The sequence below is a fragment of the Schistocerca nitens genome, chromosome 2 (assembly GCF_023898315.1).
Source record: "Schistocerca nitens isolate TAMUIC-IGC-003100 chromosome 2, iqSchNite1.1, whole genome shotgun sequence".
In the NCBI taxonomy this organism is placed as follows: Eukaryota; Metazoa; Arthropoda; class Insecta; order Orthoptera; family Acrididae; genus Schistocerca; species Schistocerca nitens.
In genome coordinates this window covers 598,323,537-598,445,432 of record NC_064615.1, presented here as the reverse complement: position 1 = coordinate 598,445,432, position 121,896 = coordinate 598,323,537, and the positions used below count along the sequence as shown (strand labels likewise).

Genomic DNA, 121,896 nt, shown 5'->3' with positions numbered 1-121,896 from the left:
AAAAGTTGCAATATCGGAAGGTACACACAAAACGGATAGCACGAATGCTGAAAGAAAACCACAAAAGGCAATGAGTTGATTCTTACCATGAATTTATCTGCTGCTATGTAGACAAAAAGGACAACTTTCTGGACTCAACTGTCAGAGCAACAAAAGTTGTTCATTCCACTTCACACCTGACACCAAACAATCATGCAAGTAGCAGCATTCCTCTTTGCTCCAGGCACAAAAATTCAAACAGAATTTGCCTGTAAAGTCATGGCAACTGTGTTTTTGGACCAGAAAACCACCCTATAGTCTAGACTTGGCACCCTATGACTAGCACCTATTCACTACGTTGAAGGAACTGTTGGCTGGAAAGCAAATGAGCTATGAATATGAGATTAAAGATGAGGTTCAGTGCTTCCTCAAGGAATAGTGGTGAGCTGATATGATATGGGTATATGAAAACTATCACACTGTCTACAAAAATTCATCAAACCAAGTGATGTTTATTTAGAAAATAGATAAATGTTTAATCTTTAAAATGACATAAATATTATAGAAAATATTGTATTTATAAAAAAAAAAACTGGAGAGTCCTATTGGGATTACCCTTGCATAACTGAGAGAAGAGGAAATCAGTTATACTGGATTATATACAATAGAGCAAGGATTAACAGAAATTATACAATGCAGGACATCTAATGCTACTCTGATGTATATCAAATAAGTACAGGTATGCTATGCTACACTATCTGACCACATGCAATTACTACTTAAAACAAACTGCAAAATACTAAATCATGGTCATGATTTGCAGTAAGTACAGCAAACAAGTAACAGTTCATCAGATATGAGACATTCCATTATAGAGGTTGTTCAGGCAATGGGCTTTTCATAAGCCAGCACATTAAAGGTTTATCATTAGAACCTTGATTAAGGGAAAAACAGTGCTAGAGCCAACAGTCTGGCTGCTGCCAATTCTCATGGTTTGTAACAATGACTGGCTGCTGTGAATCAAATCACTCCTCAATCAAATGGTGGACAAAAACAACTCTTGAGCAGCCAAAACAAACTCATTATGGAAAGGAAGATGAGGAAGGATATTGACTGTGTCCTTCTCAAGGGTACCATCCCAGAAATTTAGGGTAATGACAAACAACCTAAGCTTGAATGTCCGGATGTGGACTTAATTTGAACTGTCATCCTCCCACATTTTAGTCCAGTGTTTTGCCACTGTGTCACTTCACTCTGTCATCCACTTTGTGGCACAAGAAAACAATGTACATAAGTCAAAAAAGACACACATCTCTTTACCATACAACACAGGACTCAAGGAACTAGCATTAGATTTCAAAGTGAGGTAAATACTCACATGGGCTCACGAGACAGGCCGATGGCAGGATACAAGTTCATCGTACATGAGGCAATGCATCTTTCTTGCCGTCAGGGCAATGTTCAGACAGGCAGATGCACACACTCTCTCTCTCTCTCTCTCTCTGTCTCTGTGTGTGTGTGTGTGTGTGTGTGTGTGTGTGTGTGTGTGTGTGTGTGTGTGTGTGATACATACTTCTGCCATTGTCTTTCACTGATGAATAGCAGAGTAGCATACTATCCAAACACAAGCATTTGTTTGTTCATCAACAGTAGCCAGAAAGTGACCCGTTTTTCAGCAAGACATTGCAACACCGCTGCTCCTGAACTGTGTCAGAATGGTTTTCACAAGAAAACGGTAACTGGAGGCTTTTACTGACCACCAGAGTCCCCTCCTAATGCAACCAAAAACTTTACAGAAAACCTCAATTCTCTAGGACAGGCTGTTCCAACCTATCTCCAGGGAGCTGGAGCTCTCACTGCGGCAGCTCGGAGCCTGCGTGGAGGGAGAAAGCGAACTCACTGCCCCCTGGCTGCATGCAGCAATAATCCGTGTTCAATGACAGCTATGACCAGCCGCGGGAACCCTGTACCTCTTTTGGAGGATAACTTTCTATTCATTGAGAGGGATGGTCGTCTGCAGTGTCTTGTATGTCAAAGTATTTAATTCTGCGAAGAGATTCAATATATAACGCCATTATACACGTTTTCACGCAGCGCATTACGATCAGGTAGAAGGCGTTGCACGCAGAGAACTGGAAGCCAGGCTTAAGAACGACATACCAGGAGACGTAAGTTTAAAAATGGTTTCGTAATACGGAGGGTATCAAAACATGTAACATAGTTCGTGTTCTGTAATGCTTTTATAATTTTCAGGTGAATGAGAGTGGAGAAAACACTACTGAATCTGCAATTTGAGCAAGCTACAGGGTCGCTCATATCATTGCGACGAGTGGCAAACCATTTTTGGTGGGACCACTTGTAAAATCGTAGCAGTTGCAGAATGTTTGTTTCCAAGGGAGGTGCAGGCAATTGAAGGGGCTTGCCTGTCGAAGCAAACAATGTCTCGTCAAATCCTGGATGTGGCAGCGGATTTAGAGACGCAGCTCAGAAAAAAGGCGGAGAGCTTTGTTGCATTTTCGCTAGCGCTTGACAAAAGCACCGACATATCGGACTGTGCTCTCGGACTGTGCTCAGCTTGCAGTCTTTGTGCGTGGTGTCGACATGGAGCTGCAAGTAACTGAAGAACTCTCGGATGTGGTACCACTCGATTACACCACAACATGACGTGACATTTTTGAAGCTGTTTGTGAATCAGTGGACAATATGAATTTGCTGAGGGATAAGCTCCATTCTTTAGCGACAGACAGTGCACCACAAGTGATCGGGCGTCACCAAGGTTTTGCTTCTCGTTTCAAAAAATAAACTCAGGGTTGAATTCAGGAAAGACATTTTGACTCTTCATTGTTTTATTCACCAAGAGGCACTGTGTGCTGAAACAGTAGAGCTACGTGGCGTAATGAAAGATGTCGTGAAGTGTGTGAATTTTGTGCAGCATCACAGTATGAATCATCGCCAATTCAAAGAATTCCTGAAAGATATGGAAGCAGAGTATGGGGATATACCTTACCACAGTACAGTTCGTTGGCTGAGTCGGGGAAAAGTTCTTGATGTTTTCTTTGCCATTCGTGAGGAAATATCCCTTTTTCTTGAAATGAAAGGGGAAAAAATGTGTTGTCTGAAAGATAAAATGGATATCAGACCTGGCGTTCCTAGCTGACTTAACTATGCATCTGAATACTTTAAATCTATCATTGCAGGGCAAAGGGCAGCTAATCGTTGACATGCACGACCAGATCAAAGCGTTCATGGAAAATTTATGTTTATTTGAGAGGCAGATGAGTAATGGACATTTAATGTTCCGCAATCGTCTTGCTTCTTTAAAACCACCTGAAAGTACTACTTTCGGCGATTACAAAGCAAAGTTAAAGCAGTTCATCACATCGTTTGAAACATGATTCCGAGACCTCACTAGTTTGGAAATGGAACTTAAGGTGTTCGCACCCCTTTTTCAGTTTTCCCTGATGACTTGTCATCGTCACTTCAATTGGAGATTATTGATTTGCAAAATTCAACTTTGTTGAAAGAGACGTACTACAACACGTTGGATTTGTCATGATTGTAACGTTCATTACAGCAAAAAACATTTCCCAAGCTTCACAACAATGCCGCTCAGATCATGTGCATGTTTGGATCTACATATTGTTGTGAGCAGCTTTTCTCAGCAATGAAAAGAGTAAAAAGTAAGGAACGATCGTTTCTTCAGGATGCAACAATGAAGGCCATCCTCCGCATTAACGCTGCGAACACTTTGATGCCCGATATTTCCGATCTTGTAATGAAAAGAAAATGTCAAGCTACAGAGGCCCAATAAATTTAGTATGCAACTTCTTGTAAAACAATTGTTTCTTGAAACTTCCTGGCAGATTAAAACTGTGTGCCCGACCGAGACTGGAAACATCCCCCAGGCTGTGGCTAAGCCATGTCTCCGCTATATCCTTTCTTTCAGGAGTGCTAGTTCTGCAAGGTTCACAGGAGAGCTTCTGTAAAGTTTGGAAGGTAGGAGACGAGATACTGGCAGAAGTAAAGCTGTGAGTACCGGGTGTGAGTCGTGCTTCAGTAGCTCAGTTGCTAGAGCACTTGCCCGCGAAAGGCAAAGGTCCCGAGTTCGAGTCTCGGTCGGGCACACAGTTTTAATCTGCCAGGAAGTTTCATATCAGCGCACACTCCGCTGCAGAGTGAAAATCTCATTCTGGCAATTGTTTCTTATTTATTTCCTGAACATTGTATTTCCTGGTGTAGCTTGTCACCATGTCTTAGCAGCTAAGAGTATGAGGTTGTCAATCTTGTAAGACACAGCTGGCACATCAAAATGCTTGCCTTGCCACCTGCCCCAGCCAGCCGTGCCACGTGCCGGCCCGCTTGAATGGTCACAGCGAGCGCTCCATGGCTCACAACGGAGCCGACAAGCTGGAACAGCCTGCTCTAGAATATAAGTTCCCCAATCATATTTTAATCTTCAGAAGAGACTTTAATCATCCAACAATCACATGGGGTAAATATAGTTTTGTAAGTGGTGGGCATCGAAAGGCATCCTGTGAAGCACTATAAATGCCTTCTCTGAAAACTCCCTTGAAGAGTTTGTTTGGAATCCCACTCACAGTGGAAATGTACGAGTTCTAATGGAAACAAACAAACGATATCCACATCGAAGCTGGTATCAGTCACCATGTGACAGTTGTAGCAACAATGGTTACCAAAGTAAAAATGGCAACTACAGCAAACATAAAGAATTCTACGGTCACTTAAAGATAGGCAGTAGTGTAACACCTCAATGATAAACTTAAAACTTTTGGCTCAGGTCAGAAGGTTGTAGAGGAACTATGGCCCAAGTTTAAAAGAATAGCGCCCATGCACTGCATAGAAAGGTACTCAGTAGCATAGTTCATGATGGGAGGAACCCTCTACTATAAAGAAACCACTAAAGAAACACAGCGACTACAGCCAATACGACGACATATGGAAGATGGGTCTGGCCTTGAGTCACGCATGGATAGCCACGGTCTTTAAGGTGACCGCCCATGTAAAGTGGGATATCCAGGTTCCAGTCCTAGTCTGGCACAAACTTTTGTTGTTGTTATTCCAGAAAATGGTGGTTGTTCACATTCACAACTGCAAATACATGTCATGTATTGCACAATAAGAGATGTTCAATGAAATGCATTTGGCTGTCAAGAGTGCAGTGCATGAAGCTTTCCGTGACTACTGTAGCAGGATATTGTCGAAAGATCTTTCACAAAAACCAAAGAAATTCTGGTCATATGTAAAGGCTGTTAGTAGCACCAAAGTTAGTGTTTAGACACTCATGGATGAGGCAGGATCTGAAATTGAGAGTAGCAAAGCAAATGCAGAAATGTTTAACTCCATTTTCAAAAGTTCCTTTTCAATTTTGCAATAATACATAGTAGTCAAATCACCAATAACTTTAATGTTTTTACATACAAGATCACCTTTAAACCATACTCCAGCAGACTGTCTTATTTATTTTACAATGATTCCTGACCCTAAGTACCAAGGCATTGTCAGGGGGGGGGGGGGGGGGTAGTGGCAACGTCTCTGTTGCACACTTTGTCGATTTTTAAAACTGTCCAGGCCCAACTTGTCTTTAAAATCACCACAGCGTACTACAGCCGCCAGATTCCAACCATTACCATGATGATGATGATGATTTGATTTGTTTGTGGGGCGCTAACTGCACAGTCATCAGCACCCGTGCAAAGTCCCAATTTTTACTCAGTACAATTTTTTTTACACAGTCCAATCCAGCCACTGTCATGAATGATGATGATGATGATGATGATGATGATGATGATGACGATGACAATGACGATGATGAAATGATGAGGACAACACAAACATCCCATCCCTGGGCAGAGAAAATCCCCATCCTGGCCGGGAATCAAACCCAGGACCCCGTGATCCAGAGGCAGCAACGCTATACCATGTTGAGCCACATAATTCTTGGTAACTTTAAGATTCAGGACACAGGCCATAAACACAGGCCTTGAAAAACATGTTGGGAACCTAAAACTACTATATTATCAACACCTTTGTAAATTGTTAGGCATGAGTGCCTGCTCCCTCTATAACAGAGCATGCTCTCTGTGTTGCCCAATGCTGCTGCTCGCACAGCTGCACCACTTATCTGGAGGTGAACTTCCAGCCCACATCTCCTTTCTACCTCATTAATTGTTGTTTTGCAAGGCTCATCTGTATTTATAGGAAGTGTCACGAATTTTACAGTTACTAAGAATCATGTGGCATTCATGGTAATGGTTGGATTATGGCAGCTGTTGTAGGCTGTGGTGATTTAAAGATAATTTGGGCCTGGAGAGTTTTTATAGTGGAGATGTGATTGTTTATCGCACATATCAAATCAACGAGGTGTTCAGCAGACACATTGGTACTTCGTATTTTTCATCGACAGGTACCTCTTACCTTGATTGTTTCAGTTGTTGTTATTTCCAAAACTGACTGCTGGTTCTGACAATTTAATTTTACAACAAGACAGGGCACCTGCTTGCTGGAGCATCAATGTTGTCCTACCTAAACGAAGAACTTCCGTGTCAATAGATTGGTGGAATTCCTGAAGATGATGTGACTGTTCCCTTTGGCCCCCACGTTGTCTGATATAGCACCAAGTGATTTTTTTCCTTTGGTGGTGTGTTAATGACTATTTACGTGTCCACACTGATAGGAACTCTGGAACAGCTCAGAGGATGCAACAATTCTTAGGAAATGAAAGAATCATTTATAGTAGCCCTGTACCACCATGAGGTGCTCTGAAGGACTTTGTCACAAATTCAGGTTGACAGGGAAACAGTATTGTTGTCTGTCAGAGTTAACAACTACCACGGCATAACATTTTGTGGGTTGGTTCTCACATTCTATCCCAGGTACACAATGCACAAACACTACGAAAAACAATGTCCCACTTGACTAGATGATTACACTAGAGGTAGACAGGGAAGGGGTAGATGGTTCCTCCCCATGGAGAAGCTGACAGTAGCTTTAAAACGCCTTTGGGAGTGACAAACCCATTGTAACAATAGCGAATATGAGGGTATGGTTGGTTCTCTCTGAAATCAGAGATGAACTGTATCAGTCCAGACCCATTGGCTGGACAAAGGACACCAGAAAGTAGGGAAGGATGAAAGAAAGAAAGGATCCTCTTCATTCAAGAATAGAATAACAACTTGCCATTTATATGGAACACATACAAAAATAACAAATTTCCTCAGACACACACAGTGAATATCTGACTGCTTATGTCCAGTTACATGAGTGGTTTGTATTCATATTTGTGTTATACTTCTCACTCAGGTAAATATCATTTCCAAATCCAAACACGCCTATTTGTGGCAGTTCTGGGTGGCAAAACTGTGAAAAAATTGGTCTTTAAATATTTTCCATTGTAATATACACATTGTTATTATATTCTTCCTTATACTGGGAATAATTATCTACAAGATTAAACAACCATGACTGTTAAATTATGCAATTATTTACAGTTGTGTTTGCCATGTGGTTACCTGAGCACAACTGAAACAAACTAAATGCTACAGTTGTGAGATTTTCATGTACATACAATCTTCCACAGTTATTCCAGTTGTATGTTCCGAGTGGGACCCTTCAGCAACATGCGGAGTTGGGATCTCCATGACATGCTTGTTGTGACATGAAGGCATCTTATGGTAAATTTCCACTGCCACGCACTCCCAAAGGGATATATTCATCTACATCCATACTCTGCAAACCCCTGTGAAGTGCATAGCAGAGGGCACATCCCATTGTACCAATTATTAGGGCTTTCTCCTGTTCCATTCACATGTGGATCACAGGAAGAATGATTACTTAAATGCCTCTGTGACTGCTGTAATTAGTCTAATCTTGTCTTTGCAATCCCTATGTACTAATATGTAGGGGTTGTAATATACTCGCAGAGTCATCACTTCAAGTTGATTCTAGAATCTTTCTAGTATGTTTTCATGGCTTAGTTTTGTGTTTGTCTTCAAGCATCTACCAGATCAATTTTCAGCATCTTCGTGACGCACGTCCATTGTTTGAACAATCTTTGACCAGTTGTGCAGCCCTTCCTTGTATCTGTTCAGTACCCCTGTTAGTGCTATTTGGTATTAATCTCACATATTGGAGCAATAGATTAGGATTGGTCACACAAGTGGTTTGTATGCAGTCTCCTTTGTAGTATGCTACCAATGAATCGCAGTCTGCCATCATCTTTACCAACTGAGACTCTGCGATCATTCTATTCCATTTTCATATAAGCTGTTACATACAGGTATTTGTATGAGTTGACTGATTCCAACTGTGACTTGTTATTGTCATAAAGATACTACAATTTTTCGCTTTATGAAGTGAAGATTTGTGCATCTTTTAAATAGCACTAAATTATAGGTAACTCAATCATCTGCAGAAAGTCAGCAAGCTTATTAATATACAACTTACAACAGCAAGGGTCCCAACACACTTTCCTGTGGCATACCTGAAGTTGCTTCTACGTCTGTTGATGAATCTCCAGCCAAGATAACATGATTAATCTTCAATTTAATCAATCCTTGCTGGTTAGCATGAGTAGATGATATTGTGCAAGATATTTTATCACACTTGAGCTCAGAATATGTTCTTAGATTGTACAACAAAACACTGTCAAGGATATTTGACACTAGCTTTGTGGATCACTTCTGCTACCCTTTTTGTACATGGCTGTAAGCTGTGCTTCCTTCCAACTAATGGGCATGGTTTTTTGTTTGATGATCTACAGTAGATTATAGTTCAAACAGGGGCTAACTTGGCCACAAATTCAGTAGAGAATCTGTTAGGGATTCCATTTGGGCCTGGAGCTTTGTTAAATTTTAATGATTTGAGCTGTTTCTCAGTGCCAGTGACACTAATATCTATTTTGCCCATCTGTTCAGTGGTACAAGAATTAAACTGAGGCAGTACTCCTAGGCTTATGTACAGGAACTTTTGAAAATGGAGTTAAGCATTTCAATGGCCCATGTAGCTTCGTCTGTGACATTACACAAAAAAACATCAACCTTTGGCAAATCTCGCCATGCACCAAAATTTCATCAGTATTGTGGTGATCAACTTTTCCATATAAATGGAAGGTTGTGTCTCGCACATTACAATGTGCAGAAACTCTTTTCTTGCAGTGTCATCATTTTGTCAAGGCACTGCACTTGTAATGACAACTGATGGGTACAATGCAAACTGCTAGTTTATGGTTATAGTCATGCATCAGTCATATATGTTCACGTAATACATTGGAAAATACAAAACTTTCAAAACAAATGAATCGTTTGTAGTAGCCCTGTATTATTTACAAGTACATCAGTGCCAAAATGTGAAGTATAATTAAGAACTAAGAACATATTTTCCACACAAGATGTGAAAAGGGTTGCAGAACAATGTCTATATTTATTATGAAACATTTTGAAAAAGAAGTGTCCACAACATTAACAGAAGTTCTAAAATGAAAGTTAATCATTAAAAAAATTACCCTATAACAAAACAGCTAATAAGGGAAAACATCTCCTCTATCTGACACAGAGGTTGGCAGTGACACAGCAGTCTATGAGAAGGTTTAATAGTCCTATTGGTAATTTATCCCATTTCCTAAGGACGAGTTGTGCTGAGGTCTGAAAGTGTCCTTGGTGGCACCTAACACTCTGTAATTCACCTTCCTCCCCCTTTCCCTCAGTCTATTCCACGCAAGCCCTATTGGGTGTCCTTGCTCCAGCCGATGTTATATTTTGCCGAGAAATTTATCGACCAGAGGAGCTCGATTTTATCACCTGTGAAGATAAAGTCTTATCCAGTTGCAGTTCTGAAAAATCACACATGTACTTCTGTACCTTTGGGTATTATAACATTTCTCCAACTATCAACAAAGATATTAATTTCCATACACACATCCAAAATGCTGCCTCTTCCACTGGGCTCCCAACAACCACTAACTAGACTGGTCTCTTCCACGAAAATTTCTATAATTGTACCAAATACAATTTTCTCCAGACGGTTAAGTGACTGTAAATGGAGGAGCAAATTACTCATTTGATTCATGTTCAGATATTAACATTCTCCTCCACAGTACATAGGACCCACTGTGTATTTCCAAAGTGGGGCATGTGCTGCCAGATGTCTGGCATACCCTGTTAAGTCTCTGACACACAGTTTGTCATATAACAGCAAATACTTCATCTGCTGACAATCACATAATAGACACCATTGGATGTTGTCAGATATCAGTGCTGTTGTGGATTGGTCACACTTTTACTGGCTTTGAGAGAACATTTCCTGAGCCTTGAAATGACACTTTGTGGCAATACTCCTGATACTTATCTGTAACTGATGTAGTTCAATACATTTAAGGATTTTACCCAAGAAAACAGGTTCCAAATACGATCTTTGTAACATCATATTGCTAAGTTAATCAAGAGATGTCAGGCTACTCACAATGGATGAGTACTCCTTTCCCATCAACACAGCAAAAGTCCAGTAAGTGGGAAAAATCTGGCAGTCATTCACAGTGATAGTTCACCTTTTTAATTTCCATTTCCATTGTTATGCTTCATTTTCAGACAGTAATATATACTGCATGATACAAGCTCTTACAATTTGCCTAATGTGTACATTATTTACATGAGAAAATAGGAAAGAGGTATCACTGACATAAATAAACTGTGGTCGACAGAACCCCTTTACTGACTCCACATCTGGTAGTGACACATCCCATTCCTTGAATGAGAGGTATCAGTCCTTAATACATATGGCAGAGAAAAGATGTTTCTGCCAGAGTAGTCGATAAGTGGCGGGGCATCCTACTGTTGGGAGGTTCTGATACCAGAACTAACGATCCAGTGACAGTATGGAAGTGGGTAGCAATCAGACAGTCTTACCTGCTGTGGGTGGCACAGAAGCAGAAGAAGGAGCTCTGTGAAATCTAAGGACGTGAAATGTCAAAGATAATAAATGTATGGTAATTGTTTGCCACTCGTAGTAGCATTATCACTTCTTGAGCATGGGGTCCTGGGTTTGATTCCCAGAGGGGTCAGGGATTTTCACCTGCCCCGAGATGACTGGGTGTTGTTGTGACATCATCATCATCATCATCATCATCATCATCATCATCCATCCCCATTACGGTCGGAGGAAGGCAATGGCAAACCACCTCCATTAGGACCTTGTCCAGTATGGCGATGCAGGTCTCCCACATCGTTCCCCTATGCTCTGTCAACAAGCATAGGACTTCATTTCAAATTGTTAATTATCAAGTTAAATAATCTCAGATCCGTTTTGTACATAGACAGACAGGCAGTATACGAGTTGATAACTGTCCTCATTTATTATGTATCAGGTTGCGAGTTAGAAGATAATATAAGAAGGTGAAATGCTTCTCACTTCTTATTTATGTGGTGGAGTATGAATAAGAACAAGAAGTAAATTTTCAGCAGCTTTATCTGCAGCCTGTAAGAAGGCACACGGATTCAGGGCAGAGACTAGCTGGACCCTGATTAATAATACTTAGCGGCAACCAAATATTCTGCAAACAACATTCGTTGTATATAAAAGGAATGTTCAGGTGACAAGTGTTTGGTGCATAAGGCGAAGTATAACAAAACACGACACAGCCCAAGCCACCCTAAAACCCTTCACTTCGTGACCTTAGCAGCTAAAAGACAGATAAAGTGTACCGCAAAAGGCAACTCTCAAGAAAATTTCATAAAAAAGCACCAAGGAGAAAACGTGTTGCCAAGGGCGTGGGAATAAACGTGTGATTAAAACAACAAGACATTCTATACAATACAGAGGTCAAACTGAATCAGAAACAAAAAATAAAATTAAGTGAAACAGGAAGTACAACTCTGTTGAGGAGGAACGAACCAGTATTCACCCAACAATAGTATGCACTCTACAAGCAGTCGTCAAAAGATTGCAGTGCACGTGCAGTCATTGGCATACTGCAGCCTACACATAGTTTGTTGGCAGCACACAGTTGTCTGCAGACTGCAGACAACACACAGCACATCGGCAGCAACAGGCATGAGCAAATAGCAGTCGACGCGCAGTCCATAGGTAGCACACAGCATAAAGTTAATGATCTGCTGTGCTTGCGACCAGTTTAACCCTTTTGTGAGCTGTGGGAAACATGCTTCCCACTACAATGAACTCACTCCTAGTCCCATGGGATTCACAGTTCCACCTCCGTATGGTGCTACCACCTAGTGAACAGTATTGGGTACTACTTCTAATCGGTAGTTCCCGCCGTTTTTGCTGTACCTGTACAGTAAAATGGATGGATAACCGTCCAGTCACTTTCCTGTCCTCAATTCATGACCCATGAGAAACAGTCATAGTGAAATGGAAAAACAAGGATGGTACTAGTACAGAGATTTCTTGTCCTGAAGTTGTGGCAGAATAGAACATAATAATGGGTGGTGTTGATAAGTTTGATCAATTACAAGAAAGGTATGCAATTGGCAGACATTCTGTAAAATGGTGGCACAGAATATTTTATTTCCCGGTGGACGTTGCTGCAGTGAACAGTTTTATCCTGTGGAAAATAAGTAAAAGAGAAAGTGGACAGCATGATCAGATCACATATAGGATCCATCTAGCCAGACAATTGATCGCTGGCTTCTCATCCCAAAAAAGGCGTGGACAAAAACCTGTTTTTGGCAAAAAGGGGTAAAGAACCTGAAGATTTTCGTCATGTGGCTGTAGGGGAGCATTAACCCATTTTCGGAGAAACCTACTGGACATGCCGTCATTGTAGTATCAAAGCTGCGGAAAAGAGCACTTGCTATGTTTGTACATATTGTCAAATACCACTTTGCATAGACCCATGTTTCAGAAAATTTCATGGCAAGTAATTGTGAACAATCATTGCAACAAGAGAAGTAAATTTATAAAATAAATATGACATATATTGAAAAAGTTGTTTTGTCATTTAACTCCAAGGAAGGGCAGTGGGAAGAATACTTCCCACCTTGTTGTGTGACCTCACTTTCACAGTTGGAGCAAATTTGATATTCCGTATGATAAATATACCTATCTGTTTACTATCTGCTCTCCATTCATTAAAAAAAAAAAGCTGCTCAATAATTTTGCCCACAAAAGGGTTAAAATGTTGTGTGTGATGTGAGTGCTACAATGAGACAAGTCTAGAATACAATTAAGTTTAAAATTAAAAACATCAATATAGACAATAAGTGTACTGAGATGAGAAATAAAATATTTGTTTGTGCTTGTCATCGCAAGAAAGATGACCACTTAAGGAGAAATGAATTTAGGAATAATTTTGTAAAACTTTAAAGAGATTAATAATGAAATACAGTCATCCAAGGAGGAGTTACTTAACAGTAATAATGACAGATATGCTCGATTTGATGACAAACTTTAATATTTGCAGGAGTGTTTACTGAAAACACTAGTTCATGAATTAAATGTTTTTATAAATGAAATTTGTACTGAAACCTCCAACAATGCGACCTTGTATGTAACGAAATTCAAGAACATATAAGGGACATTCACAGAGATGTAGATAGTTTGTGAGAATTTGCAGTAAATACGTGTAGACCTGTCACGGATCAGATCTTACATGTGCAAAGTCGTACAACTTTTACAGCAAAGGAGTGAGACTGGAGATTCCATTTCTTCACAAGATATGTTTATTGGTTTGGAGTAAAAATGTACAGGCCAAACTTTAAAAGTGTACAGCTTTCCAGGAATGAAGTAAATCACCCAAATAATAATAGGTCTTTAAATATGTCTGCTTGGTCTGTATATGTGTGTGTGTGTGTGTGTGTGCGTGCGTGCGTGCGCGTGCGCGCGCGCGTGCATACCTGTCCTTTTTTCCCCCCTAAGGTAAGTCTTTCCGCTCCCGGGATTGGAATGACTCCTTACCCTCTCCCTTAAAACCCACATCCTTTCGTCTTTATGAGGCAACAGTTTGTTGCGAAAGCTTGAATTTTGTGTGTGTGTTTGTTTATGTGTCTATCGACCTGCCAGCGCTTTCGTTCGGTAAGTCACATCATCTTTGTTTTTAGATAAATAATGAATTTAAATGATTGTGGGATGAGTTAGCTAAATCGAGACAAGAAATCATAGAAAGTCAGTGTAGAGGGAAATCTTTAGATAGAAATAATTTATTAGAATAACTACAATTAAGCAGTAATCATTTTAACCTACAAAAGAATTTCCCAAAGTTTAAACCTGTTGGAGATATACACCCAAAATACTTTGAGTTTTTTCAAGATCTTTACTTCAAAAATGGGAAGATACTTAGAAAATAAGTTATCTAGTAAGCAATGTTGCTGAGTGGAGGAATGATCACTCAGAAGAATTTTCTTCATGGAATGATTTTCAAGAGAAATTTAGATGTAAATACTGGTCACAAGTGATGCAAGAAAAATTAACTTTAGAATTCCAGAATGAAATTTTCACTCTGCAGTGGAGTGTGCACTAACGTGAAACTTTCTAGCAGATTAAAATTGTGTGCTGGACCTTGGCTTTCGCGGGCAAGTGCTCTACCATCTGAGCTACTAAGCACGACTTACAACAAATCCTCACAGTTCAAATCTCACCAGTACCTCATCTCCTGCCTTTCAACTTTCAAACTTCACAGCAGCTCTCTTGTGGATCTTGCAGAACTAGCACTCCTGGCAGAAACGATGTTGTGGAGACATGGCTTAGCCACAGCCTGGGGATGTTTCCAGAATAAAATTTTTACTCTGCAGTGGAGTATGTGCTGATATGAAACTTCCTGGCAGAGTCTTTGTCTAGCACACAGTTTTAATTTGCCAGGAAGTTTTAAAAAATATACTGAGTGGCGTTTAAAACCATCTAAATATTCAGACAACACACTGAATGAAGTTTATTTAGCTAAAGTATTAGTGAGATGGCTACCCTATTATGTACAAGTCCAAATCAGGAAGGTACGGGTCATGAGAATAATAAATTTAACCAAAAGTTTCAAAAGAAACAAGCAGTAAATTATTACCAAGGGACCGAATAACTGGGACAAAAGTGAAAACAACAAAGATGTGACTTGAGGAATGTGTTATTTTGGAGAGTCAAGAATGTTAGGCTAAAATGGAGATTGAGTGTACCACAAACAGTGGAATTCGATTTAATTAATTTTATTCACAGAGGGTATGGCCATTTTAGAGTGTGCAAATGTATAAAACACTTACTAATAGGATCTCTCTCTCTCTCTCTCTCTCTCTCTCTCTCTCTCTCACACACACACACACACACACACACACACACAGTGTCAATATCACATGATATCAAGCAGATGTGGGAAACGTACTAGGAACAAAAATGGTTTTTTTTTTTTTTTGACAAGCCAACATGTGGAAGGAAAAGGGTTTTGGAGGAGAGTAGCGATAAGAAGAACAGTCAGGCAGGAGAACTGTCTGGAGAAAATCAGGAGTCTGGTGGCAGGTGTAACGATAGCTAAAAGAGAAGGTAGACGTACTGGAGCATTCAAAATAATAGGAAAGAAACTATGTGATGTACTTTATGGGAGTTTATGGGTAAGTTACTCCTGATAAGGGACCTTATACCACGTTTGGATGGACCCAAGGAAGGGAGGACTCCACCTACTTTATGGGGGGAGAGATACGTCATGTTAGCAAGCATACAAAGTTACAGGAAAGAGTACTTAATGCCTGGAAGGGCAGTGTTGAAAAATGTTTACGAGTATTATTATTATTACTTTGCACAAGGGTAGAGACCATGGATAAGGGAGCATTTCCTCCAGACTGATTAAATAAAATTATTGAAGTTCAGTAATTTACCTGTTTCCGAGGACTACAATGTTATCTCGGAGTGCTCTGACGTTTGATCTTATAATTATAGATAATATATACCTTCTCCAAGGAAGAAAGATTTTCGTGAAAAGGTATCATGAAGTATGTGTTAATTATCAACTTAAAGAAGACCCGAAAGTTTTGTGTCTCTGTATGTAACACTTGTATAATAATTAAAGTTAAATGTGGAGGGATATGTAGTGATACATCCCATTCCTTGAATGAGAGATATCACATCCTTAAATACATATGGCAGAGGAAAGATGTTCGTGCCAAAATAATTAAGTGGTGGGCACCCCACTGTTAAGAGGTATTTTAAATCTCAGGTGCTGATACCAGAACTAACGATCCAGTGACTGTATGGTAGTGGGTAGCAGTCAAACAATCCTACCAGCTGTGAGGAGATAGGAGTTGCTTGGTGTGGGTGGTACAGAAGACGGAGATGTATGAAATCTAAGAAAGTGAAATCTCAAAGATAATAAATGAATTATAATTGTTAATTATGAAGTTGAATGTCAGATCTGTTATGTATGTGGACAGACAGGCAGTATTCAAGTTGATAACTGTCCTTATTTATTATGTATTAAGTTTTAAGTTTGAAGATAATATACGAAGGTGAATTGCATCTCACTTCTTATTTATGTGGTGGAGTGAATGAGAACGAGAAGCAAATTTTCAGCAACTTTATCTGCAGCTTGTAAGGAGGCGAAGTCTGAGCCAGGTAAGAGTCACAAGGATTCAGGGCACAGACTAGCTGGACGCTGATTAATAAAACATAACAGTGACTAAATATTCAGTAAGCAACATTCATCGTATATAATAGGAATGTTCAGGTGACAACTTATTTAGCTGTTTGGTGCATGAGATGAAGTACAACAAACCACCATGCAGCCCACACCAACCTAAAACACTTCAACTTACTCACTGCAAGGTGTTTGCACCATCATGAATTCTGTGTTATGGAACAGAATAGAACACCAAATGTAACTGGATAGATAAAAATTCTACTTACCCCACAGTGGCAGGAGAACACATATAAAAGGTATTAAAGTTTGCAAGCTTTTGGAGCCAACACATCCTCCTCCCAGCAGAACGGTTGAAGGGAAAGATAGCGGGGTGGAGGAAAAGAGGTAGACTTTGGAAAAGTCACCTAAAACCCCGGGTCAGGGAAGACTTACCGGACGGGATGAGAAGGAAAGCCATTGTTGGGGTTTGCACCAGACAAAATTTGAGAACCTGTGAGCTTAAAGACGGAAGATATGGTAGTACCCAAGACAGAGATTACTGCCAAAACACTGTGCACCAGTTAATAATAGTGAAAACTAAGTGCACTGTAGCAGTTGGAGGGGGATTGCAAAAAATAAAAAGGTCAGAAAATGAAATACATAAAAAACTAAAAGTGAATGAAGAAAGGAATAGCTACTGTGAAGAAATGCTGAGACCAAAGAAATTAACATGAATTAAGGCCAGGAGTATGGTGACAACTAAGGACATGTTGTAGCACCAATTCCCACCTGCAGAATTCTGAGAAACTAGTGTTTGGGGAAAAAATCCAGATGGCGTGTGTAGTGAAACAGAGTCAGTGACAGATCATAACTTATGTTGTAGGGCATGCTCTGCAACAGGATATTGTGTGTTGCAAATGTACACCCTCTCCCTATCCTTATTCATCCTAAATGATAACTTGGTGGTAGTCATGCCGATGTTAAAGGCCGAGCAATGTTTACATAACAGTTGGTATATGTTGTGTTATTTCACAGGTGGCTCTGCCTTTTATAGTATATGTTTAGCTAGTTGCAAGCCTTGTATATGTGGTGGGGGGAGAGTGCACAAGGTAAGCAGCACAATTAAATGCAAGTTTAGGGCTGAAAGTTAGACCCTTTGATAATATAGATAGTTCCGGAGGCAAATGTGCATTAGACAAAAGGTTGAGAACACTGTACTGTTGCGACTGGTTCTTGTGAACATGAGTTATAATTGGCCTGGGAAGCAGAAGTGAAGGCTAGGGGATGTTAAGAAGGTTGGTCAATCTCAGTTGGTTTGTAGGAAAGAAGTAGTGGTGTGGCTGTTTAGGGAAAGGCAGAGAGACAAGAAGGGAAACACCACTGTTGGGGTAGTTAGGAAAAGGTGGGACAGCTTTCTGAGATGTGTGGCATGTTGTTGCAGTTTGAAGTCAGCTTGGCGGATGATGCCATCCAAGGAAACATGAGAGGCAGATAACTGTAGGATGTGTAGAAGGAGAGAAGTCTGGTGGAGTGAAATTGGAAGATGAGGCATATAGGTCACAGATTAACTGAGTAAATGGAGATTACTGTATTCGAAACTGTACAAGAGGCTGGTGTAGAATAGGATTACATTCAGAAACAGGTACTTTCAGTGTCAGACATTTAGGAGTAACTCCAATGGACACGCAGGTATCAAGAAACAGAAAGTCCAATCTTACTTCTGATAGTGCAAAGGCATGTTTTTGAAAGGAATGGATATAATATGTGAAGAGATTCATCACGGAAAGAGAAGAGGGTTTGGAGTGTTAGAGATGGCAGGAGTGGCAAAGAAGAGAAGCAGAGGGTGGAGAAAGAAAAACAGAAGAAAAGCAAGGAAAAAGATTGGAAAAATTCATATGAAAATTGTGAGACCAGACAAGGGTTGACAAGAGGTAATGAGTGGGTGAGAATTTCTCACCAGAAAAGTGGCCGATATGATACGAAATAATTATGGCAGGAAAAGAAAAAAAATTCATTGAGAAAGTCATGTAAACAGAATTTTTTTACAAACTGTGCAAATAGAAGGAGGAAGTCCTTGGAGAAAATGTAATCTAGTTGGCAAATAAAGTAATGTAGGACATGGCAGCAAAGGTCAATCAGAGCGGTTTGGCGTAAAACAAACGCACAAAAATGTGAAAGAATTACATATACACCAGGTAAGTGGAGGGTAGGAATGGAAACAGCTGTCAAATATGTAAATAAATCTCCCAATTTTTGAAAATATAATGTAATCGGATAGATAAAAATCTACTCACCAAGTGGCGGCAGGAGAACACACACAAAATGTATTAAAAGTTTGCAAGCTTCCAGAGCCAATGTCTACTTCTGGAAGAAAGGTTGAAGTTCCGGGGAGGAAGAGAGGTGAAGGAAAAGGACTGGTGACGTTTAGGAATGGAGGTAGAGGTTTGAAAAGTCATAAAGATTTTACCTGCCTTCTGCCTTTACACTTTCAAGCTTTTAAATTTCATCTGGTGCAGTCTCCAACAATCAAGTCTTTCCTTCTCATCCCGTCCAGCAATTCTCCCCTGACCCAGCATACAGGTGACTTTTCTGAACTCTACACCTTTTCCTAAACTTAACCAGTCCTCTTTCTTCTGCTTCTACCCTTCTGCCAGGAGGAGGAGGAGCCACTGGCTCCAAAAGCTTGAAAACTAATACCTTTTATATGTTTGTTCTCCTACTGCTGCTTGGTGAATAAGATTCTTTATCTATCCAGTTACATAATATTTTCAAAAATTGATTATTTTCATTGATGTGTAAGCCCATATGGCCATCATTCCTTCTTACGTAACACTCTTGTCAGTCTTTGTTATCATTATCTTCTTCAAACTGTTGTCTCTTTTCTACCCTATGTGCTAGTCGCCTCATTTATTTTTCTGTACCACCTATGTTAACCAACATCTTTCCCCAGATCTTTTCTAGTACTGATTTCCGTGCACAGACAGGTCCATTGTTATTTACTAATTTGCATATAACAATTTTTTTTACAGTTCACTTCCCGGAAGGCCATCTCCCAATCATCTTTCACAGATTTATTTGCAAATTTGACAGCTGTTTTCATTCCCACCGTCCACTTACTTAGCTTCTATGTAATTCTTTCACTTTTTTGTGCATTTGTTTCTTGCCAAGCTGCTCTGATTGACCTTTACTGCCAACTCCTACATTACTTTATCTGCCAACTAGATTACATTATCCCCAATGTATCTTTCTGTTTGCCCAGTTTTTAAAATTTGTTTGTTTTCCATGACTTTCCCAATAATTTTTTTTTTTATTTTCCAGCAATAACTATTTCTTATCATATCGGGCACTTTTCTGGAGAGAAATTGTTGCCCACTCATTACCTCTTGTTAACCCTTGTCTGTTCTCACAATTTTCGTATGAAATTTTCCAAACTTTTCTTCTGTTTTTTGTCTTTCTCCAACCTCTGCTTTTTTTTCCACACTCACTATCCCTAACACTCCAAACCCTCTTCTCTTTCCATGATGAGTCCCTTCACATACTATATTAATTCCTTTCAAGAACATACGTTTGCGCAATCAGAACTAAGGTCCTACTATCTCTTTCTGGAAACCTGCTTGTCTCTTGGAGATACTCCCAAACATCTAATACTGGGTGTCCCTGTATCTGGATGTAATACAGGGCATATCAAGAAGAATCATCCAATTGGGCGTCTCTATCTCTGAAACTAATACACAGATACAATATATTTTGTTTTTCGGTGAACGGGCACCTCGGAAAGTTTTTTTCATACCCTTCCTTGAAATACACGGCATGTCAATGTGGTATTCTAATTGTTCCCACTCTGCAGCGAGCATATTTTGAGTTACAGCTTCCACAGCTGCTGTTACGTAATGTCTCGGTTCATTCACTGTTGTTGGTAATGGAGGGACATAAACAGAAGTCTCTTATACAAGAAATAATCACATACAGTCATGTTCGGCGACCTTGGAGTCCAGTAATGTGAGACTGAATCATTTGGTCCAGTTTGACCAATCCATCATTCAGTAATCCTTTGATTTAAAAATTCCCACACTTCCAGATGGCAGTGTGGCAGTGCCCCATCCCATTGGTAAATGAAGTCATTCGAATCAGTCTCCAGCTGTGGGAAAAGAAAGTTCTCAAGCATATTGAGATATGTGCTGCCTATAACAGAGTTCTTGGCAAAGAAAAATGGACCATACACGTTCTCCCGTGAAACTGCACAAAACATGTTAAATTTTGGAGAGTCCCTCCCATGTTGCACAACGTCATGTAATTGTTCCGTACACAATATTCTCACATTGATAGTTCACCTTTCAATTTAAATGGAATGTTGCCTCGTCACTAAACACTAAGCCTGTAAGAAAACTGTCATCCTCCATCTTGCCGAGAATGAAATTACAGAACTCCACACATCGTTGTTTGTCATCTTCATGAAGAGCTTGCAGTAGCTGAATTTTGTATGGTGCCGTATCTAAACGTCAATGCAACACATGCCAGATGGACACTGGGGACATGTTGAGCTGTTGAGCTGCATGGCAAGTGGATTTCTGTGGACTCCTTGAGAAATTATGGTGGATGCATTCAAAATCTGTCAGACACTTGGGAATGACCCCCATTGAACATATATTGGGATTAGTTGATCAACACCCGCAACCCATAGCACAAACATTTTCCTGCTATATTAAAGACACCAACCACTTCCAAGATTGTCTGAAATTGTGCCCGGCTCACTCCCAACACACACCTTGCTTGTCACCACTTATGCCACTTCCCTCTATAATCAACATCCCCATTGTACATGGTCTGTCTGTTGCTGAACATTTCCTCCGTCAGCACCCATCTGATTCCAAACCTATGACATCCTTCTTGCTCACCTTAATCAACTTTATACTTACCAACAACAACTTTACCTTCGAGGTGGCAGACATACAAACAGATCAGGGGCACAGTCATGGGAACCAGCATGGCTCCTTCCTGCATCACCCCTTCCATGGATCACTTTAAGGTGGCATTCCAGGGATCCATAAGCCTTCAGCCCCTGGTTTGCTTTAGATACATTGAGGATATTTTTGCCGTATGGACTCAGGGTGAGGCTGACCTCTTAAAATTCCTGCAGTCTCTCAATTAAATTTCGTATGGTCCTCTTCCTACTTCCACGCTACTTTCCTTGACGCTGATCTCATCCCTACCGAAGGTCAGTTACACAGTTTTGTTCACATTAAATCTGCTAACAAACAACAGTACTTACCTTTTGACAGCTGCCATCATTTCCCTGTCAAACGTTCCCTCCCATACAGTCTTGGCATTCAAGGCAAACGTATTTGGCAGATGCTGACACTATACGGCTATACACCACCCTTCTCTGGATGTAATTACTCTATCAGAATAGTTCAAAAGCAGATTTCTGGAGCTATCACATCCAATCCTGGTATTGCTGATCCCTCCAAAAGACAACTGAGGAGCACACCAGTTGTCACTAAGTATTATCCTGGTCTTGAATGTATTAATCAGCTACTTCGTCAAGGTTATAACTTCGTAACGTCATGGCCTCAAATGAGGTCCATTCAGTAAGACATTTTGCCCACCATACACAGAGTAGTTTTCCATCGCCCTCTTGATCGCCGTAATATTCTTGTCAAACCCTATGCTCCTTCTGCACCCATCTCCCTACTCTATGGCTCCTACCCCTGTGACTGTCCCCACTGTCCTGTGACTGTCCCCACTGTATGACTTGCTCTATGCACCCTCCTACCACCAACTATACCCAGCGGTGTAACTGTCAAAACATGTACTATCAAAGGAAGAGTCACTTAGAAATGACACAGATCATATACCTACTGTTATGTAAAGACTGTACAGCCTTTTACATCAGCATGACTACTACCAAGTTATCAGTAGGGCTGAATGGGAATAAGCAGAGTGTGTATAGTGGCAACACACAATATCCCATTGCAGTGCATGCTCAACAGCTTAACAGGTGTGACTTAGGTACCTGTTTAACCATAGGTAAAATATGAATTCTTCCCCCACACACCAGTTTCTCAGAACTGTGCATGGGTAAGAACTGGTGTTGCAACATTTCCTTGGTTCTTGCCACCCACCTGGCCTTAATATATATTAGTTTCTTTGGTATCAGGATTTCTTCACAATAACTATTCCTTTATTGACTCCCTTTTACTTTTCTACGTTTCATTTTCTGACCTGTCTAGTTTTCTTTTCAAATCTCGTCCGGTGCAGTCCCCAACAATCAGTCTTTCCCTCTCGTCCCATCTGGTAAATCTCCCATGACACGGGGTTCTGGGTGACTTTTCCAAACTCTACCCCTTTTCGTAAACCTCAACCAATCATTTTACTTCACTCCTCTTCCTTCCCCTTCAACCCTTCTGCTGGAACAAGTAGCCACTGGCTCCAAAAGCTTGCAAACTTTAATGCCTTTTATATGTGTATTCTCCTGCCATGGCTTGGTGAGTAGATTTTTTATCTATCCAAACACATAATATTTTTAAAAATTGATTATTTTTTGGAATAGAACAGATGACACACTATAGAAGGTGCAGACATTATTCGAGACAGATGCCTCGCTTTTGAGACTGTTGTTATATTTTTGGTAGCATTATGACAACTAGTCCAAAGATAGGGCATGCCATGAAATAAAAGCCCTGTGTTCTCAATTTGTTAACTATATTGCATACATAAAACATGATTTTTTTCCAACAACAAATGACACATTTACAAGTGAATAAATGCTTAAATTAGGCTCTCTCTTTCATAAAAAATAAAATAACAAACACTGCTATACTCTTCACAAGTTTCATATCACAATAAAACATGGATCAATATTTCCTATAACTAGAAGTCACAATACATGGTGACAAGGCAACGGACTGGTGTTACTGTTACGCTTAAAAAGTAGAATATACAAAATTTTGTGCCTACACACAAATCTTGTTGAAATTATTAACAATGCCTTTAGTTGTCTTACAAAATCTTATACATTTTGTGTATACAAACATTCAGGTCTTTTAGTTACTCGACCAGTTAAACACTTTCTTTAAAGTTAAGATATTCTCACAGGAAACATGTAAGAGTGCATCGTATCACTCACATGTGTGCTAATCAGCATCTCATATTTTCAAATACTGATTAACTTCTAAATTTCTCAAGCAATTCCTCAAGCTGCTTCATGAACTTTTCTTCTTCTTCTTTTGATGTCTTTGTCCAGGCCAAGGGCAAATGAGTTGGTACAGGTGTTCGATCTGAAATCATTGAAGTGCCTTTTCATATACAGAAAAAAACGCGCATGCACACACACAGACACAGGGAGAGGGGGGAGGGGTGGAAGGAGAGGGGCGGAGGGAGGGAGGGGGGGAGGGGGGAGGGAGAGAGAGAGAGAGAGAGAGAGAGAGAGAGAGAGAGAGAGAGAGATATGGACTGCATTTTTGCATTTGAATTACTCTAGCTAGCAAGGAATTAGCTGTTAGTGAACATCTTACTTGGCTTACATACGAGGGGGTCTGAAAAGTTCTCGGAATCACCACAAGAGGTCAGCACTAGCACAAGTTGTTCACGTGAAATTCATTGGACTGTTGCCTGTTGACACGTGCTACGTCAGTGCTCTTGGAAGAGAGCTGTGGCAGTGACATGGCTCTGTTGTTCTTGCGTAGTGATTTCTGAAGATTGAAGATTTGGGGGGGGGGGGGGACAATCGAGATTCGGGCAGTGATTAAGTACTTCATAAAGAAAGGTATGAAAGCAAAGGACATTCATGCCGATTTCCAGAATACATCGGGGGACTCTGCTCCAAATGTTGCTAAGTGGACAAACGAATTTAAAATTGGTCAGGAGAACTTAGATGATACGCGCAGGGGTCGGCCAAGATGTGTCATTACTCCAGGAATCATTGCAAAAGTGCACAAAATGGTCATGGAGGACTGCCGATTGAAAGTGCAAGAAATTGCTCATGCTTACCAGGTGTCATCTGAAAGGGTGTATCACATTTTAACTGAAGAATTAGAAATGAAAAAACTATCTGCAAGATGGGTGCCAAGACAAGACAATTTGTGCTCGCACACATGTGCCGTCACCATGACAAAATTACACGAACTAAGGTATGAATTGTTACCACACCCGCCTTATTCACTGATATGGCTCCATCAGACTTCCATCTCTTCCCAAAACTGAAAATTTCTCTCAGTGGACGAAGATTCACTAAAAAAAGAACTGATAGCTGGAGTTGACAACTATTTTGCAGGCCTGGAGGAAACTCATTTTCGAGATGGGCTCAAAGCACTGGAATGGCATTGAGCCAAGTGCATTAATCTACAAGGAGACTACATTGAAAAATAAAAAGAGTTTTAGTGATGTAAGTACTTTTTTTCTATTCCATTCTGAGATCTTCTCAAACCGCCCTCGTAGTAACCACTACTTTCAAAAACTTATTACTGTTACAGTTACATTATATTCTATAGTATGCATCACATTTACAAAAATATGTACTAAAATAAAAATTTTGGACATCACGGCTATTGATGTAAGCTTTTAATTTATTTTGAATTCCTGCCTAATGACTTCTTCAAGACCCATTTTAGATAGAGAACGCCACTTTGAATTCCAGAGGACACACCTAAGTCTATGTGAAATTCACTTCTTGTCTCATCTTTTGACTGTGCATAAAACTTAATCCCAAGTAGACTTATTATACCCATAAATGTCTCATGTAAGGGCAAATCTATCGACAATTCAGAATTAGAACCATGGATCTTGCTGTTTGTGGGGAGGCTTGCCTGCCTCAGCGACACACATAGCCGTACCGTAGGTGCAACCACAACGGAGGGGTATCTGTTGAGAGACCAGACAAACATTTGGTTCCTGAAGAGGGGCAGCAGCCTTTTCAGTAGTTGCAGGGGCAATAGTCTGGATGATTGACTGATCTGGCCTTGTAACACTAACCAAAACGGCCTTGCTGTGCTGGTACTGCAAACGGCTGAAAGCAAGGGGGAACTACAGCCGTAATTATTCCCCAGGGCATGCAGCTTTACTTTACTGTATGGTTACATGATGATGGCGTCCTCTTGGGTAAAATATTCCGGAGGTAAAATAGTCCCCCATTCGGATCTCCGGGCGGGGACTACTCAAGAGGACGTCGTTATCAGGAGAAAGAAAACTGGCATTCTACGGACCGGAGCATGGAATGTCAGATCCATTAATCGGGCAGGTAGGTTAGAAAATTTAAAAAGGGAAATGGATAGGTTAAAGTTAGATATAGTGGGAATTAGTGAAGTTCGGTGGCAGGAGGAACAAGACTTTTTGTCAGGTGAATACAGGGTTATAAATACAACATCAAATAGGGGTAATGCAGTAGGAGGTTTAATAGCGAATAAAAAAATAGGAGTGCAGGTAAGCTACTACAAACAGCATAGTGAACGCATTATTGTGGCCAAGATAGAGAAGAAGCCCACACCTACTACAGTAGTACAAGTTTATATGCCAACTATCTCTGCAGATGACGAAGAAATTGATGAAATATATGATGAGATAAAAGAAATTATTCAGGTAGTGAAGGGAGACGAAAATTTAATAGTCATGGGTGACTGGAATTTGGTAGTAGGAAAAGGGAGAGAAGGAAACGTAGTAGGTGAATATGGATGGGTGGTAAGAAATGAAAGAGGAAGGCACCTGGTAGAACATTTGGTTCAAGAATCATGAAAGAAGGTTGTATACATGGAAGAACCCTGGAGATACTAGAAGGTTTCAGATATATTATATAATGGTAAGAGAGAGATTTAGGAACCAGGTTTTAAATTGTAAGACATTTCCAGGGGCAGATGTGGACTCTGACCACAATCTATTGGTTATGAACTGTAGATTAAAACTGAAGAAACTGCAAAAAGGTGGGAATTTAAGGAGATGAGACCTGGATAAACTGAAAGAATCAGAGGTTGCACAGAGTTTCAGGGAGAGCATAAGGGAACAATTGACAGAAATGGGGGACAGAAACACAGAAGAAGAACAATGGGTAGCTTTGAGGGATGAAGTACTGAAGGCAGCAGAGGATCAAGTAAGTAAAAAGACGAGGGTTAGTAGAAATCCTTGGGTAACAGACGAAACATTAAATTTAATTGATGAAAGGAGAAAATACAAAAATACAGTAAATGAAACAGGCAAAAAGGAATACAAACGTCTCAAAAATGAGATTGACAAAAAGAGAAAAATGGCTAAACAGGGATGGCTAGAGGACAAATGTAAGGATGTAGAGGCTTATCTCACTAGGGGTAAGATAGATACTGCCTACAGGAAAATTAAAGAGACCTTTGGAAAAAAGAGAACCACTTGTATGAATATCAAGAGCTCAGATGGAAACCAAGTTCTAAGCAAATAAGGGAAAGCAGAAAGGTGGAAGGAGTATATAGAGGGTCTATATAAGGGCGATGCACTTGTGGACAGTATTATGAAAATGGAACAGGATGTAGATGAAGATGAAATGGGAGATATGATACTGCATGAAGAGTTTGACATAGCAGTGAAAGACCTGAGTCGAAACAAGGCCCCAGGAGTAGACAACATTCCATTAGAACTGCTGACGGCCTTGGGAGAGCCAGTCCTGACAAAACGCTACCATCTGGTGAGCAAGATGTATGAAACAGGCGAAATACCCTCAGACTTCAAGAAGAATATAATAATTCCAATCCCAAAGAAAGCAGGTGTTGACAGATGTGAAAATTACTGAACTATCAGTTTAATAAGTCATGGCTGCAAAATACTAACGCAAATTCTTTACAGACGAATGGAAAAACTGGTAGAAGCGGACCTCGGGGAAGATCAGTTCGGATCCCGTAGAAATATTTTAACACGTGAGGCAATACTGACCCTACGACTTATCTTGCAAGAAAGATTAAGTAAAGGCAAACCTACATTTCTAGCATTTGTAGACTTAAAGAAAGCCTTTGACAATGTTGACTGGAATACTTTCTTTCAAGTTCTGAAGGTGGCAGGGGTAAAATACAGGGAGCGAAAGGCTATTTACAATTTGTACAGAAACCAGATGGCAGTTATAAGAGTCGAGGGACATGAAAGGGAAGCAGTGGTTGGGAAGGGAGTGAGACAGGGTTGTAATCTCTCCCCAATGTTATTCAATCTGTATATTGAGCAAGCAGTAAAGGAAACAAAAGAAAAATTCGGAGTAGGTATTAAAATTCATGGAGAAGAAGTAAAAACTTTGAGGTTCGCCGATGACATTGTAATTCTGTCAGAGACAGCAAAGGACTTGGAAGAGCAGTTGAGCGGAATGGAAAGTGTCTTTAAAGGAGGATATATGATGAACATCAACAAAAGCAAAACTAGGATAATGGAATGTAGTCGAATTAATTCGGGTGATGCTGAGGGAATTAGATTAGGAAATGAGACACTTAACGTAATAAAGGAGTTTTGCTATTTGGGGAGCAAAATAACTGATGATGGTCGAAATAGGATATAAAATGTAGACTGGCAATGGCAAGGAAAGCGTTTCTGAAGAAGAGAAGTCAGGAAGTCGTTTCTGAAAGTATTTGTATGGAGTGCAGCCATGTATGGAAGTGAAACATGTACGATAAATAGCTTGGACAAGAAGAGAATAGAAGCTTTTGAAACGTGGTGCTACAGAAGAATTCTGAAGATTAAATGGGAAGATCACATAACTAATGAGGAGGTATTGAATAGAATTGGGGAGAAGAGGAGTTTGTGGCACAACTTGACTAGAAGAAGGGATCGGTTGGTAGGACATGTTCTGAGGCATCAAGGGATCACCAATTTAGTATTGGAGGGCAGCGTGGAGGGTAAAAATCGTAGAGGGAGACCAAGAGATGAATACACTAAGCAGATTCAGAAGGATGTAGGTTGCAGTAGGTACTGTGAGATGAAGAAGCGTGTACAGGATAGAGCAGCATGGAGAGCTGCATCAAACCAATCTCAGGACTGAAGACGACAACAACATTTTGTTTCTAATCTCTAACAAACCAACAACATAATTATTTATTTTTGCTATCCTTGCTCGAAGTTGAGAAAACAGCTATTATTCTGGGATAGCCAATCTGAGAGTCTGCCGCATCTTAAAACTGGTTGCTAAACTGGCACTGGGAACACAATACCTGCCTACTGTTGGCAGTGCTCTACCAATTGTATGATTTGAGCAACTCTCTTTCGAAGCTTTGCCAAAGGTTTATTTCCCCCTCGACACCTCTTTAACAAGCAATCAGTAGACATAACACAGGAATTGTGAAACTGCACTTTTAAAAACAGATTAAAAGTAATTTATTATTAAACACTTCTCCATGTTCCAAGATTTTCTGGAACATGGAGTTTTAAATGTCTTTCATAATCATCTGTACTATAATGCGAGTAAATTGTCCACAATTTTATTAATATGCCTGATGTTTCCTTCACATACAGCCATACCTATATGGAAATCAATGGCTTTCCTATCCATATGATAAAACACATGTTTTTAAATGTACCTACATGAAAGAAGCAATACAGAATCACCAAGTAATAGTAATAATAAATGATTCATCCATTTTCAAAATTCTGTATTTCCCAAACTATTATATGTTCAAATATGGTTGGTCCGTTGGTAGAAGTGTAAACTCACCGAGTTTGCATTGTGCCCACCAGTTTGGAGTTCCGGGTGAGTCGCCTCGACAAAATGATGGGAACGACGGGTAAGAACCACCATGTACATGGTGCACTGTGCACTGTTATCAACAATTTAGGGACACTCGTTTTTCTAAACAGGAAAGTGTCAGCTGACCAAGTGTGCAAGATGCAACAGTGGATGGAGTGAGGGAAAGGTTCATATGAAGTCCAAATATCAACTGACCATGCAAGGCATGAACATGAAATGCCACAGCAAAATGTGCGGAGGATTTACTGACATTGGTTAAATTTCTAATTGCGCCATCTGCAGCTTGTGCAACAATTAAAACTATATCATTGGATTGGGCATAGTGGTGAAGATAATGTGGCTCTGTTCCCTTGGTCCTTAAGGGATGATTTATGTTACCTTCTATACTTCTAAGGGACATACACAACTAAGCAGTGCGCTAATTAAGGACGATGACAATAAACAACGAGATGTGCTGGAAGAGCCGCACAGGCTGGTTCTGAGATACTATTTCTAAAAGCTAACAACTACAACAAAATTCAATGAGTTAGTACTTTTAAACCAAGGAGGGCCCTTGCTCAGGATGGAGTCCCTGGACAAGGTGGACCACAAATGGCTTACAGCCTTTGTTCGGTGTCATCTGGGGGTGCGTGCAAACCCGCTCAAGAAGCAAGCTTGGTGCCAACGGGAGTGGCAAAATGGCCAGGATGGACTAGCAATAAACCCACCTGGTACTCTTGTGCGCACTGCACTAGTTACGCTACACTGCATGCAGTATTCCATGTGCTGATACCAGAAAGATAAACCAGGCATCTGGCATCTGGCTTTGTACGCTTGCAATCAATATAAGCACCTCGAGGGGATGCAGCTTGTGAAGGTGGTCAGAAAAATGTAGTGGCACCCCACATGTTGAATGAACAACAACACAACACTGACACTGAATGCGGGGTAAGAATTCTGCTGTTCGCACATACTCCGGTGAAATGCGACAGACGATGATGTGAACCACGTGGCACTGCGGAGCGAGTTGCCAAGAGAATGACCGGGAGGTGTTGCCTCATCACAGCAGAACAAGGGACCGCTTGAGCAATCGTTCAGAGTGCATGGTGTCCGGAAAGCGTGGCTATCTAAACTCTTCCTCCAGCAGAAGTGACCAGCAAGGGTGCTGAAGGGCTTATTTCCTGTCTGCACACCTTGTCGTCCGCTGCTACAGGTAGAGGTAATGGAAAGAGTCACCATACAACTCCCCCCCTCTCGATAGGAAAATATCGTGCCGACAGCACAGAGGGGTGTCTGAAACTAACTGAGGATGCTTGCTGGGGAGCATGCACAAATTATTGCTGCTGTGATTGTGCTATGGTTTCCTGTGAGAGGAGGGGCATAGTTTGTGTGCGGCATTGGGAGTATGTGAAGTAGCGTCACTGCTCCAATGGTCCAGATGCTAGCGGTGGTGGCGGTGGCACTCTGTTGGGGGTAGCAGGTGCCTGTGGGGGTGCGGCACTGTCTGCGTAGGCTGGTGGCTACAAAAAGGGTAGTGAAGTGGCTACATCAGGGTCCCAGGCACTGGGTGGGAGAGTCAGTCATGTAGTTAGTTGGCAGTGGACCAGAGGCGGCATTGGCTAGTGCTGTGTCGGGCATGGGAACAACGGAGGGAATGGTGTGTGTGTGTGTGTGTGTGTGTGTGTGTGTGTTTGTTTTGGATCTGATGGGCGGCCGGCCAACAGTGAGTCATTAGCGCCCTTACACTTATAAAAACAAACAAATATGGAGATGAGCTAAAAGTGTTTTACACGCATGCATTCGAATGACCACACAGTCACTCTGTATCATGTGCACTCTCACATGCACTAAAACCAATTAGGAGGGAAGAGAGTCTGACCTTAAGGACATGATCCGGGACACCAACAGTGTGCCCGTGCTTAAAGCCATCTGTAGAAACAGCTACATGGTCGGGGTACTCAGATAAAATATCAGAGAATATCACATTAAAAACAGAAACAGGAGTGCCATCTCTCCTGGGCCTCTCCAGTAATCAGGGCAGAAGGCACTCAAACCACTGGATTTGCAGTCGTACTGGCCCCACACCGAGTGACTCCAGCAAAAACTGCAGGCGGATCCCAAATGACATCGTGGCTCGTGGACGGTTGGAAAAAAGGTTTGGAAAAAAGGTTTTCCAGAGGTGAGCAACTGTATGGTGTGCGGGCGAAGATGGAGCTGCAAGGAACTTACACGCATGATGCACCATGAGGAGCTGGCATCAGATGGTAAGTGTCGTTCCCCCCGCCTCAGGACAGATGCTAGATAAGGAACTGGTCCGATAAGCACCCGTGGCCAGCCGGATTCTCTCATGATGGACAGTGTCAATCATACATAAGTAAGAGGGCCTCGCTGGCCCATAAACCATGCAGCAATAGTCCAGTTGTGAACACACAATAGCCCGATAAAATTCAAGGAGACGCGCCCTGTCTGCTCCCCAAGACCTGTCGCTAAGACACTTTATGATGTTCACTGCATTCAGGGTTCTGGATTTCAGATCTCGTAAGTGTGGTAACCATGACAATCTGGAGTAAAACATGAGGCCCATAAACTGCACTGTATCTCTAAAATGTAGGATTGTGTCCCCCATATTCAAGGCAGGCAAATTAAAAAGACAACAAGAACGATTAAAATGAACACAAACACACTTATCTGCAGAAAACTGAAAATCTGTCTTTGCAGCCCACTCCTGTAACTGTCGCACTGTAAGTTGCAACTGACGGCTCACAGTTCCAACACTGGAGGAGGAACAGAAAACAGCAAAATTGTCTACAAATAAGAAGCACTGTACAGGGAGGAACACCATTCTACTGCTCAAATCGATCAGACAGCGTGTTACCCACTTGGGTCCTAAAAAACTGCTGAGACAGAAAAGACCATATGAAGATGCGAAGGTGGCCACGAAAGCCCCATTGATGCAGTTGTGTGAGAATACAGTGTCTACAAGTAGTGTCATATGAAGAATATGCTGATACAGTGATGTTTACGGAGGAAAGCCTGATGAATAGCTGCCTCTAGGAGGGTCAGATTGTCAACCGTGGACTGAAATCTGGAATCTGCAGCGAGAGCAGCTAAGGAGTTGCATGGTCTATAACAACCAGACCAGACGATTGTTCACCATTCGCTCCAGGGTCTTTCCTACGCAGCTCGTTGAGGCAATACTCCGATAACTATCGGTACATACGTAGTCCTTTCCCAGTTTGACGACAGGGATCAGAATTGCCTCCCTCCAGGAGCTGGGGAAGCTATCTGTCTGCCATATTAGATAAAAACATTTGAGGAGAATATCCTTTGATGCCGCTGGCAAATGTCGAAGCATACAAACTGCATTTGGTCATGATGGGTGTAGTGTCAACGAATCTCAGTCGGTGCTGATTTGAGCTCCCACATGGAGAAAGGGGAGTTGTAGGTCTCAGAACTGTTGGACCATAATTCCAACTTTTCCCTCTTTACAGTCGTTTGATAGTGACAAAACGCCAGATCCTGGCTTGCATTGGCAGTAGTTTGTGCAAAATGTTCGGCCAGTGTCTTGCAATGTCTCTGGGTGGTGTTTGGAAGCACCCGTTTCAGCAATGCTGCTATCGATAAATGGCTGCGTTTACCGCAAATCCTCCAAAACACAGCCATCTGGCTGAAACATGTCCAGTTAGCCCTGTTGACCAACCATTTTGGGGGCTTAACTTCAGGTGGTGAGCCATTTAGTAGATGACGGCAGATTGGGTAGTGGTCACTGGAATGAAGGTAGTCAGTGACCTCCTACTGAACAGAGTCGGTGAGGACGGAAGAACAGAGAGGTCAATAGCTGAGAATAACCTAGTAGCAGTAGAGAAATGCTTGAGAGTACCTGTGTTGAGGATGCACAGCTCATAAGGCCCTCTAAAACCTGACCCCAGGGCAAGTATTGGATGAGCCCCACAGGACATGATTGGCACTGAAGTCTCCCAGGAGGAGGAATGGTCGCAGGAGTTGTGTGATAAGACTCGTGAGAGCCTCAGAGTCTAGCACATCTTTCAGAGGTAAATATAGTGAGCAAACAGTGATCCTTCAACACATGTTCATTTGAACTGCAACTGCCTGCAGGTCAGTAGCCAAGGGAAGAACAGAGGAGTGGTGCGTGTCAGTGACTAACACTGCGACACCTCCCTTGGCCCTTTTCCCTGATAGGTCATCCTTGTGGTACAGCGTGTATCCCTATAGCACAGGGACATCTGTATCTTTAAAATGTATTTCTTGTAAACAGAAGCACAAGGGACATGCCTCTGCTAGGAGTTTCAGTTCCTCCACATGAGTGCTGAACCCAATCATGTTCCACTGTAGTATGGAAGCCATGTCATCAGTGCAGTTTTAATTTACCCCTACCTTTGTACCAGGGACATGAAGAACTTTAAGAGTGAGGGGGAGTGGAGGGGCTGCCTGGACCCGAGGCATCAAACTCCATGATATCCTCCTTATCAGTCAGACGGGAAAGAATGATGTCTAACAGTGCTCGGGACAGCTTTTGGCCCAAACGTCGTGAGCCTTACCCTGCACCCTGTCCTTTCAAGGATGAGGGGTAAAGGGAGCGTTGAGAGGCACTCTGCCTGTCTTTTACCTTCTGGATGCTCACTGCGGAACTGTTGTTTGTCTTTCCTGGTGCAGTTGCCTGGCTTGCTTTGTCCTTACTCTTTTTCCCTTGACATGTAAACGTGCAAGTAGAGGTGCTTGTGATGGATACAGGCACTGTGTAAAAGCGTCTGCCTTGGGAATAGGTTTCTGAATCACGGAAGAATATGAGGTGGCAAAGACAGGGGGTTTCGTTGCCTTATGTTCTTTTTTGGATTCAGCATAGGGATCTGCTTGGTCACTTTTATCTGCTGTATTTTGCGTTCTTCAACAAAAACAGGGCAGTCTCGGCTCCAGACTGGGTAGTTCACAGAGCAGTTGATGCAGATCGCCGGAGAGGGGCAGTCAGTGCCAGTGTCACGACAGGCTTTTCTGCAGTTCCCACAGTTCGCTTCACCTCCACAACTCATAGTTGTATGGCCAAATGTGGCATTTAAAGCACTGCATAGGGTTTGGAAAGTAAGGCCGAACATTAAGTCAAAGGAACCCTGCCATAATATGTTCAGGCAGTGTTGGAGAATTTAATGTGATAATGAAAGTGGCAGTCTTTTCAGATGCTCCATTATTCCTCCGAGTTCGTTGCTCCACATCAACTATTGCCTGGGATGCCCATTCTTGCTTCAGTTCTGTTATGTCCATATCCACGATACCTCAGCATGTGACAATGCACTTACTGGAGTTGAGAAAGGTGTGCATCTCAACAATGATATCATAGTCACCCAGTTTCTGCGATTTCTTAAGAAGGCCTACCTGCTTTGATCTGTTAGTTTCGACCAATGATGAGCCATTACCTAACAATTTTATAGATTTTAATATTCCAGCAAGGCCCTCAAAATCCTTATAGATACAAAAGGGGGACACTTTTTCAAATGTCCCCTCCTTCCTCTTTATCACCAGAAACACATTTTTATTCATGACTCCATGAACCCTGTTACTGCAGTCCAAAGTATTCTTGCTATCAGGAAGACTAGGCTCTCTCATTCTTTTGGATGAATGGGTGTGAATACTCCCAGGTGGTACACCCTTCCCGCTAGGAGGAGAAGATGATGATTTCGAGGGTTCCATCTCGGTCCCACATGCAGCTAAGGAAATAAGGGTCCACTCAGACAGAGCCCTGCATGCCTGAGTAAGCCTTATACAATTGAGGTGCAGCAGGTTCCCCTGAGATTGCCCATTAATGACTGTTCCACCTCAACAGTCAAGCATCCCATAAGTGCACAGCACACCTTGAGATTGAGGTTTTTTTTTTTTTTTATTTAAATAGAGGTTTATCCTGTCCCCGCAATCTGAGCGATCAAACCAAGAACCCCTTTCCCTGAGGTACACAATGCTCCACCACCATGCCACGCGGTGATCACTGAAGCATGCCCAAAACCTACGGTGACGGGGGACTGGTGGCACTTACCAGTCCCCAGCTCAGGATGATGATTGGCCCGCGCCTTATCGGGTGTAGTGTCGGTGTTGCAACTGGAGGTGGTGGTTGTAGGCAGGGGCAACTCCACCTCGATGGTGCTGCTCTTGTTGGCTGGAGGGGGCTCTACGACATTGGCAGCTTGAACCTGTGTATGGAGACTGTTGTTGTGAACCCATTTAGACTAACAGAGAATGTCTTATCCTCACATTACAACACTAAGTGCAGGCCCAAATACTGAAGGTGGAGTGGCAGCTGGTATATATCCACCCAAAGTATGACATGTGAGCAAGCTGTGAGGCGATGGTGAATGTAGATACGGGGCTCACCATTACATTGCAGAGATGTTGGTTGCAGTTGGGCCATAAGCCCTGGAGCTGCTGCACAAAACTTTGGGTGGTGCTAAGGAGGAAGCGGGATTGCTTCCAAAAATACCGCCAGGAATGATGAGTGTCCGTCCCTATATCCACTTGGCAGCAAAAGTTCTCAGGTCAATTCTGTGTTCGATCCACAGGCCCAGAAGGACCTGTGGTAGGGCAGAAGATCATTCAGAAGAATAACATGTTATGGCGGCTTTAAGTGTATGGTGGAACTGCTCCATCATGCTGTTAGCTGCAAGTTTGTAACTGCTGCCATAGTGGATATTGGGGCCGCAGATGGAGAAAAGTAATGGGCCAACTATGACGAGGAGAACATCCACGAACCAGTGCTTTGTGTGTGTGTGTGTGTGTGTGTGTGTGTGTGTGTGTGTGTGTTTGTGTGAGGGGGCGGGGGGCACAGCAGGGGCGCGAATATGCTATCCGATCTTGGTGCCCTGGCACAGAATGTAGTGTAACAATATGAGTCAAGATAAATGTAACGGAACTTTAATAGCGTATTTGCCTCTATTGGTTACGGTAGAGAGATCGATCTTTTCGGTCCTGTCTGTATATTTATATATAATATTGTATGAATAAAGGCTGGGCGAGTGTAAAGCTATTGTTAAAAACTCACGCCACACGATTTGTTACGATTTGGTTGGTCATTATAATAACAACAACAACAACAACAACAACATGCTTTTGAATACAATTGAAATATACCTGTTCAGTGTTATTGGAAATGATATGTAGTAAATTAATGAGTAAGGTAGCAGGTCCTATAAGAAGAGGTAAAATTGGGCACATTGAGGTGTTTTGCTTTATATCGACGAAGCCGATGATACGGCATCATTTTTTCGTTTACTCTTAGAAATAAACAAGTAAAGAAGTGCCAATTGTGCATTGTGAGAAAATATAGGGGCGAGTTTTAAATAACTACGGTATACGATCAGAGTGAAAAAAGGACATTTATTTACACGAAATCGAGGATAGCAAAGTGTGGTTATTGAATTGAGTACACCTACAGGGCGGTCAATTCCGGGATAAATATATACGCTTTTTTTTTTTTTAATATATATATATCGCGGAGAGTTGGCTCCAATTTATGAAAAGGAGACAAATGTTAACTTTTACACGAACCCTTAATAATAGCAGACCGGAGAGAAAAGTGTGTAATTGTCTTACGCCTAACAAACATTCATGGAGGGCGGTGGCTAAACTAGAAGAGTCAATTACAAAATACTGTATCATTATCATTGACTGGTGGTGTCTAGCAACCAAAACTGTTCATCAAAGGGTTTCGATGGAACTTGGGAATTAGGGTTCAGGCACTCGCATATACTCCACATCAGAGTGTGAATGAGTGATGAATGCGAAATAAAACTGTGAACAAAGTTACGTTAAATAAAACAGAAGAAACAAGACAGTTTGGTTGTATCTGTTATTATTCCATAAACTGTAACATTTCTTATTGTTGTACGAAGCCTTTGTAGACGATCTTTATGACAATTTGCTTCGAAGGGATCTTGTTACGAGTTAAGCTTTGGGGACCTGGTCAAGAGGGGGTAGTTCGTAGACCCTAACTACTGCAGCTATTCTGGAATCAGGTGTGTTGTCAATGACTTAAGGTTACCATATCTCATGCTCTAAGATCGACGCGCCTTTCCACTTGGTATAACGGTGCCTCATGGCGACAACGACAACGCCGACGACGAAGGAAGATACGGTAGAGTAGGACCTGGCCCAGTTCCTGCAGTCACATTGGATGCCTGGTCAGACGCAGTGTTGTTTCATGAGGTTGGTGGAAGTGTGGTTGCCTGGATGTGCAAGGCCATGGACAAGGTCAAATGCCAGTTTGCAGACGGGAGGAGAGAGGACAGGGCGGGGCTATCATTGGAACTATCATGTTGTGAAGGATGCATGAGGACGTCACACCCCATCTTATGGTTGGTGCCAGGTATGGATCTTAGCTAGAGGTTGAAGGCAGAGTCCGCATTCTGCAACGCATGAGCTAGATCTGATCCCCCTCTTGAGCGCGGCAAGGGAATTTTAGTCTAAGGGTTGGGTGATGGCCCAGGAGGCAATCTGCAACGATCAGTGCTAGCAACATGCTGGACATTGATAGTGAATTGTGTGATGTAGTCCTGTAGCCTAAACTGTCAACGTAATATCTGGTCTATGTCTTTCCTGCAAAAACCAGATGCTAAGTTTGTTTTGTTGGAAGATGATACAAACATTGCAATAAGTAGCAAGTCAAGTGCAGATTTAGAAATAGCTGCTAATCAAATTTTCACTGACATAAATAAGTGGTTTAAAGCTAATTCGCTGTCATTAAACTTTGAGATGACCCAATATATGCAGTTCAGAACCTGCAAGAGATTTCCTTCCAGCATGTGTATAACATATGAAGACTTGCAGATCGAAGAGGTTGGCAGTGTTAAATTTCTGGGATTACAACTCGATAATATATTCAGTCGGGAAGGACGTAACACAGAATTGCTTATGCGCCTAAACAAGTCTGTATTTGCAGTGAGAATGATGTCAGGTGGAGATATAAATATAAAAAAAACTTGCATACCTTGCTTACTTTCATTATATTATCTCATATGGCATCATATTCTGGGGCAACTCATCAAACTGAGCAAAAGTTTTTAGGGTACAAAATCATGTGATAAGAATCATTAGTAGTGTAAATTCAAGATCATCATGTAGAAACCTGTTCAAGGAATTTTGTATTCTAACCACAGCTTCTCAGTATATTTATTCCTTAATGAAATTTGTTACAAGTAATACATCTCTATTTCCAACCAATAGCTCAATACATAGTATCAATACTAGGAATAAAAACAATCCACATAAAGACTGAAAATCTATTACCTTGGTCCAAAAAGGGGTCCAATATTCAGGAACACACATTTTCAATAAACTGCCAGCAACCATTAAAAACTTAGTTTTAGATAAAGCACGGTTTAAACAGAGTTTGAAAGACTTTTTGATAGATAACTCCTTCTCCTCTATAGATGATATCTTCACAGAGACTGTTAAGCCAGCTTAAGTAAAAATGTCTGATTTCAGTTTTGACAGCACTTTGTCACAGCAGTCAAGATTAGATATTTTGTATCTGATAAATTTATTAATAGTGCATAACAATGTTTCCTTCTGACAGCATGTTAATTGTGTAAACATTAGCTGTTCCAGTATACAGCACTGTATTCACCTATTTCGACAATTTCCTGACAAATGATCAGGGTAGCAAATATTATATTCAAATATTTCATTTTTTTTTTTTTAAATACTTTATGACATGTTCCACACCCATGAGAATCATCTCATTTTTTTGGGTCTATGGAACAAAAACTGAATCTATCTATCTAAGGGGGCAGTGGTCTCAGGAGATCGTGAAGATGCATCCCTCGACTGAAGATTGGAAATAGCAGATGGCTGGACTGCGAGCAGCTTGCAGTCATATGCACCCCAGCTGTGTTGTGCTGCAGAGAGCTCAGCTGAAAAAAAGGCAAGCAGTTGCCAGATGTTGTCCACATATTGTTGCAGGACAGCCCCAATAGCTGTCTGGCTCGGGTGCCACTCTTGTGAGGGGGGGGCATTAGGGTGGGGGTGGGCCGCATTGGTGAGGTCCCATTTTGTTTTTTCAAAGCTCTCAATCATGGCCTGTGACCAAGGAACCAGCTTGTTGCCTTTGATTCATGTAGTGCTACAGTGAGGGGCTCTTGGGTGGCTGCAGCATCCTTAACCCTTGGATGCATGATGGGGGGCCTTTCGGGCCCGAGAGTGAATTAATCACCCATTTAACTATATTAAAATCTCATAATTGGACCTTATATTACGTAATCCTTAAAAATACGTTCATGATTAAGAAACACAATAAAGTTGTATTTAATGCTGCAAAGAAATCAGCGTCTTCTTAATGCTATGCGCATAATGCATGAAAGGGGCCTTTCAGGCCTTATGTAATCTAATGCTTTAGCGAGCACTTTTCTCCCAGTTTATGAATGTTTGTACCCGGCATATTTTTATACTGGCAATTGTTGCACAGGTCAGAATCCAGCAACAACAATAAATGACTTACTACTCATTGTAGAAGTTGACCTCAGACGTGAAAGAAGTTGCTCTCATAGTTTGTTTAAGTAATTGTGTTTGTTATTCTCTCTGTTTTCCTTTCTTCTCTCTTTCTCTGACAAAGTAATTATTTAGACTCTCTTTCTAATCAAGGAACATTCATTTCTTACAGTATGGAATCATACAGTACATCTCGAAAGAGAGAACATAATTCTGCAGTAAATGCAGAGGATACAAATGCTTCAATGATTATTTCTGAATGGTTGGATGAATGTGAATCTAGTATTGCTTCCAAAGATGAAACTGATCCTGCATATACACCTTCGTGGAACAGCTCAGAATCTGAAGAAAGTAGTAACCAATATTCCAATGTAAATGGAGTAAGCTTACCAACGAAAGTCTGGTGTGATAAGAGACAGCTGCCAGCAAATTCAAATAATGTAGCAAGTACACAACGGCCTGTAAACTTTTTTATTGTGCGCGATGGGACTCAGTGGAGCAAAACACCACCTCCTAAGCAGAACGCTTACGCATAATATAATGAAAATTTCTCCAGGTCCTGTTAGGGGAAGTCGCACACAAATATCAAAAGATAGCTGGAGTTACTTCATCACAAATAATATTGTGGATAAAATAGTTCATTGCACAAATCTGGAAGGATGACACTCAGCAGCTTTAAAGGTCAAACATGGCATAATGTCATAGACAAGGAAATGGATGCACTTTTTTGGAATTCTCCTACTAGCTGGCAGTTACAGAAGCTGGTACGTTCCTATAAGCGACTCTTCTGGCAACCCTGTTTATATGGCAACTTCCTCTATAAACAGGTTTGAAGAATTAAGGAGAGCTGTGAGGTTCAATGATACACACACTCAACAAGCTTGGAGCCAAGATGATAATATGGCAGCTATTCACAATGTGTGGTAACTATTCATAAGCAAGTACAGGCAAAGGTTTCATTCAGGAGAGAGCTGCACAACAGATGAACAGCTAGTGTCTTTCAGAGGGCATTTTAAATTTATTCAGTTTATTCCAAGCAAATCAGGAAAATATGGAATAAAGATATTCTGGCTCTGCAACTCTATGACATCACATGCTATAGATGGGCTAGTGTACTCAGGAATAACTCCAGATCGTCCTTGTGAAGATAATGTTGCAGCTCGTGTGGTAAAGACTGTGGCAAAGACACTCAGAAGAATCTCAACCAATAACACGATGGACAACCACTTTACCAGTGCTTCCCTGTTTCATGATTTATTGAAAGGTAAAATTACAGCAGTTGGCACTCTTCCCCACAACAAACCACAAATTCCATGTAAGACACGAGAGGTTTTATCTTCAACATTTGGATTCAGAGATGATTTGACTATTGTGGGCTACATACCACAGAAGAATATGAGCGTGGTGCTAGTAAGTTCCATGAATCACGATGCCACAGTAGATGAGACTCATAAAAAGAAGAGACCAGAAATGATTCTATTTTGGAATAAAACAAAATCAGGTGTAGATTCTCTCAATCAAAAGGAACATACATACACTTGCACAAGACAGACAAGGAGATGGCAGTTTGTATTATGGGCTAATGTAATGGATGTAGCAACTATAAATGCTTTCTATATATTCACAAAACAACATCCTGAATATCACAATGGAAAATCACATAAAAGGAGTCTTTTTCTTGAAAGACTTGGCCCTACAACTTATTCGTCCACATATGGAGTCCAGAGCCAAAACTCAAAATTTGCAAAGAAATGTCATACAAGCACTGGCTAGATGTGGCATCAAAAGGTGCCAGGAAACATATCAACCAACAAAGAAAAAGGCCCAGAAGAAGATGCTTTTTCTGCCCATATGAACTGGAAAGGAAAATTGCTCAGTGTTGTTCAAAATGTTCTAACAATGTATGCAATGAACACAGCGTGCTTGTTTGTGAAGATTGTGTCCAGTAATGTGTAAAACTTAGTAACAGGCAGCCTAATCTTTATTTGTATAATGTGCTGCGTATCTCAATTTTGGTACACCCATGTTATATGCAACTTAGCCATTTTCTTTTTTTCTGTTTTGTATTTGGATGCTTTATGCACACTGATTTGCATTGTACCTCTCCAATGTACAATTTATAGTTTATTTGAATATAAAGAAAAGTTATTGTTTACAATAATAATAAAATTAGTATTCATTAAATTAAAATTTATTCCATTGAAATTATTGTCCACACCTTTTCTTTAATATTTTTCTAGTTGAACTAGCTACAGACATGTTTTATAACAGTAAGATTTCATAATAAATAATGTAACAAAGCTGAGAAATAATCATACTTACACTCGTGCATCCAAAGGTTAAGATGGCGACAGATAAATTTGCCATGCCAATGAAATGCCAGAGGCCCTTGAAGGTGGTAGGTTGTGGAAAGTCCGCTACTGCCTGTACTGTCTGTGGATGGGGTGAGAGCCGACACCAGAGACTTAGTGTCCGAGAAATTCTACCTCCTAACCTTAAAAATGCATTTTGCCACGCCACATTGAGGATCACTTCAACTTTCTGTAGGAGGGAAAAAAATGTCACGAGTGTTGGTGATGCTCAGTAGGGTCTCTGGAGTAGATAAGTATACCACCTAGGCAGACAAAACACCCCGGTGCAGCCCAGAGGATGATGTCCAAAATCGCTGCCATGTTTGTGCGGCACTGCGGGGGCCGAAAGTCACGTATGCACTCTCAAACAGGCCAAAAGAAGTGATTATGGTTGTTTTCTCGATGTCCTCTGGGGTGATTGGGATGTGTGTGTAGTTTTTAGCACAATCTTACTGAAGATAGTAGCTCCTGAGATGGTGTCATTGCAGGTGCAGGGTTGGGTTTACGGTAATTACCCCAGGGGTGCCAGGAACTGCTGTCCTTGAGGGCGAGATGAAGAGCTGAAGCCTGGAGGCCTCTGTAAGAGACAAGTGCGCCGGTGAACTCATTTTGCACTTGTGGTCGAGGAGGGAGTGGGCATGGCAGAAAACCAGGGGGAGGGGGGGCAGAGGTAGTGGCAATACAATGCACAGTGTTCTGCTGAACATTCCGGGGGATGCTATGTGGCTGGATGAGGAGGGGACCTTCTGCAAGGAGTTGAGCATTCGGGCCTGAAACTGCCAGGTGTTTCACAGTGAAGCTCGTGGCAAGATGAGAGCTGCAGCTGACAGTCTTACCAAAGGTGCCATCAACTAAACAGCACTTCACTACACTTCACTTCATCAGCCAGTAGGCTGTAATGACTGAGTAACTCAGCGTCCACAATGGGGGTCGGTAATGTCCATGACCGTGAAGGTCCACTGGCGTTTGCACTGGAAGCCTAGATCGAGCGAGTGATTATGCACACCATACGTATGATGGCCGAGTTGTTAGCATTGATGAGGGGGAGGGAAGGGAAGGGGGGGGAGGGATTTAGGAGAAGTTTGTGGGAGAATATGCATAAGTTGGAGCAGGTGTCAATGAGGTAGTGACAGGGGGACTAGCGTCATTCAAATCCCGTATGAACAGGCACTGTGAAATGGCACAGCAACCAGGGCGCGCCTACTGATGGTGGCTGTCGGGTTTGGGGATTAGGAGTATGGAGGTCTGCACTTAAGTCACATTCTCACCAAACCTCTGGTGGTATCAGCAAGCTGTGCCTAGTTCACAGGTTGTGATTGTCAGGGTGGTGGCTAGAGCTATGCCGGCGGAGGTAGCTGTTTTCACCTGGGGCACGTGTGTAGGTGGTGTAGGTAGGTGACAGTGACAGTAGGTCCTGCCATCTTGGAGGTCAGGCACGTCATAATCTAGCACAGGTCTGGAGCCTTCATGCTGGGCAGATGGGCATTAGTGGCAGGTGACATGACTGATATCGTGCACATGGTGTTTGGGGTGGGGCGGGTGGAGTGGGTGAATAGCTGACCAGTGCCATGAGGCTGTAGCCATTATTCCCCACGGTAGTTGCAACAAGGGAAGGAGTTCAGGATTTCAAACAGTTTATTGTCCAACACTGTTGTATCGCCTAACAATAAATGGGCATACGAGGCCATGGCAGCCTGTATGGGGGCGGGTGGGTGCATGAGCAAGCAGTTTAGGAGCAGGTCTTCAGGGAGGATGTGAGGTTCAGCGAGTGTTCGAATGTGATCCAGCAACAGGGATGGGCACATGTCGTTGCACTGCTGAGATGATAAATTACGTGCCCGTTGCATCTCCAAGGCCATGAAGGTTCTACTGCTAGGTAGTTCACACAGTAGAGGTGTGGGCCAGCAGTTGCAGAAAGTGTTGGGGAGTGAGTACCAGGTCACCAGTATTGTGAAGCCTATTGCAGGGTTGGCTAAGGTGACTGACAGCATAGGGGAGTTATCTAGGAATTTTACAAAGGAGGATCTGGTAGCGATAGTGGATGGAGCAGGGAACAGTCTTGATAGGGATGGGAAATATGATGTAGGTAGTGACCTGGTAAAGATAGCTATTCAAATTGGTGGCACTAATGTGCATTTCATCCAACTGTTTCAGCGTCATAATCAGCCTCATCTTAATGCAGCTATTAGGGGTGTTAACATGGGGCTGGAGAGGGCACTGATGGCAGAGGGTCACATTTCAGTGGCACCAGTTGGGTCTATCAGTATATCAGGTTTCATTAGGCATGGCCTGCACCTCAGTAGGTATGGGAAGGGGAGATTGGCAAAGCTTATAGGTGACAGTGTAGTGGGTGATGGTGAGATCACTCATGGAAAAATTCCTTTAGTAGTTGGTGTTAAGAGGTGCACCTTTTTTTTAGATTGAAGTCAGCTGATAGGTATACCTACTAAAAGGAAGTCCCTCTAACCGAGGGCTCACCTTCAGAGGATGTCATGTTTCCAAGAACAGAAGGAATTAGCATATTTCATCAAAATATAAGAGGTATTAGAGATAAAGTTAGTGAGCTGATTATAGATGTTGAATCTGAAATTATTGGTATGTCGGAGTACCACTTAATTTAACAATTCAGAGGCTTCATTTACCAAGATACAGATTAGATGGCTGTTTTTCAAGGAGTTCCTTGCGGGGTGGGGGAGTGGCTACGTCCATAAAAAACAGTATTCCATTTGAGTCCATAGACCTATCACAACACTGCACTGAACAGGTATTTGAATGTTGTGCAGGGGCAGTTGAATTTAGTGAAACTAAACTTCTAATTTTTGTTCCTTATAGGTCCCCTAAATCTGACTTCAGAGCATTTCTGCTCAAGCTAGAGAGGGCTCTTGATTTAGGAAGTACCAGAAATTAGTTGTATGTGATGACTTCAATATAAATTTTGTGTATGATGGTGGAAGAAAAAGGATGTTGCTAGATCTCCTAAATTCATATGCTCTCATGCTGACTGTTTTTTTCCAACTAGGGTGCAGGGGAGCAGTAGCACAGGCACGGACAATATTTTTATTCATTCTTCATTACCAGATGGGTATTCTGTTAGTAAAAGGGTGAATGGCCTTTGAGACTGTGATGAATAAATTTTAACACTAAACAGCTTTTGTACTGAATCAAATGTCACATATAATTACAAACAATGTAGGAAAGCTAAGCTAATCCAACAGCAATACTGAGTTTTTTAAATGTCGTTAAGGAACAAGATTGGCAGGATGTTTATAGTGCCGACAACATAGATGACAAATATAATGCTTTGCTTAACACATTTCTCATGCACTTTGAGAGATGGCTTCCATTAGAATGTTCTAAACAGGGTACTAGCAGTAAAAGGCAGCCTGGGTGGCTGACTAGTGGGATAAGGATATCATGTAAAAAAAAGAAAAATGTTAGAAGTAGCCACAATAAAGCTACAGTAGCCCATTACAAAGAGTACTGTAAGGTGCTTAAAAATGTTATTAGGAAGGCAAAGAGTATGTGGTCTGCAAATAGAATAGCTAATTCACAGGATAAAATTAAAACCATATGGTCAGTTGTCAAGGAAGTGTTTGGTCAGCAGCACAAGGTCGACGATATGAAGTCAGTTCACAGTAAAAATATTTCTGTTAATGTTAAATCAGATATATGCACAATATTTAACAATCATTTCCTGAGCATTGCTGGTGACATTTAGTTTCTGCAGGGACTCGTACAACTGTCTTGGTAAATGCCTTTCCGAGACTGATGTCTGAAATACTCCTCTGTGATACAGACAAGGAGGAGATTGAGTCAATAATTAAATCACTGAAGATCAGGACTTCCATGGTTATGATGGAGTGCCTAGCAGACTACTGAAGTACTGTGCTGCACATGTCAGCTTCTGTATTTAGCCATATTTGTAATTTTTCCTGTAGGAATGGTCAGTTTCCTGAAAGATTAAAAGTACTCAGTAGTAAAACCACTTTATAAAAAGTGAGAAAGAGATAATGTAGACAATTTTTTACCCATTTCTATGCCATCCGTGTTTGCTAAAGTTTTTGAAAAGGCTGTGTATGTAAGGATAATTAATCATTTTATATCACACGATGTTCTATCAAATGTACAGTTCGGCTTTAGAAGTCGCTTAACAACTGAAAATGCTATATTCTCTTTTCTCTATGAGGTACTGGATAGGTAAAACAAAAGGTTTCAAATGCTAGGCATATTTTTTTGATGTAGCTAAGGCGTTTGATTGTGTTGATCATAAAATATTGCTCCAGAAGTTGGACCATTATGGAATACGGGGAGTGGTTCACAATTGGTTCATCTCTTACTTTAGCAACAAACAGCAAAAGGACATTATTCACAATGTTGAGAATGGCTGTGATGTGGTGTCTGAGTGGGGTACAGTCAAGTGGGGAGTGCCACAGGGATCAGTGCTGGGGCCACTCCTGTTCCTTATCCTGCACTAAAGCTGCAGTGATTGGGCTGAAGTGGCCAAAATAACCATCCTGCTTTTCATTGCATCTCTCGTATTAGAGCAACTTGTGAAAACTGCCTTGATGGAAGCGAACCATAAGTGTGGGTCTCATGGGTTGAAGGAGGCTAGTGAACAGCAGCACGATTGGGGGGGGGGGGGGGGGGATCTGCAGAGTCGGTTTGTGCTGGGAGCCGTACCCCATTGGTCATCTGAGTCAAGCGGTTCTGTAATGCAGACAGTTGCATGCAGAGTTGCAACATCTCCAAAGTGCTTGTAGGTGCTGGAGCAGGAGGGGTAATGCAGGGCTGCTGGCTAGAGAGCCCACCGGGTGCGACCACTGTAGGTGTGGAAACATGTGGGAACAACATTTTGACCTAATGGTGCAGGCAGCGTATTGCGGTATGCAGGGTGGTGCTGGCGAGCAATACTGTGGAGAAGATGGAAGGCGGGAAACGAATGGTGCGGATCATGCAGAAAGGAGTGTTCAGTAAGCCACGATGCATGTGGTTGGTTGGTTGGTTGGTTGGTTGGTTGGTTGGTTTGGGGAGTGAAGGGACCAAACTACAGGGTTATCAATCCCTCTTTCCTGATACAAACAGGTCTCGAGTTTAAATCATTTGCAAAAGAAGTCAGGGAAAGTAAAAAGGCATAAAACTAAGTGGAAATCACACTGAAAGAGAAAACGAAAGAAGCTAACCAAGCATGGAAAATGTACACTAAAAGGAAAAAGTGGTAGAAGGTATTAAAATAATACAGGTGGCGGCCTGGGCTGGCTGATCACAAAAATAAAAAAGGATGAGCAGGCCACTCAGCAACACACTGAAATCTCCAGCCGAAAAACACAAGGCTTGAGTAACACAAATTGGAAAAGACGAACATCAAGGCGAATAAACAGCAAAGAAAGAGCAAGGAGGAGTTAAAGAGAGGGAGGAGAAGACCTGGGAGATAAGGCCAGATGCCCACCCTTAAATTTAGTGATAAAAACCTCCCTCTCGAAGAAAACGTAAAACTAGATCAGCCGTTGAGGCACTGCCGCCTAACAGCACAGGCAGTGTGGTGAGAAAGTTAAAAGTCCACCTCAGGGTGGCTAAAATTGTGCAACCCAACAAAATGTGTACCACAGTCAAATAGGAACCACAGCGACACTGAGGTGGGACCTAACGATGTAGGAGGTGACTGTCAGCCAGCCAAACATGGCCAATGTGGAGCCAGCAAACGACAACAGAGTCCCTGTGAGTAGCTTGCATGGATGACACCCACATATTAGTTGTTGCTTTAATAGCACATATTTTATTCAGCATACTGTGAGTGTGCCATTCAGTAACTCTTATCCCAAAACCTTTACGACACAAGACCGACTGGAGATCAGTCTCCAGTGTGCCGATCTCTAGGGTCGGGCTACCAATAGCCTCTTTGGCCATTGATTCAGCTAAGTTTATTACCCAGGATCCTGACATGTCCTGGAGTCCTAAGGAATGACATTCAACATCCACTGTCTTCGAGAGCATAAAGAGACCCCCGGATAGTCAGCACCAAAGGATGGCGAGGGAAGCAATGGTCAAGAACTTGTAGCCTGCTTAAAGATCCACTGCAGATGACAAAGGACTCACCTGTGCAGGAGAGGATATGCTCAAGAGCACGACAGATGGCTATATGCTCTGCAGTGAAAATGCTGCAGCCATCTGGCAAGGAGCACTGTTCAGCATGCCCAGCGAAGCCAGTGTGACCATCAAGCCATTGGTGTAGACTATTTCTGAGCCCTGGAACTTGCTGAGAACAGAGAAAAATTGCCAGTGGAGAGCCTCAGGAAAAACTGAGTCTTTTGGGGCACGCGATATGTCCAGATGAAGCTGTGGCCGAGGCATGAACCATGAAGGTGAACTTGAGTGGACCCAGAGGAAAGGTGGCAGAGGGAAAGACTCAAGTTCAGTGAGAAGGGACTGGGCACAGACTGCAATTGGTGTCTCTGACCAGGGCCACTGTTGCAGGGGATGGATTGCCATGTTAGAGAAAAGGACACAGTAATTTGGATGTTGAGGCGAACTACGAATGTGAGTGGCATAATTCACAAGCAACTGTTGTCGCATTATCTGCAATAGAGGAATGTCAGCTTCCTCGAGGACGCTGTTCACTGGGCCCATTCAGAAAGCTCCTGTTGCAAGTCTAACTCCACAATGGTGTATAGGATGATCCAACAGCCACACGGCTGAGGACAATGCTGAACCATACACCAGACTCCCAAAGCGAAGATGGGATTGCACAAGGGCTTTGTACAGATACAGCATTGTAGGGCGATCTGCACTCCAGTTGGTGAGGCCCTGGCATTGAAGAATATTAAGATGCTGCCAGCATTTTTCCTTTAGCTGACAAAGATGGGGCAGCCAAGTTAAACGGGCATCGAAGACCAGGCCTAAGAAGCGGCAAGTCTCCACTACATTAAGTAGTCGGTTGTCGACGTAAAGTTCCGGGTGTGCATGGACAGTACAATGATAATGAAAGTGCATAACTCAGATCTTGGTGGCTGAAGCCATGAGTGAGGGTCCATGACTGCGCCTTTTGTATGGCTTCCTGCAGTCGTCTTTGAGCCACACCAACAGAAGAGGCCAGAAGAAAAAAAATACAAAAATCATCAGTGTATAAGAAGAGGGACACATAGGACTCCACTGCTGTTACAAGACCATTAATGGCAATAAAAAATGAGTGGGACACTCAAGACAGTGCCCTTTGGGACCCCACTTTCTTGGATCTGGTGTGAACTGTGTGAAGCACAAACGTGAACTCTTTAAAAGTGCAGAGCAACAAAACGTTCTGTGTAAAATTTGGGAGCAGGCCATGGAGACTGCACTCATCCAAAGTAGCTAGGACATTTTGTTACCAAGTGGTATCATAGGCTTCCGTCAGGTCAAAATGGACTGCAATAAGGTGTTGATGGCGGGAAAAGGTCTTTTGGATGGCAGACTCTAGCTATACTAAGTTGTCAGTGGTGGAGTGACCTTGGCAAAAACCACCCTTAGATGGAGCCAGAAGGCCCCGAGACACAAGGAGACAACATAGCTGCCGGCTCACTATACATTCAAGCAGCTTGCACAGAATGTTGGTGAGGATGTTAGACGCTAACTATCCACATTTAGCACGTCCTTACCAGGTTTTAGCACTGGAACACCAATACTTTCTTGCCAATCGATGGGAATTTGCCATTGGTCCACATGCGGTCGAAGATAAGGAGGTGGCACTGATAATCCACTGACAGATGAATTCGAAAGTAAAGTTCTATGTACTGACTTCGCAGAAAATCCTAAGAAATTTTGGTCTTATGTCAAAGCGGTAGGTGGATCAAAACAAAATGTCCAGACACTCTGTGACCAAAATGGTACTGAAAAAGAGGATGACAGACTAAAGTCCGAAATACTAAATGTCTTTTTCCAAAGCTGTTTCACAAAGGAAGACTGTACTGTAGTTCCTTCTCCAGATTGTCGGACGGATGACAAAATGGTAGATATCGAAATAGACGACAGAAGCATAGAGAAACAATTAAAATCACTCAAAAGAGGGAAGGCCGCTGGACCTGATGGGATACCAGTTCGATTTTACCCAGAGTATGTGAAGGAACTTGCTCCCCTTCTTGCAGCGGTGTACAGTAGGTCTCTAGAAGAGCGTAGCGTTCCAAAGGATTGGAAAAGGGCACAGGTCATCCCCATTTTCAAGAGGGGACGTCGAACAGATGTGCAGAACTATAGACCAATATTTCTAAAGTCGATCAGTTGTAGAATTTTGGAACATTTATTATGTTTGAGTATAATGACTTTTCTGGAGACTAGAAATCTACTCTGTAGGAATCAACATGGGTTTCGAAAAAGACGATCGTGTGAAACCCAGCTTGCGCTATTCGTCTATGAGACTCAGAGGGCCATAGACACGGGTTCCCAGGTAGATGCCATGTTTCTTGACTTCCGCAAGGCATTCGATACAGTTCCCCACAGTTGTTTAATGAACAAAGTAAGAGCATATGGACTATCAGACCAATTGTGTGATTGGATAACAGAACACAGCATGTCATTCTTCTGAAGTAAGAGTGATTTCAGGTGAGCCACAGGGGAATGTTGCAGGACCGTTGTTATTCACAATACACATACATGACCTTCTGGATAACATCGGAACTTCACTGAGGCTTTTTGCGGATGATGCTGTGGTATATCGAGAGGTTATAACAATGGAAAATCGTACTGAAATGCAGGATCTGCAGCGAATTGATGCATGGTGCAGGGAATGGCAATTGAATCTCAATGTAGACAAGTGTAATGTGCTGCGAATACATAGAAAGAAAGATCCCACATCATTTAGCTACAATATAGCAGGTCAGTAACTGGAAGCAGTTAATTCAATAAATTATCTGGCGGTATGCATTAGGAGTGATTTAAAATGGAATGATCATATAAAGTTGATCGTCGGTAAAGCAGATGCCAGACTGAGATTCATTGGAAGAATCCTAAGGAAATGCAATCCGAAAACAAAGGAAGTAGGTTATAGTACACTTGTTCGCCCACTGCTTGAATACTGCTCACCAGTGTGGGCTCCGTACCAGATAGGGTTGATAGAAGAGATAGAGAAGATAGAGAAGATCGAACAGAGAGCAGCGCACTTAGTTACAGGATCATTTAGTAATCGTGAAAGCGTTACGGAGATGATAGATAGACTCCAGTGGAAGATTCTGCAGGAGAGACACTCAGTAGCTCGGTATGGGCTTTTGTTGAAGTTTCGAGAACATACCTTCACCGAGGAGTCAAGCAGTATATTGCTCCCTCCTACTTATATCTCACGAAGAGACCATGAGGATAAAATCAGAGAGGTTACAGCACACACAGAAGCATACCGACAATCCTCCTTTCCACGAACAATACGAGACTGGAATAGAAGGGAGAACCGATAGAGGTACTCAAGGTACCCTCCACCACACACCGTCAGGTGGCTTGCGGAGTATAGATGTAGATGTAGATGGAGATTAATCATTTGGTAATGGATGCGATCTGGGACCAGAGTTGTGTCTCAGGACAATCAGTGAGGGCACTGAGAAATTCTCATTCACTGAAGGGAACATTATACGGCTCAGGGTGGCATGGAGAAAAGATAGGTGTTGTCATTCCATCCAGTGTTTTAAGAGAGAAAATGCGGAGTAGTAATTCTCAGATGCAGACTTGCGAGCACAATTCTCGACAAGATGCTATGCGATTACATCTGGGTTGGCATATACAGCTCCATTTGTGCAAATTCGAAGTATACCTGCAGGGGTTTGATACCTGTACATGCATCTGAGCTTGGTGCAAACTTGGGAAAGAGAGGCTCGTGTTCCTATGGTGGAGGCGTATTGTTCCCAACAATCCTTCTTCCGTCATTTGATGAGTTGACGGACCTGTGCGTAAAGTGATTTGAACGCAATGAGGTGCTCCAGGGACAGGTGCTACTTATGACATTGGAAGGCCCGCCTACCGTCTCCAATGGCTGCAGCAATTTCCGGTGACCACCAAAGCACTGTCTTCTGCCGGGGGCAACCTAAGGAACAAGGGATTGCTGATCCCGCTGTGGCAACAATGGTAGTAGTGATGGTCTGGTTCACCTCATTGATGTTGCCATGCAACGGAAATTCAACAGTGGTAGCGAAGGTGAAAGTGTCCCAGTCAGTCCCGGTAAGAGTCCATCTGGATGAGTGTCCAGGTGAATGATGCTGGGGGAGAAGAGTGGAAAGTGGTCACTATTTCTAGATTCTCGACATCTCTACCACGGCTAGTAATCTTGGTTCCACCCCATGAAACATTAAGGGCATTAAAATCGGCCAGAAGGAGTTGGGAAATTAGTGTAGCCAATACATGGTGTGGTACTTCACCATCTGGAGGAAGGTAGATGTTGCAGATGGTAATTTCCTGCGTTGTCCTCACCCTCACAGCCACAGCTTCTAAATGTGTTTGAAGGGGACATAGGTGCACTATATGCAGAGGTAAGGATATAGATACAGGCTCCACCTGACATTCTGTTACAGTCAGTATGATTTTTGTAATACCCATGATAGCCACGAAGGCCAGGAGTCCACACTGCTGGAAGTCAAGTTCCCAGAAGAGCAACACAAAAGGAAGGTATAACACTTAAAAGTTGTCATAACTCAGCCAGGTTGGAGGAAAAACTGCAGGACGACTCTTTCTGAAGTCTGGGAAGACATGAAATGACCAAGGAGGCAGTTGACACCTGAGGATCACCTGCTGACACTGGTTGAGCATTTGTATCTATTTCCACTGTGGCTGAGGTGTCAGTTGGGGATGCTAAAATCACCACCTCGTTCTCAGACGCAGAACTGGTGAGGAGTGGTGGTGTTGTGGCCACCGGAGTTTCCTGTTTCTTAGCCGACTTTTTCTTCATCTGCTTGCCCTCTTGCTTCTCTTCAGGGGCTTGCTGGGAGGACCTCTCCCAAGTAGCTTCAGTCACTGAGGAAGACTGTGAAGCTCTTCGACAAGCAACTTGTAGCTCTTTCAGCCACTGGCTAGTGTCCACTTTTGCACAGGGGGAGGCCTTGATAGGTAGGTTTCCAACAAAGCTCTTCCACGTGGGGGAAGCTGAGGAGGCTGTTGCGTCTCTGGCTGGGATGATGGGACCGAGAGAGTTTTTACTCCAAAAGTAGGTGCTCTTGGGAGCAACAGAAGGTGCTCCCAACCATCAAGAGGGCAGATATATTCAGGCGGCCCTGAGGGCCCACTCTATGAGGCACAGACGTAGAGACTACCATCACATCTGTAGCATATGAGGATGTCAAGCAAATGGGGTGCAGCTGTTCATACTTCTGTTTATCCTCTAGATAAGTCAGCTACTCCAGGGTCTTCTACTCTGTAACTTTCTGCTTCTTTTGAAGTACCATGCAGTCCAGCAAGCAGGGGGAGTAGCGCTCCCCACAGCTGACACAGGTGGAAGGAGGTGCACATGGAGTATTCGGATCCAGCAAATGTCCACAGTCTCTAGATGTGGCACTGGAATTGCATTGACAAAACATGCCAGAATTTCCAGCATTTAAAGCAGAGCGCATAGGGGGAGGGACATATGATTTTATGTCGCATCTGTAGACCACCACCTTGACCTTTTCAGGTAAAGTATCACGCTTATAGGCCAAGATGAAGGCACCAGTGGCAATGTTATTGTCTTTTGGTCCCCTACAGCTGTGTTGAATGAAGCGAAAAGCCTGCCGTTCTAAATTGGCACATAGCTCATCATTGGACTGCAAGAGAAAGTTGCAATGGAAGAAATACCCTGGACCATGTTGAGGTTCTAATGGGGGGCGACAGAAATTGGAATATCACCCAGATTGTCACAGATGGGCAATGTCTGGGACTGGGCTGGGGATGCTGTCTGAATCAAAACTGACCGATTTCTCATCTTGGACAGCACAGCCACTTCCCCAAACTTGTCCTCCAAGTTTTCAACAAAAAATAGAGGCTTTGTAACCAGAAAGGAGAAGCATCTATTCTGCTGCATACTAAATACCTTGGTGTATAAGGCTCTTCTCTTTTTGCAAAGTCCTATGTTCCTCCCATGGTGTAGCTAGCGAGTTATCCTCCCTGATGCCACCCACTCCAATCAGGGGCTCTCCTCACAGGTGCCATCCAGCCATGAGGAAGTGGGGGGGAGGGGGGACACGTGCATGTAGTGGTGGAGAAGGCAGGTGGGAGAGCGAGCGGGATGCATCCTGCATAACCTAGTGGGAACTGATTTCATGACCACATGGCTTGTGCTACTTGGAGAGGGCAGGTTTCGGCAATAGGACTTGACCCTTTGGCTTGGGGGGGGGGGGGGGGGGGTGTCACTAGTTAAGGGACGACTTAAGCTCCCTTCTATACTCCTAAGGGGTATACATACCTAAGCGGTGTGCTAATTAAGGATGATGACAATAAACAACAGGGTGCACAGGAAGAGCCATGCATGTTTGTTCTCAAATACTATTCCTAAAAGCTAACAACTACACTAAAATTCAACATTCCTCTTAATCAAGGAGGGGCCTCACTCGGGTTGGAGTCTCTTGACTAGGCGCACCATGAGTGTCTAGCCTTCATTCGGTGTCATCTGGCTGCATGGGGAAACCTGCTCCAGAGGCGCGCTTGTTGCAAAGGGGGTGTCAAAATGGTCAGCATGTGCACTGCACTTCAGTGCATAATTAAACTACACCTCACACAATATTCCAAGAGCACATACTAGGAGAACAAACAAGGAGTCCGGCATCAGGCTTTGTACGCCTATACTCAATAGAAGCAACTCGATGGGGCGCAGCTCGAGAAGGCAGCACAGAAAAACGCAGTAGAGCAGTAAGATCCTGCGACAGAACACTCACACTGAATGCGGGGAAAGAATTCTGCCGTTTGTGCATACCCCGGCACAATATGGCAGACAATGACACAAGCCACGTGGTGTCATGTAGAGAGAGCAGCTGGGAGGTGTTGCCTCATCAGAGTGGAACAAGAGACAGCTCAAGTGACGATTTGGAGTGCATGATGTCCGAAAAGCGTGGTCGTCTAAACTCTCCCTCTGGCAGAAGTGAACAACGAGCGTGTTGGGGGGCTGGTTTCTGATCTTCACAGCCCTCCATCTGCCGCTACAGGTGGAGGCGATGGAAGGAGTCGCCACAACCACCTGGGTTGCTTGTCCCAATGCCTTGTTACTTTTTGCGTCAGAGGTACATTAAAGACCGCATTTACAAGCCAACCACATCCACCCACCGAGAACACTTTAACAGCTCAGAGAATACACAAATGCACCTGTGATGACCATGACAGGAAGTTGTTAAATACAATATTGAAAGAACTTTATTACCAGTTCACTTTGTACTGCGAGACAGAAGGACAGACGCAGAACATTTGTAGAGTGCAAAATGCAAACTTGGTGAGTACGGTTCTATTTACACATCAGTCTCATCTGTACATGTAATACGTTGGAAAATAAACAGCTTAAATGACTGTGTCATATGCTGAAGGATCTGGGATTTAGAAACGTCTCTTTCTCTTCATAACCTGAGCATAGTCTATACAATGTATAGGACAGAACATTCTTTTTTTAATGGCTTTACAGTTTTACCTACATGTAATAAGATGGGAAAAGTTAGTGGCAGATGTCAAATTACTTTACAAAAATGGATTTTCTGGTTAGCTCTTCAGACAGAGTACTGAGATGATGATAGTACAGGTTTGTGTTCCTGGCTATTTTTGAAAGAGGGTCTTTCTCAGCACATATGTGGTTTACATCAGTAGGGGCAAATATTAATCATTTAGAGTTGACAGGGTCTTGCAAATGAGTCAAATCACGATCTATATGTAGAACATAGGAACCAGAGGACCATATGTATACTGAGAGGTGGAATCAAAAAATTTTTAACAGATTCAGATATGAAGCTTAGTGATTCCAAGATTATTGCAATTTACCATGGAATAATTGGTTCAACTAACAAAAATGCAGTAATAAGAGAATCAACTGAATTGTTTCCTTTATCAAATTTATTTTAGTGGTCTTCTGTGAATGGCTTAAATGTAAGTTATATGCAACTTTGCCCAGTCAAAAAATGTTATTTCATGAATAGTACTTCTAATTGTACAGTTGTCATCTTTGCTATTTCAAATAAATATTTATCGGTATTGCTCCACAAAAAGTAAATACAGTTATAAGACTGGCACTGGTAGAACTGGAAGATTTTTAATGTAAGAAGAGTTTTCAGCTTAGTGGCTATCTCATCATAGCAGAGGTTTATGTATTAGTCATTTTAAAATACATTATGACTTTCAACCATCATAATTCCCAAAACGTGAAACAACAAGATAATCCAAGGGCTTATGAAGATGCAACAAACAAGGTGAACTACCTAGTTACTGATTCTACATGAAACAATAACAGTGCTACACTATGCACACTAGAATCTTTGTGAGTACTGTTGGGCAAGTGCACTGAAATGAATATCAATGAAGACAAAAATTTAGTAGTTTTAATTTCCAACAACTGTACTAAACAAATGTACTTAACAAAAATCACTGTATTTAGCTTTAACTTCATTTTGTTGGAAGAAATCATATGTATTTGCAACACGAAAGTATAAAAGTAGTGAGTGATCCTAGGGCAAAGTATGTAAGTTAAGATAATTACTCTCCCATTTTGTTGTTCCATTTATAGGATGACTGTTGTTGTAGCACTTACAAATTGCTATAATTTTTAGGCCAATATTTATTAATAAAGAATGTTTATAAATATTTTCTGTAATTTCATGAGAGCAAAGAAAGGATTCGTAACAGTATGATTCAGTCTATAACTGTTAAGTTTGGGTAGCGATTCATCCTGCTTCATGTAAATGTTCTCCACAGACTTAACACTGTGCATTTCTAGTGAAAAAATTCAAATGAATGGGTGTATTCTTTGGTTCCAAATAAGTTTCTTAAAAATGGAGAGTCTAGGTTGGAATATCCACAATATTATGGAAAGGATAGACTGCTATCCATCATCAAGATGAGATGATGTGCATGTCTGTGACTGAATGTGTCATCTTTACAGTGAGCAGCAGTCTATCGTTTTCATAATATTTCTGATTTTATTAAATACTTTGTTGTCAATCTTCCATCACTTTACTCTACAATAACTTTCACATGTCTGACCACATTTTTTACTATTTCCAATATAGTCTTACACATTTTGACGTTCTGTCATTTTCAAAGGCTATAAAATATAACACAAAACTTATATCCAAAGATATGAAAATGTGTCACATTTCACCAGAGATTATAGTAGTAGTATTTTGAGTAGAATATGGTGTTCTAGCTTTCCAGTCTTATCTCAGTCATTTAATATTGTTCACCGGATACATTGTATCTCATCAACATTCTCAGTCACGAGACAAGCACAAACTGCTACCATGAGACAAATTGGCAACATAGTACATGCTTGATTTGTTTGTTTACAACTACATTTACATTGTTACATCTTATAAAACAATCTCATCAGCAAACATTTCATGGAAATCACTCTACAGTGTTTTACAAAGAGGTATTTCCTTACAAAACAAAGTATAACACATCTTTTAAGTGGTTGAAAACAATACATTGGAAGAGCTTGTGGAGTGGTGCTAGGGTAGACAAGGCCAACAGTCTCTCAAAGAATTTTTGACAACTTGCAGCATATAAATTAGCAGCATCAGTAAAAGTTCATAAAGAACATTTTGTAAGAATTTATAAAATCTAGAAACACCACTTGAAGCATGCAGCACTCACTCACAAAGAACAGGTGGCGCCCATGCTTTGCCATTTCCACCAATGGGACCAAATGTACATGTGCTTTACAGCTTTACAGGAAACAAACAATTTGGGAAGGTGTAATCTTGGAACCCCATACATCAGTACCGTCTATAGTATATGGCAACCATGCCAGCTTGCCTTATCTAATTAAAACTGCTTAACTGCCAAAAGTCAGCTGAATTAAAGTACTATAAAAAATACAGTGATGTAAAAGCCAGTGCTTTATTACTACTGATGGTACGTTGGCAATTGTGCTATGTTGCAGAACTTGTTCCCTTTCACTAACGTTACATGTAACACTTTTTTCTAGGGATGAAAGATAACTCTTACAGAAACAGGTATAATTAAATAACAAACCATAAGCTGTAACAGTACGTATTACAACTGATAAAAATTAATAAAGTAAAAATTAAAGTGGTTAGTACGAGGTAGGAAAAGAATAGGATTAGAATCGGCACACTTAAAATAACATACATAAGATCTTCTGTGGTTCTATGATTGTAAAATTGTTTTCTGTAAATGATAAGCATTGTAAAATACCATGAAGCATTTATAAGGTGGGTTGGAGGGGTGGGGGGAGGGGGGGTGGAGCAGCGGTCAAGGGGTAACAAGATTAATCTATCTTTGACATATTGAAAAATTCTTTAAAACTGTTCATGTAAGCCTATTACAACAAAAGTTTTTATAAAATGACAACTTTAAACAAAATAATGCAAAAGCGTTCTGGAACAGGTATAATACTGCTTTTCTACATCAACATCTATACTCCGGAAACCTCCATGAGGTGCATGGCAATGGGTACATCCCATTGTACTAGTTATTAGGGTTTCTTCCTGCTCCAAATATAGAGCACGGATAGTATAATTGTTTGAAAGCCTCTAAGCATGCAGTTGTTATTCTAACCTTATCATCAGGATCCCTATGTGAATGATACATAGGGGGTTTTGGTATATCCCTAGAGTAATCATTTAAAGCCAGTTCTCGAAGCTTTGTTAATAGACTTCGTCGGGATGGTTCACGTCTATTTTTAAAGAGTCTCCCAGTTCAGTTCCTTTAAAATCTTTGTAACACTCTCCCACAAATTAAACAAACATGTTACCATTTGTGCTGCCCTTCTCTGCATATGTACAATATCCCCGTTAGTCCTATCTGGAAAGGGTCCCACACGCTTGACAAATACTTTAGAACTGGTCGCATGAGTGATTTGGTAAGCAATCTCCTTTGTAGATTGATTGCACTTCCCCAGTATTCTGCCAATAAACCAAAGTCTACCACCTGCTTTACCCATGACTGAACTTAAGTGATCATTCCATTTCATATCCCCACAAAGTGTTACACCCAGGTATTTGTATGAGTTGCACAATTCCAACAGTGACTCAATGATTGTATAGTCATACGATACTACATTTTTCATTTCATGAACTATAAAATTTTAGATTCCTGAACATTTAGAGCAAATTGCCAATCACTGCAGCCCGTTGAAATCTTATTAAGATCTGACTGAATACTTTTACAGCTTCTTTCAGATATTACTTCATTATAAATAACTGCAACATCTGCAAAAAGCCCAATTTCACTATTGATATTTTCTGCAAGGTCATTAATATATAATATGAACAGCAAGGGTCCCAATACGCTTCTCTGAGGCACATCCAAAATTATTTCTATACCTTATGACTGTCCATCCAAGATAACATGCTTCCTGCTCCCTACCAAAAAGTCCTCAAGCCAGTCACAAATTTCACTTGATACCCCATATGATTGTATTTTTGACAATAAGCGGAGGCATGGTACTGAGTCAAATGCTTTTCGGAAATCAAGAAATACTACATCTACCTGGCTCCCTTGATTCAAAGCTTGCAGTATGTCATGTGAGAAAAGTGCAAGTTGGGTTTCCACACACTCAATGTTTTCTAAATCCATGCTGACTGGTGCTAAGGAGGTCATTCTGTTCAAGATACCTCATTATGTTTGAGCCCAGAATATGTTCCAAGATTCTACAACAAATCAAAGTCAAGAATATTGGATGGTAGTTTTGTGGATCACTTCTACCAACCTTCTTGTAGACATGTGTGATCTGTGCCTTTTTCCAAGAAATGGGCACAGTTTTCTGTTATAGGGATCTACAATAGATTATAGTTGGAAGAGGGGTTAGCTAGCTACAAATTGAGTATAGAATCTGACAGGGATTCCATCAGGTCCTAGAGCTTTGTTCAATTTTAACGATTTCAGAGTTACTCAACACCACTGACAATAATACTTATTCCATTCATCTTTTCAGTGGTACGAGGATTAATCTGGGGCAACGCTCTTGCATTTTCCTTTGTAAAGGAACACCTGAAAACTGACTTAAGCATTCCAGCTTTTGCTTTGCTACCCTCAATTTCAGTTCCTTTCTCATCCACAAGGGGCTGGACACTAACTTTCATGCTACTAACAGCCTTTACATAAGACCATAATTTCTGTGGGCTCTGCAAAAGATCACTTGACAATATTCTACTGCAGTAGTCACTGAAGGCATCACCCATTGCTCTTTTGACAGCAAAATGTGTTTCATTCAGCATCTCTCTATCTACATCACTCCGCTTTGTTAGACCTATTATTTAGTAATCTCTGTTTCTGTAGAAGTTGATTTGCAGTGACTGTATACTATGAGATTCCCTCTCATTATCAGCTGTTCTACTGTGTACGTATCTATCCAGTGTGTGATCAACTATTCTTTTAAAACTGAGGTAGGAGTTCGTCTCAATGCTCATGTCCTGTTTAAAGTTCAGTTTCTCAATGAGTTATGACACTACTGATTCTTTATCTAGTTTGCTGAACATATGGATCTTTCTACTTGTTTTCATTGTCTTTTTGTATTTTGGTAATCATTCGCCTCAATCGTGTCATGGTCACTGATAGCAGTTTCGATGTGGACATCCTCAAAGAGATCCTGTCTATCTGTTGCCATTGTATCCAATATATTTTCATCATGAGCGACGTTCCTAACTATCTGTTAGAGGAAGTTTTCATAGAAGGCATTTCGCAAAGTTTTACAGGACATCTTATGCCCACCACTAACAAAACTGTAATTTTCCCAATTAATTGTTGGATGATTGAAGCCTCCACTGATGATTACTCTATGACTGGGGAACTTACGTACAAGTTAACTGAATTTTCTGTAATGTTTCCGGTTGAATCAGAATATGAGTCTATTGAGCGATGGAAGGATCGAAGTATCATTTTATGCCCACCCCTGATACTGAGTCTCAGACAAACAATCTCACATGCAGCTTCAATTTTTACTTCGGTTGATCTGAGTTTCTCGTCTAGTGCAACAAATACACCACCTCCTTTTCTCATTTGCCTGTCCTTTCCATATTCACTTAAATTTTTCCCAAAAAATCTCACTGCTACCAGTTTCAGGTTTCAACCAGCTTTCTGTACCTGGTATTATGTGAGCTTCACTGCTTTTCATGAGTGCTTCAAACTCTGGCACTTAGTTGCAAACACTTCAGCTGTTTACTATTAGGATTTTAATACTCTCACCTGTGGGAGGCGTTTCTTTCAATCTTTCACTGATAATTCTGGGTTTCCTACATTACACTATTGTTATCTGGACTGGATGGAGAGTCACGTAATCAAACAAAAGCCTTGTGTGCATCCCACACAGTCAGCTACCTGAGTAGCAGCCTCTGATGTGTAGTGCACACTTGACCTATTTAGGTGAACTCTATAGTTCTCAACCCTATGGCACACGTCCAGGAAGTCACAGCCTAGCTTGCCACAAAACCTTCAAAGTCTCTGGTTCAGTTCTTTCACTCAACTCAGAACCAAAGGCCACGATCTGTTGTGGGGACAATGTTGCAAATTGTGAGCTCCGTTGAAATCCCACATGCAAGGCTGGTCCTCTCAACCTCCTGTGCCAAGCGCTGGAATGACCTCTGAGCCCAGACGACAAGCACCGTTCATTTCAACGTGCACCACAATCTGCAGTTGGCTGCACCCTGTTCCCTCAATGGTTGCCGAAATAGCTTCTTCAACACGTTGAATGAGGCCCCCAGGCATATACAATGAGTATACCTGGTGTCCTTTCCTTTTCCTTGCTGCTATTTCCCTAAGGGGCACCATCGTAAGCTATAGGTTTGAACTGCGGATGATGATGATTGGTTTGTGCGCTCAACTGCGCAGTTATCAGCGGCAGTACAAAGTCCTAATTTTTTTACACAGTTCATTTTTTTTGCACTGTCCAATCTAGCCACTGTCACAAATGATGATGATGATGATGATGATGATAACACAAACGTCCATACCCAGCCGGGATCGAACCTGGGACCGAGTAACAACTTAGGAATCCTCTATCGGCCAATAACAAATATGAGCAAATTACGCTATATGTGTAGTGAATAATTAAACTTTTACTTATACTGTGTAAAAAGCAAAATACATGAGGAAGCCACACAAAGGTGTACAGCCTTGGGGTAAAATACAGAATTGTACAGCATTTATATCAAAAAGAATAGTATTAGTGGTGATTGAGGACAGGTGTGACAAGTATGTGGGCACAGGAGTTTACAGAATTAAGTCCAGTGATTGTGAAAAATTTAATGCATGATAGACTGGTAGGTCCTTCAAAAGACATTTTAGAGAGCATAGACACAATAGCAATAAAGGCTGTATAAAAAGGCATCTTTCACAAAACAACCACACATTAGGCAAAATTCAGGCTAATCTTAAAATTCAGCACAAAGCCACTAAGGTGCTGCTATAAAATGTGCTTGAGGAACTGGAGATTTTTCAGAGTAAAGCAAAATTTTCATCACAAATGCTAAATGAACAAATAGATTTCACCAAGAACTGGTTTTTCAGTCTATTTAAGAGCACTTATAGTTCTGCTGCCATCCTAGGACCTTGGTAGATGGCGTCATACTACAGTTCTCTGCTACACAGTATTCGTTTTGTGATAAATGCTCTACCATTCTGTATTTAAACTCAAGGCTGTGCACCTTTGTGTGGCTCCCTCTTTTGTTTTGATTTTTACACAAGATAACTAAAAGTTTAGTTATTCACTACACATTTAGCATCATTTGCTCATATTGGTCATAGGCCAATAGAGTATTTGTAAATTGTTACTTAGCACTTTATGCTGCATAGCATACATTGAAAACTTTCCACAAAAGTGCTGCTATAGCTGTTCCACAACACTTTCGCATTGTATTATTTACAGTTAAAACACATTCGTGTTATTTTTCAGTATGTCAAGACTAGTCTTGTTTACCCCTTCACGCCCCCCCCCCCCCCCCCTTCCCTCTTCAAATGCTTCATGACATTTTACAATGCTTGTCATTCACAGAAAACAATTATATGGTCATAGAACCATAGAAGATCTTATGTACATTATTTTAAGTGTGCCAATGCTATACCTATTCCCTTCCCACCTCATACTAAACACTTTAGTTTTATTTTATTAATTTTTATTAACTGTCATATGTACAGACTCAGCTTATAGTTAGTTATACCTATTTCTATCTCTAGACAAAAACTGTGACATGTAATGTAACTGAAAGGGAACAAATTATATAATGTAGCATAATTGCTAATGTACCATTAGCAATAATAATGCAGTGGCTTTTACATCATTGTATTTTTTATTGTGCTTTAGTTCAACTCATGTTTGGCAGTTAAGCAGTTTTAATTAGATAAGGCAAACTGGAATAGTTGCCATATACTTTTGATGGAACTGATGTACGGGGTTCCAAGTTGCACCTTCTCACATTGTTTAGTTTCCTGTATAGTCCTTATGCATTTGCTCCCACTGGTGGAAACAACAATACATGGGCGCCACCGGTTCTTCATGAGTGAGGGCCACATGCCGCAACTGGTATTTCTAGACTTTGTGAATTCTTATAAAATGTTGTTTATGATCTTTTACTGATACGAATAATTTATATGCTGCAAGTTTTCAAAAATTCTTTGACAGACAGTTGGCCTCATGTACGCTAGCATCACTCAGCGAGCTCTTCCACTGTATTATTTTCGACCATGTAAAAAGACGTGGTACACATTGTTTTTTAAGGAAATACCTTTTTGTAAAATTTTGTTAAGCGATTTCCATGAATTGTTTACTGATGAAATGGTTTTATAACCTGTAACAATGAAACTGTGGTTCTAAACAAACAAATGAAGCATGTACTATGCATCCAGTGCTGCCAAGCTGTTTAGTCCACTTTGTTTCCAATTTGTCCCTTGGTAGCAGTTTACACTTGTCTCGTGACAGAGTGTTGACGAGATACAAGACTGGTACGCCAGAACACCACACGAAGTGCTATGGTGAAATATAATATATTTTCATATGTTTGGATACCAGTTTTGTGTTGTATTTTACAGTCTTCGAAAATGACGGAATACTGAAATGTATAACGAGATTCTGGAAATAGTAGAAAGAGTGGCCTAGATATATGAAAGATTTTAAAATATTAGGGTGTATCTACAACTTTAAGATATTTGACATTCATTAACGTCAATAAAAAGAGAGAATAAAATAGAGTAATAGCCTCCTTTCCATAGTACCTTGGAAGAATAGTCCACTTGGATGTTTAATGGCTGCTTCAGAAATTGCCAACCAAACTACAGTGTCAGCACCTTGCTCTGCAGTACGCAAACGGTCTTTCATCTTGTTGTAAAAATCGGGCATTGAAGAACGAACAGCAGGTGTATCAGCCCATCCTGGATGCATTGTTGCAAAAAATACTTCTGGATTTTCACGGGCAAAGTACTCAGTCATCACAACCTTTACATAAATAAAGATTATTGTCAGAATCAAGAGCCTCTAACACATCTTCAGTGCACTGAAAACAATGACATGTAAACTATGTACAACAATATCATAAGCCTCAAAAAGATGTAGTTTATGTCTGAAATCACTAAAATTAATACAAATTTATTTTGCATTCTAGGGCCTTGTAATAAAAGAGCATAATAGAAAATTGCAAGATGTGGAACTTAATTCATAAAAAATAAAGCAAAGTGCATCATGAAACCCAAGTAAAGTCAGTGTGGCCAGTTACGACACAATATTATATGCACACAATCCTGTTTACTAAAACCTGGCCATACAGCTGTGAATGTTCAAGTGCTGCCTCCAAGGCAGAGAAGTACGCTGGCCCGCAACTGAAACCACCCAGTGAATTAAAAATGAGAGTCGGTGTGTCCACCAGCTTGGACGTGGTTTTTAGGCAGTTCGCTGCATCCCACTAGGTGCATACTGGGCTGGCACCCAAGTCCCATCTCAGTAACACATTCACAAACATTAAGACAACTTTCATCCACTTTCACTAGAATAACACTATATGCACACAGTTGAGGAGCACATGTTCCGCTCCAAGGGAAGTGATGGGGTGGCAACAGGAGGGCATCCAGCCACCCCTTAAAATAATCATACCAAATCTGTTTATAACCATTTCAATCTTCTGCTGATGCAGGACAAAGGCACAAGAAAAAGATGAAGGAGACGAAGAAGAATGCTCATTAATATCATGAACAACTTTACCTGCCTGACGTAATTAACTGGAAATTATTTTTATAGTTTTCTGATAATTTTATCATTGAAAAATGTTGGAGCTGTGGAGTACTGATTATTGTGTGCTATAAAAGGAGAATTGTGATTCCTGCAACCTTCTTATCTATGTTTCTGCTGTCTCCTGTCGTCATCTGCCTTTGGCACCAGTCATGTTTCACCCTTCTATATTCATACTATCATATTTACTGCTCACTACCCTATTTCACTCACTCTTTATCTTCCATCTCCTACCCCCCCACCCCATCCCCCACCCAATGTACTATTTTCTTAACATCTCTCTCAGTGGACCCCTATCTTGGTCCTTGTCTCCTGGATAGGAGCCAGTCACTCCCCTTGTATATACCTTCATGTTCCACAATTGTGACTGTTTTTCCTTCGTGTTCTGCAATTGTGACTGTTTTTCCTAGCTCACAGCACTGCTGTTCCTCCCTCACATCCGTCCCATGCCTCTTTCATTTACCAACAACACACTCCAGCAGAGATCACTGCTTATCCTATGCGCGCTGTGTACAACACACCATTTCTATGGTCAGTGGTTAACTATATTCATACCATTGTCTATATTCCATAAAATATAAACCATTAACATTATATTAATGATTTTCAACACTTCCGCTATGAAAGAAAGTTTAAAGCCCTAGTTTCGCTTTTTCATTTTATATACAGATACTTTCATCCTAGTCCTCAGGGAAATATTTTTTCCCCAGTGGTTTAAACTAATTTGAACAACCAACACAGTCCTTAGAGCCTACTGCATCCCATCATGGGAGGTGCATGCTACAACGAATAGATGTGGCCAGGTAGCCAGAACAACAATAGAACTTCATTAAACAACAGAAAGCAGCTTCTGAGGTAATACCACTAAAGATTGTCTTGATCTGATAAGGGTTGGTATAAAAACCCAATGACAGTTTCTTGAAAATACAAGCCACACTGTTATGCTGACATAGCCACTGAGGTAAGGACACTGTCTGTCCTAAATCGGATAGCACTGACATACCCCAGAAACGTCCACACGCAGGTAAAGTACATGGTTGAAACACTCTAAGACTCAGTAATTTGGATGCTGTATGTGAGGCTGTAGGTTTTGACTAATGTGTACTATGCTCCAATGAATGGAATTGTGATTGTGGGACCACTTGTGTGGGCAGCTCCTGGCCAGTGAACTGCAGCTGTTAACTCCTGATGATTGACTAGCGAGTGGCTGGACAGCTTCCTCTAAAGCTGTCTGGCAAACAAATAGCACGGAAATTTGATAATGTCATGTGGCTTGTGAAGGCAAGCTAGTGCTGGTGATAGTAGTATTGTAACTGCGTAATGTAGTGCCAACTGATACCGAAACAGCTGCTGCATGCATGATGTGATGCAATTAAGTAACAGGCACCTTGAGAAGGTGGCAACCTATGGCACTCTGCTGTGCAGTAGGTGGCTGGATTGAAATGTGTCAACCGAAGTTACTACAGATCCTACTGGTTTTCATCTTATTAATATTAACTATATAGCAATCAACTTAAGTGTTTCTGTAGTTCTTCATGACAATTCTGACATCTTTCCAGGCCACAGAGTCCCCAATTTTGAAGAGACTTTTTTACACTCTATTGTGGCTCTTACAATGAATACTAACAAATGTAAAACTGTTTAAGATAGTCTCTCAACTCTCTTATCTATTCACTTTTTCCATGTCTAATATGGCCCAAAATCTTTTTGGTTACAGTTTTGTTTCAAGCTATGTAACTTGAACTGTGGTACAACAATATTCTGTCACTGCAGTCTCATTTTCCCTAATATCACCTAAACTTTCACTTTCTGCACAAAATCATATAACAACCATCACAGTTATTCAAAAATTAATGCTATTTTTCAGAAGTGCTTGTGCAATAAAATCTCATTATATCATGGGAAATGAAAAAGAATTAACTGGCTAATTGCATTAATTGGATACTTACTACACATTATTCCAAACATCTTTACAATTCTGTACAAATAAATAATATAGTAACACATCTGTGTGAAAACTATTTGCTCATTGCAGATGAACAATATAAAATGGAAAAAGGTGACACAATCTTAATGGGCACAGGCAGCGGCAGTATTATCAATGCTCAAATGAATTAAAGTAAATAGTGGATACAATCTTATCTTATTATAAGTAAATTACAGTATGACAGTAATAATTTATCTTCCTTTTTGTGTATTTATTTAGTGTGAAATTTCGATTTGAATGAATCTGATGAAGTCTTTTATAAGTCATTTATTACGGCAAACAAACCATTTCAGAATTCTTGTAATGTAGTAAGACACATTACACATTCCAGTGATGTTTGATCACAGCATCTATAGATCTACAGATCAGTTTCTGCTCAGCAGTACAATTTCCCATTTTTGTAAGATTCTTAAAAACTTGTTACCAATGCCCAGCAAACTCGGTAAAAGTGTAGCAGTACTGCTATACTCTAATTAAACATAAATCTTTTCCAAGAACTTTTTATCACTTCCTTAGAGTCTAAATCAGAGGTTCTTACACCATTCCTTTACTTTTTTGCTCTAGCTCTGAACGAAAGGGAGAAAAAAATACCAAACAAACAAATAAGAGATAAAATGAATATAGTAGAGGGAAACATTCCACGTGGGAAAAATATATCTAAAAACAAGAGATAAAGCTATATATAAAAAAACTGATACTAGACTGACCATTTTTGTTCTGTTTACATATTTTTTTATACAGTTTATGGTTCTCCAAGCCATTCTTCATTAAATAGAAACAATTAAATCTCAGTTTTTATTTTTTCACCTCTTTAGTTACATTACTGTGCTTTCAAATAAGGGAAAATCCACAATGGAATAACACAGTCCTTGTTCCTTTACCATCCTGTGCCTGGTCAAGTTACTGGATGCCAACTCCCTCTACATTAACATCCCCAATGTTCATGCCAGACTGACTCCATGTCTGAAGTGTGACATGACATTTTTTTTGAGGGCCTGCCCCACTTTCAAGCTTCTGTGATGATGAAATACATTTATAATGTTTAGTAGTAGGTATTGGGGCATTATTATGATATGTGCTGATGGGACAACAGCTTAAACCCATCACTTCTACAATGCAAGACAGTGAGGTACAAATAATTATGATTAAGGTTCCCAGTATTATTACTGAGAAGCTACATCAACATGGAAATATGAAAACCTGGGTTACACAGTACAAGGTACACAGTGTTGTCTTTCTCCATTTCATTAATGTATTCACATGCATACATAGTCATTTAGGAACAATGTACTCTATTTTATATATGTAGGAGAAGAATGCAGACTATCTTGAAACAGAACTTATTACATTACCTGTTGTCTTTTGTTCTGTGCATATGCCATAGTTCCATCAAAAGGTGACATCTTTTCAAACTGAAGATCATCAGGGTTCAGTTTCTGTACCAACAGGCCTCCAGAAGACACAGTAACAACTCTTGATTTTTCAGTCCTTGTACAAATGAAGTAATTAATTGAAATATAAGAAAAGTATATCAAACACATGAACATAACTCAGTTAAATAAGAATCAATCTACTGTGCACCAAAACTACCATACAGCTTCCAATTAATTAATCAAATAGTTCGTGATTTGTATTTAGGGAAACTTCAGCATTAAGAAGAAATCACCAAATGAAAAGAAAATTATCAATAAACCCAAATGAGAATGGACTATGCAAACAACAAAACAGTGAACACAGTTGCAATTGATTGTGTCTTGTGTGATGATATAAGGTATATAAAGAGAGAGAGCTTTCAAAGAACTAGACAGTCAGTCACCTGTATTGCAACTTCAAAACTGTGTGCAGCATTGGTTAATTCTACAAAATAATACTAACACTCATATTGCTGGATGATACAAAGTTTTATCAGTACCGACTTTCACATTGTCAGTATTTTTAAGTTTGGACATTTCCAGATTCACTATTAGGAGACACTGTCAAAAAGAAGGAAGGAATATTAGAAAGAGCTTTGCATCCTATAGACAATGTATTTATTAGAGGAGGAGCTGTAATTATGTTGGAAGAAAGATCGCATAGTGAAATGTCCACATCTATTCAGAGGAACCAGTCCAGCATTTGCCTGCAGTGATTTAAGGGAAGTGATGTTCCGATTAGCACAACTAATCAGATAATTCACTATTTCTCCTTTCATGTTCTTGTACTGATACTAGAAGTTTATTTAACGGATCCATATATTTTACTGGAATATGCTACATAAGTGTTGTTTTTATGTACACGGCTGTGTCAACATTGCAGCATTTTTGATTTGATTTTCTGTTTCAATTATATGTGCATACTCTGCAATTCTATCTTTCCGATTTCTTTACTGCAATAAAGGACATTTGAAATACCTGGCAGTAGGTAGATACTGCTTTGACCATAGATAATTTTTGTTTTCTGGAAATTAGGAGTGCTAGCAGATTCTTACCAAACCTATTGCAATGAAGCCCAGAAATGTACAATGCAATTAAATGAGGGTAAATGCATTTGTGAGCAGCTTTCTTCTCCTAAGTCATTCTCTCAGCTGCGCATTAACTTGTTTGACAATAGATATGTGGATATCATAGGGTGAAATACTCTTCAGACTAATGTGACAAACACTCCCTCACCCTTCCAAAGAGTCATGTAGAATCTTGTTCGGTTACAATTCACTCTGATATCTTCATGATCTTGTCCTATAAGGACAATGTATGCCCATTTCCCACCCTGTACAGCCTTGATGCTACTGGACATGGTATCAATAGTGGTAAATGAAACTGTCCTACCCAAAAGGAAACCTTCAGCTCCGAAAATAGTATTCTGTCACCCACCTGAACTTCACAGTATTCTAAGTTCACCCCTTTTATACTCTTGCTTCCTATCCTGCATTCCACAGATAATTCCTCCAGATGCAAAACTGGCCCCATAAATGTACTAACCACATCCTAAAACAGTCCAGTCGCAGGTAATTTATTTCCACTCAAGGGTATGGTCACTCGTGAAAGCAGCCACATCATATTTACAAACTACACTACAATTATTGTGGGTATGATATTTAGCTGCCTATTCACACTGTAATAACTACCGCCAAACTGTGGTTAACTGCACGTTCTACTCCCCAGCCACTGGCTGCAAACAACAGATAATTTTATATACATGTGATGCTCCTGCTGCCCCCTTTTCCCCACAGTACCAACTCCTCTGAAACAAGCCGGTGGGAACCATTCCTCCAGCACATCCTCTGTTCCTGCCTAAATCTTTACTAGATCTGATCCCTAGCTACCCCATTCCCACTCTTTGTCCTCATCATCCCCTCCCTCTCATTTCTGCCCCTCAGCCTGCTTATTACCACAATTAAACCTCATTCTTCTACTGCTAGTGAGAGATATGCTCTTAACAATACCCTCCACCTGAATTTCCCCACACTTTTTTTCCTCACAGTTCCTTCAATCCTCTTCCAACTGCCAACTGCTCGAACAATTGCTGCAACTATCATATTGGTGTATATGTACTTAGACAGAAAAAATATCGAAACCTCAAGATAGTGTTTTTCTGATTTGTATGTATGTGCTGCCAAGCAACCAGCTGCAGAATAGCTGCTATTTTCCATTTCTGTCCATTACATTTTCATTTATGTCCTCACTGCCAATTAATAGAAGGCTCACCAGATGATACACATTCACATTCATTCTTTTTTTTTAATTTTGTAGGAATGTGTAAAGCTTTGTTTTCCTCCACATTATGCAAGACAAACCTAATGAAATAATTTAAGCACAGTATGATATGCAATTTCTTATGGGTATTTTCGATGCTGCCTCCTACTTCAGTAACACCAACCAATAACTGCAAAATTTTCATATTAAATCATGGAATTCTGTTGCACATACTGGTAGATATAAAAGTGAATTGCAAAGTCAGAGCAATGATTTATAATTTAAAGGAATCAACTGAATGTGGTTTGAATGTGTGGGAGTGAACCTGCCCTAAACACACAGGCAGCACTAAATAACAAATTATGTTTAGTTCTGAATTCTTAATGAAAAAAAAGTTGGATGACAAGAAAAGTCAACTGGGAAACCATATGGAACAAATTAGGTACAGAAATACTTCTACTACATACTGCAAATAAATTCATCGTACCGATGTCACATATGGCAGCAGTTTTTTACTGACTGTGTGGCTCTGATTACTACAGTATCCTAAATCAATTTCAATAAAATTTACTTTAATCATCTAACTGCCTTATTTTTTTTGTCAAGCTATGGGAAATTATATAGCTCAAATAATTCTTAGCATGTTACTGTCACAACCAAGGTACTTATTAAGAGGGAATGTGGGTTAGCAATAACTTACATGACTCTCAATGACGACCAACTGTTTGGGCTTCTGTCAGATTTTTAACGACATTCGTGTGATAATAGTAAAAATGAGTCATAAAAGCATTGCACCTCTTTGTAACTGCCAAATTTCTTACATGGAAGGCATATAGTACAGGCCACACAGATCTGAAAAACATTCAAAGATTTATCTGATGAATATTTAATATGTGGCTTTTTCATACGTAAATCACAACTAACCACGTAGTGAGATGTTTATTCACCATCTTTCATCTTCATTACTGGATATCTACAGTCAATACATTTAAATTCTTTTCAATCAATTAATTTTGTATTGAACAATCTCATACTCCTGCTGGAATCAGAGGCAGTCAATTACTCTGATAAATGCAGTATCACATACTTCATATCATCTATTCCAATTTTCAAGTAAAACATAACTATCAAGTAAGTACACTCAGGTGACAAAAGTCATGGGATTCTTGCCGGATGCCATGCCCATTAACACCCAACTCCACTAGGCTTCCTTACGCATATATTCATCATACAGTCCATATTGATTTCTGGAATTATTTCATGCAGTGTTACTTGTCTCTCAACTCTGTGCAAACAATGCTTAGCTCGGTTGTCAAGGGAAGGCTGTTGGCCACTACGCTGCCCTTGGTGAGAGGTAATGCCTCATATTTGATATTCTTGGCACACTCTTGACACTGTGGATCTCAGAATATTGAATTTCCTAACGATTTCTGAAAAGGACTGTCCCATGCATCTAGCTCCAACTACCATTCCATGTCAAAGTCTCAATTCCCATTGTGTGGCCATAATCATGCCAGAAACCTTTCAAATGAATCACCCAAGTACAAATGACAGCTCTACCAATGCACTACCCTATTATACTTTGTGTACACAATAGTACCACCATCAAAATATGTGCATATCACTATCCCATGACTTTAATCAGCACAGTGTATACGGTACATTGTACATGGCCAGGCTGTATCATTGATGCTTTTATTCTAAAACAGATGAATTATGCTGACTACATGCTTCACACAAACATAAAAGTTCTATTAACACTACCGGCAGTCTTTCTAAACTAAGAATAACTCACTACCAATGCTAAAAGACATATTTGTTATTTCTCTTAATTTCAAAGAAAATTAGCATGAATCATACTCACTTTTTAAGCAATGGTAGCAACACCCTTGTAAGAATGTGTGTGCCCAATGTATTGGTAGCAAAATTTTTTTCAAGGCCATCTTCATCAGTCTCCCTTTTATTTACCATACACCCTGCATTGTTGATCTACAATAAAAAAACCGTGTAAGAGGGAAAAGTGAAGGAGTTCTGCCCATAAAACTTAACAACCCAAGTCAACTCATATACTGTATTTACCAGACTGTAAGATAACAACAAAAATAATCATTTTTGACAATATAACGTAATTGGGTGGATAAAAAAAATCTACTCAGAAAGCAGGGGCAGGGGAACACATCCAAAATAATAAAATAATTTTTTTTTTACATGTCTATACACACAACTTTTTGTGTGTGTGTTCTCCTGTTGCTGCTTGGCGAGTAGACTTTTTAATCAATCTAATTACATTAGGCAGTAAGATAAGGTTTTCTCCTCAAATTTGTCATTCGAAAAATGCAGGGTCACCTTACAACCGTAGATCAAGTAAGCTTTGGTTGCTGAGATCAAAATTTTTACACTGTGTCATAGCTTAAGATATGAGTTGTCTTGCATTTTCAGATAAAGCTTTAGGAGTTGAGAGGTCACACACAGATCAAATTTGGTGATTACAGAAGGATGAGACGGGGTGCAGTGGCACCAGTAGAGCAAAATGTGGGAAAGGTATTGGTGAGCAGGCAGCAAATTTTGTCATGCTGCCAACTATGGGAACGCATCCCATGTACCTGGCTTTTTATTAACATCTACTACATTTAATCTAAATCTAAATGTATTTGGAACTGAAGTGATTTTACAAAAGTAGAAATACCCAACAACAGTACACATTTCTACAGGTGACGAATGAATTTTAGTATAAATATGTTCACACAGAACACCCAAAATGTGGCACAATAAATGAAACACAAGGTTCTACAATGGCACTAAAGCAACCGCTGCTCAACAGCATAGTCGATTTTCAAAACTGGCAACAAATTATGAAGTGAAGTGTTAGCCCAAAATGATCTGATTCCTGCTGATTCAGCACTTAAGGAGCCAACAAAGCAAAAAAAATGCTGTTATTCAGTTTGCTTAATGTTGTTAAAACAATAAAGTTGAGTGATTGATAATAGATGTTAATCGCTGATGTGACCTTTGAGAAACATGGATCTATGAGTTTGCAATTTACAAATACAGACAATATGAAACTAATTTTAAGTTAATAGTTATTCAAGACACAGAGGCCATGAACAACTGTGCAGCAGAAAAAAAATCTGATGTCACAGAAGCAAATGTTCGTAAGTGGCATCAGATGAAGAATAAATCATATATTGCCAGTTCTACTCTTTAAGAAGGACCGAATCAGGGAAAGTTACGTTAACTGGAGCAGCAGAATGTTCAATATGTGTGACCAGAACACAATTAAGGCTTCCCAGTCGCTCAAAAAATTATCAGATTGAAACCGTTGGAGACGAAGAAGAATCCTTCAACTGCTGGCATTGCAGAAATCAAAGCAAGTATGAGCTGAGGCTGGGGCTTAAGGTATGACGCAGAACAACATTAGCTCAGCAACTGCCGGCATATCTGACAAAAACCTACTTGCATATCAGTGTCATAATCTATCTTCGAAAAACCTACAAGTGTTTACAATAGATAGTGTTAACCTTTTTAAACAGATCTTAAGATAGATTGTATCAATAAAGAAGTTTGTAAATTGGATTGGTCAGTAGACATTAAATATAAAAATTTCTAAAGGAAAATTTATATTCAGGATCATCTTATTGTCAGGTAAATACGGTACTTTAAATTGTCCAACAGACTATTAGAACATGAGAGATCAAGCAGATGTACAGTTAAATAAACATATTATGTACATGAAAGGACAAAACATAATGTCTATATAAACAAACAAAAGAGATTTGTTTGAAAGCAAGAATATTATGCAACTAAGTTCATTTTGTAATTTATTTCTCTCTTTTTTGCACTGGTTTACGTAATCATCTATTAAATTGCCCATGGTTTTGTTTTGTTTGGTTTTAGGGCACAAAAAACGATGGAGTCATACGCGTCCAAGTCACAACTAGAGAACACAAACACAGAGACGAGGGAAACGATTGTGTGTCAGTCCCAATGGACTGAATAGGAGACAGTTAAACAAGGCATGAGTAAAAAAATTAAATGGCCTTCGCCATATTGCTTCTTCGGCAGATAAAAAGTAAATGGCAGTCGACAGCTCACGCATCATTCACTAAAACGGCTGATAAATCAGATGGTAAATCCAAGCTGGAACGTAAAAAAAGAGAGAGCGAGAGAAGAGAAGAGAAGAGAAGACAAGAGAAGAGAAGAGAAGAGAAGAGAAGAAGAAAGAAAGGCATTCCAGCAGGAAGTAGCAGACAGTTAAAATTGAGGGGCAGCGCCACTGAGCAAATGACAATGGCTAAAAAGGCAGTGCCCAATACGTAGCTGAGTTAAAATGATCTCCTCCTGGCAGGAGGGCTGAGTGAAGGTCATCCAAGGTGCAGGGAGAGGCTTAATAAGCCGATGCTTATTCCCGTGAATGCCATCCTGGCATAGTGGCTTTGCACAGTAACTGAAACTAGTACCCCAGCACGCCTCCGTCCTCATTCCAAATTCCCATTAATACCCCAGTCCACTTGGTATCCCCCAAACTCGAACAACACTGTTTTTATGGCGAATACCAAGTGAACTCAGGCATGAATGGGAATTTGGATTGAGGAGGGAGGCATGCTAGGGTATCCGCGCAGTTGTGCAAGGCCGCTGTGTAAAGGTGGCATAATGGTTAGCACATCTGCCAAGTGAGCAAGTCACTCAGGTTCAAATCCCAGGCTTGATTCAATTTTTCATTTATTACTTCAGTCTGCAAATACACATCATGTCAATTTTTCATTTATTACTTCAGTCTGCAAATACACATCATGTGTGTTTTGAGACTTGCATAACCTCTGGAACCATATAGTTTCATTCGGCTAATGCACCAATGCCTGGGTTTCGGGCAGGATCCGCCATTTCATTCGGTGCTGAGGTGCTATTTCGATACAGTTGGAGTGTCTCTGCAATGCTGTTTGAGTTCAGGGGGAATAAACAGTGGGCCCTGGGTGCGAATGGGTATTTGGATTGAGGAGTGAGGTATGCTAGGATAGTCTCTGCATTTGTGAAAAGTCACTGTTCAGTGGTGGTTGTATGGTTAGCACACCTGCCTAGTGAACAGCAGACACAGGTTCAAATTCCAGTCTTGGTACAAATTTTCATTTGTTGCTTCAGTTTGCATATATACATCATAGATGTTTGAGACCTGAAAAGGTCTCTGGGGCTATATAGTTTCATTTAATCTTTAATTTGGTTTTATAATCTTCCCTTTTTCTGTAGCTTGAAAGTGTCTTAACACCTGGTAACACACCTTTGGCTCGTGCTGGGCATCAAGTCCATTCCAATTCAGTAATGTGTATCACACAGTCTTAAAAAATGGCATCTCCATGCACACACTTTCTTTTTTTCAAATTATGCATCCAGTTGGTGTTGACTCTACCATCAGTTTTTGGTTATCTTTACTACAATTTTTAGTAAAAACAAACATTATTACCCACATTATATTTTTGTTAATGCCAAGAGAAAAAGCTTGGAACTTAATTTAGCGAGTTTGAACAATTTATTTCAAAATTTCAATCTCTCCTGCTAATTTAAAATACATACCAAAACATCAAGTCTCTCTTGAGTTTCCTTAAAGTTCGTCGCAAATTTGTAGACACTTCTTGGCTGAGATAAATCCAATATATGAGTGTGGATGTTCTGGAGAAAAGAATATACACATATTGCTTTATTAACAATTAACTAAAATAAAAATTAAAAAAAAAAACAACACACACTATCCACTTATACGTGAAAAAGAGGACTGAAGCAAAAAAATTGCACCTTTGCACAGATGGAAGAAAAGAACCTTAAGAACACAATAGTGTAGCATTTTTCTGCATTTTATAATTAATTTAAATGGTACTACATGTGTAAAATACAGATTCTGATGTGAATGTTACAACAAAAAGACCAACAAATAATGATGAGTACCTGTTCGATACTGGCCTTCTATACCAGCCACATTTTGACACTGTGCAAACTTACAAGCTTAAAACTGGAAGCTTTAAGAAAAAAAGATGGTTGCATTCTGACTTATAATCATCACCACCACCACCACCACCACCACCACCACCACCACCACCACCTTTCAAGTTCAGATTGGAAAAGGACTTAGTAGCAAAGTTCCTGATGGGATTTGAATAATAATCAGGGTGTATGTGCGAACAAGGAAAAAAGTTCCCATATTTTTCTCGGATAAAAATATGCTTTCTCCCAGGTGAAAAAACACTTTTTCCATGTTAAGTGACAGTATACTTTTCCTTGGAACTGTAAAACTTATCAATCCTGTGAATGGTTAGGGTTTTGTACAATGGTGTTGAATTTCCCAGTTCTTTAGAAAAAGAAACTCAGGGGGAGGGGGGGGGGGGGGGGAAGAGACAAAAAACATGTTTTGGAAAGGTGTTTGATGTTCAGCAACGTGTACACTGCATTTTTCGTATTACGAAAGTATAAATTCGAATTCCACCAAACGCTGCATGTTACTTTCCGAAGCATTGAAATCGAGATGCATTGCGCTTTTGTAAGCCAGTCATAGCTCGTGTCACGTGATATCGCCAGCCGATGACTGCAGATATTAAGAGCATAGGACACGTGATGAAGTTAGCCAATAGAAACATCACTGTGAACTAGCACGAACACACAAATAGGAAAAGTCAATGGTTTAAATTAATATACATAGTGTTGCTACAAGAAAAGAAAAGAAAAGAAAAGCTTTCAAATATAATATTGGTCTCTCAGATTAATGAGTTGCAAGAGAAGTGCCAGTAAAATTTTTAAAGACAACATAAATGTCTGATCATCTGGGCTCTAAATTCTTCTAAATGGTCGTCCTCAAAGAGTTGATTTTTAAGTGGGAGTCAAACGCTCTGTGGTTTAATACATTCATTGTACATTTTCGCACATAGTTCATCTTACATGAAAGGAAATCTACTTTTAAAGTAAAGCTTTTCAAACAACCATTCACAATATTTTCTCATGACCTGTTAGAAATAGGTTCATTTCAGCAGCTGCCAGAGTGCCAGGTAACAGGTGTCATTGCGATTGAGCAGCTACAATAATGCAAGAAGCTCCCATGATTGTACATGCAAAACACTAAAAGATCTTACATTATGTAATAGAAGAAACAAGACATTAGAAGATACTCCAAGGGCATCGGAATTTTGTGAACCATACTAAAAGCATAATTCGGCATAAAGTGCACATTCATATGTCCGGGTTAGGATTTAAATTTTCTTGGAGTACCAGTGCTGTATTATCTCATCTTTGGTTCTTTATCATGGCATAATCCTAGAAGACGAAAACAAATGGTCACTTTTATAACACGACAGAATACAATTCATGAAGTACCAGTATCAAATGCCTATTACACCCTATTACAAGTTAAAAGTTTTATGTTAGGAAACAGTTTCACATTTCATTCATATGCTCCAGCTTCTGAAACACAAGATTGAAAAGTAGTAGTATGAAATTTTTATGTAAATTTGGAATCATCATATTCTTCCATAATTTATGTAACGTCCCTGTTTATTCACCTTCCTCATTCCAACACACAATCTTGTCATCACTAATTCTGTAACTATTCCTACCAGTGTCAAAACTTATCCTCTAGTTAACTTCACTAACCCTGTCACAACCACCAGTTTAGTTACCCCATGTTTATTCTCCGGTTAGGTGTTATAACGTGTTTGTACAACACATTTTCAATGCTACTCCCCAAATAGAACTTAAGCGGTTGCTAGCCATGGACTGTGCAACTGTCCTTTACTAATGTAGTGGTCTGTCCAAAAATTTTCTTCTAAATATCATTTTCTTGGATGAGAAGATAATAAGAAATATTTCTTGCCTGTTATTCCTGTTAGACATTTATTTCCTCTCTGGTAGTCTGAATCTACAGATTTCGCTAGCAATTATAACAACGCTGATTATTTGCAAACACAGTCAACCACATGAACAGCGATTGGCATTCAACTGTTCGCGTAATTTCGCTCAGCTCGTATAGCCCTATCCCCTTTTTGTCTGCAGGAAAATTTATTTCTAGATCCGACGGGGATTCCGCAGGCAGAGACATCACGTATACTATGCACACATTCAAAAGTCAACTTATAATTCATTCAGAAATCAACTTAGAATGTGTTCAAAAACCAAGACGGATGCTTTTCAAAGTCATATGAATAATCGATAGAGCAATGCGCGCTGGATGCTAGACACCTTGTGAAACAAGGTTTTTTTCCCTTCAAGAATATGAAGTTGCGCACCCCTCCCCCCTTGAAATTGCTGCCCCGGGGCAGATACCTCAGTTTGCCCTCACCCCCTAGATCCAGGCTTGTTGCGCATATGCGAATCTGGCAGCTTAGGCATGCCAGTAAAATTTTTCCAGGTAACATCTGGCTGATTGCTGCTATTGCTTATACAGCTAACTGCCACCCTTCGGTAGCCAGAAGTAGGAGAAGGTTCTAATATTCCCTTGAAATTGCTGCCCCGGGGCAGATACCTCAGTTTGCCCTCACCCCCTAGATCCAGGCTTGTTGCGCATATGCGAATCTGGCAGCTTAGGCATGCCAGTAAAATTTTTCCAGGTAACATCTGGCTGATTGCTGCTATTGCTTATACAGCTAACTGCCACCCTTCGGTAGCCAGAAGTAGGAGAAGGTTCTAATATTACGTGACTCAATTGCACATGCACATGAGCTCACTCACAATTGCTCAAATGAATCCAATGTAAACGGATGTGACGTCATACTCATTGGAGGCAATTTGTTGTTGTTGTTGTTGTTGTTGTTGTTGTTGTTGTTGTGAAGCATTGCATAGTCTTCCTAAAGCCAATGACACATTTTGCTGTTGGCAGACACTTTTATGAGCATTGCTTTGTTGTTGAATATGGCGCATTTCCTTTGCAATTTAAGTTTTATTTTCGGTTTTTTCTCTCTTTCATGTTTTAGTGCTGTCTTATTATTCTGTAGTAGCAAGATACAGTAACATCCTTTGTTTAGAGCATTGGTTCTTACCAGTCGATGTAACAAAAATTTAACTGAAAACTGAAACAATGAAAAATTCAGAATTCTAAAAAATTCCATGATTTTCCCAGTTTTCTCCTGGATGAAAAAATTCTCGGGTTTTTCCCAGATCTCCTGGGTCGTATACAACCTGAATAATACATCTGAAAGGTAAGATGAGTTTTTCAACAGTATTCCTCTTGAATGCACGTTTACTAACTTAACACTGTGACATCTTGTTTGGTCCAAGTTTCAGCAATATAGGTTTGTTACTGAGAGTGATATTTTTACATTTTGGTACTAGGATATCCCATTATCAAGTGCCAGAAAACAAGGTAACAGATTAACGTATCACAATACTATGTATACAGACAATCATATAAAATACGGTATATCATCCTGTAGTACAACATAGCTTGAAAGTCCTATGCCATTAGGCACTGTCAAAAGCAAAAATATCACGTTTCACAATTGGTGTGTAACATTTTTAATACTGATTCAAGAGACAGTTGTCCAATGGCTTCACAACAGATAATAATATGGGAATGGTAGTTGTCTTTGGTATGGCTTCACTGATAATGTTTTACAATGTGTAAAATTATGAGGAGACAGAATTGCGGACCACTACTTACCGTATCTTCATAGACTTACCGTACCTTCAGGAAATGAAATTCCAAGCACTGCTGACAAACACTTAAAACAGAAAAACTATTCCTTGCTTCTGAATCTGAAAGATAGGAATAGTTTCTTATACCTTTACATGCTTTACTGGCAATACTTACGATTTCACTGCCTAAAGTTAAGTACTGGCCAACTGTTCTGTCTACGTGTATAATTTTACAGTTTTCTAATATGAATTTTTCTTGTCGATGCAATGTTCCACAAGGAGGGCAGTCACAAGTTGAATTTGAGATGTTTCCATGTGAGAAAATTACCTTCTTTTAGGGTTCAAAGCTGGAGTGAGTGTTGATCAGTGGCTTGAATGACTGACTTTAGCATCTGAACTACATAAGACAGGAAAGAAACGGCATGAAGATGGAAATAACAGCAAATGGTAAGCTACAGCCAGTATTGCCACATAATGTGCTCAATGGTACTCTTATTTCTCCCCCTTCAGCAAAGAACAAATAATATGGATTTGTTAAATCAATTAATGTATAGAAAAACTGATTTCTCATTTTTTCTAATGTTTCATGTTGTAATGGAACTGGTTAATGACATTATCTTCAACACAAACCAGAACATGTGACACACAGACAAATACTCAATATGTACAAATACTCAGTGCTCAATACACTTTTACAACCAGATACACAAAACATATTTCAGAAATCATATACATTTCAGTTTCCTTTGTTATGATTAAATAAATTATAGACAATTACTCCATTTACGGACAAATATACTAAAATGTTTAGAATGAAAATATTTCAAAACATGGACAGTTGCGTTCATTTTAATTCTGAAAGAATCTTTTGAAATGATTCAAATTTATCAGTATTTCTATTTAAACATCTATCGGAGTCTAATTTGAAGAACTTCTGCAGTGTAAATGTCATGAAATATTGCTGACTTATAAACTGTATCTTTTGGTGTCAACAATCAATATGCAACTGCAGCACCTTTGAAATGCGATGTGACGTTGAGTATCGCTGGTCACTTTGTATCGGCCTTAGTTGATTTCTGGCGCGTGTTAATGTCAGTCAGTAATCTGGATTCAGTTGTGTTCTGTTGTAAGAAGTAGCATCTTCTGGTTTTACTTGTGAAGTACAATTGGGAATAAACATCTGTGGAGCATCTGCAACTTTTAGTTCAAATATTGATATGCAGCAAAGATATAAAACCTTTTATCCTACTGTATCCAACAGCACGGAATAATCTCAGATCATTGAGCCACCATGAAGAAGCAAGTACAATGGATTACGACAGCAAAGTTAAATTGATATTCTCTATAGTTATCATCCCATTGACATTTGAACACTAGTACTTCCCCTTTTATACCCCACTTATTTACTATACTAGAGAACTACAGGACAATCCAACTCATTACTCAAACGAGGCTTGTAACTTCATTTTTACAAACTATTGAACTTTTGCAGCAGTAAAGATGGGAAACCATTAGAATTACCACTGAATGACATCCATCCTGTGTGAACTGTAGATGCTATGCAGATATGGCCACTATAGGATCATGTGGGGCGAGAATGCGATCACATGAGGACTGACTTTGGCTGACTATGCACTCATTATTATTATTATTATTATTATTATTTCTTTACTTTCTCAGACGTTAAGTCTGGTTAAGAATGGAAAGTGACGCGGACCTTGATCAAGCGTCACTTCCTATTAACTGTACGGTATGTGTTATATTGCATTTAGGAACTTTCGGGTAATTGAACATGTATCAATAATTACAGATTTCTGTAGATGTATATATATGTTTGGATGTAGCTGTATTGCATTGATGTACTGGTGGATATTGTGTGGTATGACTCCTGTAGTTGATAGTATAATTGGTATGATGTCAACTTTATCCTGATGCCACATGTCTTTGACTTCCTCAGCCAGTTGGACGTATTTTTCAATTTTTTCTCCTGTTTTCTTTTGTATATTTGTTGTATTGGGTATGGATATTTCGATTAGTTGTGTTAATTTCTTCTTTTTATTGGTGAGTATGTCAGGTTTGTTATGTGGCGTTGTTTTATCTGTTATAATGGTTCTGTTCCAGTATAATTTGTATTCATCATTCTCCAGTACATTTTGTGGTGCATACTTGTATGTAGGAACTTGTTGTTTTAAAAGTTTATGTTGTAAGGCAAGCTGTTGATGTATTATTTTTGCGACATTGTCATGTCTTCTGGGGTATTCTGTATTTGCTAGTATTGTACATCCGCTTGTGATGTGATCTACTGTTTCTATTTGTTGTTTACAAAGTCTGCATTTATCTGTTGTGGTATTGGGATCTTTAATAATATGCTTGCTGTAATACCTGGTGTTTATTGTTTGATCCTGTATTGCAATCATGAATCCTTCTGTCTCACTGTATATATTGCCTTTTCTTAGCCATGTGTTGGATGCGTCTTGATCGATGTGTGGCTGTGTTAGATGATACGGGTGCTTGCCATGAAGTGTTTTCTTTTTCCAATTTACTTTCTTCGTATCTGTTGATGTTATGTGATCTAAAGGGTTGTAGAAGTGGTTATGAAATTGCAGTGGTGTCGCAGATGTATTTATATGAGTAATTGCTTTGTGTATTTTGCTAGTTTCTGCGCGTTCTAGAAAGAATTTTCTTAAATTGTCTACCTGTCCATAATGTAGGTTTTTTATGTCGATGAATCCCCTTCCTCCTTCCTTTCTGCTTAATGTGAATCTTTCTGTTGCTGAATGTATGTGATGTATTCTATATTTGTGGCATTGTGAACGTGTAAGTGTATTTAGTGCTTCTAGGTCTGTGTTACTCCATTTCACTACTCCAAATGAGTAGGTCAATATTGGTATAGCATAAGTATTTATAGCTTTTGTCTTGTTTCTTGCTGTCAATTCTGTTTTCAGTATTTTTGTTAGTCTTTGTCTATATTTTTCTTTTAGTTCTTCTTTAATATTTGTATTATCTATTCCTATTTTTTGTCTGTATCCTAGATATTTATAGGCATCCGTTTTTTCCATCGCTTCTATGCAGTCGCTGTGGTTATCCAATATGTAATCTTCTTGTTTAGTGTGTTTTCCCTTGACTATGCTATTTTTCTTACATTTGTCTGTTCCAAAAGCCATACTTATATCATTGCTGAATACTTCTGTTATCTTTAGTAATTGGTTGAGTTGTTGATTTGTTGCTGCGAGTAGTTTTAGATCATCCATGTATAGCAAATGTGTGATTTTGTGTGGGTATGTTCCAGTGATATTGTATCCATAATTTGTATTATTTAGCATGTTGGATAGTGGGTTCAGAGCAAGGCAGAATCAGAAAGGACTTAATGAGTCTCCTTGGTATATTCCACGCTTAATCTGTATTGGCTGTGATGTGATATTATTTGAATTTATTTGGATATTAAGTGTGGTTTTCCAATTTTTCATTACTATGTTTAGGAACCGTATCAATTTGGGATCTACTTTGTATATTTCCAATATTTGTAGTAACCATGAGTGGGGTACACTATCAAAAGCTTTTTGGTAATCAATGTATGCGTAGTGTAGCGACCTTTGTTTAGTTTTAGCTTGATATGTCACCTCTGCATCTATTATCAGTTGCTCTTTACATCCTCGTGCTCCTTTGCAACAGCCTTTTTGTTCTTCATTTATAATTTTGTTCTGTGTTGTATGTGTCATTAATTTCTGTTTAATGACTGAAGTTAATATTTTATATATTGTTGGTAGGCATGTTATGGGGCGATATTTAGCTGGGTTCGCTGTATCTGCTTGATCTTTAGGTTTCAGATAAGTTATTCCATGTATAAGTGTATCAGGGAATGTGTATGGGTCTGCAATGTAACTGTTAAATAATTTAGTTAGATGTGAATGTGTTGAGGTGAACTTCTTTAACTAGAAATTTGCTATTTTATCATTTCCAGGGGCTTTCCAATTGTGAGTAGAATTAATTGCTTGGGTGACTTCATGTTGCAAAATTATCACTTCAGGCATTTGTGGTATCATCTTGTATGTGTCTGTTTCTGCTTGTATCCACCGTGCATGCCTGTTATGTTGTACCGGGTTTGACCATATGTTGCTCCAGAAGTGTTCCATGTCTGTTATGTTTGGTGGATTGTTTATTTTAATGTGCGCGTTATCTATTGTCTGGTAAAATTTCTTTTGGTTTGTGTTGAATGTTTGGTTTTGTTTCCTTCTATTTTCACTTTTTTTGTATCTTCTGAGTCGTTTGGCCAATGCTTGTAATTTCTGCTTCTTTTCGTCTAATTGCTCTGTCGCTTCTTCTTGTGAGATTTTACCAAACCTTTTTCGTTTTTTGTCTGCTATTTCATTTCTTATAAATTGTGTTAGCTGTCCAATGTCTTTTCTAAGTTTTTCTATTCTGATCTGTAGCCTGTGTTGCCATGCTGGTTTTGTGGGTTTCTTCTGTGTGTTGGTTGGTTCTGATCTCTGCCTAGTGTGTATACTTAGTGTAGTGAGTGCTCCTATATAAACCAGTAGTTGTAACTCTTCCATAGTTGTATATTCATTTATTTTGTTGTGTATGATTGTGTTGATAGTTTTTATTGTTGTTTCGACTTGTGGGTTATTTGGTGGTCTATGCAAGAATGGTCTAATGTCTGTATTTGTGTCTTTGTATTCTATATATGTTAGCTGAAATTTTTCTTCTATATCTAACATCTGTGTCACTTCGTGTTCTATTTGTGCTTGTTCTGGTGGCTGTCTTAAGATTTCGTTTTCCTCTGATTGTTTAATTGGTGCGTGTTGTTCTTTGTTTGTTTGCTCTGGGATGTTTGAGTCCATTACTGTATTTCCTTCTTCTTCTGATTGCACATTATTTTGTTCCAGTATTTGTTGTACTTGTTGTTTGATGTTTTCTAATTCTGACTGGGGTATCCTGTTATTTTTGATTATTACACGGATCTGATCAGCTAGTCGTTGTTCTGTTAAAAATTTTAATTCTGGGTATCTGGTAATAAATGTTGTGTATACTTGTGATCTGTATCCAGTTGTGTTGGTTCCTAGGTTTGTTGCTTGGTAATAACAGAACAAGAGGTGTCGATTAACTTCATCTGACCATCTCATCCTCTGTCTTTGTTTTCCTTCTAGGGTGGTTGCAGGAAGCATATCCTGCAAAACACCTCTATTTGGATTTAAATCATTTTCCAGTTGGCTAGCAGTGTCGTTACCATTGTGGGCGGGCATAGGATTCACGTGTCGTCCCCGACCATGACGGTGCTTGTCCGAGGCTTCTTTAGTTCTGTCCTGAACCAACCAATCACACTAAAAGGGGGGTTAGCCCTATTAGTGGTTTGTTTTTTTCGTCGCCTTTTATGACTGGCAGAACATACCGGAGGCCTATTCTTTTCCCGGGCCTCCACGGGGATTATTATTATTATTATTATTATTATTACTATTATTATTAAACTGTTAAGGAAATTTAATGTTATTTTTTATTTATATTCATAATCAGTTGCTGTTTGGTTTGCCTGGTGACAAACTGTCATACTGAGATGCTGTACAGTTGTAGCTGAAATTACAATATACAGCTATTGCAACTGCAGTTTAAACTCCATTCCACAGCCCACCCCAATAGCTGAACGGTCAGCGCGTTGGAATGCCATGCATGGCGGCCCGGGTTCGATTCCCGGCTGGGGTGGGAGATTTTCTCCCCTCAGGGACTGGGTGTTGTGCTGTCATCATCATTTCATCTCCACTGTCAACGTGCAAGTCGCTCAATGTGGCATCGCACTCAATAAGACTTGCACCTGGCGGCCAAACTTCCCACCTGGGAACTCCCGGTCACTGACGCGATAGATGATTTCCATTTTTCCATTCCATAGAAGTATACGGTTATTTCATGAAAACAAATATACTTAATTTGAGAGTTCTATTGATTTTTTGTGAAATTACTACTTTTTACTGTCATGCAGAACATGTCAGTATAGATTATTAAAATTGTTCACCAGCATGTAACATGCACTAAGTTTAGAAAACTATTTTGACTAAAGTATTTATCCACGTCATTCTCTTACTAATGCGCCGATTTCATCAGGACAATATGAAATTAGCAATTTCGAGTAAATTAAGAGTAAACAGCTGTTAAAAGAATTGTCATTGCATACTGACGTGTCAACATTAATTAAGAGTAAATAGCTATTAAAAAATAGTCACTGTAAATTAACATATAAATACCAAGGTCATTACATTAGTTTACAGAGATTCTTTGAAGAAAAAAGCTACAGGACAACATCCATGGAAAAAGCAACTGCAATAACTTCCATACAAATCTTTTCATCTCCATTGATGACAGATCAAACTGAATAATTAATAGATAGATAAAAAAAATATACTCACCAAGCGGCAGTAGGAAAGCACACATACAAAAGCTATTACATATGCAAGCTTTCGGAGCCAGAGGGTCCTCCTCCTGGCAGTGTCATTGGCAGAAGGGTTGAAGGGGAAGGAAGAGGGTGAAGGAATAGGACTGGTGAGGTTTACGAAAAGTCACCCAAAACTCTGGCTCAGCGTCAAAACTCCACCCCTTTTCCTAAACTTCACCAGTCCTTTTCCTTCGCCGCTCTTCATCCCCTCCAATCCTTTGCCAGAAGAAAGAGCCACTGGCTCCAAAAGCTTGCGTAAGCAAATAAGCAATACCTTTCGTATGTGTGTTTTCCTGCTGCCGCTTGGTGAGTAGATTTTTTTTATCCATCCAATTATATTGTTTTCATAAACTGATTATTTTCATTGACAAATAAGTAACAGTTTTTAATTAATTCAGCTACAGTATGGATTACACACCTAAAGCAGTTCTGTAATATTATTCAGCATTCTTACTGCTGAATATATATAAAAGAAAGATACTGCATTTCAATTGTTGTACAACTTGAAGTATTACAAAGCTGAGCCAGGGCCAATACTTGGAGAGATTTCTGAAATTAATACATCATACGAGGACAGCATTCCAGTAAGGTGTGCATAAGTGAAAGAAATGCATAATGTGTTCAGTGCCTGTCTGATGAGTATACCAACTGCACCTACTTGCTCATTCAGTATACTCTTAGGCTTGATTAGAATCCATCTCTAAGATTTTACGTGATAATCTTCATGTGAGAAAGGTTTGGAGCCAACTGGTAACATATGAAGTAACCTAAAAATATAAAGCTTAACTTATGGAGATATATCAACATATGGTCATTATATTCAGTTCTGCGAGGTCAAAATCAATATTTAACACAACTGGAATCAAAATGAGCCCGTAACAGTTCAATCCAGCCACACATCCATCAGCCATAGGTCAATGGTTGCCTTTCCTTTATTCTACTAACAGAGCAAGTGTATTGACAAACGTGTGGTGAACATTTTCCTCACTGAAAGACGGCACATCACCCTGATCACACTTCAAGAACATAGGAGAGTAAACAAATTGGTGTACTAGAGTATGACTTGTCAAGCTTCTTAAAATAATACAGAAGTGACTAAATCTGGACTACACCAAATCTTGATCCACAAATGCAAATTCCACCCGTCTGAAGGATAACAAACACAAAAGTATTTCCTGAACATTTAATACAAATCCTCCAAAGTAACTTTATGAAAAATATCTAGCTGCTCCCCACACAATTTCCTCCTTTTTTTTTATAAATGATACATGCCTATAAGTGTTCAACATTCTCAGGGGATGGAGCTTTAAAAGTGGTTCTGCAGAAGCACATGGCAAAGGGGAGTTGTTTAGAAGCTCTGAAGGTAAGTTTTTGGAAACTAAGCAATTTGTACTACTTTATCAAAACTTTGGGAATGACGTTCATGTTTTGTACCCACGAAAGAAATTTTTTTCCATACCTCATTTTGAGTTGTTTTCACAATCTCATCCTTAACTGCATCTGCACTCTCCGAATTTCTGCAAACCATGTGTACAGTTCCACCTCTTTTTGCTATTTCTAATGTCACACATTTGCCTATTCCACTGTTGGCTCCTGAAAATATCCGAAAAATAGAAAAATAAGTTACTATACGCAAACATTTTGTTGATTTTATGTTTACTTATATCTACTGGTGAGTCTAAATGACAACTGACAACTGATTCTAATGACAATTAAACATGAAGGTATCAATGCAACTCAGCTTTTGGTTGTCGGTGATGTTCTCACAGAAGTTCACACATTCTTGTCAGTCAGTCAGCTTTCTTGCAAAATATTATTAAATAGTTGAGTTTCAGCTGTTAGTAATTGAAATTTGTTTCCTTACCTCTTGGTATTTCTGTCTGCTCTATAAGCAGTTATTCATTACTGTAATTAGCAGATATTCAATTTCACAATCAGCACCACACATTTACTCATAATGAGATGACACAAAAGTTTTGTAAAATTTTGCTGTTGCTTTTGAAATAAGCAACATAAGAAAACAACAAGTACTCTATCCTCCTCTATTACTGATGCCTTCTTTATTACTGATGGTTCTCTCCCAACAATGGCACAGTTTTTCAGTTTGATTCCTGGGAAAATATTCCTGTTAGGAATTTAAGGTGCACAGCAAAGTTAAAAACATCTTCAAAGTCAGTGAAGTTCCTTTATAGGTTTTTGAACAGAGAATGAAAAAGATGGAAGGCTGAGGAGGCAAGACTGGGCAAATGTGAAAAATGTGGGATCACCTCCCACCTATGTTCCTGTTTAGCTTCCACTATCACATTAGTATCACCTTGGCAAGAATTATTGTGTCCTACCAACACTCCATGCAGATTTCTCAGTCATGTTTCTTCAAGTTTAGCCATAAGGTGTCTAAGCTGTTGGTAATCTGCTTACTTTGTGTAATTCCTGGCACCGCAACATCAGCATCAGACAGTCCTTTGTAGCCAGCCATGGGCATGCCACTGATGAAATTCTGCACCTGGACACTGGCTTAGGAATCCAGCTATGCAGTGTCCTAATATCAGTGGTAGACTAGATTGCAGCAAATCCTAGCACTATGCTGAATTTCCACAGCCGGCAAACTCCTGTCATACCACACCCGGCCAGGGCAAGTATAAATGATCCCAGCTCAACCAGAAGCAGCATTCCTTTGGCACCACATATTCAAATGGAGCAATCTTTACACCAGTCATCAGTTAATGTATGTCTGAGTTACTACCATCTCACCAAGCAGTGTTACCGATTAAGTGAAGCTGCCAGTCTATGGGCCACAAGCTAGCTCAGATGGTTCTGGGCCTCCAACTGGATCTGCAAAGGTGAGGCCAGCAATTAGGTGCCATCACCTGACACTCCAGCCAGACCCTGAGGGCTCTGGGTTCAACTCAGGGTGTCTACACATTCCTGCCAGATGCCTCAGGCTGCAGACAATGCTGGTCTGCCTAGCTAACTAGTCACACTTTGCTGTGGAGCTGACACCTTAAGACACCATACATTTGTCAATAAGTGTGCCACCGTTGACAGCCATTGTTGGACTGCAGCAGTATTCCACTGCCTTAGCATACTACATTACTCGCTGCTAACTAGCTGTGACTAGCTCCTGGGCTACTATGCTGTATGAGAGTTACAGAATAATGAACAACATTACTGTTGAGGCAGCGTTTGTGACTGTACTTGCTGCAGTACTGGAGTACCTGTCTCACGGTGTCATGCACACACCACTCTGGAAATCCTGCAACAATGGCATCAGATGGCTGTCACATTGATGTAAGAAGAGCCAGTACCGAAAGCAACATATGGGACATCATCTCAACATGTGTGAAAATGAACCTTTTGCAAGTGACAGGGTTGGGCATTCTGTGTCCTGGTAACTTGATGAGAAACATGGACATCATACAAGGGAATATAGGCAATCTCCATGCTTAACACTCAAATGTAAAAATTAGGTGTGTTCAGTGGCAGGAAATATGACTGTGCTCTTGATTCCCTTCATGTCGTATTTTTCTTTTTATTGTGAACACAGACTTAGCAATGAATGAACCAGAGGTGGATGTTACCACAACAGAGGTGGTTCAGACGTTATTGAATCAGAAGGTATAAATGCAGGCAGACAATACAGCAACAGCATTAGAAGAGAGGGACACAATGGCCCAAGTTTGGGATCGAAAGGAATTTTCACCACAGAACTTACATGTTACAGACAGGGACAACAGTTCACATACGGCAAGAATGCTGTGAACCATACTGTGAGAAAAGCAGGCAAACCGGTCATCCAGAACAGGATTGCAGACAAGCCTAACAGGGGGCATGATAAGTGGGCATGGGGTGGGAGCAGTAACACATCATCATCAAATGGCAATGGTGGCTCTGGAGCCACCATATGGAGCTCCCAATAAATATAAGCACAGCCAAAATGTGTGAGATGGTGGAATTCTGCTTACAATGACACAACTTACTGGATGGAAGGAAGTGTAATTTTTTGTTGGACATACATTCACAGGTGTTCCTGGTAATTACGGATGACATGGGAAATAAGAGGTTGAGTCCAATATAATGCAGATTACGTAGAGGGGGTGGAAATGACGTCATTTACAGGGTTTGACAGTAATGAGTTTTTAGGATAAGTCAAAAATTTTCTGTTTTTGTAAGGAAGTTTGGCCTCATACAGGCAACGGTTACTGTGGTATCTTAGGGTTAGATATTTTCCTTGAACATCATGCTAAACTGATCTAGATCGGTGCATGGTACAATTCGCTGTGACATTGTTCCATATGGGTGGAAACTGCCAACAGTCCAGACTGCCACAAGATTCATACCTGAAGCAAGGGGAACCACTTACACTGCATGCATGGCCACTAAGGATAAATTTGGACAACAAAGTACCACGAGGTGCTGAAAAAATACTGTAGGTGCACGCAGGAAATAATCTGCCAATAAATGTATTGCATGCAGTAGAACCTTTACAGAAAAATGAGGAATGGTGCTTAATATGCAGGAGTTTTGTATGTGTACAGGAGTTAGATGGTGAGAAGATAGTCCCTTTTAGGATAGGTATTTTTGGCACCAAATACATAGAACTGTCCCCAATTTAGAGATCTTGCAAGAACATGATTTAGACAGAACAAATCTGAATCGTAAGCTAATGCAAGTTACCAGTTGAGCAGCATTACAGAAGGCAGTACACCTGGAAGTAGCAGAGAAGATACCATGGAGCAGTTACTGTTAGAACATGAGGATCTATTTAATCCTGATGGGTCTTTGCTAACAACCCCAATGACACTACATAGAACTCCAACTGAATGAACTGCCTGTGTATTGTGAACTGTATCTTTTATATCACATCATCTGCAACCTGTTCAAAATGGCTCTGAGCACTATGGGACTCAACTGCTGAGGTCATTAGTCCCCTAGAACTTAGAACTAGTTAAACCTAACTAACCTAAGGACATCACACACATCCATGCCCAAGGCAGGATTCGAACCTGCGACCGTAGCAGTCGCGCGGTTCCGGACTGCGCGCCTAGAACCGCTAGACCACCGCGGCCGGCTCTGCAACCTGTGATGGAAGAATTCATTAACCAACCACAACAATATGGTATTGTTGAGAAAAGTACCAGTCCCTGGGGAGCCATAGTGGTAATTATCCCAAAAAAACGTGAAGATGGAATGAAGATGTAGCACTTTTGTTGTGACTGTCAGTACCTTAACAAATGTATGGTTGCAGATGCTTATTCAATTTGGAATATAATGGAGAATTTGGGACAATTCAGATATTTTTCTACCTTCCATGGATCTGCAGAGTTGTCATCACCGTTTAGAAGTAGAAACAGAGGATCACCCATGGTCCCATCAGAACATTTACACAGTATCAGCACATGCTGTTTGGATTGAAAAACACACCAGCCACGTTTCACAACCTCTTATATGGGATACTGTGGGGACTGAAATCTAGATAGTGCATGTTCTATTTAGATAACATAACTGACTTTGTGAAGAACATGAAAGAGCATTATTGGAGCTAAGGTAAGTATTTAAGTGGTTGCATGTGACACATCTAAGCCCAACCTAGAAAAGTGTCTCTTTAAAGTGGAAGGAGTATAATACTTAGCACAAAAAACAGTCGCAAGAGTGTCCAGATGGACCTCAGGAAAATTAAAGCTGTACAGGTTTTCTGGTACTATGTACAGAAAGAGAGGTGCAGCCTTTCTTGGGCCTGGAAAATTATCACAGGAAGTTTATAACAAAATCTGTGACAATAGCATGGCTGCTCACTCATCGACTGAAGAAAGGAGTGACATTACACTGATCTCCGAGGTGTAATTATGTGTTCAGTCAATTGAAAGAGTTCCCAACAACCAGAATGATATTAGTTTCCCCAAATCATGAGAAGCAAATTGTGCTGGCAAGCACCGTGAGTAATCATGGGCTTGGCTGTGTATTAAGTCAGGAACTGGATAAAGCAGAACATCTGGGCCCATGGCTCCCGAGAGATGAATACGGCATAAAAGAATAACTCTACAAATGAGTCTCATTTCCAGCATAACATAGATAAGTTATTTGTACAGGAGGAAAATTCAAGATCATACTAGATTATGCAGCACTGAGATAGCTATTATCTTAAAAAAAAAATTCAAGCATGTTAAAGCACTGGTTGCTAAAATTCAGTGAATTTTATATTGAGGTTACTCATCGACCAGACAAGCCACTCAGAAATGCCAGTGGCCCGAGTTGGAAAGTTTGTGTGATACAATGAATATTTCTTACCTCTGCACAGTGGCAGGAGACTGAAGCAGCTGACAAGAACTTCAAGCTAATTACAAAGTAACCACAAGTGTAGGAAAGAAGAACAGACAGTTTGTAAATAATGGTGTACATGAGAGAGAGAGAGAGAGAGAGAGAGAGAGAGAGAGAGAGAGAGAGCACTGCAGACAAAGTGTAGGAGATTTGGACACAGTTGCACCACACTGTTTTAATAGTTCACAAGTCCAGCATCAACTTGGAATTCAGAGAAACAAATTCTCCCTAAGGGGGAGGAAATGTGGCAACATAAGCTTCAGGCAGGACTTTACTACCAGCCAAGGACATGCGAGCTAGTCACTGGCTTAATTCTGCTGCTGGGCATTGAAGTGCCTAAAAGCTGTGTTCCACCATCAGCAGTGCAGTGTACTGTTACAAGCTGTAGCACAACACTACATTTCTATAGGTGGCTATGTGACGGGACACTACCTCCTCTAATAACACAACTGTTCGTAGTGCTCCAAGCTCACCCAGTAGCAACATTCCTCTGGCTCCAGGGATTCGACTGGCTCAGTCTCCAAACCAGTCATCCATCAAATGTGCAGCTAGCTACTGCAGCCTCATTGAGCAGTATCACCAATGGCTAGCAAGTGGATATCTTTGCTGTCACTACAGCCAGTCTCTGATACAGATCTGCAAGCCATCAGCTAGCCCTGATGATTCCAGTCTTTGGACTGTATCAGCAGTGTAAGGCTGGATGGCATGTGCCACTGCCTGACACTCTAGCCAGTCTCCGCCACTGGTCAGCAAGCTGACACCTATGCCAGATGGTTCCAGGCATCAAACAGGATCGGCAAAGTGAGGCTGGCCAATAGGTGCCACAGCCTGACAATCCAGTCAATCTCTGCTGTTGAGATCAAAGCTGTGAGCTAGTCCTAATGATTCTGGACTTTAAACATGATTTGCACGGTGAAGGTGGCCAGTGGGTGCCATTTTTTAAACATTCTGCCCAGTCTCTGCCACTGATCTGCAAGCCGTCAGCTAGGCCTGATGGTTCCATGCTTCTAACTGCATCCACAGGTTGTGACTGGTCGGTGGGTGCCATTGCCAGACAATCCAACCAGTCTATGCCACTGATCTGCAAGCGATCATCTAACCCACATATTTCTTGGCTTCAAACTGGAACTGCACAGTGAGGCTGGCCAGCGTGTGCCTTTGCACGACACCACAGCCAGTCTCTGCCATTGCTGTACAAAGCATCAGCTATCCCTGATGGTTCCAGCCTTCAAACTGGATCCACACGGTGAGGCTGGGTAGAGGGTGCCATTGCTTGACACTACAGTCAGCCTCCGAGGGTTCCGAGTTCAACTCCCAGAGTCTGCACATTCCTGCCAGCTGCCTTGAGTCATAGACTATGCTCACCAGCCTAGCTGACTAGCCTCATTGTGCCTTGGAGCTGACACCCTACTTATGTCAGCAAGGTCACCACAACCGCTAGCTGTCATTGTGCTGTGGCAATATTCTCCTGCCTCAGCATACACTATCTCTTGCTACTTATTAACTGCGATCAGCTGCTGGGTTATTTTTGTCAGAGTGCTGTAAGAGAAGTGCCCAATAATAAGGACCATTTTTGTTGAGTATTCATTCTTGAATTTGTGATCACCACAGTACTGTTGACTCCATACCACAGCTTTCTGCACATACCACTGTGGATTCAGAAGTAACCACCCTGCAAACTGGCATCAGCCAGCTGTAAATGAGAAGTAATTCATAATAATCATTTTTTTCCATCCCATCACTATGAATTAATCGAAATATTTTAAGTGATGTTTTTAGGATTCAATTATACACTCATGATCATAAAAAAAAGAAAAAGAACAGAACACCTGGAATGCCTACAGACAGGAGGTCCATAGTCACAGGACAAGTGCATTAGTTTGCTCTGCAGAAATTATTAGTATTTCAGTCACCTTGATTCAGTACATGTCCTGTTGCCTAGTAGACACAGGGTCTGCCATTGGCCATGATAACTTGTTCCTTGCATGATGGCACCAACGTGTATAATGCACGAGTGGCATCCTATGGTATAGCCATCCCAAGTTCACCCATAGTCACAGTGCTGGGACTGCATCCTTCGTTCCACCATATGCCACAAGTTCCGACTGGTGACAAGTCTGATGAGCTGGATCAAAAGACTGATATCCTGTGACACCAAGAAGGCATGTGTTCGAACACCAACATGTGTTCTTGCATTGTCTTGCTGAAAAATAGTGTCTGGGATATTGCACAATAAGGGTATGGCTACAGGTCACATTATGTCATTCACATACCTCACACTGGTCACAGTGCCCTGGACACGAACCAACTGTGATTTGTGTTTGTACCCAATAGCACCCCACACCATTAGGCCTCGAGTCGGTGATTTATGTTGTACGAGTGCAGTCACTGTGATGCCGCTCCCTCCCCCTGACTGCAGCGAACCAAAATATGGCCATCATTTTTAAACAAAAAGACCTGGGATTTATCCAAAAACAGTATCTGATGCCACTCCTGTCCCCAGTGGCATTATTCCAATCATCACTGCCATCTATCACATTTCTGCACATTCATCAAAGGCAGGCAGAGAAGTGGATGATGCACACAAAACCAATGCTGTAATAAATGGCGACGGACTGTCACCCCTGATAGTGAACAATGTGTTCCAGTGTTGGGCCAGAGCTGAGGATGATGGTGATCTGTCCTGCAATGCCATTCAGATGTGTCAATCTTATCAGAGGGTGATCAGGGTGGTGTGACCTGACCCACTGTGTCGTGTTCTATGGCCTCCTGTGAAGTATTCTGCACACACCCACTGCATGCACTGTCGGAACATTTTGTCCCACACAAGGAGCAATTTCCCGGATGGATGCATCACAGTCTCTCATGCCAATAATGTGCCGTCTTTCAAACTTACTGATCTGTGGTATGGCTCGTGCATATATTTACAAGGCGTCCTGCATGTCTGCTCAATTTATATTGATCCATTACCTTCAGTTCATGGTGACGACGAGAGCCACAGGCACATTTTACTGGTACGTGCTGTCGCACCGCGATGTAGATGTTTACCTTGAACACGTGGGCTGACATCAAATGCTTGTCATTTCTGCAGAACATACTAATGTACATGTTCTGTGAATATAAATGTCCTATCTCTAGTCATTCAAGGTGTTCTGTTTTTTCTTCTGAACATGAGTGTACTACCGTCTGAGGTGGACATAAATACCTGTAACAATACTGGAAGGTGTAGTGTGATTGAATTTTTGTTCACACTGCTGTCTTTACTGTCTGAGCGATGTAATGTTAATATTTCTTTATAAAATATGTTTCATGTATTTTTATCCATTATTATCTGGGAAATTATCATAAAATGTTTATTTTGCATGTTTCATTTTGAACAAGGCGGGATCAGAAAAACAAGACTTCATATATTTTCTTGGGAATGTATCACCAACATGATAAACTGTCCTAATTTAACATTTGCAACGAGCAGTTCCATCGTGTATCACATAATGAAAGCTTATTTATATGATTGAACTCTGAGCAAATAAGCAACATAATAATTTTGATTCGTAAAAGATACAAATAAATGATCAGTGAAAAGAAATAAAATGATAATTCTGTCATTTTAATAAGCTTATTTGCCAGTGTCCTTGCTTGAACAAAGTTTAAAATGGCAGCAAGTGACATTACAATATTTTTCAAGCTACAAGCTATTGTATTGCCAAAGTCATATAGTAGAACTTGTCAGTCTTGATATGAATGATTTACCCCAAAAAATGATAGCAAGTTCTTTAAGGATATTAAGCCTATTTATAATAAGATAGAGAAGTCATATCTCCAAGTACCGCACATAAGTATGACAACAACAAAATAATCCATTAGTGTGGAGTAAAAATGACATCTCTGATTAACGCAATAATATGATCAAGAACTAATGAACTTATTTATGGATTTTTCTGGTACTTCTCAGTAGAACAATTCCATATTTAGGGTTGAATAACAAGTACATCGTTCCTGTTCTATTGATCAGTAGAACAAGAATGGTGAACTTGTTATTCAACCTTAAATAATGACGAACTGATATCCTATGCCACCAAGCAAATTACCACATTATCTGGATGCTAACATTACACAGTCCCAGAAACAACCTACAGTTAAAGAGAAAATATGTATGCACATATACAGCTGTACATCTGAATAAACATCTACATGAAATATGAAGCTATCCGTATGCAAGCATACAGTTGTGAAACCGTGATGCACACAGTGGCAAAGGGAAGCATGATGTAAACGATCAACTGAAAACACACAGAGTCACCCACTGGTTTTGTGGTTTTCACTGTCAGTGTGAAGCACATATTCTCCAAATTATTGTACATTGTTTACCGAATGCAAATTCATAATTTATCATGACTGATAAGCTTGGTTGATTCTTATTTACAATCACAGATCAATTAAGTTCACAGGAATTCATTGGTGTCTACTATGGCAAATAATTTAGAAAATTGCTCGTACCAAAGTGGCCCACATTGAAATGACAAAAACATTTCCTTGCCACTCATTCCACAGTGATTTTACACTGCAATAATTAATACTAATGATGCATCAGTCCGCAGCAAGCATTCACCAATTTAAAATCTTACCTGCTCTAACTCCCACTAGAGCAAACAAGATACAGTTCCAAAAAATAGCAATAGTGTATTTACGCAAAACAATCTTGATACATAAACATTACCCTAGCAATGCAATGTTCTGTAGTGAAGCAAAGTACTATCAAGTTGTGTATCATAGAAAAGGAAGACTGGAAATAATTTCTAATCTCTTTATGAGTAGATATGCTTCACCAATTTTTGTTTAATCACAGATAAATACTTATTATGCACACTGAATTAACTGAACTCTACCAGACAGTGCGACTACCAAGTTCCAAATTTGGCTGACCAGTATTATTTACAATGTTCTTGCAGGCATCCAAGAAATATAAAAATCATTTTAAAATCACTATATGATCCAGCCAGAGTCACTGAACTTTAGTTTCTCAAAAATAAAAGATAAAACTTCAAAGCTTTTCACAATATGCCTGAAATTCCCTACAGGCACTGACATACACTTACCACAATGGAGAAGCATTGCTTCCAGACTTATTTTTGACAGTTGGTGATAAGGTGACACCCATTCATATTTTAATATCTCTCACAAATCTCCTTCAGAAATCAAGTACACTAGGCCATTTCCTGAAAACATGAGACATGGACACACCTTGTTTCTGTATTATGAAAAAGATTACAACAGCCAATAAAACCTGCCAGTGACAACACTTACCACTGACAGCTGTCATAATTTGGACTGCTACAGCGTGTGTAGTGCACATCAACATTTAAAATACCTGAGGCAGCTACCAGGGGCAACCCAGTCACAGACTTCCATCAGCAGGTGCGCCGACTGCGTGCACCACTGCTGAATGAAGTCAACAATAATCCATAACTTCTAAAGGAGGCTATGTCAGTTGATGAAACATGGGTGTATGGTTATGACATCCAAACCAAGGCCCAATTGTCCCAATGGAAACTGCCTGAAGAGCGAAGATCGAAAAAAAAATCGATTAGTGCTACCAGATGTGAACATTCTTTCACTGTTTTCTTCGATTACAATGGGATAGGGCATCATGAGGTCCTGCCTTATAGTCTACAGTCAAAAAGGAATACTATCTGGAAGTTATGTGCAATTTGTGTGAAGCAGCCCGAAGAAAAGTACCAGACTGTATTGCAAAACCACTCGTGGAAATTGCATCACAATGATGCTCCCGCTCACACCTCAATGCTTGTTTAAGATTTTTTGGGAGAAAAAATCTTTTATGTTGCCTCAGCTATTTCATTCGTGCGACAAGGGTAAGTAGTAGCCAAAAGAAACAGATCGCAGATGTCAGGCAGTTAGCTTGGACCTCTCCCAACATAACCTCATTCAAACATTAGTCGATTTGTGTCTGCATCATAAAGTTGTTCTTGATTGAAAATGTCAGTTTACGAGCCTAATTCTCATCATTTGTGGTAGGTGTTACTTTTTTGTTTCAATATGAAGCAAACAGCAGCCGAGTTTCAGCAAATTCTCTCAAGTACATATGGTAAGGACACTATTAGTGAAAGAACGTGTCACGAGTTGTTTCAACGCTTCAAGAACGGTGATTTTAACGTCGCAGACCAGCATAGTGGTGGAAGAGAGAATGTTTTGGAAGATGCAGAATTGGCGACATTGCTGAGTGAAGACTTGCGTCAAACTCAACAAGAATTGGCACGATTAGTGGGAGTGACAAAGCAAGCCATTTCAAAATGTCTCAGGGCTATGAGCACGATTCAGAAAGAAGGAACTTGGGTCCCATGTGAGCTGAAATCAAGAGACGTTGAACAGCATTTGTGTGTTTACGAACAGTTGCTTCACAGGCAAAAACTGAAGGGATTTCTGCATCGCATTGTGACCAGGAATGAAAAATGGGTTCATTATGATAACCCTAAATGCAAAAAATCATGGGGATATCCTGGCCATGCTTCCACGTCTACAGCCAAACCGAGTATTCCCGGCTCCAAGATCATGCTCTGATTTTGGTGGGACCAACTCGGCGTCGTGTACTATGAGGTGTTAAAATCGAGTGAAACAATCACAGGTACTCATTATCAAATGCAATTAATGCGTTTGAGCAGAGCATTAAAAGACAAACATCCGCAATACAGTGAGAGGCACGATAAAGTGATTTTGCAGCATGACAACGCTTGACCCCACATTGCAAAAGAGGTCAAAACATATTGGAAACGTTAAAATGGAAGTCCTACCTCACCTGCCGTATTCTCCAGACATTGCTCCCTCTGACAATCACCTGTTCAGATCAATAGCGCATGGCCTGGCTGACCAACACTTCCGATTTCATGAAGAGGTCACAAATTGCATCGATTGATTCCTGGATCACTTCAAAAGATAAACAATTTTTTCGACACGGGATTTGTACACTGCCCAAAAGATGGGAGAAAGCAGTGGCCAGCAATTGAAAATACTTTGAATGATACACATGCGGCCAATGTCATTAAAGCCTCAAATGTTGGGGGAAAAATGGTGGAAGCAAAGTTGTACACCTTGTATTTATATGACAAGAACACTATTTTAAGGTAATCTATACCATTTATGTACACCCATTATCTTTTCCATTAAATCAAGTGTATCTCTGGACATGTAACTGTAAGAGGCGCTGTGTTTACTTCCACTTCCCCTGAGTCTTCATCAAACATTGCAAGGGCATTTACATAAATTCTACATTACAACGCACAGCAGGGTGAAAAACTATTTGTTACTTGCAACAACATAAGCAAAATAAATAAGTGATACCTGTTATCATAAAAACTTTTCCACAACAGTCAACATCCAAGTCCTGTGACGTAAACTTCTGTGCCGCTGTTTGGTATCCCCCTCTGCATAACAGAACAGTACAATAATGATAAAAAAGATAAAATTAGCCACTGTTTACAGATCTCATGCTACAAACTAAATCCATATTAAACAACAAGCACAGTTTACACATGCCATTTCTTTTAAGACTGCTCGCTTCTGTGCAATCAAAACTGATTTTCTAAATGATGAGTTACCCTAGAATGTTATGCTGTAAGGCATTGATGAGTGAACATATGCAAAATATATTAAAATATTTATTTATTTGTTCCCAACACTAGCAATTCAACAAAGAGCAAAAGTTGCTGAATATGTTGATTTTGTTATCAAATACATTAACAAAGGCACACAAAAAATCTTACAAGTTATCATGTTGTAGCAGCAGAATTTTGAAGACATCCAGGAAAGATGCAAATGACCGAGTACATGGGACAGGGAAAATATAGATACTCTTGTTACTGGCATGAATTGCAATAGCTCCAGAACCTTGCCCCTATATGATGCGTCATTATTATCAGGTACTTAACAGATATTATTAATTTCGCTTTTAGTAGTTCAGTTAATAAAACAAATACTGCTTGGGAATATTACCACAAATAGCATTAACATACATATGCAGTTACACAACTGTAAAATTGAGATGGCAAAAAAAAAAGTGGTCTCAAAAGTAAGGGTCGAGTCCACATGTCATCAGTCCCTTAAAATATTAAGTGATACATGAGCTACACGGATAAAAAAACTGAAGCATTTATGACTGACGTTTAGAATTTTCATTTTTCATGGGAGCAGACCGAATTCTAGAGGTACACTTTTGAAACTGTAGTATAGTAAGTGGGATCATAATCTTTTGTGAAATTTTTTAATAGTAACTCTTTACATACTATGAGAAGAATATGTTGCTACTCACCATATAGCGGAGATGCTGAGTCACAGATGGGCACAACAAAAAGACTTGTCAGAAAATGAGCTTTCGGCTAACAAAGCCTTCATCGGAAATAGAACACACACACACAAATGCAATTTTCACACACATGACCGCCGTCTGTGGCCACTGAGGCTCATGTATGTGTGTGAGCTGCATTTGCGTGAGTACATGTGTGTGTTATCTCCGATGAACGTCTTGTTGGCCGAAAGCTCATTTTCTGACAGTCTTTTTTGTGCCTATCTGCAACTCAGCATCTCCGTTACACTGTGAGTAGCAACTATCCTTTTCATAATATTAAACAATGGAAAATCCAGGATGGAATGTAACAATACCAGAGAAGGAAAGTTGCTACTCACCATATAGCTGAGATGCCGAGTCGCGATAGGCACAATAAAAGATTCACACAATTGTAGCGAGACTGGAAAGATAAGGCATGGGAGATTTGTTTTTGTACAAGGATGGGAGGATAATTACAATCAATGAAGGCTTCAATGAGACTCTCGGTATATTTAGAGAGGGACTGCTCGTCACTTCAGATGTGACGACCACGTGTGGCTTGGCTGTACGGAAGGGACTTCTTGGAATGGAAGGGTGGCAGCTGTTGAAGTGAAGGTATCGCTAGTGGTTAGTAGGTTTGATATGGACAGAGGTACTGATGTAGCCATCTCTGAGGTGGAGGCCAACATCTGTGAGGGTGGCTTGTTTGGTTGAGTAGGACCAGGTGAAGCAAATGGGGGAGGAGTAGTTGTGGTTCTGGAGAAATGTGAATAAGGTGTCCTCATCTTCAATCCAGATAGCAAAGATGTCATCAATGAATCCGTAGTAGACCTAAATGCCACACCAGTCCCATACATCCTCCCACCACCACCACCACCACCACCACCACCACCACCACCTACTCCAGTCCGGTCACTAACATCACCAATCCAATCAAAGGCAGAGCTACCTGTGAAACCAGTCATGTGATTTACAAGCTAATCTGCAAGCACTGTGCTGCATTCTATGTAAGCATGACAACCAACAAGCTGTCTGTCCGTATGAATGGCCACCGATGAACTGTAGCCATAAAACAAGTGGACCACCCTGTTGCTGAACACGCTGCCAAACATGATATCCCTCATCTCAATAATTGCTTCACAGCCTGTGCCATATGGATCCTTCCCACCAACAACAGCTTTTCTGAATTGCGCAGGTGGGAACTTTCCCTGCAATACATCCTACATTTCCATAACCCTCCTGACCTCAACCTTCGTTAGTCACTGTCCTCACCCATCCAGCCCCCTCCCTGTTCCCATTCCAGTACTACACAGCCGTCATTTCACCACCACACCGAGTCCTTTAATTTCTTTTTGCTTCTCTCCTTTCCGCTACTTACCTTCTCTCCTGCCCTCCGTCTAAACTGCAACACTTCACTGTCTGCCACTCCCACCACACTATCCATCCCCCTCCCCATCCCAGCCTCCTCCTTACCCCCGCCCAGTCACCACTCCCATCATGCACTGGTGCTGCTGCTCGCAGTGTGGTTTCAGTTCTCTGAGACTGCAAAAGTGTGTGCAAGTTGCGTTTGTGTGAGTGTGTGTAAGCATATGCGTATGTGTGTCTACTGCTGACAAAGGCCTTTATGGCCGAAAGCTACAATTGTGTGAATCTTTTTGTTGTGCCTATCGCGACTCAGCATCTCCGCTATATGGTGAGTAGCAACTTTCCTTCTCTGATATTGTTACTTTTCATAACATTGTTACATTCCATACTGGATTTTCCATTGTTAACTCTTTACATAATGTATGATATCTTTCTTCTGAGCCACTCCATTCCTGCCTGTTAATGCCTAAAGTGTTGATCTTTCTGCAAAACTTAACAATGTCTTAACTGTTTTCGTGACATGTAACCTCTCTAAGAGCTAATTTAAAATGATCTTAGACGTTCCATTCCACCAAGGGCCGCAGACGGAGCAGACAGAGATGGACGCCAGGACTCAAACCCCACACCCCCACCACTGGCCGATCCAGGTGCATCGGGCGATTCCGCGGGTGGCACGTGATTGGCCGGCTGCGGGAAGTGGAGAGCAGTCCAGCAGAGATATAAGCCCGCGACCGACGATATCCCGATACTTCGCCTGAAGATGATGGAGACGCATTCCATCGAAACATTGCTACAAGACGACGACACTACTCAGCTGACAACCCGTGTAGACTTCATATACCCCACATGTAGTTGGTGGGAGATGATTTTCCATGCCAACAGAGGACGTGAAGGCATATCCCACACGATAATCACATTTAGAGCCATCAGTTTAAAAAACAACATCATCCTCAAACTCCCATAAAATTCAGCGGAAAAAACAACGTAGCACCATCGGGGGAACGGAATCTTTTGGACGTTGGTGGAGATCCATCCGAATCCGGGACCGAGGAACTAACCAAGGGCGCTGTTGGGGAGGGAACAAGGGAGACAGAACAAAGAAGGAAGCTGAAAATCATGGCAAAGAGACGCAAGGCGGAGCACAACCAGTAAACCCGCCTGAGGGCAGGACTCGGGTGGGCGACGTCCTTGGTTTGGGAACAGAATAGAATAGGAAGGATGAGTGGGAGAGGAACGGACAGCGATTGCATAAGAAATCAGAAGCTGGGACTACCGCACAGAAAAGGGGGGGGGGGGGGGAGGGGAGGGATTCCAGCTTCAACCAGGAGACTATCAACAGTGCTAGTAGGGAAGGTACCAGTGACTAAATGGATACCACAATGGTGGACCAGATCCAGGAGGTGCAGTGTGGAAGGAGCAGCCAAACCATTAACTTGACAACCATAGTACAAGTGAAACAGCACTAAAGCCCGATAAAGGTGGAGAAGGGTGGAGCGGTCCGCATCTCAAGAGTAATTATTGGTAATTTATGTAACCAGTATTACAGTCTTCTGAAATAATGACAATAGTAAAAATATTTTTTAAAATAATTTTGTTTCATGATCGAACCAAATCCTTGTGTTTTTACCCCTAAGAAAACTTCATTTTACCCAATTAGGAGGTAATTATCCCCAGGTTGAGAACTACTGCACTACTCCCAAATGTTTTGATATAATTCTTTATAGCTTGTGTAACTTCCTTATCTTTAATAGCGCTGTGGTCTCCTGTGCAGTTTTCAGCTGGTAGCTTCCCCGTTACATGAAATTTTGTCCAAATTGAGAGCCTTCCTTTCAACATCCCTGCTGTTGCTTGGAATTTTGTAGCGTGAACGGATACTGACTGAGCATATGTTTTCCTTATGCTGCACTTTCTTGAAATAACTTTCTTCCCTTTTGTTTCTTTCTTGTTATTTCTGCATTTTGGTGATATTATCATGTATTTTAGTAATAATTTATCCTGGTCCCATTTTGTTTAAACTATTCACACGGCAATGAAAAACTGTGGTATCATGAAAGAGATGAAATGCTCGGCTTTCCTTCCTTCCAAAGGTGTTTCAGTTCACTGGTATGCCTGGTAGCCATTGTGAACATACAGTAGATGGCACTCAGTTACATGTATACCAGTTTCCTGATCACTTGTATTAATCTCCATTTTATAGTCTTTTACTGCAAACTTATCTCTGGCTTGAACTGAGCAATAATCAGGAATTAATATTTATGATCTTTTGTCTTAACTGGCTGAGAGCAAATGTTGCGTTCTGCAAAAACTCTTCATTTTCAACACCCTATAACAACAGCAAAAAATAGCATTTTGACCAAAGCATTTCGAAGATCATGCATGACCCCCCCCCCCCCACAACCCCCACCCCTTCACAGCTCTCAGGGAAATGAAGAAATATAGTGTAGTCTGATGTCTTTCTTTCAAGAAAATGATTTAAAAGTCGGTCTTGTGCAGGTTTTTAAAAGGGTTGGAACTAGAACGTTTTTTTAAGGCTACTTGCAAGTCACGATTCGTCTTCCAAAATACTGAAAATAGCCGAGTCTAGGTCACCAGCTACAAAATATTTTATGGGTTCCTTTGTTTATGACTATTATGATATAAATGAAAATATTATGTACTGTACCTCACTAATTACAATTAGAATAGTTGCTTCTCACCATACGGAGGATATGCGGAGTCGCAGAAAGGCACAACAAAAAGACGTCACAAAATAAGCTTTCAGCCAACAGGGTCTTTGTGAAAAATAGACCCCCCCCCCTCCCCCCCCCCCACACACACACACTTTTGGATCCACGGAATATACAGGGTGTTACAAAAAGGTACGGCCAAACTTTCAGGAAACATTCCTCACACACAAATAAAGAAAAGATGTTATGTGGACATGTGTCCGGAAACGCTTAATTTCCATGTTAGAGCTCATTTTAGTTCCGTTCTTCCACCTACGCTCAATGGAGCATGTTATCATGATTTCATATGGGATACTCTACCTGTGCTGCTAGAACATGTGCCTTTACAAGTACGACACAACATGTGGTTCATGCACGATAGAGCTCCTGCACATTTCAGTCAAAGAGTTCGTACACTTCTCTACAACAGATTCGGTGACCGATGGATTGGTAGAGGCGGACGAATTCCATGGCCTCCACACTCTCCTGACCTCAACCCTCTTGACTTTCATTTATGGGGGAATTTGAAAGCTCTTGTCTACGCAGCCCCGGTACCAAATGTAGACTCTTCGTGCTCATATTGTGGACGGCTGTGATACAATACGCCATTCTCCAGGGCTGCATCAGCGCATCAGGGATTCCGTGCGACGGAGGGTGGATGCATGTATCCTCGCTAACGGAGGACATTTTGAACATTTCCTGTAACAAAGTGTTTGAAGTCACGCTGGTACGTTCTGTTGCTGTGTGTTTCCATTCCATGATTAATATGATTTGAAGAGAAGTAATAAAATGAGCTCTAACATGGAACGTAAGCGTTTCCGGACACATATCCACATAACATATTTTCTTTCTTTGTGTGTGAGGAATGTTTCCTGAAAGTTTGGCCATACCTTTTTGTAACACCCTGTATATACACACACAATTTTTATGGAATATTCATTTCTTGGAGTTTTTTAAGCAGATTTTCAGGTGTATGGTGTCCAAATTCGAGTCTCTACCAGTAAGCTTTTTCGGCATTTCTGCTACACTCTCTCATCCAACAAACAAAACTGACTATTTGCTTCATCTTCCTCTGTAATGTTCCATGTCTTTTGTTGGCCTAAGCTGATGTCTTTCCCATCCCCTTTAGTGACATTCTTGCACTGGCTGTGTGTTTAACTAAGTAATCACAAGGTTAGATAAATTAGATTACACTCTAGCATCTTACTCATGTAGATGATATGATCGTTTTATGGGGCACTCAATTGTGCGGTTATCAGTGCCCTTGTTGTTGTTGTTGTTGTTGTGGTCTTCAGTCCTGAGACTGGTTTGATGCAGCTCTCCATGCTACTCTACCCTGTGCAAGCTTCTTCGTCTCCCAGTATCTACTGCAACCTACATCCTTCTGAATCTGCTTAGTGTATTGATCTCTTGGTCTCCCTCTACGATTTTTACCCTCCACGCTGCCCTCCAATGCTAAATTTGTGATCCCTTGATGCCTCAAAACATGTCCTACCAACCGATCCCTTCTTCTAGTCAAGTTGTGCCACAAACTTCTCTTCTCCCCAATCCTATTCAATACCTCCTCATTAGTTACGTGATCTACCCACCTTATCTTCAGCATTCTTCTGTAGCACCACATTTCGAAAGCTTCTATTCTCTTCTTGTCCACACTAGTTATCGTCCATGTTTCACTTCCATACATGGCTACACTCCATACAAATACTTTCAGAAACGACTTCCTGACACTTAAATCTATACTCGATGTTAACAAATTTCTCTTCTTCAGAAACGCTTTCCTTGCCATTGCCAGTCTACATTTTATATCCTCTCTACTTCGACCATCATCAGTTATTTTACTCCCTAAATAGCAAAACTCCTTTACTACTTTAAGTGTCTCATTTCCTAATTTAATTCCCTCAGCATCACCCGATTTAATTTGACTACATTCCATTATCCTCGTTTTGCTTTTGTTTATGTTCATCTTATACACTCCTTTCAAGACACTGTCCATTCCGTTCAACTGCTCTTCCAAGTCTTTTGCTGTCTCTGACAGACTTACAATGTCATCGGCGAACCTCAAAGTTTTTACTTCTTCTCCATGAATTTTAATGCCTACTCCGAATTTTTCTTTTGTTTCCTTTACTGCTTGCTCAATATACAGATTGAATAACATCGGGGAGAGGCTACAACCCTGTCTCACTCCTTTCCCAACCACTGCTTCCATTTCATGCCCCTCGACTCTTACAACTGCCATCTGGTTTCTGTACAAATTGTAAATAGCCTTTCGCTCCCTGTATTTTACCCCTGCCACCTTCAGAATTTGAAAGAGAGTATTCCAGTCAACATTGTCAAAAGCTTTCTCTAAGTCTACAAATGCTAGAAACGTAGGTTTGCCTTTTCTTAATCTTTCTTCTAAGATAAGTCGTAAGGTTAGTATTGCCTCAGTGCCCTTACGAAGTCCCAATTGTTACGCAGTTAAATTTTTTTACACAGTCCAATCTAGCCCCTGCCATGGATGATGATGATGATGATGATGATGATGATGTGAGGAGGACAACACAAACACCCAGTCCCCGGGCAGAGACCGGGAATCGAACCCGGGATCCTGTGAGCCAGGTGCAGCAACGCTAGCCACTAAAGCACGAGCTACGGGCTACTCATGTAGAACTAATACCAGAAAAGGAGGAGTTGTTACATATATTAAGACGTTCCAAGTTAAAAAACATTGGACAAGTAAATTTTGTAGTGATAAGCTCACAGAAATGTGCACTTGTAGTTAATATTGAGAAACAGTTCACTTTTAATTGTATAACAATAATGGAAATTCATGGATGGACCAATACATAAATTATGCAAAAGGCAACAATTCAGCTATAGCAGATCAATGTGTAGAGCACAAAAATACCTAGCAGGAAACAGCATTTACACTATGTTTTGAACAATGGCTCTTTTTCTAGCACAGGTACAAACACACAACCACACAGGAACACAACACATACTCCCACAGGCATGGCAACCCTGATTATTGATACTCTATTATAGTGTGGCATCAAAGTCATCTGTCCGGAGACCTGCCTCTTTCATGCTATTTCTTTCTTGCATCCTTCCCTATCCCCCCCCCCCATATCCATCAACTGCGGCCGCAGGAATGTGTATTTGGGTGGCTGTGTGCATGAATGTGCATACTTGTGCTAGAAAAAGTTATTACTTGAAAGTGTTTTGTGTTACTGTTTCTGTAATCCACACACCATCCAATATGGGTGAAAGGTTGCCTTTCCCTTATATTATGTATCGCTTTTAACTGCAACTGTGTATAGATCGTCACTGAAAAATTTTGAACTGTTTATGAGGAATTTGGATTCCTTATTATGCTATTTGGCAGACAGCAGCGGGGAGTTAATAGATTGTCGTGATTTCACTGCAGAATTGGTGTAGATTTCCATTAAAAGTTATTCTGCTTTATGTATGTCATTAGGTTTAAGCTCATCTCTTACACGTACACATAACTGATATCGGTTATTTGTTCCGTGGATCACTTTTATTTCCTGTTGTATAATATCACTTTTATTTCCTGTTGTATAATCTGGTGTGACCTGTGCTCTTTTTCCAACCACTGCAATATTTTTTCTGATCAAGGAATTTTCTCACATTCACCTATGGCCAATAACATAGCTACTTACTTCATCAAGTATGCGATAAATGTACAAGGCCTGCCAGGCCTTTACTGAGTATTAATGATTTAAGATGCTTCTCAAGTCTGCTAGTACTAACTACCGTCATTCTTCTTCATACCAGTAACTGTAATGAAGTGTCAAAATTTCTGAATATAATTTGTGAAATAACAGTTGGAGCAAGAATTCGACATTTTGTCTCTTGTTGTGTTATCTTATATTTCTGCTCCTGTCTGCTCAACAAATGTTTGAGCACTAATTTTTTGTCACTATTAACACTTAACTCGCGAGGGGACTTTTCTGTAATATATACCACGAGGTCAGGTCTCTTGGGCCCCTATGTTTAAACCGAGATTTAAGGCAAAAATCATTTGAAATTTTTAATTTATTGTATATAACATTTATTTTTACAATTATTTACCTGCAGCATTTTACTATTTATCACACAGAAGCACATAATTCTGTGTGGCTCTTTTAAACGTTGCTGTTGTTGTTGTCTTAGTCCAGAGACTAGTTTGATGCAGCTCTCCATGCTACTCTATCCTGTGCAAGCTTCTTCGCCTCCAAATAACTACTGCACCCTACATCTTTCTGAATCTGCTTAGTATATTTATCTCTTGGTCTCCCTCTACGATTTTTTCCCTACACGCAGCCCTCCAGTACTAAACTGGTGATCCCTTGATGCTTCAGAACATGTCCTAGCAATGAATCTCTTCTTCTAGTCATGTTGTGTCACAAATTCCTCTTCTGCCCAATTCTGTTGAGTACCTCCTCATTAGTTACGTGATCAACCCATCTGATCTTCAGCATTCTTCTGTAGCACCACATTCCAAAAGCTTCTATTCTCTTCTTGTATAAACTAGTTATCATCCATATTTCACTTCCATAGATGGCTACACTCCATACAAATACTTTCAGAAACGACTTACTTGCACTTAAATCTATATTCAATTTTAACAAATTTCTCTTCTTCAGAAACTCTTTCCTTGCCATTGCCAGTCTACATTTTATATCCTCTCTGCTTCGACCATCATCGGTTATTTTGCTCCCCAAATAGCAAAACTCCTTCACTACTTTAAGTGTCTCATTTCCTAATCTAATTCACTCAGCATCACCTGATTTAATTCAACTATATTCCATTACCCCCATTTTGCTTTTGTTGATGTTCATCTTATATCCTCCTTTCAAGACGCTGTCCATTCCATTCAACTGCTCTTCCAGGTCCTTTGCTGTCTCTGACAGAATTACAATGTCATTGGCAAACCTCAAAGTTTTTATTTCTTCTCCATGTATTTTAATTCCCACTCCAAATTTTTCTTTTGTTTCCTTTACTGCTTGCTCAATATATAGATTGAATAACACCGGGAATATGCTACAACCCTGTCTCACTCATTTCCCAACTACTGCTTCCCTTTCATGCCCCGCAACTCTTAGAACTGCCATCTGATTTCTGTACAAATTGTAAATACCCTTTTTCTCCCTGTATTTTATCCCTGCCACCTTCAGAATTTGAAAGAGTTGTCCAGTCAATATTGTCAAAAACTACAAATGCTAGAAACATATGTTTGCCTTTCCTTAATCTATCTTCTAAGGTAAGTTATAGGGACAGTATTGCCTCATGTGCCCAACATGTCAACGGAATCCAAACTGATCTTCCCCAAGGTCTTTTCTACCAGTTTTTCCATTCGTCTGTAGAGAATTCGTGTTAGTATTTTTCAACCCTGACTTATTAAACTGATAGTTCGTTATTTTCAGTCATGGTTGCTTCGTCAAATTCTTTGCGCATTATCGTATCTCCATTCTCATCTTCCTCTACATCCTCTTTCATTTCCATAATACTGCCCTCATGTACATCTCCCTTGTATAGACCTTCTTTTATGCTGTTTCCACCTTTATGCTTTCCCTTCCTTCCATTTGAGCTCTTTATATTCATACAGGTGGTTCTCTTTTCTCCAAAGGTAACTTTAATTTCCCTGTATGTACTATCTCTCTTACTGTTAGTGATATATGCCTCTACATCCTTATATTTGTCCTTTAGCCAGTTTGGACTTTCTCTTGATCTCATTTCTGAGACGTTTGTATTCCTTCTTGCCTGCTTCATTTACTGCATTTTTATATTTTCTCCTTTCAACAATTAAATTCAATATCTCTTCTGTTACACAAGGATTTCTAATAGCTCTTGTGTTTTTACCCACTTGACCTTCTGCTGCCTTCACTGCTTCATCTCTCAAAGCTACTCCTTCTACTGTAATTCTTTCCCCTGTTCTTGTCAATCGTTCCCTAACACTCTCTCTAAAACTCTGTACAACCTCTGGTTTAGTTTATCCAGGTCTCATCTCCTTAAATTCCTACCTTTCCGCACTTTCTTCAGTTTTGGTCTACAGTTCATAAGCAATAGATTGTGGTCAGAGCCCACATCTGCCCCTGGAAATGTCTTACAATTTAAAACCTGGTTGCTAAATCTACATCTTACAATTATATAATCTATCTGGAATCTTCCAGTGTCTCCAGGCCTCTTCAACGTATACTACCTTCTTTTATGATTCTTAAATCAAATGTTAGCTATGATTAAGTTAAGCTCTGTGCAAAATTCTAACAGGTGGCACGCTCTTTCATTTCTTACTCCCATTCCATATTCACCTACTACTTTTCCTTTTCTTTCCTTTCGTACTATCGAATTCCAGTCCCCCCATGACTATTAAATTTTCATCTCCCTTCACTATATGAATAATTTCTTTTATCTCATCATTCATTTCTTCGATCTCTTTGTCATCTTAGAAGCAAGTTGGCATATAAACTTTTACTACTGTGGTAGGCGTGGGCTTCGTGTCTATTTTTGCTAGAATAACGCATTCACTATGCTGTTCATAGTAGCTTACCTGTGCTATTTTTTTATTCGTTATTAAATCTACTCCTGCATTACTTCTATTTGATTTTGTATTTATAACCCTGAATTCACCTGACCAGAAGTCCTGTTCCTCCTGCTACCGAACTTCACCAATTCCCACTAAGCTACCTGCCCAGGGATCGGACATTCCACGCTTCGATCCAGTAGAATGTCAGTTTTGTTTCTCCTGATAACTATGTCCTCCTGAGTAGTCCCCGCACGGAGATCCGAATTGGGGTCTATTTTACCTCCGGAATATTTTACCCAAGAGGACGCCATCATCATTTAACTATACAGTAAAGCTGCAAGCTCTCAGGAAAAATTATGGCTGTAGTTTCCCCTTGCTTTCAGCCATTCGCAGTACCTTCTCAGCAAGGCTGTTTTGTTTAATGTTACAAGGCCAGATCAGTCAATCATCCAGACTGTTACCCCTGCAACTACTGAAAAGGCTGCAGCCCCTCTTCAGGAACCTCATGTTTGTCTGGTCTCTCAACAGATACCCCTCTATTGTGGTTGCGCCTACGGTATGCTTACCTGTATCGCTGAGGCACAGAAGCCTTCCCATCAATGGCAAGGTCCATGGTTCATGGTTTAAATAGTACAAATAAATAGACTGTTAGAGTACTGAATTTTACATTCTGAAAAATTAAAATTATACAATCTCTGTAGCAAATAAATTTCTAAACAAAACCAAATTCCAGGGTTTAAGTTTGTGCATAAAAATTCCACCAGAGAGGTAAAAAAAAAAAAAAAGTCTGTCAAATTGACATTCATTGCTGGAAACAACATTTTTTTCACCACTCAGAACACATTCGAATTTAACAGGCATTTTAAGTATTTCATTGAAGAAAGAGACAAATCTCCATCACAACTTTCCTCAACTTCTTTCTCTGAATGGTACTCTTGTTCAACAGCAGTACTGTGATTACTGGCTAACGTAAAATTGTCGTCTTTTTCTTTCATTTCTTGATCTACATCACTGGCACCTTCCTCCATAGATCAACCTAAAATTTCATCAAGCTCAGGATAGTTAAAAACGACACATTCGTTCCAACAAATGGTACCATACTGAAGACAACAGTTACATAGTTCACAAGGCGCAGTCTAGGAGATTCAAATCCCTATCAATAAGACGTGTCAACAATAAATACAGAAGGCGATAACTCAACCGACAACAAAACTTCGTAGGTTTGGCAATTAAAGGCCAGTAGGGGGAGTATAATAGCATTCCCCCACAACTGGTCGAAAATTTTCGCGCTGTCTGAGTGACCACACCTCGTGAGTTGAGGGTTAACATTAGAACAAGAGCAATTTTTTCATGTTTTGACGCCCATAATGTTTCAATACTCTGCTACAATGTTTCTTACTATGCCACTTCATTCACTGAATAACACCTGGGGCTGTTAAACTATTTCTATCGTGTCATGGGTCAAAGCAGATGCGTGGCAGGCATCGCAAGTTTCTGTATTTCGAAGTGGTGAAAAGAAAAGAGCGGTACAACACTGAACCAAATGAACATATCAGAAATCCCAAAATTGCTGTAAATTTTAAAGGAGATAAAAAAGGAAATACATATGTTGTGGCATGCTCTTTAGCTATAGCTGCACTGCCTCCAACCATTACGTCTAAATTAGGTAAAGTAAGACACGACATGCTGAACAAAAAATTAGTATCAATGGGAGATCTCCGTGTGGTAAATGACGTATTTCTTAATATTATGCTTACTTCGTGTATTCCTGCCATCCTTTCAGAAACCACACAGCGTTCCTGTACAATGACATCCTGTCAGCAAAATAGGAAATCCACGGACGTATATTTGAAACGAAGAGACTCCTAAAAGAGTGTAATTTGTATCAAAGTTAACAATTATACTGTCGATGAATCTGTAACTGTCAAATAAAACAACACAATGATATGCTAAAGTAACCGTGTGGTCTTGACACCTACAAACTATTGTATCATGTAACATTTCTTTCACCAAAACATGAAATATAGAAATACGCATATAAAAAATAGTATCAAACAAAAATTCCAAATAACGTAGAAATCCAATTTATGTTTCATCGTTGACAGCTCTGTACTACACGGAGAACACAATGCACACTAACTTACAAATCATAATGTCACTTCACACGAGAGACCACTATTTACAGTTCATAACATCAAATTATGATTACCAGATTGTCTATCTTATTTTCTGCGATCAATGGGCTGTCAAAACCGGGTAGCAGATAACACGTTTTTCTTACTCCAATGTTGGCTACACTTCAACGCAAACCCCAGTTTTGTAATGCAATGGTTACTAGTAGGGATGGGCTAAACTGCGATTTTCCGATATCAGTGATTTCTGTGAATGCTACTTGTCAGTATCTGTTATTCTTAACTGTGATTTGTCGCAGTTAAGAGTCGCAGTTAAGGAACCTAAGTCGCGTATCCCTCCGCCACTGCTATTTCTGCTACTTCCGCGATTTCTGCGATTTCTGCTACTTCTGCGACTTCTGCGATTTCTGTGACTTCTGCGATTTCTGTGACTTCTGCTACTTCTGCGATTTCTGTGACTCCTGCGATTTCTGCGACGTACCACCGTATGAAAAAGTTACATCTGTCCACACAGAAAATTGCATCTCAACAAACCTGTCATTGGTAAGTATGTTTTACGTTTATTCTTCCGTTGGCTTTAATTTTGTATTAAAGAAACAACTGTGAAAATATTAATAGTGTAATTAATATGTAAGTAGCCGCACAGTACCGTAATAGTTCGTGTTTAGAAAATGAATTCTAACATATTGTTATGTTCATAGGTACCTGAACTACATTTCAGTCACTCAGTAAAGTGATAATTCAAAATATCATTGTCAACAGATCTGAAGAAATTGCCAGTCTTTAGACCGTTTTCGTCAGACGAGAGGTTAGTTTCTAAGCGTTTTGATGGACTTAATTACTTCCGTGAGATCGTTCTTGCGAATGTGATATAGCAAATATTAGCAAATGTGATATAGCAAATATTAGCAATCTACTCTGTCAATTATATTGCTAGTAATTAGTGACAGCAAAAATTGTTTAATAATCCTTGTGTTTTTGCAGACGCAGTTCTGACTGATTACTGGTTGCTGTACATATCTATCCACATCAAGGCTGTTGAGAGAGACTCGAGAAGATTCAAGACAGCTCTTAGAGGATTTGCAGTTTAAAAGTGAAATAATTATGAAATAAGTGTGTGACTGATTAAAGTGTTTTATTGAAGTTGTTGTGCGATTTTAAAGGAATAATAAATGTTAAATACATTGAGTGAATAATAAAAATCTCATTTTCCACATGTTAAGCCGTCCTATACCCGTAATTTTCCGCCACTTATTTATTGGTAAACACTTGTTGGATACCGACGTGCCGCCCCCCCCCCCCCCCTTTCTCAACAATCTTGGTGTGACACTGACCTGTAACATATCCCGAAGTCTACAATATGCATTTTGAGGCTGTTGATATGAAAGTGGGAAGTACAGATCTTCCAGTTAAATCAGGAATAGCTTAAGTGCATTACTTGAAAGTGACACAGGAAAAGCTTACTTATGTAGGTGGTAGTAGTGTCGGCAAAAATTTCTTGTGTATGAAGTTGCCATGTAGAACACCAGGTGTAAAACTTTTCCCCCGAGTCTTGAACTGTGTCGGAACAAAAGTGAGGCATTCATATGACTGTTTTCATTTCTCTACACTTACACAGATGTCTGAGTTCTGCTGTGTTAACACTGCAAAGTCCTGTAGGCATGTGGAGTATTAACCAAAACTGTCATATTGGAAGCAGAATTAAACACATTTGTTACGTTACTTGATATTTTCAGGAGAAAAATGCAATGTTGCTTCTTATTAATATACATTCAGAGTCACAGCAGTATTTGACCAGCCATAACTGATGCTGAATGTGCATGTCGTCATATAATATGAAGGGCTTATTTCAATAGTGGTACAAGTCCATTACCTACACTTTTCTGTCTATAATGCTTCTGAAATTAGTGATCCAAACAAACATAAATAAAGGTTCATCTCTAGCAAGAAGCCATATGCTTGAAAATTTCTGGTATCTCAACTGCAGATTTTTCAGCACTCATTTGACTTTACGACTCTATATCTCAAAATTAACAAAAATGGACTTGTACCACTATTGAAATAAGCCCTTCATATGCACACACAGCACATTAATCTCGTGAGGCACAAGGCTCTCATAACGAAGTACATACGTCGGTCAACAGATGACACTAGGAAAAGTATGTTAACTGCGCTTTTTAGTTGCTACTTACGACTCTTAGTTGCGATTTATCACAGAAATCGCAGTTTGACTCGGTAGCGAATAGCGTAGTATGTACTTTGCTAAACAGATGGCAGTGCTAACTGCGCTTTTTAGTTGCTACTTGCGACTCTTAGTTGCGACTTGTCACGGAAATCGCAGTTAGACTCCATAGCGTACCGCAGAGATGGGCGTAGTACGAACTTTGACCCACAGATGGCACTGTTAACCGCGCTTTCTAGTTGCTACTTGCGACTCTTAGTTGCGACTTGTCACGGAAATCGCAGTTAGACTCCATAGCGTACTGCAGAGATGGATGTAGTACGAACTTTGGCCAACAGATGCCATTGTTAACCGCGCTTTTTAGTTGCTACTTGCGATTCTTAGTTGCGACTTGTCACGGAAATCGCAGTTAGACTCCATAGCGTACTGCAGAGATGGACGTAGTACGAACTTCGGCCAACAGATGCCACTGTTAACCGCGCTTTTTAGTTGCTACTTGCGACTCTTAGTTGCGACTTGTCACTGAAATCGCAGAAAGCAGTGCTAAATTCGACCAATAGATGGCTCACGTCTTTGAATGTGAAATACTACTTGCGACTGCTAACTGTGACTGAAATCGAAGTTAGATTCTGTAAAGTTGCTACTGTGATATCTGTGACTTCTCAGTCACTGTGATTTCTAACAGATACGCGATTTCCTGCCCACCACTAGTTACTAGTGTCAGGCAAGTAACCTTGGTGCCAGGCAAACGGCCAATATATATAAACCAAGCTTCCACTGGCAGCACTGCATTGGCGTCAAAAGTGCAACAAAATTAATTGTAAGAATAAAAGCAATTTACACTGGTCTTCACGTTATGTCAAAACATTGTACAATGAATTTCACATTGCGGCATTACAACACGTTACGTCACATCACGTCATGTCACCGTCAAGGATTCCCGGAAAGAAAGTTTCGATGGCTGACATCGTCGTCCCTTTCTGATCATGTAACCCCCAAGCTCATTTCATCTACATCTACACATATACTGTGCAAACCACCGCGAGGTGCATGGCAAAGTGTACGTCCCATTGTAACAGTTATTGTGGTTTCTTCCTGTTCTATTCGCGTATGGAGCGCGAGAAGAATGATCATTTAAACGCCCCCGTGCGTGCAGCAGCTATTCTAATCTTATCCTCAAGATCCCAATGTGAGCTACACTGCTGGCCACCGTAAATGCAACACCAAGAAAGACAAGAGATAGCACAACAAAATTTATTTTGTAGATAACATGTTGACCAAGTATCAAATGATTACATTTACAGACGTCTGTGACAAGTGGTTCCTGCCAGAATCAGTAGCCAGAGTAGCCGCCATTCTTGGAGATCACCGCTGCCACACGTCTTGGCATTGAGTCAAAGAGACGTTGGATGTGTTCCTGGGGTACAGCAGCCCTAGCAGCTTCCACACGTTGCCAAAGATCATCTAGTGTGGCAGCTGGGGATGTAATCTGGGTCACTCGTTGAGCAACCATGGACCACATGTTTTCTATCGGCGAAAGATCCGGAGAGCGAGCCGGCCAGGGTAGCAGTTCAATCTGGTTATTGACAAAGAACCTTTGGACAATGCGTGCCACGTGTGGTCGCGCATTATCCTGTTGAAATATGGCTGTGGCCGAGCCCTGAAGGTAAGGAAGGACAACTGGCTCCAGCACCTCGGATATGTAGCGCCGGCTATTTAAAGTACCGGCAATGCGTACTAGAGGCGTGCGAGAGTAATATCCAATACCGCCCCATACCATAATACCCGGTGCAAGACTAGGGTGGCGGTGCATAATGCAGCTGTCCAGCATCCTCTCTCCACGGTGTCTCCACACTCGAATCCGACCATCGTGGTGCTGCAGACAGAAGCGTGCCTCGTCAGTAAAGACAACGTCATTCCATTCTGCCGTCCACATCCGTCTGTCATCACACCATTGGCGACGGAGATGTCTGTGGTTCTGCGTCAATGGTAGATGAAGCAATGGACGTCTTGCGAACAGTCACTCTGCTGTAAACGGCGTCGAATGGTACGCGCAGACACTGGATGATGCGTTACAGACGCAGTGTGCTGTGCTATGGTTCGGGATGTCACTGAGCGATCCGTCACTGCCATGCGCACAATTTGCCTATCAGCACGTGCAGTGGTGCACCGAGGTGAATGCGATCGACCACGTCGGTCTGTCGTACCCTCCTGCATCCAACGGTCACATATCCACATTACAGTTGTTTGGTTTCATCCAACACGACTAGCGATTTCTCTGTATGATAATCCACAATCTCGGTAAGCCACTATCCTTCCTCTGTCGAACTCGGGTACTTGATCAAAAGATGTTCGCTGTTGTCTACGAGGCATAACTGATCGTCTTGTGAAACAACCACAAGGTAAACACACGTGCCGAACGTACACTCGTCGAAATCGCCAAGCCTTAAATGGCGCTATGAGGTGGTGCCACAGGCGCGCGTGATGTGCGTCTGCGCTGAAATTCTAATCAGTTGCATATCTCATCGCTGCAAACTCATGGTGTAATTTTCACTTGATTCGGATGCTTCCTTCAGGGTGTTGCATTTACGGTGGCCAGCAGTGTATATATAGGGGGTTGTAGTATATTCCTTAAGTCATCATTTAAAACCTGTTCTTGAAACTTTGTTAATTGGCTTTCTCGGGATGGTTTGCATCTATCTGTCTTAAGAGTCTTCCAGTTCAGTTCATTCAGTAACTCTGTGACACTCTCCGATGGATTAAACAAAACTGTGACCACTTGTTGTGGTGAACTTAGCATACAATTTTATAGCAACAACGAAACACTTTTAGGAACAGTGATCTTTTTCCTTTAATATCTAAAAAGATGAGACATAGCAATAAAAACTTCATAGAGTAAACGCATGAAAAAAAAAGAAACTCTCAGGAGCAAAGAATTTGACACAACACAAAACCAAACACCCCCGTAGGAAAGGACAGGAAACACATATTTCTGACTTATTTACTTTAACATTTCTCTCGAAATCAATTCGTGGTCCACAGAAGAACTTTTAAATAAAAAATAAAAGGTCAAAACACATTAGTTACTAAGTCCTATCTTGGTACACATTACTCTACATTTGATGGATTATAAAGGCTTTGTAAACATGACACCAAGTTGATTTTCAGAACATACATATTCCACATTGACATCCCCATTTTCATAGAATTCTCGGACAAAATAATATCGGACTTCTATGTCTTTCGAACATTTGTGGAACTCTGGGTTTTTCACTAATTTAATTGCACACACATGTTTTATGAACAATAGGGGCATGTTTCTCCTTCCACTGATCTCCAACAGCAGTCTGTTAAGCCATACTAATTCCTTGGCTCCTTCACTTGCAAAAAATGGCTCTGAGCACTATGCGACTTAACTTCTGAGGTTATCAGTCGCCTAGAACTTCGAACTAATTAAACCTAACTAACCTAAGGCCATCACACACAGCCGGCCGCGGTGGTCTCGCGGTTCTAGGCGCGCAGTCCAGAACCGTGCGACTGCTACGGTCGCAGGTTCGAATCCTGCCTCGGGCATGGATGTGTGTGATGTCCTTAGGTTAGTTAGGTGTAAGTAGTTCTAAGTTCTAGGGGACTGATAACCACAGCAGTTGAGTCCCATAGTGCTCAGAGCCATTTGAACCATTTTTTAACATCACACACATCCATGCCCGAGGCAGGATTCGAACCTGTGACCGTGGCGGTCGCTCGGTTCCAGACTGTAGCGCCTAGAACCGCACGGCCTCTCCGGCCGGCGCCCTTCACTGGCAGCAACGAACTCCACATCAGTGGTGGATAGTGGAACTGATTTCTGCAGTTGAGATGTTCATGATACTGCCGTATCACCAATCATTGAAACATAACCATTTGTTGATCATCTTGTTTCAGTGTTGCCAGCAAAGTCAACACAGATAGGCACAACGCTTTCCGCCAGACGAAGTATAGAAGGGACATAAGTCTGAAGTACTGTGAACATAAGTGAAAATGCGTTTTACATCGGTCCAGTAAGAAGAAGTGGGTTTAGCCATAGACTGAGCCACTTTTAAGCATTATAAGCGAGATATGGATGAGCAGAATGTGCCAGGTACATTACTGATCCCACAGCTGAACAATAAGAAACGTTGCTGTCAAGAGAATTGCTATATTCATTGTCTAACTGTTCATTATCACAGGGAGTTTTTAATGGTTTCGAATGAGCCATGTTAAAAAGATGCAGAATCCTCTCTGTTTATGCTCGTTGTGAAACAGACAAGCCAGCCTCTTGTTGCTCTATTTGCATGCCTAAAAATGAATCTAAAGATTCCACAGTTATTTTGAATTTTTACTTTAACATATCTAAAAGTGAAATTCACTGCACTTTGAGTTGTTCCTGCGATAAGTCAATCATCGACATAAATAGAAATCACGAATTTTCCTGTATTTATTTGTTGAACGTAAATCAAGTATCTGCTGTAGAACTAATAAAGCAATTTTTTATGAATGAGTGAAACTTATTATTTCAGCAATGAGGTGACTGCGTTAAGTCCATATAATGATTTCTTGAGGTGACGAACACGATCTGATCAGTCATCGAAACCTTCTGGTTGAGTGATATACAGGGTGATTATAATTACCCAGATAGCACAGTAAGTCGGTTTCAAACTTGTTTCCAGATGTAAAGTTCAAGTTTATAAGCTTGATCAAAGCTGGAATATTCCGGCCTGTTAGTTGGATTCAAGCTTGAAACAAACATCAAAGTTGTCAGAGTTCAAGCTATATTTCAAGCTTGACTTATCAAGTTTGGCTCCAGCTGTATCTACACACGTGGAATACAGCCTGGTATTTACAGCTTGTTTTAAGCTACATAATTATTAATCTGAATTTATTGAACCTAATTAATTAAATAAATATCAGAATGGAAATGGTGTGAAAAAAATTATCATGACATGTATGTTTAACAAATTTTATTTTCAAAGTGTTTAAAATTGTTTTAATTTAAAATTTAATTATTCTGAAGCCCCTCCAGCCCCAGCACACAGACCAGAGCAGGATCAAAATATCGCTGACTTCTGCTGGTATAATGCTCCTGTAACAGGTAAAAGAAAATGTTAGTCATACCTAAACATAAAAAATGTAAAACGTTGAAACTGATCAACCTAAATATAATTTATGCCCAAGATTAGCAAAATAACTTCAAACTCACTGATGTAGTAAGAATCATTAACTAGTATAAACGTCACTGAGTAAGCAGCTGCTTTTGGTGACTTCATTCCAAACAGTTTTTAAAGTAA

General features: G+C 40.5%; 1 protein-coding gene and 1 long non-coding RNA gene across 5 annotated transcripts; one reads left to right on the top strand and one right to left on the bottom strand.

The window, feature by feature from the left end:
- Positions 1-23,253: 23,253 nt before the first annotated feature.
- LOC126236669 (dehydrogenase/reductase SDR family member 12-like) lies at positions 23,254-114,624 on the bottom strand. 4 transcript variants are annotated; one of them, XM_049946150.1, is made up of 9 exons: positions 114,417-114,442; positions 114,034-114,141; positions 100,717-100,799; positions 88,508-88,641; positions 76,590-76,685; positions 72,889-73,013; positions 68,706-68,841; positions 64,361-64,580; positions 23,254-23,817 (listed from the first exon to the last, which is right to left on the bottom strand). In XM_049946150.1, the coding sequence occupies exons 1-9, from the start codon at positions 114,425-114,427 to the stop codon at positions 23,705-23,707; spliced, it is 1,026 nt and encodes a 341-aa protein (XP_049802107.1). In that variant the 5' UTR covers positions 114,428-114,442; the 3' UTR covers positions 23,254-23,704. The 4 variants fall into 4 exon arrangements, with proteins under 4 accessions (XP_049802107.1, XP_049802108.1, XP_049802109.1 ...); XM_049946151.1 differs by lacking the exon at positions 114,417-114,442 and adding an exon at positions 114,486-114,624 and having other exon boundaries at positions 23,255-23,817; XM_049946152.1 differs by having other exon boundaries at positions 23,255-23,817; positions 114,421-114,559.
- Positions 114,625-114,842: 218 nt separating this feature from the next.
- LOC126234827 (uncharacterized) lies at positions 114,843-115,444 on the top strand. Its single transcript, XR_007544786.1, has 3 exons — positions 114,843-114,951; positions 115,110-115,216; positions 115,393-115,444. It is a non-coding gene; the product is annotated as an uncharacterized LOC126234827 (long non-coding RNA).
- Positions 115,445-121,896: the final 6,452 nt, after the last annotated feature.

Bases quoted from the DNA above. Each gene is read 5' to 3' on its own strand.
- LOC126236669 (XM_049946150.1), bottom strand. The intron at 73,014-76,589 runs GTATGTATTTTA...TTTTTATTGTAG, and splicing joins AAGAGAGACTTGATGTTTTG to ATCAACAATGCAGGGTGTAT. The intron at 64,581-68,705 runs GTAATGTAATAA...ATTTATGTAAAG, and splicing joins CACAGAACAAAAGACAACAG to GTTGTGATGACTGAGTACTT.